The 144,179-nt window shown below is 41.3% G+C and overlaps 1 protein-coding gene across 1 annotated transcript; it reads left to right on the forward strand.

Moving 5' to 3' along the window:
• Positions 1-3,640: 3,640 nt before the first annotated feature.
• MBOAT1 (membrane bound O-acyltransferase domain containing 1) lies at positions 3,641-106,533 on the forward strand. Its single transcript, XM_028513889.2, has 13 exons — positions 3,641-4,049; positions 52,528-52,673; positions 53,671-53,748; positions 59,414-59,509; positions 72,144-72,199; positions 74,233-74,287; positions 75,744-75,927; positions 77,785-77,977; positions 82,518-82,621; positions 84,845-84,909; positions 86,887-87,019; positions 90,147-90,298; positions 105,172-106,533. The coding sequence occupies exons 1-13, from the start codon at positions 3,699-3,701 to the stop codon at positions 105,290-105,292; spliced, it is 1,734 nt and encodes a 577-aa protein (XP_028369690.2). The 5' UTR covers positions 3,641-3,698; the 3' UTR covers positions 105,293-106,533.
• Positions 106,534-144,179: the final 37,646 nt, after the last annotated feature.

Genomic DNA, 144,179 nt, shown 5'->3' on the forward strand with positions numbered 1-144,179 from the left:
TTAAAATTAATAAACATATCCTTGGGTGTGGGTCAAAAAAATAAAATAAAATAAAATGTTAGTTCCTAAAGAGTAGACTTTAGCTAGGCCGTTAACATATTTTGAACAATTAATTTGTGATAGGTTATTTCATATATAACCTTTCCTTCAGTTCTTATACCAACCCCAAGAAATCATAATCTTTATTCCCACTTTATAGAGGAGAAAATTGAGATTTGAGGAAGTTAATTGATTTACTCAGCCACAATAACAGTCAGTAAAAGGCAGTATTAACTTTCAGATCCTTTTGTTTTGCTCTGAAGGCTGAGTTCTTTATATTTTCATTATCTGTTCCTCTTCTAGGTTTTCAGCTCCGGTCCTGACCACTCAGAAGTTGTATAAAATCATATTTATAAATATTGTTCTGAGTATTTTTAGCTAACGTAGTTTTGTTAGTATGCTTTATTTCTGCATTCAATTATCAGTGACTGATTTCTGCTTTGCATTTCTCATAACTGGTTTCTTTCAGAGGTTGGTATATTGTCTTTGATTCTTTTGTCTTTAGACACATCAGCACCTAAGTTAGGTGTATGTACGTAAGTTAGGATGCTGAGCCGATTTGTGTTGATTTATCTTGAATGACCAAGTGATGGATATTCTTAGGAAAACATGCTATTACTCAGCAGTAATAACTAAATCTGGCTGGTGTTCAGTTATATTTCTTCATTTTGTGAACACATACAAATATAAAAACAATGTTAACTGTGATCTCAACCTTAAAAAATGTTATGCAGGTAGGTGGCAATATATGTTCCAAGCAAACACAAAGTGGTCCAGCTAAAATGTTACAAAACTGAGCACTGACTGTAAAATCTATATTTCCTGAGGTTCGCTGGATAATGCTTAAAGAAACTGCTTAAAAAGCAAGAGTGAATTATGCTAAGCGAAATAAGCCAGGCAGTGAAAGACAAATACCATATGATCTCACCTTTAACAGGAACCTAAACAACAAAACAAACAAATAAGAAAAATATAACCAAAGACACTGAAATAGAGAACAGGCTGACCATGTCCAGATGGGAGAGGGAAGGGAATTTCAGGGGAAAAGGGGAAGGGTTTACAGGAACAAATGTAAAGGACACATGGACAAAAACTGGGGGCGGGGGTGGAATTGGGATGGAGGTGGGGAGCCCTGGGGGGTGGGCTGGGATGGGAGTAAAAGACAGAAAACTGTACTTGAACAACAATTAAAATAAAATTTAAAAAATAATGGACTTTTCATATATATATATGTATGTATGTACACTCTTATGCAAGAGTGATACCTACTGTGGGCCAATTAGAACATTCTGCAGATCAGCTCTCAAATGTTAAGCATGGAGTTTAATGTCCTATGCAGACAACAATTTCTGCGGTTTTCCTGAAGGTGGACTCCTAGCATAATAAAAAGATTTCTGTATAATACAAACAAAAATGGAACAGCCAAATCTGAATCCCACTTTTACTGTTTACTAGCTATATAAGCTAGCTGCACATTACCAGAAATTAGTATTCTAATGCATAAAAATGGAGGGAATGGTCCTGGCTGGTATGGTCCAGTGGATTGAGTTCCAGCCTGAGAACCAAAGGGTCATCATTTCCATTCCCAGTCAGGGCACATGTCTGGGTTGCAGGCCAGGTCTCCAGTGGAGGGCTTGTGAGAGGCAACCACACATTCATATTTCTTTCCCTCTCTTTCTCCCTGCCTTCCCCTCTCTAAAAGTAATAAATATATATATTTTAAAAATGGGGAGAATGATGGCATGATAATAAAATAATGAGACCTGCCCTTCCAACCTCATAGAGTTGTTGGCAGAATCAAAAGGAGGGTATAAATGAATATGCTCTGTGAGTATACAGTTTCAACACATACACATTTAGTATTACTAAAATGGCAATTCCATTTTTATATGGGTCATATCATTGTTGATGGTTTTGTAGTGATTATTTTTGGTCTAATCTAGACAGACAATATCATTACAATTTTATCGTCTTGAGGGGTTCTACCTTTGGAAACTTTGAGGACTGCTTTAATTCAGTTTTGCTGTTTAGGGCCTGGGCTGGCATGTGACTGGTGTTGAGGGTTTATCAGTCCATAGTGTCATGCTGCCTTCCTGAAACGTGCCAGAAGCTTTTTCAGGTCTTTTTGTCTGGCCTTTAATTTCAGACCAGTCATCAGGATGAGCACTGGATCTTCTGGGTGACTTCACATTCTGAGCACGGTTTAGTCTTTCGGAAGGGAGATTAAAGACTTGACTTTGATATCAAGTCTCATTCCACTGCAGATAGAAAACAGGTGAGACGGAGTGCCTCTAACATCCTGCTGCCACCTCATTTTGAACAGTAAACATAGTGCCTGTCCACTGCAATGACAGGCCTGTGTCAGGTACATGGGTGGGCCTCTTGATGAAGAGAGCAGTGCTTTGTTTCAGAGGAGGCAAAGCATCCTAATGGCTCAGAACCCAGGCGCGGGAACAGACAGATGTGTTTCACTGAACCTCTCTAAATAAAACCAAGTTCTTCAACTCTATAAGCTCCAGGTTTCTTATCTGTAGAGATTATAATAACTACCACATGGGTGATTGTCACTGGTATATGAAACAACGTTTACAAAGTTATATCCAGCATATAATAATTATGATGATGAATCCGCAATTGAACCAAGATGGAAACAGGGATGAAGGGAAAGGAAAAGAGAGCCACGCGTTCATGGTGCAGCTCTTAGGAATCTTAGGATCATATCCAGTTCTCCAGGAGCCTATTTAAATAATCTACAGTGCACCTTATCTATTCTCTTGATACTGTGCCATCTAATAGTTCTTTTAATATTGAATTGTACTACAGTATCAGTAGAACTTTTTTATGTGGCAATTTATATCTGTGCTGATTTTTTTTTAACGGTGCTTTCAACCCCGTCTTCCTCAAACACTCCGCTCAAGCTGTTATATTGCTCAAGATAAGAGGAACAGTGCTTCAATTCTGGTCAGTTTCTAGGCTCGGGTGGTGTCTAATGAGCCTGTGTAGTATAGTTAATTTTCAAGCATATGCCTGTGTGTGTCTGTGTGTGTGTGTGTGTGGCGAGATTGTCATCTGGTGCTGGTGGCCCCCTGTAAAATCTCCACGGTGACAAAGGGTAGTGGTAGGGACTGCTTTTGCCCCTCAATAGGGGACATAGGTTGAGAAACTCCGGTTTGGCGATTTAAAGTTCAGTGCAGTTTGTTGGTGATGAAACTCAAGAAAGAGGGCGAGACTGGGTGTTGGGGCCCTGGCTAGCAGCGTGGGGTTCTCCTTGGGCTCCAGCCACTGGCATGTTAACCCTTTGCAGTAAGGACTTCGAGCGAGAAAGCCCGAAAGGAAAGCGCAGGAAATCCTAGCCGGCGGTGGAACTGGGAGCAGGGTGAATGCGTAAATAGGGAGGGGCGGGGGTTTAGCCTCAGCGAAAGGCGGCCGCCTGGGTGCAGTGGGTGGAGGTCATGACATTTTGCCGAGAGCTGGGACGGCGAACTCGAAGGAGGAGAGGCGCCTCCCGCTCTCGGGACGGCTCGCCAGCAGCGCGCCCGCGGGGATCGCTTTTCCACTCCCGGCAGCTTTGGTCCGAGTTAGGCTGGGCGGGCCGCGCGGCGCGTCCCCACTTTTCCTGCCTCCCTCCCTCCTCCCGGGCGGTCCCCAAAGCCAGGCCAATGAGCGCCGAGAGGAGGGAGCGGGAAGCGGCGTGCACGGCGCGGCCCTCCTACGGCGCGCTGGTCGTGGCGCCAACGCCAAGTTTGCTCCACGGGAGTTGGCGTCCGATCGTGTCCCTCGGCCTCGCCGCTAGATCCCCGCCAGCGAGGAGGTCGCTTGCCCCTCGGCAGGTCACCCACGAGCACTTGGGCGGAAGGACGCGGAGTAGTGTGGCGCGTGGTGGGGCTGGGGCAGCCGCCTCCCGAAGATGCGGGATGGCAGCCGAGCCGCGGTCCAGCCTCTCCTACCGCACCACAGGCTCCACCTGCCTGCACCCGCTCAGCCAGCTCCTGGGCATCCCGCTGGACCAGGTGAGTGCGGCGCGGGGCGCGAGACCACTCCCCGAGCCAGTGCGAGCGTGGAGTCTCTGCGGATGTTATCTCCCTCTGTCCCCGCCCCATGGCAGATTTTATAGCTACAAACCAGACAGGTGGGCATTTTTTTGAGTGAGTTTTTCTCCTGTAAGTGTGAAAGACATTGATGTACCCTGCACGACAGGTCCAAAAGAACTTATAAAAAAGTTTAGAGTTGCCTTGTTCCCTGTTACCAAGTTCTAAAGTCTTCTGATAGGTGATTTAGTTGTTTCTCCCACCAGTGAAGTCATTAGTTTTAGTGTAGATGATTCTACATAAAAATTACACTTGGTTAATTTAGAGGCTATAGCCTATAGCTTTTGAATGAGAGACCTGGATTTTAAACTTCAGAAGTGAGACTTGTCAAATCAGGATGGCAGTTATTTTGTGCCATATGTGATGTCCATCCGACAGGGAGGACGGACACAGGACACTGGCTTCCCCAGGGCTCCCAAGTTGGACAGATTAGTGGGAGAAGAGGGGGCGCTGCTGAAGTCATTCGGACTTTCTTATATCGTCTGCGACCATGAAAATTGACAATGGCAATAAAGAACAGTAATTCCTGGTAGGAAATCTTCCTGAGGACTGTGGTAGTCTTACTCATTTTCTTGTCTGCTTCAGGCGCTACAGGCTAGATCCACCTTGGGCTTGGTATTGAGTCAACAAGTGTTTGTTGATTTAAATGGAATCGGGTGGGGCTGCTGGAGGAGGGCCCACTGCACTCTAGCCTGTTTTGTTCCATGCCGAGTATTTGGCCAGGGTTCTTCCTCTGCCTTTCACTAGTGATTTTTTTTCCAACAAGAGCACACCTGCCGCCCTTTCCACTCACAGTCTTTCAGTAATGAGGAAGTGAGAGCCGGCGATTGCCTTACTCAGATACTATTTTTTTGATCCACCTTCTACCTGGTTTCCTCTGAAGATCTGATTCAGAACCTTACCTGATCTAAGCATTGCCTTCTTATCAGTTACAAAATGCAAGTGAGTTTAGAACTTGAGAGAGGTATCAAATCCTACCTCGTGCTGTTGTAAATTACTCCTCAGTGTGTAGTGAGGGTGGAGGGACCTAGCGACCCAGACAAAGGCAGAAATAACAGCAGTCTTTAGCCCTGAAATAAATATATAACTGATAGCTGAATTTCCTTAAGAGGAGTTCGTTTGTACTTATCCCCCCCACCCATCAAAATTTATTTTAATTGTGTTTTCTGTTTTAAGCTACTCTGCACAGGTGCAGAGAGGAATCCAGTGAGGCCTTGTGTGTGGAAAGAGACTTGTTAATGGAACCTGGCGAGTAATGACTGGGAGGTTCCAGTGTGATGTTATCAAGTGCTTTTTAACTGCATCCACCTCCATTTCCAACTTTCCTAGGTTTCTGTCAAGAAACCCTGTTTTTAATTTATAAAAATAAATATAAGGGCCTTACGGGTGTTTAATGGATGTCTAAGGGATGTTTAAGGATTTCTGGGGTGATTGAAGGAAGAACGTGGGTGGTGGGCAAGGAAGGAACACCTGTGATCTCTTGGATCTTAGCACAGCCCCTCCTCCCTCCAGCAGGGTCCAATCTGAATGACTTGGTGAGAAGCACTTATAGGGCAGTGCCCCAGCTAGCTTATTTTGGACTCAGGGAAACATCCCAAGTCAGGATATATGGTGGCTCGAGAGTTTGCAAGCATGAGGTCTTCTTCACACTTTCAAGGGCTTTTTAATGATTTTAAATGTCAGACTGACCTGGGTGTAATTCCTGCTCCATCAGCAAACTTCCTGTGTGACCACATCTTAGAGCCCCAGCATCCTCGTGTGTAAAATGGGAGATGGCAATAAGACCTACATTTGGGAGGTAAGAAGTTTTATGTAGGTATAAAATGCCCTATGTGAGGAAGGTCCTTGTATCAGGCTGGGTCCTGGCAGGAAACAAAATTCAGCTCAATGGGTTGCCATGAAGAAACATGAATGAATTACTTAGAGAGGTGTGGGCAGCATTAGGGAAACTGACAGAGGATGGTCAGGTATGGATACCTGGGGGCCAGAGGGGAAAAGGAAGGAAGTCCTGTTGTCACTGCCCAGGGAGAGCTGCCCCCAACCCCTGCCAGGATGGGGTGGGGAGCAGATTAAGAACCTCAGCCCTTCTCCCCCTTCCACCTTCCACCTCAGGCTGGCTGGGTCTGCAGGGGTCCCTCCCAGGGCACAGAGTGGGGCAGAGAAAGGGAGGGTCTGATCTGGAGGGCAGTTCAGGAGCACAGTCCTTGATCAGTGTTTGCTCCTGTTGCATAAAAGAGTGACTTTTATTGGCCTGCAATATGCTAAAAAAAGAATAAAATATATACCTCAAATTACCCAAATTGTTCTTCATCTGCCTCTTAAAGACACTGATTTTTTCCCCCCAGTGAATGACTTCACATCACACATGTACCTTCATAATTTCTGAATTGAATGCACTGCTGAAACTTCTTTGGCTGTGGATGTTCCTGTGTCGAGTAGTTTATTATTTGCAAAAATTGAAATATCTGTTGAGCACTCTACTATGTGAGTGAAAACTGCTGTTATTGTTATTTTTTCTGATTCTTTCATTTACCTGTTCTGTTAACTCCTGGGGGAAGCCTGTGTGCACTTGTGACCACACTGAGGAACAAAGTCTGTGGTTTTAGTTTTTAGGGACTTCTATTAGTCTGACATCCTCTTATAGATGTTCAATGTAAAATCGTCTTATTTAATGAGAACAAGTAGAGCACAGCGCTCCAGGCAGAACATAGGAAATGAGCGATGACTTAGGGTCTTCAGAGGTACCTCCCAAATGAGAGTGTTGAAAGTTGATTTCTAAATTGTGAGTCCGAGTCCCTGTCTGTCCAGCAAATAAGGAGCTCTGGCAGTTAGTACCATTATTCAGATATAAAGCTTCACTTACTCAAGATAGGTTAGATAAGAACTTTTCCTTCCAATTTAGGGGGAATTGAGGAACGGAGGATGAGTGTTTTATTTTTTGGTTAAATCATCTGCTCATGTCACCCTGGCCAGGTAGCTTTGCTGGTTAGAGAGTCATCCTCATATGCCAAGGCTGCGTATGCTGAGGTTATAGATTCGATCCCAGTCAGGGCACAAGCAAGAATCAACCAATGAATGCATAAACAAGTGGAACATGTCAGTGTTTATCTGTCTCACTCTCAAATCAATAAATAACAATTAAAAACATTAAAAAATAAACCATCTGTTCATGTCCTGTCCACCTTGTTGTGGTTGTGGAGTGTGACATGATCTGACTTTAACCAAAGCCTTCTAAGTCTGCAAGATTGACTCAGCTACCAGGTTAGATGAGATACTGGCCTCATTAATTTGTGTGGTGCATGGTTGTATTAGGAACTGTGGAAGCTGAAACTTGTTTCCTGGTTTTGAGGAATTTCCACTTTGGTGGAGGAATTCCGGGTGCCAAGGCTATTTTTATTGACTGGTACCCCCAAATTTTGTGTTTGTATAAAGTATCAAGTCAGTGTTAAATTAGGAGTTTTTCAGTTTGTTTGTTTACCCCTCCCTCCTTTACTAAGTTAATCAGCAGAAAAAGGGACATGAGAAACATACACCAGGACATAAGAATGTAGGAAATGATATTGAGATTAAAGCAGCAAAGTTTTGGGACTATTAAGGGTAAGCTTGTGTTACAATTGAAAAGGCTGGGTGAATGAAGACCAGCTCTGAAAACTTGGCCCTCCAGACTGGTGAGAGGCCTGCAGGGGGTTGATCGTTTCATGCGTGGGCTGGAGGTGGGTGTGGCTGTGACCACAGGGTTCCTTTACTTGCCTGGAACTTTGAATCACCCCATTGGTTCCCTTGCACGTTCTTGGAAAGCCCAGCCTTCAACCCTTTTCTTATCTAAGTCTTGCCCTTACTTAAATGCTCAGCTCACATTCCATAGTCATTGTTAAGTCAATTAAATATTTATTTAATATTATTAGTGCCAGGTACCTGGCCAGGTTGTAGAGTCCAAGGATACAAAAAAGTCGAGATGGTTCCTATCTGGAAGAGCCTCCACACCAGTAGAGGAGACAGGGGATCCATGTAAGCGTACAAGTGCAGTGCAGCCGCAGAGCAGTGCAGCTGCTGACGGAGGTGTGGAGATGGCACTCAGGTGGAACAGGGAAGGGAAAACTGTCGGACACACAGGATGCCTGTGGAACTCACTGTTTACCTTTGACACAGTTTACATTTGATTTAATAAATGGTGCCTTATGTTGTTAGTAATCTTGCTGGGTTTATATGCTGAATTTCAAACTTATTTAAAGTCTCTTTGAGGTGGAGTTTTTATCCCTTCATGTATTCAAAGGAAATAGTGGGTTCTCGATAAATGTTTATCATTAGTAACAATATATGCCAATGTTACTGATACCCATTATAAAACTTCATTAAATAGAGCGTTTCAAAAAAATGATTTTATTTATTTTCAGAGAGCGAGGAAGGGAGGGAAAAAGGCAGAGAAACATTGATGTGTGAGACAAACATCAGTTGGTTGCCTCTCGGGTGCCCCCAACGTGGGACCTGGCCTGCCACCCAGACATGTGCCCTGACTGGGAATTGAACAGGCAATGCTTTGGTTCACAGGCTGGCCCTCAATCCACTGAGCCACACCAGGCAGGGCAATGGTCCTGTAACATGTGAACGTGTCAAAAGTGGTTCATGAAGTTTCTTGGTATGATTGACATTTTGGGCAAATAATTCTTTGCTGTGAGGCTGCCTTACGCATTGGAAGATGTTGAGCAGCACCCCTGGACTCTATCTACTAGAAGCCAATAGCAGGAGATAGCCAACATACTCAAAATTTACAAATCTATAATAAAGTTATTGGTGATAATGAAAAATGTGTCTTTTATTTTAAGGAAGAAACCATACAGACTTTTTGGCCTACCTAATACATTCTCTGCCTGGTGCCCCTATCTGCTGCTCTGGCGATGGGCCCAGCTGCTGGTGATTTAACGATGTGCCTGAAAGTTTGAGAACCATTGCTGTACCAGGGGTGTCCAGCCTGAAGCCCACACAGGTAGAAGAAAAGCTCTCTCGGGCTACACATTAAATACACAAATACTAACGAAAAAAAAAAAACAACTCACATTATTTTAAGTAAATTTACAATTTTGTTTTGGTCTGCACTCATAATCATCCTGGGCTGCATGCAGCCTGCGGCCTGCAGGTTGGACACCCTGCTAGATGGATAACTGGGAGACTAGTTAATCCAGCACAGGCAAAAGAGAAGAGGCACGGTCATCAGACAGCATCTCTCAGGAGAAGGAGAAGCAGCACTTGGGTCTTGAAGGATGAAGACCCAAGTTTTCAGGTAAACAAATTGCCAAATTTGTCAGGCAGACTGGTGAAAAAGAACAGCACATGCAGAGGTATGGAGTGTGGAATTGTGTGCGTCATTCAAGGAACCAAGAGCCCACTGCAGTGGGCGGTGGGCTGCAGTTGTGTGGACCACAGGACTCTAGGTTGGAGAAGTAAGCAGGACTCACATCACCAGGAAGCTGAAATGCTCTGGTGAGGGGTTTACACTGTATCCCGCAGGCCAGGGGCCAGCGAACTTTTTTCTGAAGGACTAGAAAGTAAATATTTTTGACTTTGCAGACCCTACAAGGAGTCTTTGTCACAACCACTCAGCTCTGCCATCGTAGGATGAAAGCAATCACAAGTAAGATGTAAATAATTGGGCATGACTGTGAGCTCCTAAAACTATTCATGGACACTGAAATTTGAATTTCATATCATTTTCAGGTGTCGTGGAATTTTCTTCACTTGTTGTATTTTAACCCTTTACATGTATAAAACACATTTTTAGCATGCGGGCCACACCAAAACAGGCAGCCGGTGGAATTCTGGCCCAGGGGCCAGATGTTGCAGACCCATGCTGTAGACTAATTTTTTTTTCAAAGTTTGGTGAGTGGACTATCATTCATCAGAATCTATTGCCATGTGTGTTTTGGGAATCTTTTCCAGAACTGATGAATCTGAATATCAGAGTGGAAGGGTACCCTGTGTGTGTCTCATGCCAGCTGAAGTTTAGAGCCACTGCTTACCACCAAAGGGAGGGTGTTAGAGGGCTTAGGTGGTACAAGGATTTTCATTCTGCAGTTTGGTGCAGGGGTCACAGGGAAAGCATGCAGGAATGGGGGGGAGCAGTGGTTTTGAGGATGAGTGAGGATTTAGAGTGGTCTTTATGGGTGAGTGGAGGAAGAACCGACCAGAGGTAATTTAATGGGTGTAATCAACCCACTGAAAGCCATAGATTTTTAGACACATGAATTTGTGTCAATACATAATCTTTCTCATTTAGCAGCTTCTTTGAGGAGCAAAAGTAATACAGATAGTTGGATATTTCCAGAGAAGGCTGTTGAAAAGTTAAGAAGTAAAGGTGTTGAAAGAAAGATACTGGCAAATAGTTGGAAGTGATGAAAGTGAAAAGAGAACTATCCAGAGACTGAAAGACTTTGAGGAGCAGGTGCAGAGGAAGGGAGAGAGCTAGAGGCTGGGATGCTTCAGGAGAAGATTCACAGGGAAGCTTTTCTGGGCCACGGTGAAAGTCAGGGTAGGCATATGGGAGCTGGGGTGCCAGTCAGTTTGGTTTAGCTTGGGGAAATGGGGGTTTGACGGACTGTCCCCTTAAACAGTGAAGCTTCCCAGCTGAATTCGGGGAGGTGAGGTAGAGAAGACAACACAGGACCAAAGGTCTCTAGGATGGTGGAGGGTGGTAGAGTCAGACAGTGTGAAGAAGGACCAGAGAGGCTAGGACCTACTCTGCTGTCAGACAGACAGACAGCCAGCTGCTCTGCAGACAGCATCTCATTTAATATAAGGAGTCTGGGTAGAGTTTGAGGGGAGGAAAGATTTTGTATAGATGGTGAAAGAAAAATGGTCCAAGGAAGTGAAGTTCTTTTCCCTACTTGTCCCCTCTCCCCATTGTAGTGGTAAAAGGAGAAAGAAAATGCCTGGAGGCTGATGATTCTCCAGCTCACTGAAAGACAAAGGGGAGAGCTGGGCAGACGGAGGTTTTGGGTGGAGCCGAGGGAGAGCTGAGAGAAGAAGGTCACGGTGGGAACATGAGTCCTCTAGGAGGAGGAGGAGGACGCGGAGGAGGAAGATGAGGAAGTCAGGCGTAGCCCACAGCTTCGAGTTGGGAAGTGCAACTTGCTTGCTGGGCATGAGGGTCTGGGATGAGTGGGAGGGTTCTAGGCAGGCAGCGGTGTCCCCTCTGGGGTCCCAGAGATCTGATAAGGCTAGTGACTGACCCTGAGCATTTTGATCTTTCCTGGGGCCACACTGCAGGTGTGGTAGAAAGTTCCTTGTGGTTCTGAAGAGATTGCTGTTGGGAGGTGGAGGGTGATTTGCAGAACAGCCCCGGGATTTCAAAGGGTAAGATGCGTTTAGGGCAGTATTGTGAGGTATAAACCCCCAGTTCTATAGAACAGATAGGATAGGGCTGGTGGAGATGGGAGTTGCCTTTAGTCCAGCCCTGCACACAGAACAGGGGGATGAGCAGTCTCTGCTGTAGGGCACCCTGGGTGAGTCCAGCCTGGCTGGTGTCACAGTCTGGTGGCTTGCTTTGACAGTAATTGAAAGGAAGGCAGATAGGGTGGAGGTGCGGGTGCGGCCATGTGCTCTCTGGTATTTCAAGGAGAGACCTGGTGGGCCCTGAGCTTTCGCTTTCCTGTTGTGGAATGAGAGGTGTTCTTCACAACTTGACCTTAGTTTGCCTTTCTGGCCAGTGACACCAAAACCTCTGTGTATTGAATGCTTATGCTGACAGGCACCCAGCCGGCTGCTCTGCCTTTGTTATCTCATCCACCGCCCTGTGTCACATGACTTTGCAGTCAACCACCGTGGTCCCACGAGACTATGATAAAGCCAAAAAATTCTTAAGGCATAGTGGCTTTGTAGCAATTGTAACATCAGAGTGTAATGCATTCCTCACATGTTTGTGGTGATGCTGGTGCAAACAGACCTGCTGCACTGCCAGGCACATAAAATACAGCACATGCAATTATGTACAGTGCATGTTACTTGAGAATGGTAATAAATGACTGTGTTACTGGTTTATATATTTGCTATACCATACTTTCTATCATTATTTTGGAGTGCACTCTTTCTACTTGTAAAAAAAAAAAGTTTACTGCCCTGGCTGGGTGACTCAGTTGGTTGGAGCATCACCCCGTGGAACAAGGGGTTGCAGGTTGGATTTCCAGTTCAGGCACATACCTAGGTGGTGGGTTCAATCCCGGGTTGGGGTTCATATGGCAGTCAAACAATCAATATTTCTTTCTCACATTGATGTTTCTCTCTTTTTCTTGCTCACTCTCGCTCTCTTTTTCCTCTCTCTCTAAAATCAATTAAAAAACATATTGGGTGAAAATTAAAAATTTTTTTAAAAGTTTGCTGTAGAATATTGTGCTTCACACATGCCATGTTTATTGCATCTCTTCATTGCATCATTTTTCTTGTGCTTGATTTAATCTCGTGTTGTTTTGTACCATAACATGCTGGATAGTCTCACAGCCGAGGAGCAGTAGGCTATACCGTATAGCCTGACTGAACAGTTGGCTCTACCATCAAGGTTTGTCCAGGTGCGCTCTATGATGTTCACACAATCACAAAATCACCTAACAGTACATTTCTCAGAATGGAGTTCTGTCTGTAAGTGGCACAGGACTGTATTTGCATATTGAGGACAGTAAGCCAAACATTGGGCTAGAATGGGGATATAGAGCTTAATGAGGACCTGAGCCTTCTGGGAGACAAGCCTGGAAGCACTTGTTGCTGCTGTTTTACCTAGGAACCTGGTAATACATGTGCTCGATGCTCCAGGGGCCGTGTGCAGGTGCCATGGCCCGAGAACACAGGGTCTCAGCACCTGTGGGGCTGTCCTGAGAGGGTGCTGGGACGACTTCCTGGGAGCTGCTGCTTTTGAAGGAGAAGGAGGAAGTAAAGGTGCTGGGGTGGGGCCAGGTGGGGCAGGCAGCATATTCTGGGAAGAAGAAGCCGTTTGAACAGAAATGCCGAGACTGGAGAAAAGGTGAACATTCTCCGTAGGTGGTGAATCATTCATCTCGGTATGTGTGGTGCAGAGTAGGAACTAAATTAATGTTGGATTGAAGTAGAATTTTATTTACATTCTTGCATTGGAATGAATGACTCAGTTAAGATAAAATTGGGAGCCAGTTATTTTTACCAACCGGTTAGGTCTGTTGATTATTTGGAACTTACATTTCAGATGGACTAGATCTAATATCTGATTTGAAAGTTAAATCATGGCCAAATTTCTGATAGCTAGATGTTAATCTCGGGTTGTTTAAATATTAAATGCTCCATTCCTGTTTTCATTATGTGAAGTTGATGTATGTATCACATGCAATTACATATGCAGATATTAATATCATTGTTTGGACCAGTCATCTCAGGTTTGCATGAACAATAGCGGTTGGAAGCCCTACATATACAAGGTGCCGTGTACCCACATGCTCTGAGCATCGTGCCTCATGCCTTCAAAATCCCACTTATAAAGGAAAATTTTGTGGAGAGATTATATCTAAGGAAATACAATCTGGAAGTATCTTTTGTAGCAGCGACTGGTAAAAATAAATCAAGATGTGTAATTTACTAACAGTGGTTGTGTGCTTTTCAGAAGCTTTCTATTTTCAGTAAGTCCAGCCTTTCAGTAAACAAGATAAAGGGAGAACTTGCTGCCACCTTATTGACGGCAGTTTCCAGTGGTTTTCCAGGGCAGCGTGAGGGTGCGGAGGAACCAGTGGGAAAAGTGGCTTCAGGTCGTTTACTCTGGTTAAACACGTGCTTTGCTAATAGGCCACTAATAGGGAAACATGACCACCTGCCACAAGGTGAACTCATTAACCCATTTGTAATGTGGATTTTTTTTTATCCAAGAACTGTGCACTTGGTCAATCATTTACTGACTTCTTTGTAATGGTGGAATTCTGCTGTAACTTTTAAAAGTTATCAGTGGTTAGTCTTTTATGCATTAGTAGTACTGATCTGATTTGCAGTAATGGTTCTGAAAGTTCACAACAGCATGAAAGTGGTTTGAAATGTTAAATGAAGATATCTGGGCTGATAGTGCTGGGGATTTCCCAACCATCACAGTATCACAGCCGGTCCCCTCTCTGGTTAGTTACCAAATCACAATAGGAGGTCAGGTTCTAGTCTAAGTTGTAAAATAGCAGGGGTACACTTGAAAAGGTGTTTTATTCAGGTGGCTCTAAATTCTTATGTCTAACAAGTAACTTAAAAAAAAAAGACTAGTTTGTTCCCTCTCCCTAATACGGGCCCCTCCTTCTTTCATTCATCATTCCGTACCTCCAGTTTGAGACAGAATCAACAAAGGCACACAGCAGCAACAGGTTGCTAAGGCCTGCAGGAAGTTGCTGAAGTCAGAAGTCACTGTGAAATTTCATGAAGTGGTTTAGCTGTGAGCGTCACTGGGTTGAGGCATCCTTGTTCCAAAGATATTTTTCTCCCTGCCATTATGTTTGCTTTTTTTGGTTGTTGCTGCTGTTTGTATTTTATTTATTTTAAATATTTATTTTAATTGAAAATTAAAAGATTTTTTTTTGTTTTTATTTTGTATAGATACAGTTTAAAAACTAGTTTTCTGACTAGGTAGCTTATGTACTTAGTATCAAAGTCACAAGGCAGAAAAGGGGATGTAGTGAGAGGCAGGGGCCCCCCACCCCCTCTTTTCCAGCTGCCCAGACCCTGCCCCACTGGCAGATGGGGCGCCCTTTTGGAGATGGGCTCTGGGCACAGGCACACAGAATCCTTTTGTCTGTTTTCTGACACGAGTGTTGTATATGTACAGTTCTTCCACTCATCTCTTTAAAAAATTTTTTTTTATTGTCACAGTGACTCTTAGAGGTTGATCCATATCTGCATATGCAGAGCTCTTGTGACATTTGACTTCCTTTCTGCCTTCTCTGAGAGTTCTGTTTCTGTGCTTTCAGGAACTGACTCGTCCCTTAGCTAAGGCTGAACGTGCTGCTGGTGATGGGGGTGGTGGGTAAGGGGGCTGGGGAGGGGTCTTCCCACCTTGGTACCACCTGTTCTGGTCACATTCTCCAGGCATGTGGAGAGCAGTGAGGGCCACTCACCATGGCACATGCGGTGGGGAGCACGGAGCTTGGAGGAGGCAGAGACTGGTGTTTGTTCCAGTTTCCCCACAGATGGAGAGATGCACACGTTGGGTTTAGGCAGGAGGGCATTGAAAACTCCCTGTCCCTTGCATCTCAGGGGTAAAAGCCTGGTCTCCAGGAGTCTTGGTATTCTCCTGCTGGAAACGATGATTTTTCAGGCCTACTTAGCTCTTAAATGCTCTGATTCCAAGATCTTCAACAGTAGGAAGGCTTGGTTTAGATGGTAAAGAACACTTTTTGAGGGTAAAGACCAGAAACCAAGATTCTTTATTTTCCATGTTTTAGTGGATGTGGTAACATAGCCAAAAAGATTGTACCTGTATATCTTACTTTCTTATTTCTTCCAATGAAGCAGTGTGCATTTCCGTGCAGCTTGGTGGAAGTGAATGGAACTTCAAAGCTCTGGAATCTTCTTGTTTCTTTTACTTTCTTATTGGAGTAGGGTCAGAATGCCTTAAGGTTTGGGTACTCTACTCTGGCAAAAAGACCACGTGGAGAAGATCTACCGTATTTTTAAGCCTATAAGATGTACTGGACCATAAGATGCACCTAGGTTTTAGAGGAAGAAAATAGGAAAAAAAATTTGAAGCAAAAAATGTGGTAAAATAGTTAATAACCTGTGACCCTGCTCCACCACCTGCTCCCCACCCCCCCTTTGAGCCAGGTAACCTACATTCAGACTATAAGACGCACCCCATTTCCGCCCAAATTTGGGAAAAGGTGCATCTTATAGTCTGAAAAATACAGTAGTCTTGTGTGCTAGGGATGTTGAACTGTTTTTATATCCTTCTCTAAAAGATAATTGTCCATTCTTCTCAAAACAATGTGTTAACTTACCTGTAGGCTATTTTGCAAAAAGGAAGCAATTTTTTGTCAATGTGGAGGGAAAGACAGAAAGGTTTTAAATTTTTTTCACATATGAGGCCTGGAGGTGGGAGTTTGCAAAAAAGGTATAGCACAAGACTATCTTAACATTTATTTTTGTAACCTGAGGTGTACTGAATTAACATTGACCTCACTTTTATAGTTAGCTCTACTAAGTTGCGAAAGTTAAATTGAATTATGTGTAAATTGTCTTCAAACTGAGGGATTTAGAATGCCTTTTGATATATCTTTATCTAATTGCCAGTTGTGTTATCTGAGTTTGAAAGAAGGGCAACATGTAAAATTAAAAAAATAATTTCATCAAGGTTTAGGGTGGGGTGCTGTTTCATCATAATAACGGATAATGCATCGTGACTGTGCATCTCAGCTGAAGTTGCAGAGGGAAGTTGAAGGCAGATAGCGGGCTGTGAAACGATTTATGAGAGCTGCTGGAAAGTTAGCTCTTGTGTACTTGGCAACACTGAAACGTTTATGAGGGTAATATGTATCTAGATTTGGTTCTCTGTTGCCAATTGCTAGAATTGTAGAAGTGAAAGAACAAGGAAAGGGGTAATGTGAACAGCTAGACTGAAGATTGCTTAACAGAAGGAAATGCACTTGGATGAAAGAATTGACTAAAGATGGCAAAAGCCACACACCATGCAGTGGCCCCCAGTGAAGACCTTAAAATGCTAGTATGCGACCATAAATGGGGTGCACCACTTTCAGAAAAAAAAACATGCACAGCTTTTAAAACTTCCCTTTGCATCACAATAGATGTATCACATTCTTTGATAATTAAGGGGAAAAAACCTTTTTTTAAAATTGTGGATTAACAACATTTGGAATAATTTAGATTAACAGTTGTAATGATAGTACAAAGAGTTTTTTTTTTTAATCCTCACCTGAGCACATTTTGTTTTTCATTGCTTAGAGAGAGAGAGAGAGAGAGAGAGAGAGAGAGAGAGACCTCCTCCACCCTGTGCCCTGCCCTGTGCTCCCACTACCCTTCTGTTCACAGGGTGACACTCCCGCCTGCCGAGCCACACCGGCCAGGGCAGTACAGAGTGTTTATACACGCCTCACCCATTTCCTCCAGTGTGGACATCCTGCATTACCATGGTGCATTTGTCAAAACTGAAAAATCAACACTGATATGTAACTATTAGATAAATTCCAGACTCTTTGAATTTCGCCCTTTTTTTCCAGTAATGTCCTCTTTCTATTCCAGGATCCTATACCTTACAATTCACCTATTTAAACTGTATAATTCAGTGTTTTTTAGTCTATTTACAATGTTGTGTAACCTTTGTTACAATCTAATTTTAGCACAGTTTACCCCGCCTCCCCTGAAAGAAACTGGATATCATTAGCAATTCCCACTTTGTCCCAAATCCTACCTCCTTCCTCTTCTCCAGACCCTGGCAACCACTGATCTACTCTCTGTACCTGGCCTGTTCTGGCTATTTTGTATAAATGGAATCATATGTGTTTTTGTGGTGGGTTTCCTTCATTTTCAAGGGTCTTTGGTGCTGTTTTGACTGGTAGTGTTCATGCTCCGTTGTACTTTATCTGTGGAAATATTTAGAGACCTGGATTTAAAGCACACGCCTTTTGAGAGATTTTATGGTTCTTTCTGCTGGGGCACCTGGGAGCACCCCTAGCCGGGCCGCTGAAATTATATTTACTGCTTTGGATTTATTTTTCCTTTTCTTTTATCTTTTTCTTTTTTTCCATATAGGGCATGCGAGCTCAGGCCTCTAAACTCTCATTCTCAGGGGAGCCTTTGTACCTTTTGTCTCACTGCCCAGGCCAAGACCCATATAAACACACACCCCACTGTCTTTGTGAGGAGGGCCTTTTTCCCTGTGAGGTGCCACCTTTCAGAAATTTAGGAGGGATTCTGCCTTCAAGACGTGTTTTTGTTTTATGCAGTGTCTTCACTTCTCTTTTCTCTGCCTGCTTTATGTCTGCTGCCCGAGCCCTAGGTTACCTGGATGGGTGTGTGTCCTGGGGCAAATGGCAGCTCCAGAGGTGCTTGCATTTCTCATTCCTGCTTTCTGGAATTTCCGGCTTCTGAGGAATTCTCTTCCTTTCCCACTACTTCAGCTGTGCGTGAAAATAATCAAGCACATCAATATGAACTCATGCTTAGTCTACTACAGATACAGATGGTTACATGTAGGAATATTTGTAGATGTGTGTATATTCAAGCATTGGTCCATACACATATATTTACCTGATCTGTCAGTGAAGAGGGTCCACAAGGAGTGACACTCCCTTAGCAATGAGTACACCTACATTTAGGTCTTGGTTTCTAATACCTTTGCACAATAAGAGGAACCAGGGTTCCTTGTAAAAATGGCTGGTTCTGGGACTGGGGCAGGATATATTCAAAATAAGGTACAGTATCTTGTAGTGCCAGAAGGTAAAGAACTACAAAAACAAAAACAAGCTCATAATGTTGAGAGTGTGTCAAATGGACATAGAGCCATCTGAAAGAGCTTCTAATGGCCAAAGCTGAAACAACAACTGGAGCAGCAAAATAAAGGAGTATTAGATTACAGAAATATAAATAAAAAGTATAAATTATTGATCTATAATCTATAGGTTATAAAAGTATTATAAGCCAGAGTATAAAATAAACATCTATGAATTCATACTGATATAAATGATTGCATAAGTAAATAAATGGAAGGAAATAGAAAAATCTACCTGCAGAAAAATTCTAAATAATTCACAGATACCCTTCCCTTGAGGAGTGGAAGCACAACCCTTTGCCACTTATGTGTGGGCTGCGCTTGTGACGTCCTTCCACAGAGATCAGTATGGAAGGGGAAGGGGAAGAGTATGGTGGAGGAACCTCAAAAACATGACCTCGGCCAAGTGATCAAGTTCAACATTGATACTGGTAATTATATCGATACTACATTACCCTTAGTATGATGTGGTGCAAAGGAGACTTAACTTCTGTGACCTTCCTCCCTAAAACCCATAATCCCTGTCTAACATTGAGAAAACATCAGACAAATCTCGGTGGAGTCTACAAAATACCTGAACAGTTCTCCTCAAAACTGTCAAGGTCATCAGAAACGAGAAACTGTCATAACCAAGAGGAGCCTAAGGAGACATGACAATGAAATGTAAGGTGGAATCCTCGATGGGTTCCTGGAACAGAAAAAGGGCATTAGGTAAAAACTAAGGAAATATGGATAAAGCCTGGGCTTTAGTTAATATTAGTGTATCAACACTGGTCCATTAACTGTGACAAATGTACCATAAGCTATAAGATACTAATAAAGAAAACTGGTTGTGGGGTACATATGGGAGCTCTCTTTGCAAGTTTTGTGTAAATCTAAAATTGTTCTAAAAAGTAAAGTTTATTTAAAAAAAATGATGCTGTTTGTTTTTAATCTAGAATCATTAGTTGTGCTGTATCTGTGAACACTGAGCTCACCAAATTGTCAGAAATGGAAGTCAGGACCAATCTGTTTTTTGAGAATTTTCTAGTCAGAGGAATGGAAAGAACACAGGCAGTTACATAGGTATGTGCTTGTGCTTTAGATTTACTTTTTGCTTGAAAGTTAGGTCTGTTAAAACCTTTGCACACATTTAAGTTACTTTCAATGAAGATGTAAACCTTTATTTTACTCTGCATCCTCAGACTTCTCCCCAGTCAATTTTCATGAGTGGATAGTTGATTAATAATAAGATAACTGTTTTTCTCCTCGTAATACCAAACTACAGAGCCACCACCAAACCACACTTTCCATTCATTTACCGTTGCACACTGAGATCCTTTCACGTTCAATTTTTGACTTAGAAATGCTCTTTAGCCTCTCAGTTCTCCACTCAACAAAAGCATTCTAAGTACATAATGTTTAATCCACAAGAATTCATGAAAAAAAATCTGTTCATAAGGGAAAGTAGACCAGATTATAGACCCAGGGTGTGTGAGCTACATTCGGGTTTCCTTCTGCGATCTGCCCTGTGATTTCCCCCTACTCTCAGGTAGTGGATAGAGTGCTGGAATGGGACTGAGAAAAGGTGAGTTCTAGGCTTAGAGCTAGCATTTGGTAAATGTGTGATCTTGGACAAGCCATTTGAACTTCCTGAGCCTTATTCTTTGTAAAATGAGCTAATGATATCTACATTTTAAGGGGTGGTTGTGAGTATCCATGGGGTGGGTGACCCATGGGGAAGGTTTTAGCAAACCATTTAGTCAGCGTGTAGATGTTGTTTGCTGTTGTTTCCCCATTGCCAGCCCTATCACATTTTGAGCCAATAGAAGAAAAGGCCCTGTTGTTATAGCACTGAACTTAAGAAATACGTACACATTTCCTGTCTTGTAGGAGTTTCCTTTCTAGTGGTCTGAGCTAGACAACTGTCTAACTCCAGTGAAACGTCTTAGGTTTCAGTGTGTCTTTGGGACTATCTTAATGAATGGATAGGATACCTGGGCAGTGAGCTGGGTGTGGGTCGTTTTTTGGGGGGAAGTTGGGTTTTCAGTTTAAATCTGGTGAAGAGAAACAAAAGACTTAGAGGATGCTAGGGGAAGAAGGGTTTAGGTTACTTCAAGGTAGAAAAGATGGGGCAAAAGGAGACAGTGAGTAAAATATGGACACAGATGGAAAGAAAACTTGTTTTTTGGCTGTAGTGAAATGTGAGGGTAGAGATCTAAGCTGAAATGCAAGTAAGTTTAGTGTAGGCAGGAAGTGACTTTTTTAATTAGGTAAACAAACATTGTTTCTTTAAAAAAAAAGATTTCATTTATTTATTTTTAGAGAGGAGAAGGGAGGGAGGATGAGAGGGAGAGAAACATCACTGTGTGGTTGCCTCTCACACACCCCCAACCAGGGACCTGGCCTGCAACCCAGGCATGTGCCCTGACCCAGAATTGAACCAGCGACCCTTCAGTTTGCAGGAGGACAGTGCTCAATCCACTGAACCACATCAGCCAGGGCAACAAACATTGTTTCTTATCATGTGTTTTCAATAAAAGGCAGGTTTTTTTTTACTTAGCCAGTTGGAGTTATGGAGATACACACACACACACACACACTCTCTCTCTCTCTCTCTCTATATATGTGTGTGTGTGTGTGTGTGATATATATATGAGACATAATTTCTTTCTCTTCTACTGAAGAGGAAAATACAGCTTAATTCTTGAAGAGGTATGGGCCATAGGTGTTCTTATTTATTCTATCATATGGCAACATTTCTACCTTTAACTTCTGGTCACAGTGCTAATAAAGTTATAAATAAAAATTTCTGCAATAAATACTTCCTATATATATAGTGCTGAACACTCCACATGAATTACCTAAGCCACACAACAACCCTGTGTGGTAAGAAATAATGTGCCCCATAAAAAACTGGGAGGCTCGGTTGCTTGTGTAAGACCCATGGCTGGTCAGCAGTAGACCAGGATTTGGACCCAGGGGTTTGGGTTCCCACCCTAGGCTCTTATCCACTCATGTATGTCACGCCAAAAGGCATCAGGTACAGCCTCAAAGCAAGAAAATTCTGAGACTATTTGGGTAAATCTATTAATGAACTAGAATGCAAAGCTGTTGTTCATCCACCCTGTTTGGATTGTCCAAAGTGATACAGTGACCCAGGGCACACATTTTGCTCTCCTGTCCATAGCAGGTGATATTGTGGAAGGGCAGGTGGCCACAGCAGTCTACTCTCTGCTGGTCGGTTTGTGCCTCCCCAGGTGTTCAGTGCTGAGTGTCAGCTTTTTTTGTTTTTACTTTTTTTTTAAAGATTTTATTTATTTATTTTTAGAGAGGGAAGGGAGGGAGAAAGAGAGAGAGAGAGAGAGAGAGAGAGAGAGAGAGAGAGAGAGAAACATCAATATGCGGTTGCTGGGGGTTATGGCTTGCAACCCAGGCATGTACCCTGGCTGGGAATCGAACCTGGGACACTTTGATTCCCAGCCCGCACTCAATCCACTGAGCTATGCCAGCCAGGGCTCAGTGTCAGCTTTTAAGAGGGACATTGGCAAACGGAGGTATAAAGGAAGCAAGAGGAGCAGCGAAGTGTGCAGCCTTGGGCCCAGTGCACGTCAGGAGAAATTGTTGAAGGAAGAGGAGGTGTGTGACTTAAAGGAGAAAAACCGTAGGGATGATATGATAGCGGTGTTCAGGTATTTGAAGAGTATAATTATGTTGTGTCCTCAGCAGAATTAAACTCAAGGGGCAGAAACTTCAGGGAGTTAGGTTTCAATCCATCATAAACTTCCTTATTAACAAGAGCCATAGAGATAAAAGAATTGATCACCATTGGTGTTCATGAGCCCCCCATCCCTGGTGGTTTTCAAGCAGAAGCTGTGTGGGGGTGATTCCCATCATTAGGAACTGCCCATTTCTTCCCTGATGTCTCTCCCTGCTGGCCCTGAGTTCTGTTCCCTGTCCAGCAGCCAATACACATTGATTTTTATTTTAGTATTAATTGACAAGTCAGTGGTTTAAGGAGCGACCTTTGTTAATGGCCATTTAACAATAGAAAGATTCCTAAATGGCAAGCAATAGAGGAATAGTTAGACTAAATTATGGTATAGTCAAGCTATGGAATCATATGTAAGTATTAGAGAGCATGAGGTCATTCAAAAGATGTACATCATGTGGAGTGAAGAGAGCAGACTGCAGAATTTAAATTTAAATGATCCTATTTAAATTTAGAAAATGCTCTGTTTATTCGTCTAGCTGTGGAATGATAGTCTCCAAAGTGTGGCCAGAGGTCAGAGTGGCCTTGACCCTTCTAACAGTCACCCAGATTACTGGGGAGTGTGAGGGAAATTTTAACTTTTTAATTTTTACATCTGTATTTTAAAAAAACATAGTATTTTACTATTTAAAACACAAAAACGAAAGAACTCCAAGACCAAAAAAAAGTAATTGTGCAAAATAGCAGGTGGTGTGGGGCTCTCCGGTCACAAAGCCCACTGGGGTGCTGGGGTGGGGGCGGGGGTATGTGAAGAGAGAAGACGGAGTCGCTGCAGACGTGGAGTCCCGAGTATCTCGGCAAATGGGGCTTTGACAGGAATGGAGAGACTGGGAATAGAGGTTGACTAAGGAGGGGAAGCGATGACCTCTGCTTGAGCCACGTTCACAGGAGAGCAGGGTTTAAAAACAGAAATGCCCTGAAAGCAGTGTGCGGCTCCCAGAGAGCAGCGTTGGGGAGACGGAGATCTGGCAGTCCTGGGCATCCGGGGCAAGTGAAACCAGGAGAAGGATGAACTCCCTGAGGGAGGAGATGGGCTGAGGCCACAGCGGAGGCTCATGCCTGCGAACACGCCTGGCTGAGGGTGCACGGAGAAACCCAGTTAGGAAGGTAATTCAGTAGCATGGGAGGGGTGTGGCAGGACCCTGAAGGGGGGGGGTTGAAGTTTTTTGAGAAGAGGGTTGTCGGAGGCGGCGGCGGAGAAGGCAGTTTCAGAGAAGAAGTGGTAAAGAGGGCACACTGCAGAGTCTGGAAGGCTGCGAGGTGGGAGGAAGCGTATGCACGTGTAGCCAGCTCGTGAGAGAAACCTAGTGACTTCGAAGAAGAGATGATGAGGCACCATGGCAGGATGGGCTACGGGGAGTCTCGCTTTTGTTTTTAAAGGTAGAGGAGAGTTATCTGTATTTGAAGACAGAAGTAAAGAAATCACAAAATGTGTGGAGAAGAAGCTGACAGAGACTGACTTGTTGGTGAGGAATGGATTAAATGTGGGAGGGGATGGGATCCAGCACTTAGTCAGCCGGGACATCAGGAGAAGCTTCCCTCTCTGCTGGGAAGGATGGGCACCGGCTGATTCACTTCCAGGTGGAGAGCAAAGAAGTGTGGGGTGCTCCTGCCTTGGCTTTGGGTTTTCATTCAGCTGAGGAATGCCTTAGCGAAAAGAAGAAAATTAATTTATTCACATTTATTCTTCAGAAAGAGCCAGGTAGATGGGAGCAGTCAAAAGGTGGGATGGGCTCAACATGTCCTAGGGGCCTAAGGCATCCCGAGGTGACCAAAAGTGTCCTCGGTTTACAGCACTCATTCCCAAAGAGCGGTCACTGTCACAATCCCCTGGGCAGCTTTTTGAACTGCTGGGCCCAGCCTTGATCTTTCTGAGTCAGAATTTCCCCAAGTGTCCCAGTCTAAGACTCTCGGGGAATCTGAAGAATCAATCTCCCCTCCAGGAGCTGCCTGGGGTATGCTGCAGGGTCTTTCATAGGAAGTGTGACTTTTTATGCTCTAGAGTACTCTAGAGCATAAATACTCTGAGTACTGTGTGAAGGTTTGTCTGAACTTCTGTTTCTTTAGGGACTTGTTCTAAATTTTTGCTCACTTGGGAATTTCAAGTTTCCCATGGTGATCAGGGGACTTGTTATTTCCAAGGCTGAGCCAGCCTTTGTTTCTGTGGCTATGTGTTTTGTTGTTTACCATTTTCAGCCTTCTGTGTCTTGTTCCTATGAAGACTGAGGCATGTCTGAGCACCCTGGAATCTTTTTCTCTGTGTGCTGTTCCATCCAGTTCACAGGGCTGTCTCTTACTTGTGCCCCAGAAGGTGTTTCCATTGTGCTTTTAAACTTTCAGAGGCAACTGGTGTTTTGTTAAATTCCTCCCTTTTTTGACCTGATCAATGGAATTATCATTTCTCTACTTTTTTATATTAATTAATCCACAGGTCTCTTAGTGACATGGCGCTCTTGTGCACTCTCTCTCTCTCTCTCTCTCTCTCTCTCGAAGATGGAGATTGCTGGATCTCTTCACCACTTGTTTTAAATTTGTGCATTAAGACTTTGGGACTGTTTTCACTGGGGCAGTAGGAAGAAGAAAGTGAGGTCTGTGGGACCATCGCAGAGACTTGCCCTGGAGAACACTCCCATAAAATGCATGTGGAAGAGCCATGTGGTTGCCTGTGCTGGCTGTGTTACAGACATTTTCATATAGACTTTTCAGAATTGCACCAACAATAATCTTGCTCTCTTCACATTGTATAGACAAGGTCAAGGCTCAGGGAAATGAGATCACTTGTCCAGGGACACACAGTGGGTGGTAGAATTGGTTGTCTTGACACTGAAGTCCATGCTGTCTCCACTGTGGCATGCTGACTCCTTTGCTGAGGTCTTCAGGATTAGTCCAACGTGATCATGGTAAGAGGGCTGACCCTTAGGATTAGGTGGTTAGTGCAGACCGAGTTGCCACTGATCAGTGTTCAAACACTCCAGGCAGCTTAGGAATCCTCTCTCCTGTCCTGGGGAGGACTGGATATTAACATCTGAATGAGCAGGTTCTGGTGTTCAAAGATGTTGTAAAGAAATAAACATAGAAGGTTATTTTTATCCCAAAGAGGTTTAAGTTTGAAATAAATGTTTCCAACTAACTTGGTAAACAGTGTTATGGTTGTATTTACAGGCTACAGGTTTTGCTTGAAGCTGAATGGCTCGTGGTTTGCTTTCCACATGTCATTGTGGAACTTGTTAAATTAACTAGAAATTGATCATTGGGAGTAATACAAGGCATTGTGGGTTTTCTTCCAAATTTCTGATTAGTTTACTTACTTTCAGAAGTAGATGTTTTCTTTCTCATGTGGCGTTTCTTAAGCCCCAGACACAGATACAATTGTTAACCATTGTGTTGTTCAAGGTGTGCCTTTGAGAATGTTCTTATTTGTGTTTCTTCTTCAAAGGCTCCCCAGAGCTCTGCCCCCAAGTGAGGTCTTTTCATGCTGACCTCACTGATTGGACAGATTCAAACCGAAAAGCCAGCCAGGGAAGATGTGCCCGGTGAACTTGCAGCATGTTCTTATCCCTTCCACACAGGACCGCACACTGTCACTTCTCTTTCTGTCTCTCAGTCCTTCATGCTGGGCTCTAGGAGAGGTGCCGAAACTGTAACACATGGTTTTTAAGTGCTTGGACCTGGAGAGGGAGGGCACAGGGAACGGATCTGTCAGAAACATTGAAGGCAGAGTACCTGTCAGTACACACATTGTGGAAACGGGTACGGAGGTTCCTTAAAAAACTGAAATTAGAATTACTGTATGATCCAGCAACCGCACTTCTGGGTTTATATGAAGGAAATGAAATTACAACCTTGAAGAGATACCTGCTCATCACAGGTATTATTCACAGTAGCCAAGATAGGGAAACAACCTAAATGTTCACTGATGGATGAATGGATAAAGAAAATGGGGTATATACTGACAGTGGGATTTTATTCAGCCAAATTTGACACATGTGGATAAACCTTGAGGGCATTATGCTAAGTGAAGTAAGTCAGAGAAAGACAAATACTAATACTCTGTGACCTACTTGTGTGTGGAATCTAGAAAAGCTGAACTCAAGGAAACAGCATAAAACATGGTGGCTGCCAGGAGGTAGGGGCGGGAGAGATGGGGAGATGCTGGTCAGAGGGTAGAAGCTTGGCATCCTGGAAGGAAGGCATTCTGGGGTCTGATGTGCAGCCTGGTGGCTCTGGTTGGCAGTGCTGCACTGAATGTGCAGTTGGAAGTTGCTGAGACAGTAGATCTTAACTACATCCCACACAAAATAAAGGTGAGTTTGGGTGGTGATGGATGTGTTACCCAACCTTATTGTGGTAATCATTTCACACCACATATGTGTATCAAATCATCACTTGTAACCTTAAACGTCACAACATTAGATGTCGATTGTATCTCAGTAGAGCTGGGAGGCAGAAGTTGTCAGGATGTGTGGAAAAGCCAGGCTCTTGTTTCCAGGGGAGAGGATGGGTGGAATGCCTGCAGATGAGACATAACTGAAGCTTTGAGCAAATTCCAGCCCCCTTACTACCATTTCCTTCTTCCTACTAATTTATTGATCTGAAGCCTTTGTTACAGGCAGGGAGTCAGGCAGAGCTGGTGTTATATACCTGCAAGGCCCTGGGCAAGTCACTGACCCTCTGGGTTTCAGTCTTCATCTGTTAAATGGACATAATAACACCTGCCTCACAGGTGTGTTGAGAGGAGGGGATGAAAAAATATAGAATGCTTGGAGCATAGAGAATAAAATAAATTAGTTTGTAGTATTGTGTGTTGGGCAGTGTTCTAGGCGTGAGGCTTACACAGGTGAGTAAAACTTGTTCTCTGCCTACAGAGAATGCAGACTTAGCTGGAACATAGATACACACACAATAATTCAGTTATGTGTGGCAGTTAAAATGTCAGGTGCGTGTAGGTAGTACAGAGGTTGTAGAGAGGCAGATGCCTAGCCGGGCATGTGTGTATGCCTGGGGGTGGGAGTGAGGGGACGGTTTCTGAGGGGACGGTGGTAGGTAGGGAGGAGGTAGGCGGAGGTGAGAAGATGGCAGGGGGTAGGGGTGTAGCTGAGGGAGATTTAAGCTTGCAAGAATCATGATGGGATTATGTTCTCCGTACTTGATTCGGTGGAGGACGGTTTGAGGGGTACAAACAAATCACCACAAAATTTGGGCCCTTTGGACACACAGGGGCTAGTCTTCCTTCCAGGGATTGAGGCCCAGCTCCCAGCCTCTGCTAAGTGACCAGGGTCCTGCTCTCCAAGGGTGGCTGTCCTTCTTGTCTGTCAGTTTGCCCTGTCAGTTTGGGCTTCCAGTATTGTCCAGTCTACCCTGGTTGTCACCAGCCGTTCTCTGTCTACCTGTTGTCTATGGCATCACCACAGACAGTGTCCCCTCCTCCTCCTGTCTTCCCACCCATGCCATCTGCTCAGTGACCAGGGACGCTATGCTCATCAGAGCTGGTTTTGCTGCCAGGCTGAACTTCCTCGTTGGCACCAGCACCTGCATGGTCCCTGAGTGCTCCCTTCATGGGTGGCTCTGATGCTGAGCCCCTGCCTCTTCCTGCCCATTGTGCCATGAGTCACTGGCTGGAGACCCCTGTATTGCTTAAATACTGTTCAATCACAGGGGAAGCGATGTCAAAAATTTTGGAGTTGGGTAGTGGGCCTTTTGGGCAAGACTTGGCCGACAGCAGTGACTTGGAGGGATCATGACTGTTCAGAATCCTGTTTCTTAGCTTTGCTAATTAGTCTAGAATCTTGCTTTTTGTCAGTGGACTTATACTGGATGGTGTTCATGGATGGGTGCCAATCAACAGAATGTCGTTCTGTCCATTCACTGTCACTAATACCCCTGATAAGCAGGATGGAAATACTGAGGGTGGGTAGTCAGTCATTCCATCTATGTCCTATATAGGGAGCTACAGGGTATGACACAAATAATGCCCCCTTTTTATTATAAAATCATAAGCATGTAATTCTATACCATAACAATATCACACTTAAGCACATCATATGACATTTTAGGTGAAATGTTCAAATTAAACCTGTGAATTATTACACCCATATTATTTCCCTATCAACCACACTCAAGCAGGCATTACTTCTGCTGGACCCTGTATTTCTCAACTGCTAATTCACAGTCTACTTAGAAGGAAAGGGCATCAGCAGGGTGGGCGTCGTGGTCACGGTGACTGAGCCGTGCTGGGCAGGTGGACATGCCTGCATCGTGTGCCTATACCTGGGTTAGCCGGTTGTGGCACCTGTTTACCTGCAGACAGGGTGCTCACAGACTCAGCTTTTTCCATTTTTTTGTTTAATGGAATCCACGTGGACCTCCCCCTTGTGAACACATTATCATTTCCAGGTGGATCGTAGTGCCATGGATTGGATTACGGTTTATTGTCGTTACCTTCCAGCCTTGAGGACGGAGCGGCCTGCCAGGTGCCCTGAGTGAGAAGGGAATGGGGGGCGGGGGTGGAGGACAGGGAGTTCTCCTCTTTGGCTGTAGTGAGAGCCTCGCCTCTTGAGCAGACTGAGAGATGAGGTAAAGAGATTTCCAGTGTCTGAAGAGCATTGTATATCAACTTGTTCTTTTTATAACTGTAGTACCAGTCCTTTCCATTGTGTTTGCTGAATTTTTCTCCCTCAGTGGAAAGTTCTCTATCATTTTCTATAGTCACAATAACTGTCAGGGTTTGAGGGTTCCATTTTCACCACCTCCTTCCTACCAATCAGTGAGTGCATCTTTTGAGAAATATGCACAGGCCTCAGCTGGGCTTCAGCTGTCAGCTCTGGTACTGGGGAAGCTGAAAAGGAAGATGTCAGTGTGGCCCTGGGGCTAAAGTAGGAGCCACTGCCACCTGAAGGGATTGAGCTGACTTGTCTCTGTGGCAGGTGGAGCAGCTGCACTGGGGGCTTGTCCCACGTCTGAGGAGTGGCCGGGGGAGACCGGCAGCCTTTGGGCAGGCTTCTCGGGAGAGAGGGCCAGATTTCAGACTCCATAGGTCATTCCCTTCCCCTGGAGGAGGGAAGGGCCAACCAGTGGCAGTCATAGCTTCTTCCCTCAGGCCACCTGACTGCAGGAAGGATAAGATGGAGGAGGGTTCTTCCCAATGTTCTCGAGATGAGAAGTCCTCGATTATGTGGGACCAGGAAGAATGATTAACAGCTTGTAAAGTTTGAGTAGTCTTTTGTTTGAGTAGCAAGGTATCACTCAAATTCTCCTAAAAGCTCTGGAAGTAGGCACTATGCTCCCATTTGATAACTGAGGAATTTGAGTAGCGTGTCCAGGGTCACCCAGATCTGTGCAGGAGAGCAGGGACTGACTCCCTGACCCAAGTGCCGTGACTCCAAAGCTCAGGCCACCTATGAGAAAATGTGTGTATTGTTGTCCCTTCCTTAAATTTACTATAGGTGCAAAATACTCTGTTAGAAATCTGAGGCACTAGATAGTAAATATACATACCATGCCCCTTAATTATGCTCCGCACTGGAAGCACAGTCACACCTAGGATGATCCCTCCTTCATTACCTGGTCCCCACGCAGACGTGAGCGCTGTCCTCCCGGTGCCCTCGGGCTCTGTCTCCTCCACATGAAGGCTGAGGTGGCCCCATGGTTAGTCATCTGTTGTGCTAGATTTACCCTGTTCCCTACAAGGTGGATGGCAAAGTGCCTGTTGTTTTTGTTTGTAGTAGTATGTACCTGTAGCACGATGCCTGAACTCAGGCTCTCTGGGAATAAAGGGGGAGCCAGAAGAAGGAGAAGGCAGAAGAGTGATGATAATATGAAGGTGAAAGAGAAGAGATTTTTAAAAGGGAGGAGAAAGGAGAAGGTCACACAGCAGGCACTGAAGTGGCCCAGGATGTTGAGCTCCCTCCTCCCTCTGAGGTGGTCCTACCCCTTTTGAGTGGCTCTCGCCACCCTTGTCTTGTGGTGGTGCTTGGTGAGGGCGTCACCACTGTGGTGGCCAGTGTGGCCTCTTCTGTGGCCACAGTGTCATTCATAATTCATCTTTCCTCGTGGTGGCGACCAAGATGGAAAGGCAAGAACTTCGGCAGCTGAGAAGTAGGTGAGATTAAAGCATCTGGTTCCTATTTTTAGCTTGCTGTGTATATTGTCTAAAATTGATTCGTTCACAGCAATCCTTTGCTACTATTTCTATTTTAATTATATGTTTTGTTAAACTCAATTTGGGCCAAATCAAACTCATTTCTGGTCATTTCACTTTCTTTAATTCTTAAATTTTAAGTTCTAATTAAGAACTTAAAATCTCTGCACTGCCAATTTGCAAACATTTTACAGATCTACATAAGAGATGTCATTCATGAAATTAAAGTTTTCATTAAATCCACTTATCCATGGATACATGGTATGTTTTTAGCCATGGTAAAAAAATAATAATTGGTATTTGTTAAGTAGTAGAAAGGAGAGTAGGTGTCACATTTAAAGGCCAGAAATTCAAATAATGTTTAGGGCATGTCAAAAGTGACATTTTGTTGTTTGACTAACTAGGGGCACACAGCTCTCGAGTTTAGTCAGTAGAAAGAGCAGCTGATTCTGGGAGGGTCAGAGAGTGCGGAGCAGGGGATCCAGGACCACTGGCATTTACTGGAGCATGGAAAGTGTTAGCGAGCAGCTGTGAGGCTTGTGGGAGAGTCCACACTGGAAGGCTATGGGAGATGGCAGGGGTGAGCCAAGGGTGGGTAATGCCAGGGCCAGTGTGGGGAAGGGTAGGCAGGACTCTTGGGGCATGTATGAAAATGGCAAGTAGTGGTTGGAAAAAGGCATGAGGAGGGGGATTAAAGCAGGTTAGAGGACATCAAGCTACCTTGGAGGTTTGTTGAAAAGAACACAAGAATCGTTACTTTCTGGGCCATGCAAAGCTCAGCCAGGCAAGGTTCCTTTCTGCAAGGAAAATACAGTCTGGTGATGGAGGTGACCTGTACACAGTCACTTAGGTATGAGATGGTATGAAGTGGTGCAGTAGGCTGGCAGAGCCCGTTCCCAGAGTCCCCAAAGGCAGGGAGAGATTCAGTGGTTGCTTCTTCCCAGTTCTTTGAAGGAAGGTGTTGTTTTGGCTTGTTGGAAATCCAGTTCTTGGCAAGTCTTTGATACCATCTACATACCCAGTCTGGTGAGCTGCACTTTGATGAAGAGTGGCCACTTGGTGGAATAACCTTGCTGCCCCATTAGATTGGGGCCAGCACAAGGTATTTATTTCCCATGCTGTCTTGTAGTCATCAGTGGCTTCACGAAGTGAATCAATTAATCCTTAGCTGTTAGATGGAGGTCAGCCTGCTCCCCTAGGCTAAGGTGCTTCATTCCAGCCAAGCATTAAACACAGTTAGAAGAAATTTTGAGTCAGAAAGGATTTTGTGGGTCATTGTGAATCTCCCGATTTCCCCAGTTACAAAACAGTCCTCAGGTGTTAGATGAGTTGTCTGATGTTTAATTCAAAACAGGTGTTGACTGCAGTCCACGTGGAGCCTGCCTCAGAGCTTGTCAGTGTCCGGTCCGGGGCTAGGGGCTGGATGGCTTCACTCTGACTCCAGGTGTGTTTGGAAAGGCCATCATGTCTAAGACCACTGTTAATTTTTAAATGTTTATTTTCGACAATTCTGCAGTACTGTTTTCATAAACTGGTATGTTTCTGTGGCATTAGTTGATTGGTAAAGATTGCAGATGGAATCTGTGTAGCAGGAGATAGCCATAGCAAGTTTAGCACTTGCTCTAAAGGGAAATGGTGTCATGTGAGGCAGCCTGGAAGTCCATTCACTGAATAAACAAGTCAGAACTGTGTGCACATTCGTACAAATTATAGGGACTTTCCTGTTTCCTTCTGTGCAGGTGCCCCTCTGCCTCCTCCCTCCTCTTTCCCATAGAATTTACATTCCTGGAAACTAGTAGGGCAGGTGGTAACTTCTGCTTTATTCTGGGGAATGGTCCCATTCAAATGTAAAACAAAACAAAACAAAACAACACAAGGGGGAGAGGAGTTGCAACTTTACTTGGTGTGGTTCTGGAGTGAATAGATTTAAAAAAAATTTACACCACTGAAAAAATGACATTATGTACTCTCTCTATAAAAGCCAAAGGACTTTCCCTCTATGTTGAGATAGAATGGCTTTGATGTGCAACAGTGTGTCTGAGATCTAGACAGTTGTAGGGCATGAGTCTGAGGAGGGATCTCTTTGGCAGCTAATTTGCCCAGTTGCCCATCATTCTGCCTTCAGGGAATTAGAGAAACTGGCCTCATAGTAAAGGAAGGCTGAAAATGGGGTGGTAGAGGTGGTGGCAGGCAGGCTGAGCTTTAGGGGTAAAAAACAAAAGTGAGAAAATAAATGCAAGCTTTAGAGAAAGCAGCCATTTGGGGATCGTACACCTCTGAAGCAGTTGCCAATTTTCATGAGAAATCACAATGCTGTGCCTCACTTTTTGTCCATATCTGCACATCTTGGTGGATTTTTTAATAGAAATATTTTTTCCTATAGCATCCCCAAGGCAGGCGGGAGCCCTTCTGTTTGCTGCTTGAGATAACGAAGCAGGAGAGAAATGTAAATTCCTGAAGGTCAAAGGTCACCTCACTGGTGAGGGTGACTAAGCACCAGCCTCATTTGTTTTTATCGTTGGAAGACCAGCAACTAGGGTCTTTTTTAGTGCTTTCCTCTGAGCGGTGACTGAAGCAGTTAATTCTTGGTGGGAGGTTAGACTGTTACAAAATTTTAGTGTTTCTAGTATATATGAAATAGCTTTGTAAGCTGTTCAGTTCTACCCATCTTTATAATGAGTGATTTTGAGGTTAGACCACTTATTATCTTTGAGGTGAAGTAAAAACTGGTAGTAAATGACATAATTTCCTCTGGGTCTAACTTTGGGACTTGTACAGCTTCATCTTTAAAAAACGGAACTATTTCTGAAGTAAAAATAATTTTTAATAATGATAAATAATTAGAGAGTCCTTTGCTGGCACTATTTTAAATATTAATATTTTACCCATATTCATTAAAACCTCACAACCACCGTAAGGTGTAGGGCTGTTGTCTATTTTATAGATGAAGAAGGTGAGTAGTGGGCAGGTCCACAATTTGGATTTGTGCAGACTCCAAATTTTGTGCTTTTAACCACCGTACCTTGAAGTATTTAATTCTCAACCAGATGAAACCAAAAACACACCCTCGGCATCAGGCTCTAAATAGCTCTTTGCAGACAACCCTTATGATGCCGTTGGGCTACTTGCTATGTGTTGCAATTGTATATGTATGTCTTTTTCAAGTGGTCATAGTATTTTCGTGAATTTCCCTTTAGAGAAAAATAGAAATTTCTCTTAAGAACCTAAGCTTAAAAATCTCCACTTAAGAAAAAGCAGTGTCTTTGTTTAAAATAATTTCTCTCCTTGGGCTGTTTCTGGCCATATTATTTTTATTAAAAATTTTTTGAGGGCTTTGATGGGAGGGAATATGTTTTGATGCTTCTCTGTTTCATCAGCTTGCTCCCAGAAGTCTTCACTCTGCATTCTGAGCGCATCAGTACAGTGGCTTTGCTCTCAGTTCTTGTTTCTTGACTCTCTCATTAAATAATTTGTCCAGGGTGAATTAATTTGGCTCTCATAGGTGTCACTGCCTGTCTTCTGGATTGTACTCAAAATATCAGACATGAAAATAGAAAGTAAAAGAATTTAAAGAATAGTAATTTACAGTTTGCTTTGAAAATTCCTCTCTGTAATTGGTTATTTGGTGGCATTTTTACTCAGTGCAGATCCTGTGAGTGGAACTGTTTTCAGGAACTTGATTTCCTGAAGCTGCTTGAAAGAGGCAGCTTCCTTCTTGGGCCCCAACCCCATCCCGGCTTTATTGGCCCCCGTGCAGTTGTGCATAGCCATGCAGGTTTTCCTGCGTGTGTCTCCAGGAGTGGCCACCTGGAGTCCCGTGGTGTGGCCTTGCCGCATACCTTGCTGTTGATTGGTAACCTGGGCACCTGATTTTTTTTTCCCTCTTAGATGTCTCTTTCTCCCCACAGACACTAAAGAATTAACCATATTGTGGGGCTCAGTTTTAACTCTGAGAGAAAAGCCAGTGCAGCCCCCCCAACCTGGAAGGTGAGCAGAGGGCCCACTGACACCTGTGTTCATTGTCCCTGTACATTTTCCTTGGACCAGGATGAGTCTGGAGTGAACCACAAGAATTGCGATTAGAACTATCACAGATCTGATTAGTTAGTGTGCTGTCATTTTTCAGGTTCCTTCAATACCTTTATTTTACATAAAACATGCAAGCCTCTGCAGCAGACTTGATAGTTATTATTAGTTCTGTTTTTCCTTTGAGTCCAGAGGCCCCAGGAAGTGGCTGGTCAAGGCCATTCGGGACAGCCAGGTAGTCTGTGGAGCTTGGCCTGCAGGATGGAGAGGGAGCTGCTGCCCCTCAGCCTGGTCCATACTGGATTTGGGTAGGACTGGTCCCTTGGACACTAAGAAGAGGAAGGTAGAGTGGTGAGAACCTCAGGTTAACATTGGCCTTCATTTTTCAACTCTAGAGAACAAAGAAAAGCAGCCTTCTCATCTGTAAAGCCTGCTGTGGTCGGCGTGTGGCCCGCTGTAAAGAAAGAAGACAGAGGAGCCACCAGTTGTAGGCACCAGTATCCGTTGTCACCGTCTTAGTCTTCTGTTTTCTCTCCTGGCTTTCTTTAGCTTTGCACTTCACGCCTTTCCCCATGCATTCATCCTGCAGAGATTAAACACTTACTGTGTGCCAGGCACCATGCTAGATGTCACCGATCAGAGAGTAATAAGCCACTGGGGTTTTGTTCATGGGACCCTCACATTCTACAGGAAAAATAATTAGGCTTTGTCAAGTTTTTATCATTTCTGCTGTGCTGTCAGTTCTGAGACCTCATCTGAGGTTTGTACTAGTTCTTGTAAGATGCGATGAACACTAAGTCGCTTTCGTCTTTTCCATTCCTATGCACCTTCCTCACCCTTTTTGTCTTTATCGTTTTTCTGCACTTTGAACCCAGGATTTCTAAATACTTACTGGCACTGCCTCACTCTGCATGTAGTACTCAGATTTTAACAGTTGTCTGATTTCTGGTTTATCTCTCACTAAGTCAAACAAAATTTTAAATCTCTTTTATGTCTTCCTATTCACAAACAGCCAAATGTATTTTGCGTCTATCTCAGATATTTTCCAAAATGAGTCATCATTCATTTCTGATGAAATGTTTCCATTAAATTGTGGTATCTTTTTAAAATGTTTTAATTGCTTAAACCTGTTTTGTAAATGTTAAGATTTGAATCTTAGATTAAGTTTCAGAAGTTTTTCTTTTATGGGAGCAGAGGTCTAGAAAATACCAGTATCTATTACTCAGAGACCACAGAATTCCCATTTTGTGTGACACAGTGAGAACTTGCCATTTCTTTATCGAGTCCATCCAGGGAAGCTAAACCATGTTCACGTGTTTCTACATTTCTGCTTTTTCTTCCCTGCGTTTTTATGCCTTCTATCACGTTGAAGTATCTACTAAATATAATGTTGATGGTCTCTAGATCCATGTCAGTTAAATATGCATGTATGTACTTCACATGTATGTGTTTGTAGGACTTTTCATTGTAGTTCTCCTGGGAATTTCCTTTTTTTGGAACAAAAACTTAGGCACACAGGGCATTTGCTAACTACAGTTTGGAAAGGCAAAAGGACAACTATGCATTCTGTTTGGCATTGAGAACAGGAGCTGAGAGAGTAGTGCAGAGCACCTCCTTTGCTTTCACAGGTAAAGGACAAGAAAACTTAGCCAGCGCTGGAAATCTGTCTTTCACAGCACTTTATACTGCAGTATATTTACTGTCTTCTCTTGTTTTCCTGGTAAAGAATGGAACAGGTTTTCCTGCTGTCAGTGATGCTGCTGGGGTTGGAATAATGGGATTAACTGTTTAATTTCTCTGTTGACTTTGGGAGTGAGGATTGCATTTAAAAGAGATCATCAGGTTTGGTTTCTATAAATTATTCCTAAATAGGTGTACATGAAATGACTTCGATAATTAAAAAACGTAACACTTGCAACTCAAGGAAAAACACTTTTGATGAAGTCAAAACGGTCCATTCTTGCACATCAGCCTTTCGGTAAATACTTCTGAATGCACAGCAAAAGCCTGAACTGTAGTCCTTACAGAATAAAGAATAAGCATCTTCAGTGCCCTCTGGTACCTGATCGCTGCCCTGCCTTTTCTTTATCTTTTCTTATTCCCCTAACATGCTGACCAACCTCCCTTGCTCCTAAACATACCCATTCATTCATTTATTAGTTGTTCATTCATTCCAATATTGAGAACCAAATATATAGCAGGCGCTAAGGATACATTGATGAAACTATAGACATGGCCTCTGCTTTTTTGAAACTATTTGTCCAGGTAATGAGATCATTATAACTGTGAGAAGAGCTGTGATAGCAGAAGCTGAGAATGCTGTGGGAGCAGCAGCAGTGAAGGCTTGCTAGAGGAGGCGACTTCCGAGCTGAGATGAGAAGTACTGAGAGGGAGGCAAAGGAGAGGGTTGGGTAAGGTCAGAGGCAGGGAAATTTATTAAATGCCCTTGAAGTTGTCCAGGTGATGAAATGAATGGTGACCTGAATTATGATGGATGCAGAGAGGGAAGCAAATGGATTGAAGATAGACCTAGGAGATAGCATTAATAAATTGAGATTGATTCTCTGTAGGTGGGTATAAATAAGAGATGCACTTCGAGTTTGGGACCTGAACAGCTGGGTTGTTGAAGGGCCCCACACTCAGATAAGAGAGGAATAGATGAGGGGTAGATGGAAAGCTTGGTTATGGACATAATGAAATTTAGGTGTCTGTGGTTCATACAAATGAGGATTCCAGTAAGCCTGAGGGTATATGCCTAGGAATTCAGGAGAGACATCTGGGCTGGAGCAAAAGCTTTGGAAGTCACTAGCTGGTATTTGGAGGCACAGGAGTAAGAGCGATCCCTTGGCACATAACACGGCAAGAAAAGAGAAGCTGGCCGGGGATGGTCCCCAGGGCAGGCAGCAGGGGAACAGCTCTCAAAGGCTGAGGAGTGACCAGAAAGGTAAAGACAACTAAGAAAATGTAGTGTCAGAGTCAAGAGGAAAGAGCGGAGAAAGATGCACAGTGTCAAATGTTGCCAAGAGCTCACAGCAAGCAAAGATTGCAAGTGGTTGGTTCATTGGCTTCAGCAAACAAGGAGCTGGCTGGCGACTCGGACAGAGCAGTCGTGGAGTGTCGGGGTTATGTTGTGCTTTATGGCATAGTGGAGAGGTTAAGAAATGGAGTATGATTTTAGGCATTCATTGGAATTAAATTTTTAAAGAACAGATCCTGCCCCCTTCCCTTTCTCCTATGACTCTGTAGGTGGGAGAGTGAATAGACACCAAAGAAGAGCTTGCTTACTACTTGATTTTTTTTTTAACCTGTAGTTGGCAGTTTGTTTCCTGCCTTTGAAAACCATTGTGAAGTTTGCTCTTGAGAAGGCTAAGGTTTTTATTAATCAGGGATGCACAGTTACTTGGACTCTTGGTCCACATCAGAGTTTGTCTTTTATTATAACACACATATGTTTTAGAGAAGGCGATTACATAATAAGAGCTGAAAAAGCTTAGTTCCTAGGGAGCAGGAAGAAGGCCATATATTCATTCCTATTTTGATGTTCCTTGGAGTGTGGCACCGCCACCCTCAGATGTCTCCACTCCATGGGTCGTCACATCATCTGGCTCCACAACATCTCAGTTTTCTAAAAGCTAAAGGGCGTTGTGTTTTATTCTTAACTTAACTGAATTAAAATTAATTCTGTTTTGAAACTTTTGACGATTTCATAACTCACTTTGAGATAATTGGTCACACCCTGGGGTATTGTGTAAGAAAATATAGCCCTGGTTCTGCATTTTCCATTGTCCCTAAAAACCTCACTCATAGCTACATCTTAAATAGCAGCAGAATTATTGGTAGGGGAGTATGCGTGTCTGTGGAGGGTGCTTTCTTTGGAGTGGAGCGGTTTTACTGAAGTCCTCCAGGAAAGAGCGTGTTCGTCGGGTTTTTTGTTTAGGAGGCAATGTAGGTTGTTGGGGAAAGAGGTGACTTGGGAGTCTGTTTTCCCTCTCTCCTGTTAAATAACCTTATTTAACCTCTCCATTTTGCCCACTGGGAAAACACGATATTTATGTCTACTGCCTCCTTAGTGATATGGAACAACAAATAGAATGTGTGTACTTATTTTTTTTTACAAGAAAGATGATACTATAGTATAATTGAGTTATGCTCCATGCTGGTTGGGCTTTATTTCTTGATCAATTCTTTAATTTCAAATATGTACGCCTAACAATTTTAAAATAAGTAAAATTTAAAAAAATGTTAGAGTAATCATTGTCGCCTCTTTAAAGTACAGTCATAAACTCAGATCTCATTTGTGAAAGAAGATGGCTAATTGTATTTTTACAGTTAGGACAGGTCTTCGACTGTATAGGAGCTCATTGTACATTTGGTAGGAAATTCTTCTTTTTATATTTCCCCCCTCCGGGGAAAGGGGTGGAAATTATTTTACTTTTATGGAAATCTAAGAAGTGGAGAGTATGTCCCTCCCATGTTGTGGAATATTGTGCAGCTTTAAAAGTATGCGGGGTCTGTCAAGAAGCTATGCAGCCACATAATATGAAAAATAGAGACATTTATTGAACAAGGTACAAGAAACATTGCACACAGGACAATGACACCTCAGTCCCCTTCAAATTACCCACCTTGGGACCTCACACTGTTCTCGCACTTACCATCAGCTGCCCCATCGTATTTTCCTAAATCTCATTGATGGTCTGAAACCTCTTCTCTTTCAAAGGTGATTTCAGTTTAGGGAAAAGCCTGAAGTCACAGGGCACCAAAACTGGGCTGTAGGGGGACTGAGTCACCTGGGTGATTTGATGTTTCACTAAAAAACTGTGCATGAGATGTCATGTATGAGCGGGTGCATTGTTGTGATGAAGTTGCCAATCACCAGTTTCTCCATAACTGTGGCCTTCTGAATCATCCAAATAGTTTTTGCGGAGGAATGTTCAAGCTTAAGGCAAAATTTGATGCAAATTTGTTGTTCTACTTGCTTACTCATTTTGAATGCAAAGCCCACACAGTACACATGCTCACTCAATGGCATCCACCACCCCCACTGACTAGTACAGTGAAGTCGTCATTGTTCACACATGTGAACAATGTGACACATTCCAGTCCACTCTCCTTAGCTTCCAGGTTATATTGATGTCACATCAATGTTGCATCGATTATATTAACAGTGAATGGACTTTTTCCAACAGACCTCATAAATGAGCTAAGTATGAATAAACACAAAAAGATGTCTATTATATTTTACTAAGTGAAAAATCAAGTTACAGAACAACTTTTATACCATGATTATGTTAAACAAAAGGAGAAACCAGTATGTATGGGCATATTTTTATAAACATGGACAAAGTTATCAAAACTATTTTTTTTGGTAAGAAGAATGGTAGGTGGTATGTTTAGAAGGTTGGGATGGGGACACTATTTCCTTTTTCTCACTGCACCTCTCTGTATTGTTCAGTTTGTTAAAATGAGCATTTATAAGTTTTGTAATAAAGAAATTAGGTAAAAAAAATAAAACCTCAGTGGCTCTTTTTGATTGACTCCATTTAGGTATAGTTTTACTAGATGCTGGGAAGAAGGACCTGAAACTTTTTAATGTTTTAGTCAGTCCTGGGAATATAGAATAATAGTTTGATTAGCTTAGCTTGTGTGGCTTTTTCCTGTTCTATATGAGCCAGTTGGTTTCCCTGTTTGTTTTTAAACCTTCTGTGAGAAGTTAGGGATGCAGTGTGCTACACCTTTTAATAGCTCTTCTGAGTTCACAAAGCAGGTGTGATGGAGTGAATGTTAGGGAGGCAAAATGCAGTCGGTCAGTCAGTATGTATATCAGAAAAGACTCAATGAAGACATGACAGTCTGCTCTGGGCATGAAGTCTTGACTCCATTCATTTATAAGGTGGAAACAGATGCGCATGGGGTTGGGAGACTCTGGCCTATGGAGCTGTTCTCCTTACCTGCAAAATGAGGAGCTTGGACCAGATTATTGCTGATAGTCCATGATTCTCTGGTCTATTTTACGCCTGATTAAAAAATCTTTTAAATATACTCACCAAACTGCCTTTTCCCTCCCAGTTAGCAGCATGTGAAGTTGAAGCTGTCATCTCAGCTGTGGCTGCGCATTAGAATCTCTCGGGGGCTATGGGAAAAAAGATGCCTGGCCTCCCCTTAACTTGCCTCCAAATCAAAGGGCAGCTCTAGGATCAGTTCTTTTTATTTTAAATTTTTTTATAGTTCCTTGGTTGATTCTAGTGTTTACTGCCTCAGTGGGTCCTGCACAATGGCCAGCTAGTGGGCAGCGCTGCATTGAGTGGTCAGCGTGGCCGCTGGTTAGCTGACTGACAGTGTGCAGCTAACCTAACACAGTATGTGCTCACTTAATGTCATTGGTGGGTTCTTCGCCTTTCAGCAAAACAGCATATAACAAAACCAGTTTTACTGTAGGCTAATGCATATGAGTAAGAGTGAAGTTCCTACATTATCATGACATGACTGGAACAAAATGATGCCATGGAAGGTCCTGCTGTACTTGTGGAGCTCTGTAGTTTACAAAGCACTTTCACAGTCCACTTAGTGCCCATTATGGTCTTGTGGAGGAAATGTTATCATTCTCCCACATAACCTTGTAAGTGGTAGGAAACTCTTAGCTGAGGTTACTTTCCAGTATGGAACCAGACTGAGAGAGGCTGACATACCCAGGCCCTGGTCAAGATTATAAAGTTACCCCCAAACATTGTGCTTCCTTGTTCAGTGGTGTTTCCTGTAACAGTGTGTCCTTCTCTCTCTTTGGCCACCCAGGGTTCACTGCTCAGATAGACCTTATTTCCAGATGGGCCTGACCCCCTGCGCTCTGTTCTTCCATCCCATGTCCAAAGATGGTGGGGTAATTGCGGGAAGGTGTGCTGGATGGACCAGAATCAAGACATCTTACAGGGGTGTCTAACCTGAGGCCCATGGGCTTCATGTAGCCCAGGATGGCTGTGAATGCGGCCCAACACAAAATTGTAAATTTACTTAAAACAGTATGAGTTTTTTTGTGATTATGTGTTGCAATGTGATTATGTATTGCAATGTATTTAATGTGTGGCCCAAGACAATTCTTCTTCCATTATGTTCCAGAGACCCTGCTAGGTGGGACACTCTGAGGGGTTCTAGTCCCAAGTCTGGCACTCAGTGGCTGTGTGAGCCAGTTGGGTCATTGACAGTCTCCGAGCTCCCCTTTCTTTGTCTGGAAAGTGAGAGGTTGAAGTTACCTGAGAAGGTTGAGTTGAATGAAACATTGTGTAGTAGCTGAGCAGATGGACTCTGGAACGTCAGACTCCCTGAATTTAAGTTCCAATGTTTCTACTTACTAGGTGTGTGATAGAGGGGAAATTTTCTTAACCTTTATGTGACTTAACTTACTCATTTATAAGATGAATGCTTCAAAGAGCCTCAAATAGTTGTGACTATTAAAGGGTTAGGTAGGCAAAAGGACTTAGAGCAGTGCCTGGGATGTAGGCGAACACTCTGCATGCTAGCTGCTGCTGCTGTTGTTGCTGTTGTTGTTTTTGTTATTAAACATTTTGACTGGCTAATAATGGAATTAATAAATGGGGAAATTGTGTGTCTTCATAGGTAGTGGTGACAGCTTGTGTGTGAACAGGGTTTTTCAGGACTCCTTGAATAGTCGTGAATTCTATTCAGTATTCCCTGCCTACTGGGACTAGGATTGTAAGGATGTGATTTATGGGGGCAGGGAGAGATAATCTGGAGTCAGATCCTTAGAAGATATCATACTTCAAATACTACCTATTTCAAGATTTTTTTGGTCATGGCTAAAGAGGCAGCATAAATGTTCCCCCCATTATATCCATTGGAATCAGTTGTTAAAAGGCTTTTGATTCTAAATCATAACTAATGTATGACATGATACTACATAATAAGGTAAGCCACATGCCTTCCAGTACAATTTAAGCTCTAACCAAATATATAGGATTCTTTTCTCAGAATTGAGAGTCATTATCTCATTCCAGAGGGACTGGATAACCTATTTGGAGATGGTGGAAAGGGCCTGTTATGTGAGTTGTCAAACTCTAGGAAGTTTGTGCAAGTCTCAGAGAAGAACAGTTGGAAAGAACTATGAGCCCATAGTTGCATTCACGTCTCCCCCCTGTACAAGACAGACCTTGGGAGGCAGTCATAGGCCACGACTAAGCCTCTCCATGCAGCTTGCGGAGTGCCCGAGAGCTGAATGTTTTAGGGCCCTTCACTCTGTCTCTCTGTTCTCTCAGTGGGACATTGAGGCTGTTGGGAAGATTTAATGAGATAATAGATGTGAATCATTTCAAAAAATAATAAATGTTTGTTGAGCTTAATAAATGTACCTGTTCAATGAATGCTGATTGTTATTACTTAAAACTTGTGTGTTTGAGACAGAGACTAAGGAATGATGAACTTTCTCCACATTGGTAAACCCATTTATTATAGGCTAAGGAACTTTTGAATTGACATAGGCTGGAGCAGGGAGGCAGGGGCAGGAGCTGGGGAGACCCTCTCAGGAGCTGTTTGTAGTGAGCAAGTAGGAGACTCCAACTTATGCTAAGACTCAGCTTCCCTCACAGCCCTTGGTTTGGGGCTTGCTTATTTTCCATCCATAGGAGCAAGGAAATGAAGAGTGTTTTTGTTTCATGCCTTTGAGTAGTGGACTTTTATTGGGCAATGTTGTGGGCTGAATTGTATTTCCCCCAAACTCATATGCTGAAGTCTTAATCCTCAGTACCTCAGAATATGACTATTTGGAGACAGTCTCTTTAAGGAGGTAATCAAGTTAAAATGAGGCCATTAGAGTGGGCCCTAATCCAGTACGACTGGTGTCTTTATAAAAAGAGTAAATTTGAACACAGTCATGTCCGAAGGGGAGACCATCTGAAGACACTGGGAGAAGGTGGCCGTCTACCAGCCCAGGAGAGGGGCGTCAAAAGACACCAACCCTTTTGGCACCTTGGATTCAGGCGGGCAGCCTCCAGAACTGGGAGACAATAAACTTCTGTTGTCTAAGCCCCCAGTCTGTGTTGCATTATTATGGCCACCTGAGCAAATTCATATAGGCAGTTACTAAATTCTTCTTGAAGGTGGTATTTCTGAGGACAATGTGGTGGGGTGGAGGGGAAGCATTACAATATAATGAGTGAGAACTCAGGCCAGGTTTTAAACCCCAGCTGACTAGCTTTATGAATTCAGTCACTGCACTTGCCTGTTTCTTAAAAAAAAAATTTAAATTAAATTTATTGGTGTGACAGTGGTTAATAAAATTATATAGGTTTTAAGTGTACAATTCCATGATATATCATCTGTATATTGCATTGTGTGTTTGCCACCCAAGGTTAACTGTGGGTGACCTTCTGTCATTATTTATTTGACCCCCTTTAGCCTTTATTCCCTCTACCCTGCTTGTCTCTGGTAATCGCACCCTGTTGTGTCTGAGTTTTTCTTTGTCTTATTTGTTCATTTTATGCTTTCTCTACGTAACAGTTTTGTGTTCATTTTCCTCCTATGTAAAGGGTTAGTAAGTTGTTTCATAAAGTTGTTGTAAGGCTTAAATTGAATCATTTATGTAGTTTTGTCACTGCATGACACATGGTGAGCACTCAGTAAATGCAGTTATTGTTATGATATGAAATATCAATTAGGAGTTTGGTTATAAATTACACACACTGATTATCGATCTTAAATAATATTTGCTTGTCTACCAGCTTGGAAAAAAAATGGGCTCATTACAGATTTAAAGCATTTCTTGCTGACATTCCAAAGAGTTTGGAATGAAAGTGTAACAAGGATCTCTTTGAAAATACGAAGTAGCTAAAGAGTCTGGTACAAACACCTTTTGTTTCATGGTACAGAGAGGAGTAGAATTTTTTGTACTCTTCCCCAGCCACATTTATTTGTATGGGGTAATGCAAAAGAGTACTGTTGGTGGAGGAGGAATGGCTTGCCTTTAAATAAGGAATTGTTTAATTAGATGGGGTTTGTTTTGGTGCATATAAGGCAGTGTTGCTGAGGAAAGCATTCCAGGCCTGGACTGTTGCCTGCACCTCCGTGGTGAGCTATTGGTAAATCACTGTAGTAGAGGAAGTCATTTTGGGCTATTAATATTTGCTCTTTGTTAAAAATAGACTGCTTGTATTTCTTCATTAGGAGGAGGGCAATGCTTTTTGCTCCTGGCAAAGTTCATTTTTTCATTGGAAGAATAGGAAGGCCATAGAATAGAAATCTCCACATAATGCCTTTCTGCAGCACACGAGGGCAGAGAGACTTGAGACTCACATTGGAGAATTGCAGCGCAGTTTGGTTGCACTTCGGTGACATAAGGAAGCCAAACCCTTGGGCACATGGGTTTTTTTTTTTTTTTGGAATAGAATAGGCCTTTATTTTTAGGATTTTATTTTTAATTACAGTTGAATTCAATATTATTTCATATTAGTTTCAGGTGTATGGTATAGTGGTAGACAATTATGTAATTTACCAAGTGATCCCCCAATATTTCAAGTACCCACCTGGCACCCTACACAGTTATTACAGTGTTATTGACTATATTCCCTGGGCTGTACTTTCCATCCCCATGACTGTTTAGTAACTACCAATTTGTACTTCTTAATCCTCAGACACCTGTTCTGTTTCCTTGCAGTTACTTTGAAATTTTGCAAGAGCTGTGGAAAGTGAGCTCTGGCTGAATCTGAGTTGTGTCAGCCTCGCTGGCTCTTAAGAGTCGGATCAGAACAGCTGTGCTGTTGTTCCCTTCGCAGGAGGCCCATACGACCCTCGAAGTGTGGGGTGTGTGCTGTTGGGGGTCACAGGTAGAAGCTCAGCCTTCTTTGATGCTTTGGAGGGAGTGGGTCAGTAGAAAAGACAAGAATTCACACGTTTCTATTACATGTGAAGGATTTATCTATGAGCGTCACAGTATACGTTTTCATTCTCTTTGGCCATTCACATTGTTATTGACATTGTGCTGCTTTTTCTTGTTTTTTTAAGATTTTATTTATTTATTTTTGGAGAGGGAAGGGAAGGAGATAGATAGAGAGAAACATCAATGTGAGGTTGCTGGGAGTCATGGCCTGCAACCCAGGCGTGTACCCTGAGTGGGAATTGAACCTGCGACACTTTGGTTCGCAGCCCGCGCTCAATCCACTGAGCTACGCCAGCTGGGGCTGCTTTTTCTCTCTGATGAAATGTTTTACAGGTTGGCTTCCTCCATGTATGCCGAACTCCTCCCTAAACTTGATATAGGTGCTGGTAAGTGCAGCTGTGAGGACAGAGTAAGCAGAATTAAATATGGATTTTGATGAATTTCTTAGAGTACCTTGATTCTGAGTGTGTGGGTATGGGAAATTCCACATGGAGTTTACAATGACAGATGGTAAAAAAAAAAAAGATTATAAAAATTTGCCTAGATTCTCATCATCTTGGTAAAATAGCCATTTTCAATTTTACACATCTTTGCTTTTTCCATATGCCACTACTGTTTTTTAATATATTTATGAATATACATACAATTTTATATTCTACTTTTTATTCTAACAAATGTTTTTCATTTTAGTATAGTGCCCATTTATAATACTATTATAATGCCCATTTTTAATACTATTATCTTTAAAGAGTTTACCATTAATTACTATTCCTATCTTGTGCCATATTTAGGTAGATTTTACTTCATTTTGGCTTTGAAATAAGGCCTCAACATTCTCTCAGCATTCAGCTTCAGTGAATACATTTCCATGAATCAGTCAAAAGTATGGCCTATAGCAGTTACTACCATGTCCCTTTCAAAAGGATTATAATGCAGGGTGCATCCTGTAGCTGTTTTCTGTGTTAACTGGTATCTTTACTAATCTTTGAACTTTCAGCTTTCTTCTTCTTGCTACTAGAAATAATACTGAAGTGAGTATTTTTTGTACGACACAAAATTTTTGTGCGTGTTCTAATAGTGGCAACAGTAGTGGGTTTAAAATTTAGTCACAGACATAGATATCCAAAAAAAAGTAACTTTAACTTGTTCCTACTCAACTTAATTTAGTGTTCAAGCTAATTTGAGGCAGCTCACCTCCCCTCTGAGAGTAGTTACATTAGTTTGTCTTCCTCTATACCTGCAAATGAGCTAATCCCCAAGGGGTCTACAGACCTTCGTGGCCTAGGTGAGGGCGTCAGGTCCCTGTGCCCTGGGGCCCTGCTGGCCTCTGCTCAGAGGAGCCAGTTGAAGTCTAGGATGCTGGCCAATCTTGACACTGCATCACCTGCTGTTTCACGCAAGTCCCTTCCATGGCTCCATGTGGTAGGTTCACAGTCAGTGTTCTCCTCAGTCCACCGTCAGGGCCTTCTCAGGCCTGCTGGCTTTCCACTGGCCCCTCTGCTGTTCCTAGGGCCTGGGAGAGGGGCCTGGGTGGTGCCTGAGTCTGTGTACTTAATCACAGCCTTCTGGAATCAGTGCTTCTCCACAGGGTTGGCTGGCTGTCTTCTGAGAAGCTGGGCACGGTTCTTACTTCTCTGCCCCAGGTCTCAGCACTACTCCTGCCCCCTGGGTCCCTCCTGCAGCAACCTGGCCGAACCCTTCATTGATTTTTGTGCAGAAAAATACCCCTTCCATCATTAAGAGCTTTTCTTTCCTCATGATTATGGTCAAAACTCTATGCTTTAAATTTGTCAGCTTTACTCTTGATCTATGAAGACAAGTTTTTAGAATTAAAAGGAAAAGATATATTTTTCCTACATTTCTAGAGACTGCTTTAACTTTTCAGATTTACCTGTGTGTTAGATAAAGTCTCTAAAACTCCACTCAGGAGCTGGAAAACTCAGAGACTGGCTCTTTGTCCTGACTGCATTGCCCCTCCCTGGGGAAGAAGGACACAAGGGAAAGTCCGGCCGAGTCTGAAGGTGGGCCGGGAGGAGACGGGAAGCCAGTTCTCAACAGCTCCACCCTAGTCACTGCATATTGAGATTATTCTATGCACAACTTGTGTATCAATTTAATAGATAGAATAATATTAACAGCAAATGCTTATCAGTGGCAGGCATGCATCAAGTGATCTTAACGTATTAACTTCTTTAGTTCTGGTAACAACCCCGTGAGGTAGTACTCCTGTTATTACCTCCATCACATACACCAGGAGCCAAGACGCAGTGAGCTCCTGCAATTCTTCAACTGTAAGTGGTGGGGCAGGGTCTCGCAGCTGGTGGTCTGGCTCTGTCGGCTCTTCATGTAGTAACCACGGATCTGTTGCTGGTCATGGGATGGGAAGGTTGTGGTACTTCGTTTGATAATTAAAGGTAGGTCTCTTCTGTTGTAATTGTTACAATTTGATTCTCTTCTTATGGAAGTTTGATCATTTCATAAAAGGTGATTCTTTTTCTATTTAGGAAGAAATGGTCTCTTTATTGTTTGGTTTGTTTCTGTGCTCATATATGTTAACTACCTCGGGTGTTTCTCTGATGTGGGTAAAGAGGTTAATATCTGTATCATCTCAGGCCAGTGATTTGCTGTCTTCCTAGAGTTGTATAACTTTAAGAACCTTTTTATTATGGGAAAATTCAAACATACACAAAAGTGAACTTTCATGTGCCCAGGACTTACCTTTAATAGTTTTCAACTTGTGGCCGACTTTGTTTATCCATACCAGGATTTCTTAACCTTGGCACTACTGACACTTTGGGCCAGAAAGTTTTTTGCTGTGGGAGGCCCTCCTGTGCCTTTAAGAATATTTGACAGTACCCTTGGCCTCTACCATTAGATGCCAGTGGCCTCCCCTGCCTCTTTCTGGTTATAGCAACCGAAATGACCCCTGCTGGACAAGCCATCCCTGGTTGAGAACCACTGATTTACGCTCACTCCACTCTCCCCATTCCTTCAGCATTATTTGGAAGCAAATCTCATACATCAAACCAAACCCATTTCAGGTTGTATTTCTAAAAGATAACGCCTTCAATTTTTGGCCCTTAGAGAGAGGAAAGGAGTAAAGATCTAATTCTGTTCCTGTGTGAATTGTTGCTACGGCAGCTGGCTGCTTATGGCCACAGAGATGGTCATAGTTTCTGTTAGCTGCTGGAGTTCACGTAGGCTAGCAAACACAAAGAAATTGGTGTCACACTCCAGCTGGTATTTAAAATTTTTTTTTGTAAAATATACATAGGTTAAAATGGTAACTTTTACATTGTTTTAAGCATACGGCTCAGAGGCATCAAGTACATTCACAGTGTTGTGCAGTCATCACCACCATCCACCTCCAGAACTCTTCACCTTGTACAACTGAAACTCTGAACCTGTTAAATCACAAACCCACCCCCACCCCATTCTACTGTAGGTCACCATTCTACTCCCACTCTCTGTAAATTTTACTATTTTAGGTGCTGCATATAAAGCGGAATTATACACTATTTGTCCTTTTGTGACTGGCTTGTTTCATTTAGCATAGAATCTTCAAAGTTCTGCCATGTTGTAGCATGTGCCAGGATTTTGCTCATTTTAAGGCTGAATAATATTCCATTGTGTGTATATACCACATTTTGTTTATCCCTTGATCTGTTGATGGACATTTGGGTTTCTTCCACCTTTTCACTATTGTGAACAATGCTGCTAAGAACATGGGTGTACAAATACTTAAGATCCTGTTTTTGATTTTTTGGGGCATATACCCAGAAGTGGGATTGCTAAATCATATGTAATTATATTTTTAATTTTTTAAGAACCACCATAATGTTTTCTAAAGTGGCTGTACCATTTTACATTCCCACCAGCAGTGTACAAGTGTTCTAATTTCTCCACATCCTTGCCAACACTTATTATTACATTTTTAAAATAATAGTCATTGTAATGGATGTGAAATGGTATCCAGTTGTGGTTCAGCCTGTACCTTTCAAGATGTATATCTGGTAATTGGAGAGCAATTCTGATAGAATCCTTCTGCTAGAGTTAAGTGGTGCTGTGGTGTGTTTCCACTTTTGCCTTGGAATAGTTTGCTGTGGTACATTCAGCTAGCCATCCGTGACTCACTCCTGGGTAGAGGGTCGAGGGGAGGGTTGTGTCTGCATAGGGAGAAGCTTTTAATCCATAACAAAGTCTTGGGTTTGGGCATTTACCATGAACAGTTAAAGAAAAGGATTTGGATTAGATATAGAATCATAGAATCATAAACCCTTTGAGCTGGAAGAGACATTAGAGGCCAGTTCTCACAAAGACACAGTTTGTGCACACAAAAAAAAAAAGGAAAGAAAGAAAAAAAAAAGAAAGAAGGAAGGAAGGAATTGAAACCCAGAGCATGCAAGTCTTCTTTCTCTCCTTGCCTTAAGGCAGTGACAGTGTCTTGATCACTGCCCCCAGTCCCCAGCATCTGGTATATAGAGCCGAACAGTAGATGTTTGCAGAATTAATCAGTGAATCACCGAGAAATGCCCAGCTGACATCTTAATGTCAGAAATAGGGCTTTCAGTTGGCTGCGCATTATATTATGGTGACTAAAAAAATGGCAGATTGTTTCAATGACCCAATGACTCTTCTTTTCCTCTCTTTCGATCTCTAGGGTTATGAGATTAGGTGTAGTCTTTCCACAGTAAGGCTGTCTCTTCCTTGGAGGTAGGTTTAAAGGGGTCTTACAGAAGACAGACATAGTTTGGGAGACTCTCAGGACGCTGAGGCGGTCTGGGCTGGCTGAGTGATGGCCTTCAGGCTCTGCTCACTCCTGAATTTGTTCCATCTCATCCCACCCCCAAAGCTTTCACAGTGTAATCCCCCTGTCCTTTATTTGTGATTTTCCTCATTCTGGGAAAACCCAGTTCCTTGTGGGTGCATCTGTAGGTCTCTGTCTTTATACTTCCAAACTAGGAAGTTTCCATCTTGCCTGCATAGTAGAATCCGCTGAATGTGTTGAAGAGTTCCAATATCAGGCCTGTTGAGTCAGAAGTATTGGGGATAGGACCCAGGCAGCAATACTTTTAGTGTCTCTAATTCCCCCATGATCTTTATTTCTTATTGTCCCCCGAGTCTCATCTCTCCTTATACTTAGAATCTAAAGGACATATAATGTAGCAAGTTCACACAATTTTATTGTCATATTACTTTACAATCACTTGTGTTCTTTCTATAGTTAGAGCACATGGTCCTGATGGCAGGGACACTCCTTCTTTCTCCTGTATTCCAGTGCTTCTCAAACTTGAGTGTACATTATGGTTACTTGGGGGAATTCTGTTAAAACACAGATTGTTGCACTTGCCCTGGGAATGTCTAGTTCAGTTGATCTTAGGTGAGTCCTGAAAATTTGCATTTCTGACAGACATGTCTTAAGGTGGATGCTCTTGCTGGTGGTCCAGGGACTACCCTCTTGAGAACCACTGGTCTATAATCAGGTCCAGGGATGGTCAGTAATTACTGGCCACCAAAAAGGACTGGAGTCAATTTTCCCTTGGTACTTTCCTTAGTAACTGTATTCCACTGTGGCTGCAGGCTGGACCCTGGTGTGAGAGAATGAAAGAACATCTGATTAATGACCTAGAGCATTACTTCGACTTGCCATTTGCCAATTCCTTTACATTTTGAAACTTGCTAAGATGGTTATTTTTCTCTGTTTGTGTGTGTGTGTGTGTGCGCGTGCGTGTGTTCATGGTTGTGCATTTAGGGTATATAAAAAGATATGACCAAAATTATGCAGGATAGGATCATAGCTCAACTCCTCTGTGCCTTTCAGGGTATAAAGTGGGGGTGGGCAGCAGGGGAAATAGGTTTTTGGGAAGACTGATGAAGAATGAGCGCCAAATGGAGAGGAAACACAGCACAGTCCATTTTTAAAAAGGAACAAAAAATTCTTGGAAAGTATTATTTTCTGTGAATTAGAAGGGGTCCAAAGTATGCCTGTTTTTCATTGGGAAACCGAAATGACCTCAGGGGAGGTGATGTCTGCCACCTCTGGTGCCACCTCGGAGCCCAGCCCTCATGAATTTTACAGCTGTAGCTTTTTATAGCGTGGAAAACTTCCCAGGCTGAAGCTGAGGGTCTATTCAGATATTTATATTTTCAATCCCTTTTCAATTAAGTGTCCCCCAAAAGCAAATTAATACTGAAATTTTCATTTGGAATACTCTGAAAAGATTAAACAGCATTTCCAGTTTTCATTGACTGTTATATCACTTAATGTATTTTGATTTTGTTTTAAGTCAGCTGGTCTTTCTTATAGGTATCAGGGAATTATTTTATATTTTCCTTTAGGGGAAATATTTTTGAGAGATAGATCACTGGGGTTTTTCTAAGGAAGTTTGGTGCCAACTTGGCATAATTGGACAGCACTGACATTGAAAACGTAATGCAGGGCTATTGCTTTTTTTGATCTTTATTGCCCCACCTTGAATTTGAGCAATGCTTTTGTTTATTGGCTGTTAATTTAAAGGGAGAAAAATTAGAGTCATAAAACAGGTGATGATTTCTTTGAAGAAGCATTTGATTTCTTAGGTACCAGATGAGGGAAGACTCTTGTATCTGATTCCTTTGCGTCTCTAAAAGAACATATTCTTTATCTTAGGATTGTGCTAGGGGTGGTGGGAAGAGACCCAGTGAACTGACCTCACAGTCACCTGAAGGGTTTACATTGCTAGTATTTTGTGGGTGGGAAAGCAACCTTGGCTAGTCTTAAAGAATTGAAAAAGAAACTAGGGGAGATATTTCAGGTTTGGTTCCAAACCACCATAATAACACAAGTATGGCAATAAAGTGAGGCATGAGTTTGTGCTGGTGGAGGGTCTTGCCTTCAGTTTGTGAAAAATGAGGACTGTGAAGCTCAATAAAACGAGGCCTGCCTGTTTTGGGCTGCTCACTCCTTGAAGCAGGCGAGGACGACACAGCTCCCTGCAGTCTCCTGCTCCTCCTCCAGACGAACACTCCACTGCGGAAAGTCCAATCTGAGATACACTTTGACGTGGGAATCTGAAAAATGTCAAGAACATTCTCACACAGGCCAAACAATAAAGGTTGGTTTCTCTCTCCTTTTTTCCCTTACAGGTGAATTTCGTGGCATGCCAGCTCGTTGCTTTATGCGCTGCTTTCTGGTTTCGCATCTACTTAAGTCCTGGTAAAACCAGTCCCTTGGCCCGGCACACGTTTGCCACCATCTTTGGCATCTACTTTGTCATCTTTTGTTTTGGCTGGTGAGTAGGAGCCTCATAAATTCTAATGGTTATCATCTGGGTGTTTTGTAGCAGTATTCTTGGCATTTCCCAGGTTCTAAGGAAAGAAATATATATGTACTTAAAATAATGGGGATGTTGAAGAAATTTATAGTTACTGTAAGAACCTGGAATCAATAAATTTGACTACCCATTTAAAGTCAATTTTGTGAATTTTTCTTGAAGTTGCACTGTTTTGGTCTCTCTTGGGTCATGTAAACGGATTTTTATAAGGTTTAATTTTCCTGACAAGGAAGCACCCCTAAATGTTGTGGACACGGGTTTTGTTTTTGCGTCACTGCCGGAGGTGTTGGTGTTTGTCCTGAACATGCAGTGAAACAGTAGTTACAGTGCTGGTCTTGGGGTATGGGAGTCATGCTCGAACAAAGCAGGCATGTAGGTTAGACCTTTCTTTGCTAGGTAAGTGGGTTAGAACCTTGGGAGTGGCACTCTTTGAGGAAGAAGCTTTAAGAACCCACATTTCTAGAAGTACAAGTTAAGGAAATTTGTGAATTTGTTCAGAGCACTAGAATGCTGCTCTTATTCTCTCAAATAAAATTTGAGCAAGATTGATGACTATTTTAAATCAGCCACCATGACAGGTAAAAGTCATGGTATCTGGGACAGCTTAGTGGTCCTGGCATTTTAAAATTAAAAAAAAAAAGTCCCTCAGAAGGAAAGAACCCTCTTCCAGACTCTCAGTTGTGTCTGTGAAGAAGCGTAAGCACCCCGTGTGTGATTCCTGACATTACCGGGGCTGCAACTGGCAGATTATGCCATGACTTCCTCGTATCATTTCAAGCTAAATTCTTAATTCTACAGAACAAAAATACTTGATTTATTTTCTTTTACATAAACATGAGTTAACTAATTACTTGCCTCTTGGTGGGGTGGAGGTGGAGTATCAGTATGGGTAGTCAATAGGTATGTTAATGTGAAACACATTCACTGTTTTACCTCCCCCTCACATGTCTCACAGGTACTCTGCACATCTGTTTGTGCTGGTGTTAACATGCTATGGAATCATGGTCACTGCAAGTGTATCCAATATTCACAGGTAGGACCATGGGAATGAACAGTGCAAGGGGAGGTTATTCATGACCTTTGAAATGTGTTTCCAGGGGAAGGAGTACCCTTTCCTTATGCCACACGTGGCAAACCCTAGGTTCTCTGGGATATCAGGAGAGGCAGGGAGCCATAGATGTTGGGAGCCTTTAGAGAAAGCTTTACAAAAAAGGTGGGGGGGGGGGTGCAATTTGGGTCTCAGGTGAAAGACATTATGTCAGAACTAGGCAGCTCTATTTGCGTTAGTTCCAGACTAGAAATAACCCAAATGGTCCCTACCATGGAATACTACTCAGCAACAAAAAGGAATGAATGATTGATCCACACAATGACATGGATGAACCTCAAATAAATATGCTGAGTGAAAGAAGCCACACAAATTCTATTCTTCAAAAGGCAAACTGATCTGTAGTGACAGAAATCAGTCAGAGGTTCACTGGGGCAGGGTGGTGCAGGGGGTTGTGACCAGGATCTCAGAAGAGGCAGGAAGATACTTGGTGGTGATGGACATGTATGTCTGTTATCTTGAATTTGACTGTGGTTTCCTTGGTACATATGTGATCATCAGAACTTTGTCTACTTTAACTGTGTATACTGAAACTGTAAAGAAAGAAGATATATTTTTATTAAGATATTTTGATTTCAAAGTACAGAAGTAATTTCATTCCACCTCGAGGCTACATGCTTAGGCATCTCTTCTGTACTGGCTCTGTTTCCAGGGTCTTTCTGAAGCTGCAGCAAATTCTGCCGGTCAGTGACCCTGGAATGTGAGCTCTGTGAAAACACAGACCTTCCTCTCTCACTCACTGTTGCCTCCTCCGGAGCCTGGAACAAAGCCTGGCACAAGTAGCGCCTCAATAAATATTTATGGAATGAATGACTAAGGCTTTTCTGACCGTGTCTCTGAAAAAGCCGATGCCTCATTTCAGCTTCAGAAAGCTCTTTGGTTGGTAAGATTATTAGCACAATGATTTTCCTTCTTAAAGTCACTGAAATTTAACTTTTCAGTGCATGGTCTTGTAATGACTTCAAATAAATTTTTGGTTTTCAAGGGAAAATATTTTTTCATGCTTTAAATTTATAGTTATTCAACTTAGTATCCAAATGAGCTCTGAAAATTTGAATCCTAATCATCTCTCTTCTAAGTGCCCTCCTTGAGGGAGAGCATGTCATTCATTTGGAGGGGAAATAGGAAACCCATATTTCAAATTTGGAAAGAATGGGTTTTGGACATGCTTTGTATTATGACAAAATGCTTTTTTTTAAAAGTAGGGTGAAAATAGCTGACTTTTTCCAAACTTGATTTTGGAAACAATGAAATGATTAATAAACCTGTTGTTCCATCTCTACAGGGCATTTCCTTACAAACTGTAATTTGTCAGCTCTGCCCACACTTGTAAGATGCTGATGGGGTGCGGTCCATTCTTCAGAGGGTGAAGAACTTACGTGCACACTAACCCTGTGCCAGGCCCTCTGAGGATCTCTGTGTTAGTCTCCAGCCAGGGATGGGAGACTCCAGCCTTGGCAGAGTGGAACTTTACAGACAGGCGGTAATATTGTGGTAGCAGAGGGCTGTGTCATAAGACCAAAAAGAAAGGATGCCAGAAAAGATTTTCTCTCTTTCTTTGCTTGTGTGGTTGCCAGTACTGCTGCAGCAGGGAGTGGTTCAGTTCTCAGAGGATAGAGTTGTTTCCTATTGATGCGGGAAAGAGCAAGAGACCGCAGTCAGGAAATCTGGCTCTTTCTAGCTGTGTGAGTTCAGACAAGTGACGCAGCTTCTCCGAGCATCAGATTTCCCCCCTATCAAATGTGGGGTTTGTGGTAGTTTGCACTTAAGTTCTCTTCAAGACCAGGATTTCATGATTTTTTTTGTGAATCGTCCTCTCTCTTTACTGAGCCAGTTTTAACAGTTCTGTCATATGGCTGGGATGAGGAGGGGAAGGTTAGTGTTTGCTGCCACATGGAACTAATCCATTTCTGGACTGACTGTCGTTATTCAGGATTTGTCAAGAGAATCCCTGGGGTGTCACCTGTTTCCTTCCCAAACTGCTACGTTGGGCAGAAGTCCTGGGCATTAATTTACCACATAGGAACCAACTGGAGTAGAATATAGTTTGTATCTCCCAGGACGGAGGCCAGTTTCAGAGTACCTGTTTTGTGCCAAGTGCCAGGCCAAGATCTTTTAAATATATTAGGTTTCATTATTTTTAATATGTAAACTCTTATTTAGTGTGCCATTTATTTTTATTTCTTTTATTTTTGTTTTTGTCATTCAATTACAGTTGTCCCCATTTCCCCCCACTACTCTGCCCTGCCCTGCCTACTCCCACCTCCCACATTCAGCCTTCCCCCGTACCCCGTTGTCTTCATCCAGGGGTCCTTTATGCATGTTCCTAGATGACCCTTCCCCTTCTTTCCCGTTATCCCCCCACCCCGGTTACTGTCAGTTTGTTCTTTGTTTCAGAGTCTCTGGTTATACTTTGCTTGCTCGTTTGTTTTGTTGATTAGGTTCCACTTGTAGGTGAGATCATATGGTATTTGTCTTTCACTGCCTGGCTCACTTCATTTAGCATAATGCTCTCCAGTTCCAAAAGACCCATACAGACTGAAAGCGAAGGGTTGGAAAAAATATTCCGAGCAAATGAACAGGGAAAAAAAAAAGCTGGGGTGGCAATACTTTGATCAGACAAAATAGACTTCAAAACAGAGGCCATAAAAAGAGACCCAGAAGGTCACTACATAATACTCAAGGGAAGAATCCATCAAGAAGACATAACCATTGTAAACATATATGCACCCAATATAGGAGCTCCCAAATATATAAAGAAAGTCTTGGAGGGCTTCAAGAAAGATATAGACAGCAACACACTTATAGTGGGGGATTTTAACACCCCACTATCAACAATGGATAGATCTTCCAAACAGAATATCAACAGGGACGTTGTGGCATTGAACAATGCCCTAGATCAAATGGACTTCACTGATAGGACCTTTCATCCTAAAGAAGCAAAATGCACATGGAACATTTTCAAAACAAGCCTCAACAAATTCAAGAAAATTGAAATCATATCAAGTATTATTTAGTGTATCATTTAATATATTATTATATTTCATATTTATCATTATTGCAAATGTATTCTTTCTAGAACAATGCATGGGACATAGAGTTTTTCCCCTGTGATGAGGAAATGAGACTCGAGTAGGTAAATAGGTGTACAGTTTGATGAGTTTTCACACAGTGAATATACTCACACACTCCCCACCCAGGTTGGAAGGGGAATATTACTGTGAAGCCTGTCCCAGCCGTTACCACAGCCCTCCTCACTAAAATAACCACTGTCCTGACATTTCACACCACAGATTAGTTTCGCCAGGGCTGGGATTTGAACCCATGCTGGTCTGTTTCCAGAGTACATGCTCTCTCTACCACTTCTGGATTCCTGAGATTTTTCAGGTTCGTCCAGGGCTTGAATGCATTGCCCTATTTATTGGAACACAGTACTTGGCACCATCCTTGATAGGCAGCTCTTATTATGACAATTGCACAGAGCTTACTTTTTGTTCTAAGGGAAAGAGGAAGCAGCAGGCATGGCTGCATTTGAAAGGGCCCGGAAGAACCTGTTTTTTGAAGATGCTCTATGCTTCTGCCTTGAGCCTCACGGACTGGCTGCGAAAGGGAATGTGTGCTGGAGGCCAGCCAGCCTGACTCCTGTTTCAGCTTCTGCGTCGTCTCTGAAGGGAGTTGTTTTTTTCTTAGTTGTTTGCTTTGTTCACCACCTTCTGGTTTGGAAAGGGTTAAGGATGAATCCAGGGTAGGGGGAAATCTTTGATTGCAAATGTGGGAAAGCGAATATAAAGTTTTATATAGTGTGTTAGCATGTATAGAACTTCTCTGCACTCCTTATCTGGCTCCCCCTTGCTACCAAATGGATTTTTATTATTCCTACTATTTACTCTTCCTTGGGCTGGTCTAGGAGTTCTTTTAATGTGAATTTGTATGTATCAAGAAAATTTTTTTTAAAGATTTTGTTTATTTATTTTTAGAGAGGGAAGGGAGGGAGAGAGAGAGAGAAACATCAATGTGCCATTGCTGGGGGTTCTGGCCTGCAACCCAGGAATGTACCCTGGCTGGGAATCGAACCTGGGACACTTTGGTTCCCAGCCCGCGCTCAATCCACTGAGCTACGCCAGCCAGGGCTTGTTTCAAGAAAATTTAACATCAGGATATACATGTTTAAAATTTATACTTTCTGAATGCATGTTTCTGATGGGTTCCTGAGTCATTTAAAATGTTTAATGTATTCATTTCAGTTTATTTCAACTAATAGTCAGTTAACCTCTCATATGTTAGGTCAAAGGTTGGGATGTTCAAGGTTACAGTGAGTTGGGGAAATTAACACTTATGGTTTTAGTATTATAATTACATATGCTAGTATGTAGCACTAGAGAAATACAGACAATGGAGCAATGAATTGTGCTGAGAGTGGGGACGGCATGAATGGATGGAGCAAGACCAAGCTGGTGGCATTGAAGCTGAGACTTATCTTCTAGATAGACAATCCCCAGATAGATGCTAGGATGGAGAAAGGAGTTGCAGGCAGAGGAAGGAGCTTGCAGAAAGATATCTGACCTCAAAATGCAGGATGTAATTGTGGGTGCGAGCAATCTGGTGTAGTTGGAACACACAGTGGATGCGGAGAATGGCTGGAGATGAGAGCAGAAAGGCGAGGCAGAGCTTAGTGTGTGGGAAGCACCTTGCATGCTGTGTTCAGGAGTTTTCATGTGACTAGACAGCGAGACCCTTTGGAGACTTTTAAGATGAGTAACTTACTTATTTAACTGTTCATTCCACACACAGTAGGTGGCTATAATGAACAAAGCACATATGTCATCCTTGCCTCCATGGAGTTTTCAGTCCAGCAAGGGAGACAGTTAATGAGATTATCACATCTCTATAATTACATGTTGACAAATGTTCTGAGTGGCAGGTGTGTGTGTGTGTGTGTGGATGGCTGGTTATACTATAGGGTGGTGATATGGGGTGATACGGAGTAGGTGGTAAGTCTCAGGCATGGCGGGCAGAGCGCCAGGAATGTTAACACCTAAGGAATAGGTGGAAAAAGAGGCTGAGCAAGAGTCTTGGAAGACTTAACCAAAGAGGTGTGAAGAAAACAGAGAGAATTGAAGCCAAGAGGACAAAGTCTTTCAGGAAAAGAGTGGTAGGCACACGATGATGATTTTTCTTTACAAAGGTCATTGTGTAAATGTGATGTTTGTGAAGGTGGGATGCTGAGGGCAAGACCTCAGGAGTGAGCAGTTGGCAGCTTTGGCTGCACGTTTGATCCGTGCACGCTGTACGGATTAAACCTGAATATCTGGGGTAAACCTGAATATCTGGGGTGGGGCCCCAATGTCCGTGCTTTTTAGGATTCCTCACCTGATTTCGTTACGCTGCCACAGTTGAGAACTGCAGGGGTCCAGGTGAGACTGGATGAAGGGCTCAGAGCAGTGGTGGGTTGAGGGGGCTAGGACATACACAGACCAGACAGGACTTTGTGACATTGCAAATGAGGGGGTGAGAAGGAGGAAGAAGAGAAAATTGATTGAGTACATTCTTGTAATGCATAATAATCAGATCCTGTGATTTTTGGTTTCAGATACTCCTTTTTTGTAGCAATGGGATACCTGACGATGTGCCACGTCAGCAGAATATACATCTTCCACTATGGGATTCTCACTACGGACTTTTCTGGGTGAGTGTCTTAATTTGTGGGGGGCATTCTGACTGCTGGCTTTGACTCCCTCTCTTGGGGTCTGTAAGGACCAAGCGCACACATCAGAACTGTGGGTGCCTGGTTCAGTCTGTTTGTAAGACGGTGCTGATGAGGTGAGAGTGAAGACTTGGTTGCTCTGTGGGACCATGAGCCCCATTGTGCTGTCAGTCAGGGGCTGCAGACGATGGCCCGTGGGCAGTATCTGGCCCGCCACCTGCTTTTGTAGTTATGTTGGAACACAGCCAGGCACTTACTCACTTGCGTTGTCTCTGGCTGCTTTTGCACAATGACGGTAGAGGTGAGTGGTTGTGACAGAAACCATATGAGCTGCAAAGCCTAAAATATTTGCTTCCTTGCTTTTTACAATAAAAGTTTGCTGACCCCCTATTCTAAGGCCTTTAACATTGAGTTGCTGTTTACCTCTCGTAGTTACTAATACAGAAATTCTTCCATACCAGCAGATAAATAGCCACTCCCTTACCCTCTTGAGGGTCCCCTGGCTGCCCCATCTCTCCCCACCAGGTCCATCAGACTTGCAGCACCTAGAAAGGCAGTGTATGGCACAGCGGGGGATCTCCACAATAGCTGTGAAAATGCTGTGTTACACGGCCTTTGCCTAGTGGGCCACGCTTCCCCTGATTGGTCACCTGGTGAAGACGATGGCTGGATCAGTGAAAATTCTATGCTTTGTTGATGTTCATTCAGTAACAACTTTTCATGAGTCCTGAGGAATGGACACTAAGGCACAGAGATACATCCCAGCACACTCTGTATTATCTATGTTACTTCCTGAGGAGCTGGTTCTGTTCCCTGCGGGCAGTCTGAGGTCGGAGAGAACTTGAGGTCTTCCCTCAGGTCGAACTGAATTTCACTTGGTGAGTTACTGGAGAATAGACAGTGAAATAAGGGGATTATAACTCACAGCTTCTTTCTGTGAGCTTTGCAAATCAGGCATCTAACCCGTCCCATTGTGAAGAGGCTTAGGAAGGCACGCGTTGCTTTGGGATGCAAAGACTGTGGCACTGACATTTCCGTGGCTATGGTTTGGTCCCGGAGTAGCTTTTCATGCATCAGTTTTTCTTACCCTCAGGCCTCTGGGTTTTATCTGTCTCTGAGTTGTCTCTGCTCTGCGTTCCTTTTCCCCCAGATTATGGAACAGTTTTTCATTTTATTCTGAAACAAGCCCACAAACTTCTTTTTATTTTTTATTGGTGTGTATTGCTAGCAAAATATGGAAAGTATGGGAACAAGAAAGATAACACTATCGTTGGGCAGTTATAGCATTAAAAGTAACTTTTAAATGGTGATCATAACTCTCCCTAGTGTTTAATTAACAAACTTCATTTTTTTGGTTTCACCCTAGAACCATGTCCTCACCCCTCCAACGCTTAGAAGAGTTTCTTAATAGTCATTCAATAAACGAATGAGTTAAATGCCCTACCTAGCATTTGTCAGTCCTTTCTTCAGTGTTTCCAGAAGCCTCAATTAAATACCCCCCTAGCCATTTGGTTGGGATATTGAATAAAAAACTTTTACTTTAGCCCAAAGTGGATTGTTACCTGTTTCTCATCTACATCACTTTTTCTTTTCAAGGCACAAAGTGTCCATTCATTCATTCCTTCCCAGAGCTGTTTGTGGGTTCCCAGTATACTAGGCGCAGTGCCAGGGCCTAGAGACACTCAGGCAGGAGGAAGGGCGTGCCAGGCAGAAGACACAGCTCTGCAGGAGTACAGAAATGTCAGACAGGTGTCTGTGGAGGTCCCAGAAAGCCATCTCCCCTCCCTTAGCTTCCACATCCCTGTGTCCCCACGTCCTATCAGGTCGGCAGCTTGGCTGTCTCTTGGCCCCATTTGCTGCTCTGCAGGCCCACTGCCATCACTCGGGGCCACCCGTGTCTGCAGGTTTCCTAACTGGCTGTCTTTCCTACCACCCTGCCCCTTCTCTGGTTTGTGTTCTCTGCACTAACCAATGAGGTTCTAGAGCACCAAGCAGATGATGAGATGGCCCTGCCTCATCTCTGGCCACCTCCACCTTCCGTGTGCACTGCAGATGACAGCAGAGCCGAAAAGCCCATGGTCTGCAGGCATGCTGGGTTAGTCTGTGCCTCTGCATCTCTGCCTTGCATGTTCTGCCGATTAGAGGAATATTTCTCATCCCTGTCTATGTGGAAATCTTTTCCTTCTTTTCCCCAAACCCAGTTCAAAGATCACTGTTTTTATAAAGCCTTCCCTGATTGCCGCTGCCACCCTACCTTGGTCCCTTCCCTCACCAGTCAGTCACTCACTGCATTTTGGACCTTGCACCTGGCTTTCAGTGGCTGGTGCTGCCCGTGGCCCGTAAACCATACGCACTGAGACCCTGGGGCCTGGAGTGTTTGTAGCTGGCACTCGGGCCCTGCTGCTTTCATCAGTCAACATATACGCTTATCTAGTGTCATCTGTGTTTATTCTAAAACTTGTTTATTCCAGTTAGTACTTGCATATAAGCTCATTATATATGGAAGAAGAGAACATGGTTTCTTTAAATCTAAGTTGGGTCCTTTGGAAAGTCACCAAAACAAGTTTAGTATATTAAAGTAATGGCTATTGAATTCATTGTGGGTGACAGTGCTGTAAGGGTATGGGGAGGATTATACAGATTAAGGATCCTGCACTCAGATTGCTTTGCAAGCATCTTTACCTTCTTTTACCTTCTCAGTCTGTGTTAGAGGAAATGGCTCTAGAGCTGTAGATGGGGGTTTGTGTGAGAGGCAGATGCTGTCATTCAGCAGGCCCACATGCCAGGGAAGGACCCTGGTCCTGCATCAGAAGGTTCATCTGTTTGTCATTCAGCAGACACCGATGGAGAACCTGCAGATGCAGGCCCAGTTAGTTATAGGAGACAGCAGTGAGCAAGGACTGTGGAGTGAATATCCAGTTATCTATTTCAAGTTTATATAGGAAGTTCAAATGTGAGTATATCATTGTGTACTGGGTTGATTAGTGTTGCCCCCAATCCATGTATACCCAGAAGTTCAGAATATGCCTTTATTTGGAAATAGGATCTCTGTAGATGTAACTAGTTAAGAAGAAGACCCCCTGATTAAGCTGGGCCCTAAATTCATCATGGTTGTGGTTCTGTATGAAGTCCATGAGAGATGCAGTTCATAGACATGCAGAGGGAAGAAGGCATGTGAAGGTGGAGGAAGAGATGAGAATGGTGCAGCTACAAGCCAGGGAACTCCAGGGATTGCTGTCAGCTGCTGGAAGCTAGGAAAAAGCATGGAAGAGATTCTCCCTCACACCCAGGAGGGAACCAGTTCTGCCAATGCCTTGATATGGGACTTTCAGCTTCCAGACTCCAGACAATGTTTGTGGTGTTAAACCACCCAACCTGTAGTAATCTGTTATGGTGGCTCTAGGAAATGGATACACATTGTTTTGTGATTGCATACCTTTTGCTGAACTAACAAATGCACCACTACCACCGCCCTTCAGCTCCGCCCTGATCATGCAGGTAAGAGTGCCTCTATTGTCCACATCTCTTCCTGCTCTTGTCACATGTCCTGCTCTACTGGCTTCATTCATAAAACCATAAGCTCTTGAATGATTGTTACGTCATTTTAGCATAATCAGAATTGTGGGAAGTTACCACAAGGAAAAATAAAGGGTATTTGTGGGAAACAGTAATGTGTTTGTGAAATGCTGTGGATTTGGTCTTTGGCAGCAGGGTCGGGATGGAAATCAGTTCCTGTCAACTTGACTTTCAGCAGCATAGCCATGATAAGTTGCCTCAAGTGATATTGTTTTCTGGCATTTTTGGATTTCCTTGTATTAAGACATCTCAGACATTACCTGCAAGACTGTAGAATCTTTGAACTGGAAAGGGTTATTGTTAGAGAAAGGGTACAAAACATGTCTTCCACCTGTAAATGCATGCAACTTAATTCTCTGATTGCTGAGTGGTCATATTATCCAGTTCTTGAAGGTATGTCTTTGTTTTTGTTTTTTTTTTTTTACTGATAGTGCATTATTAAGCAGCATCCCACCCCCCACAACCATAAATGTACAATGCCTCACTGACATGAATTCATCTTCTTGGATAATATCAGTTAATGTAAAGGGAGAGGTCCATACCAACTTAAAGTGGACAAGATGTTTTATATCATTGGTCACCAACCGTTTTGGCACCAGGGACTGGTTTTGTGGAAGACAAATTTCCATGGACTGGGGTTGGGTTGTGGGGGGGATGGTTTCCGGATGATTCGAGTGCATTATATTCAAGGTCACCTCCTGCTGTGTGGCCCAGGTCCTAACAGGCCTGGTCCGGTACCTGTCTCAGACCAGAGGTTGGGGACCCTTGTTTTAGATCACAAATTGTTACCAATTTGTTCTCTTTATGACTATGCAAGCAACCACACATTTTCCTTCTAAATCTAATAAGATTTTCAGTTTAAAAATCTTATTTATGATTCTGTTGTGGAATAAGGAGTGTTCCCAAGTTGAGTCTGGCTGTTTAAAGCAGTCTGACGTGGCAGCTGCGCTCTTTTGAGGATGCGTACAAACCTGAGTGCTTCGCACCCATTCTCACACCTGTAGCGTAAGAGCACAGACAAGAGTGGAATGGGACTGGATTATTAGATTAGTGTTTGTGTCAAACAATATATGTGTTTAACTTGGGGAACACATAAACTTGCTGTATTTTAGATTATCTGGTGCTTGAAATTTTATTTATCATTCTGAAAGTCATAAAAGTTTTCATGGGCTAGACTGATGTTAACGGTGAGGATAACACACAATACACTCTTATTAGTGCTGCTAATCCAGTGTAGATCAACACACACAGTGGTGAGTGTCCTCTGTGCTTTCTCAGTTAACGTGGGCGATTGCAGATACTAGCATATTTACTGTTCTTCTGGGGAAAGCTCAGCAATTGCTTGTAATAGAGCTGTTTCTTGATTCCCTTTTAAGTTTGTGATAATGAACTGATTCTTCTTTGTTGCTCACAGAAGGGTGCAAACCAGGTTGTCTTCTGAGGGGAACAGCAAGAAGAACTCTCTTCTTTTTGGGGTAGGCCAGATTCAGGTGGATTATTGCCCTCCCACCACCGTGTTGGCAATTTGAGTTGCTCATGTGCTTCTGAAAACATTATGAAAGGAGAACTCTTCTCCACTACCAGTGGGAGTATAAATTCGTACAACCCTTCTGAAAGGCATTTTAGCCATAAATTTCAAGCAAGGATTTTTAAAATGTTTATATCCTCTAATAGGATAAATTCCTAGAAATTGAATTACCTTATTAAGGAAATCAAATCTATTCATAAGCATATTCAACTGTTGTCAATAATAATGAAAAATTGGAAGTATCTCAAATGGTCCAAAAGAGGTAAATGATTAAATGATGGTACTAAAATGCATCCATTGAAAATGATGTCTTCAAAGTATGTTAGTGATACTGGCAAATGCTTAAAAGATGATGGAAAATAAAAACCTCAAAACAAATGACATGATTAAGATGCCATTCTTATGAATATGGACATGTGTAGAAAAAAGAGTAGGAGGAAATAAAACACTAAGATAGTGATTCTGTAGGGGGTATGCTTTATTGGTTTTAATAATTGTTTTATTCTTTCATGTTATTATAATAATGAGACACCCTAAATGTTATTTAAATATATTTGCATGCATGTTATAGTGGACTATAGCCTATAGGAGTAGAACAAGGGCCATTTGTGTTCCTCGTTACCCTATTATGTGTCTTGTAACCCAGAGTAGCAGTGTCACATACCTGCCTTCCTCCCGGTGGAGGTCACTTGCCCTGTTGTTCCATGGGAAGTGTTTTCCTCTGTTATGACATCCTGATCACTCTATTGGGCAGCCCAGTATGTGCAAATAATTGGGTTCTCTCTGATTATAAAAAGAACATATTTTCAAAGAGATTTCAGTATTTGATTATTTCATGTTTCTCCATCATACTGTTGTCAGCTTTTTAATAAGTAGCACAGTCACCTGGAATTTAATTCTGAAGATATGGGTTCCTAGGTTGTATGAAGTATATTTGGTGGGCTCCTGCTACAATGGAGAACTGGTAATTTTGTTTTTGTTGAGTGCCAAAGTATAGAGATGAAATCTTTGAAATGATAAGTGGAAAGAGTACAAGCCCACTCTGCTCTGATTGACATGGGATGATTCTAAACAGATACCACAAACTCTGAGTCCAGAGGAGTTCCCTATACCTTCAGCTACAACCCTAGGAAGCCTGATGGAACTGTGCTCATTCTTTGCTGTGACTCCCAGAATCCCTTATTTTCTTCCATGATGCTGGCACATTTGAAAGGCATTTAGGAGCATTCCACTAAAGCTGTGATAGCATCAATAGCCTCCTTAGTAAGTAATCCAGGGAGCAGGGGGTACACACAGGGGCAGAAGCAGCAGGGACATGAGGAGGGAGGTACTGTCTGAGCCTCCTCTGCTCCTCAGCTGCTGGGTGTAGGTACAGTTTGCATTGTACCTTGGCACCTCAGGTTGTTGTTCACATCGGCAGTCCTGGCCTAGGTTACAGCCGATTGGAAGTTTGCTGTACTTGTGTTTTCCCACCCTGCCAAACTTCTTGCTTGCCTCGCTCCTTGCTTTCCTAGTATGTAAGTGTTATATGTGGATTTGGATTATAAACAGAGAAGTAATACAAATTTTAGTATATGTGCTGCTGAAGTGAGCCCAAGAAGTAATAAAAATATGAAGTATAACTTTTTGGGTCTAAAATGACCTGTTGGGGAAGATAAGACCCTTGAGGGTCAGATCCAGCTAGATGCTGGCCAGCCAGCTGTGTGTCTGGTTGGCTTTTTTGCTGACTACGTTACCTCACTGTTCCCTCCTAGCTTTACCAGGGCAGAGAACTTAACCATTTTAGGTACAAAGACTAAGGTAAAACAGGCAGGTTTTATTGGATATTGCTCAAAATGGAATTTTGTTTAATGTTTTAAAGACAGGTTATTTTTGTTGGGAGTTGATATGGGACATGCAAGTGGGTGACTGGGTACCACTTCTGGCAAGTTGCCTGAAATGTGTATTAGCAGGCCTTGATTTTATGTTTATGGGGAGGGAGAGGTGGATGGCATTGTTTTCTTGCTTTTCATTCTAAACACATCTCCAACTGCCTGTTTTTGTTTACTTAATTTTCTCCTATATTTCCTTATCCCAGTTGGACTAATAATCTTAAGTTTGGAAAGCAAAAATTGGTTTTCTTTAGCTTTCTTTTTAGTCATGAAAAAAACTCATGGGACAAAAAAGAAGTGGCCCTACCTCAACCGTGCTGAACTCAAATCCTGACTTCAGATTGGTCAGATGGTTCCCATGGATTCCAGTGCAGGGCACATGACTGACAGGTGTATACAAATCCAAGGACAGGGCATACTTTTCAGGGGGTGGAAAGTCTGAGAGCAGCTCAAGTTCTAAGGCTTCATTGTCCTGTTCTTTGGCTGTATCAAAGAGCCTTTTTATGTCCTTCCTGTGCTTGTAGTATGTGCTTGTGGATGCTGGGTTTTGCATATTTGCAAAAAAAGAAAGTATGAATTCCAACCACAAACCAACAGACATGTCTTAGATTATATTATGTTTTGATTGGAATGCACCATAGATGGTATTTGAGTTTTATTTTAAATTAGTAACTTCATGGGTTTGACTCTCAAATTTCAATAACTTGTGCATTTTAAGTTTGACACTGGATCTACACATAAGTTTAAATAAATTCATCAATGAAAAATTGCTCAGAGAGGACTCGCTCTGAGCAAGAGCATATGGCGCCCTTCCTTGTACCCATGGCAAAGTAGGGATGTAGGAGGATTCTAAATTCATTCCTTCTAGTGAACAGGTTTTCATTTGAGGATTTTAGATTTGCTTTTTCACAAGTTATCAATATGTTCTATTATAATCAGTGATCACATGTATGAGTTGTTTTTTTAATATGGTTGCTAGAAAATTCTTCAGATGTTTAAAACAGAAGGAGTACATTATGGAAAGTATGTCTGGATGATTGGCAACAATATTTGATCCATAGCTTCTTTAGTTGTTTTTTTTTTTTTTTTTTTCAAAAAAGGGACTTTTTTTTCTAAACAAGGACAATAATATGGTTTCCACATAGACCCACTAATGCAGATTTCATATTGAGTATTCTTAGTTATTGACTTCGATCTAGATATTCAGTATTGTGTGTTGCATTAGTTTGGGTTCTCTGAGAAGCAGATGCTGTGATAGGATCAGAGGTATAAGAGGTTTTTTGGGTGAAATGCCTGTGAGGGAAATTGGGGAGGCCAGTGGATGAGGATGGGAGAGCCTCAGATTGAAAGGCATGTCTGACCCCTGAGATGAGAGGGGGACAGGAGAAAGAGTGGTCTGCGGCTACCGTGCAGTTCTAAGACAACTTTGACAAGTTCAATGGGAAGTCCTTGGGCTTAAATTCCTGAGGACAGAGGAGTACCACACCTTGGGGGGAGGGGCCTGCCTGGGTCTGGAGGCGTGGGTTTAGAACAGACGAGGTGGCAGAATCAAGGCACAGCTGGAGCCAGTCAGTCACGCTGCTCTAGCAGCTGATCTGAGAGGCTCATTCTTATGGCCACTGCATGTGTGAGTATCAGACTACTAAATGCTGCGCTCAGTGTGTGCGTAACCATGGAATACATTAAATCTAACCCCAGATAGAGCAAGACAAATGCTGTATTTCTATAGAGACAAAAAGGTAGGCTAATTCTATGACGTATTTAATGTCTGTGTTGATATATCTAGTTTTTAGACCCTTAAATACATATATATGAATATATATATTTTCATATGAATTAAATCAAATGTAGGAATTTATTTGATTTGCAAACTGCATAGTCACCAGAGAGTATGTCTCAAATTAAAAAAACATTTCATTGGGATTTGTATAAGGAAACCAGGGAGCTTAGTTCCTATTAGTGATTCCTAGGACTTTCAATCTTGCAGGAAAAAAAGATGACAAAAAGGCATTGGAAAGAACACTGTACTGCTTTGAAAGTCATTTATGAAACTACCTTGAGTGTGATGCTTACAGTGAATCTCTTCCAAGAAAGACAGCTCTCAGCATCTGCTACACGCTGTGGGTCAGAGGCTTTGTTGAATATCAGGCAGTGAGCTGCAAGATTATAATGGTCTATAAGATGAATTTGATCTGGTGGAAAGCTTCCATCTAGCCTTTATTTGTGGATCCAACCTCAGCATTCTGGAATAGCAGTTATTTTATTTATTTATTTTTATTATGAAAGAGCGTGGTCGCAGCAGTGTTAGCTGTGAGCACATCTTGCTGCCTTAACCTGACCACCTCGACGGCTGCCGTCTACCACACCTTCCCTCCAGGCCCGGCAGAGAACAGGCATCCTCCCCCCTCCAGCCAGACTCACTCTTCTCTTAGCCTCATACACAGCAGTCAGAATCTTGCTTCAAGCAATGGCCACTGGTCACCAGGCTTTTGCAAATAAGATATAAAGTCGGGTGTAGGTGTTAACATTTCAAAGTGTATTTGTTGGTACTTTTTTGAAATGCTTTATCTTGTTAGTTTATATTGATAGTTTATATTGTTAGTTTATATTGATAGTTGAAAATATTACATGCTTATTATGTTAAAGAGATGGATAGCGGGAATTAGAATGAGGAGAATTAGAGAGGAAGTGGACTCACAGAGAAGTGGCTAAGTGCAGTTGACACACATCGCTCTTGGCCTAAAGGTAGTTCGTGTCGAATTCCATCATCCCACACATCTGAGCCTGGCCTGAGCTCGGGGCTCAGAGTCGGCAGGCATCCCAGGGTCATGCCAGGGACACTGCTGCAGGACAGCAATTTTCAGCTGGTGTGCGCACGATGGTGTGTCACAAGAATTTTTAAACATGCAGTACCTGACTATTCAGTCAGGGGCACTGACCTTTTTCCCCTTATATTGTCAAATCAAAAAGTGACAGCAGCCAACACAACAATAGCTATCTGGTGCGACTGAATCAAAATTATACCTGATTTTTTTTCCAGATCAGCAAAAAGTATATTTTTTTATGTGCCACAGAATTTTGGTAGTTAGTTTGTGTGTGCCATGGGATGGGAAAGGTTGGAAATTCTTGCCGTTGGGTATTCACCAGAGCCTCAGCATTCCATATAGATGAGCATCAGTCTGTAGGGGTCAGAGGCAGCAGTTGCAGTAGGAAGCCATAAGAATAGATGTCAGAAAGCCAGGATAAACAAAGAAGGTTTGAAAGAAAGTATGGTAATTAGAGCAGTGGGATTTTATTTTGTATTGTTGAACAAGAATAGAGCTACTAAAAGTGTTCAGCTAGGGTAGATGATTGGAAAAACAGGTGCATTTAAAAAATTGCAACTTGATTGAGATAGACAATTCATATACCATACAATTCACCCATCTAAAGTATACAATTCAGTGGCTTTTTAATGTATTCACAGAGTAAATTTACAGAGTATAGCCCTTCATGACAGTTAATTTCACAACATTTTCATGACTCTCGAAAGGAGCCTGTGTGTATTCCCTGTCACCCCTATTTCCTCTCAGTTTCCCCAGTCCAGGCACCCAGCAGTCTGCCTCATTCCTCTGTGGATGTGCCTGTTCTAGACATTTCATAGACACCACACAGTCGTACAGTATGTGTTTTTTTGTGTGTGTCTGCTTCTTTTAGAATGTTTTCAAGTCCCGTGAAAGATAAAAGCTCAAGGCTCAAGGAGTGGAATTGCTTGGCCATCCTGTAACTCCGTGTTTAGCCGTTTGAGGTGCTGCCACACTGTTTCTAAAGCAGCCTGTTAGGCCTCTGAGGCGCTCAGTACCCCACCAGCAGTGCGCCAGCGTTCCAGCTCTCCAGCTCCTGGGCGACACTTGTTATCTGTCTTTTCAGTTCTAGTCCTTTCATTGCTTGGGAAGTGGTATCTCATTGTGGTTTTGATTTGCATTTCTCTTGTAACTAATTAGTGTTGAGCATCTTTTCATGTACTTATTCACCATTTGTGTATCTTTTTTGGAGGAATATCCATTCAGATCCTTTGGCCATTTTTAAATTCAGTTATAATTTTTTCTTCCCAAGAAAACAATGTTGATAGTTTAATGTACGTCTTAGTACTTTTTCCATGCACGTATGTACATTTTTCTTTATAAAAATGATATCATATACATACTGTTTTATAGCCTGCTTCCCCACACTGTAAAGATTATTCTATTTCAATAAATATTTTTTACAAAATTATTTTTAATGACTGCAGAGTAGTCCATATCTGTACCATTATTTATTTATGTAACTTGTTATTGTTTGATATTTGAGTTATTCCAATAAATGAACAACATGCATTCCTGATTTTTTTCTAGAATTGTCATTCTTAGTCAGAAAGTGATCACATATGTTTTTGATACATATATACAGTCTCAGTTAACCAGGCAATGGAGAGAGAAAGAAGCCAAATGCCCAAACCCACGTTCAAACAGGACCACAGTCAGTTCTCAAATACCTTGTTCAGATTTACTGTGGGTAAGATGCTGCAGTAACCTGCAACTGTCCATTGCTCAGTAATTAGGACACTAGTTATTCACTCCAACTATTGCCCCTTGCATCCAGGAACTGGAGGAGTTGTCTTTTAATTATTGAGTTGTAGGAGTTCTTTATGCAGTCTAGTACCAATCTTACAGATACACGACTTACACATATTTTCATGCCTTCTGTGGAATGCCTTTTCACTTTCTGGAAGGGCATGTTCTTTGAGGTACAATGATTTTAAGTTTTAACGATATCCTTTAGTGTATTATTTTTCTTTTGTTAAGAAATTATTGCCAAATCTAAGGTCATGAAGATTTATATCTGTATAAATGTCTTGATCCAGTTTAATCACTTTCTGTATTCTTTTTATGTGGATGTCTAGTTGTGCCGCTACCATTAGTTGAAACAACTGTTCTTTCCTCTGTTGAATCATCTTGGCACCCTTGTTGACATGGGTGGTACTTCTTGGGCAAGTTTTTATTTTATGGCTGTTTCCAAATTGAGATTGGTGTTATTTTTTGTTTAAACTAAACTAAACTAAATGGTTTATTTATAGGTAGCTCCATTTTACAAATGTACCTTCTACTATGTGTGCGTGGAAGGATAGCCTTTCATAGAATAAAAGCATATTGGAATGTGTTAGGATGGAGAAGCCAAACTGTGTCTCATCCAGGGGGGACCAGGGCACTGGATTATGTGTCCGAACCAGTGCTGCTTACACTTTAATGTGCATTCAAATGCCCTGGAGATCTTGTTAGAAATGCAGATTCTCATTTTCTGGTTAGAAATGCAGAATTCTCACGTGAATGTGAGATTCTGCGTTTCCAACAACTCCAGGCCATGCTGGTGGCTCTGGGCCTGGAACTCACACTTTGAGTAATAAATAGCTCGAGAGGGACTTCCTAGTGTGATCTTGTTCAGCCTCGTTAGAGCTACTTATGTACAGTGATTCAGAAGGGAAATAAAAATTGTTTAGTTTGAATTCAATGCTTTTGTATTTTATTTACTAATCTTCAAGATGAAAAACCACCATATAGAGAAGTAGAATAAAAGTCCCAGGGGCACTTTTGCTCATCTTCATTATTTTCTGTCTTCCTTTCAGGCCTCTCATGATCGTCACTCAGAAGATCACAACCTTGGCATTCCAAGTTCATGATGGTGAGAAAAACAGCCCTCCTTTTTGCTCTGAAGTCCCCCTGACATTTTTTATACTCTGTACACAGCCCCAAGTTTAGACAAGTGCTGGCAGATCTTGCTATATCTTGTCAAAAATTTGTAGGCCTATTTACTCATCGCTTTTAACCTTCCCTGCTGTTATTTACCATTTCTCTCCTGAATCTGTAGCCTAAATTTGCTGAAATATTTGCATTAAGAACAGTGGGTTTTCTGTTTACTTTTATAATGTTTTAAATTTAACTTAACTTATGGTACTCTCTGCCCTTCATTTCCAAATCTGATAAGAAAAAATGGCACCTTGTTTTTATGGTTTAATCTCTGAGATGGTCATGAGGTAATATAAGATTAAATAGCATTGGCTGGTTAACCATTTTTAATGTTAGATTTCTTTCCTTCTTTTTTTTTTTTTTTTGGCTTGGAAAATCATCTAATAAAATGAGCCTGTCTCTCTAAAAAACTGAGAGAAGAAAGAGTCTTCTATTTGTATAGAAATCTAACATTTCCTTTACTCAGATTCTTTCTGGAAATGGCCAGAAAATGCAATTTCCACCATTAAAACTGGTTTCCAAGGAAGGAACACAGCACTTTGATCCGAAGGAAGATGGGCTTAAGCGATGTCAGGGGCAAGTAGTAAGCGTGTATTCTGAGGATTTGTTCTTCTCCAGCAAACTCTTTCTGACTGCTGAAACTGCTGTGTCTGTTGAGAAGATGTACAGTCTCCGCTAGGCTTCTTGGTTCTCCTTAAAGCTTGGAAAATAATTTAATTTCACATCGATGCTGTGTGTTTCTAGTTCGTACTGGTGACTTAGACATTCTGTAGAGAACTGGGTAGTTTTATACCCAGGATGGCATCTTTCTAGGGTGACCAACTGCCCTGGTTTGCCCAGAACTGAGAGTTTTTTGTAGGATATGAGGCTTTTAGTGCCCAAAGTGACACAATCCTGGGTGAACCTGGGTGAGTTGGTCAGCGTTTTTGTACCTGGAAATCTACTTGGAAGTGATTATAGACTGACATCAGCAACATAAATCAATAGTTAAAATCAACTTAATTTCTGGGATTGCCAGAGATGTACTATTTGATGAGGTCTTAGAAACATGACTGTGATTTTTCAAATGCTGCTGCTTGTGTTTTTTTAAAATGATTATTTGTGGTTGGTTTGTTTTTTTTACGTAGACTCTTTGCCTAGATTTACTTTTGTAAGCATTCACAGTTTACCCTATTTTCTGGAACATCCCTTACATGCTGCAAAATGTTTGCCTGTGTCTTTTTTTCTTGTGTGTGGGAGGAAGAAGTAAATTCTGGAACCACTCTGCCTTCTCTTTGAGTTGTTTTTAGTGATTAGCGACCATATCAGTCTTAACTGATGTTATGGTTTTAAAGTTGACTTCTAATGCTTATGAGATGACACTTCAGGTTGTTTGACACTAGCTTAACATACACGTCTTGTGAGAACCACAAGTGTAATTTGTTAGGGAGTTTTTCTGGCATGGATGAGTTTTAAAAGAAGTAAAATCTCCTGATGATTCTTTCCTGTTTCCCTTGCGTTTGGAGTTATGTTTCCTGTGTTTTGGAAGAGGAGAGTCCTTGTTTCTTTTCCCATTACATTGCACACCCATGCTCTCAGCTTGTACCAGGTGTTTTCATTCAGCATATCAGAGAGGCATTTATGCTGGTGTGGGCTGCAAAGGCAGACATATTTCTCTCATGTAGCAACGAAGACACATAGAGTGTGGTAAGCAGTGCAGGAGATGGGGAGGGTTCTCGGATCCATGTCATGCCGTGTGAATTAACTTGGAGTAACCCCTGAATTCCCCCTCTTCATAAGAACCTATAGAGAGTCTTCCTTACACGTGGACTTATGGGTAGTGCTTTGATCCAGGGCATTTAAAAAAATGGAAAACTTTGATTTATGAAACAAAAATTAATCACTTTTTTCAAATGAGTTTTACAAGCCTCTTTTAAGATTAATTATCTACTTCACTTCAAATACTTCTAAATTTTTTCTTTTTCACAGGACTCGGTAGAAGAGCTGAAGACCTGTCTGCTGAGCAACATCGACTTGCTATAAAGTAAGTTAATAATATATTCTCTAGTGCTTTGCGTATCAATCAATATCTAGAGAGCTTCATTTACAAAATATTTGCATATGATTTATGTGGATGTAATATTGTTTATTTAACGAATCTGCTATTGACGGACACTTGTGTGCCTACCAGTCTTTAGCTTTTGCAAATGGTAAATGAAGAGTAACCTTGTCCATAGGTCATTTCCAATGGGTTTGGGTAGAGCCGTAGGATTCCCAGGAGTGGGATTGCTGGGTCAGAAAGTAAGTGGATCAGTAATTTTGTTAGTTCTGTGGGATTCTCCTTGACTGAGGGTAGATCCGTTCCAGAATTATTGGGCATGTGTCTTAGGGTCCTCAAGAAACAGTTATCAGTGCCCATCAGGATGATTAAATGCTGGCATGAAACAAGATAGGAAGTAAAGCTGAAGCAATAAGTACTGGCTGGGGATGGGAGGAATGTTGAAGGGGGACTTTGGTTGGTGTTGCCGGGTAGTAGAAAGGGGGTGGGTGTCGGAGAGGAAGGAGGTCTTGCAAAGTAGGAGGATATCATAGGGAGGTAGAAATGACAAGTGGGGTAGCATGTTGGGGATGGTGGTGCAGCCACGGCTGAGAGTTTCTGCTAGCAAGCAGTAGGAGATGAGTGGGAGAAGGGGGAGGGGCCCATGTGGTAACGGGAGTGAGTGCTTCATTTCTTCACTAAGGGTTTGGGACTTGGAACCAATGGAGAATCACTGGAAGAGTCTAATGTGTCAGGTTCTTTGCTAAGCATGTGGGAGTGTAAGTACTGTAGGCATAACTCCAGTGACTGGTCACCACTGGCCTTGTAGGAAGCCCTTTCCCACAATTCTACCCTGCTAGAAGAGCATGCCCCTTCAAATTCCATTAAAACACTAAACAAAACAGCTCCTACAGAATTTTTTCCCTGCCACTACCCTGTCTATTGACCTGGTGCCTGATGCCAAAGCAGACAAGAGACTGTTACAAGGGCAGTTTTGTGTGGCTTCTTCAAGTGGAAACTGGTTCCACCCATCATCTGTTTTGTATTTATTTTGGCAGTCAGGACGGAGTTTTCCCATTTCAAAGCATCTCAGTCAACTAACAGTAGATCCGATCCTCCGACTGCCTTATGTTTATTACCTTCGTTTTCTCCTGTAGAGGGCTAAGGTAAATGAGAAAGCATTTCACAGCACCAGAGTTGCCTTTGCCCTAGGCCCCACACTCCGTGTTTATAGTAGTGGTCGGTCAGCAGAGGGAGCCACAGAGCGCTGCATTTTCTCTGAGCCACTCACCTCACTAACTTCAAGATTTCTCTCTTAGATGAATTTTTAGAGAAACAGAAAAAAGGAAAGATCCTATTATGTTTATTAAACTATAAAGATAACACCTGTGTTTATGATTTGCTTATTTGCAAATATGAAAAAATAATGACTGAAGGCTTTTCAACTTCTTTATTTTCACAGAGTAAAACCCTCTTTTTTGGAATACTTAAGCTACCTTCTGAACTTCATGAGTGTCATAGCTGGACCTTGTAACAATTTCAAGGACTACATAGCCTTCATTGAGGGGAGGCATATACACATGAAGTTGCTTGAAGTGAACTGGAAGGAAAAAGGTTTCCACAGCCTGCCAGAGCCCTCTCCCACTGTAAGTTTTTAGTGCCAAGTGTTCACCCAGAGGTCCGGAATACGGAGTTTTGCTGCCAGAGCAGACTGTCACTAATAACTGTTCTAATTGAAAAGCCGAACAGTTTATCGGAAAGTTTGGCCAATAACTTTTCCCTCCATTTGCTTAAAATACCAATATTGGTATTTATTTTCAGTTCTCTGTGTTGGAGAAACAGATGTTTATTTCACAGAGGAGCTCACTGGCTGAGCATATTAAAGCAATCCATGCATTCATTAGGCAGCCAGCATTTAGTGCCTGCGATGGGCTCAGCACTGTACTAGTTAACACATTCAAATTTATGGGCGTTTTGTCTTTATGAATAGAAATTAATATACAGCCAAAGAATAATATGTCAGTAAAAGGTGGAGGGAGAGGGAGTGGGGACAGAGTAAATGGTTATATTGCAGAACCCGCTTGTTGCAAGGGGAACCAGTTTCGCGCTGCCCAAAGCTTGGTTTTACTGACTTTGAGAGAGTTTAAAATTGTTTTTTAAAATAATATTTTAATTTTAATCTGAATTTTATTAATGTCAAATTAGTCTACAGAAGGAAGAGTTATCAAACTTTATAAATAAACTAAACTTCTTCAGATAAAATATCCTATGTTTAAGGGAAATTTGTCATTAATTGAAGGAATGGGGAACATTAGATAAGGGAGAAATTGAGGATAATTTCAGTATTTTATAAATACTAAGTCTAGGCAAAATTAAGTATTTGAACTTTTAAGTGATTTGTGCATTAAGCATGAATTTTCAGATAGTTTTGACACAGCTGGCTCCTCAGCACTTTATTGTTGGCCAGATGTCTCCACTCCGACTCGTAACTGAAACATTCTAGGGGTGAAGTCACTGCGGCTATGAGACATCCAAGTGACCATAGGTGTGTCCCTGCAGTGTCTGTCACAGTAGTGCTTTTGTGTTGCACATGCTTTATTTAGAAAATAATGTTATCATCGAGTCTTAATTAACATCACTCTCCAAGGAGACTCTTGCATTTTTGTGCACAGAGCACGTGAAGTGGGGCGGTTGCATGTGGGCTACAGACACATTGGTGGGAAGGGGCTGCCCACTGCCCGACCATTGGCTAAGCATGTGAGCATTCCAGTGGGAGCCAGACACTGTTCTTGGCTCCTTATGTTCATCACTTATACCCTGACTTACTCTCTGGGGGTGGTACTATTGCTTTGCCTGTGTTACAGATAAAAGTAGTCTGTTTTTCTAAAGTGGGGAACTATAGTTGTGTTGATGTTAAATGGCATTTCCTGGAATGCCAGGGAAACTGGGAAAAATCAGTCTGTCCAAAGGAATTTAAAATGTCAGTACATCTTAAGCCCAGAGCAGACTGCATGTATCCATCCTGGAAAGTTGCTAAAGCTTTCTATTACCTGCCATGTCCTGGCACAGGCATTTAATCCACATGCACAGAATCCTTCCTAAAGAAGCTCTGGCTTCCCCGCTGGCAATTCAGACCCATTTCCTTGGCTCTACTGGCTACAGAAGTGGAAGGCTGCCACTCTGTCATATGTGTTTCTCTATGTGCTGGGTAATGAAACTACCTTTGTTAGTAGAATTGCCTGGTGAAAATTTTCTTTCATTTTCGATACATTCAGTCTGCAAGTGTCAGAATGTATGTCCTGCATCTAAATAGAACATTTGTGCCCATCCTGCCATCCTGCCATTTGTGCCATGAGGAAGAATGCCTGTTGCCACTCCTTCTAGGGACGGTGGCCAGAGCAGCTATTAGAACAGCTTTGCTCTTCATGTGCCCTTGCCAGAATTGTCCTCCTCATGCAGAAGTCTTCTGAGTAGTTCTACTGATCTTTTCCCCCTAATTTCAGGGCGCTGTGACACGCAAGTTGTGCATGACCTTGGTGTCTCTCCTTTTGTTCTTGACGCTCACGAAGGCCTTCCCTGTCACCTGCCTAGTCGATGACTGGTTTGTTCATAAAGCAAACTTTCTGACTCGACTGTGCTACTTGTATGTTGTCATGCAAGCCTCCAAGCCCAAGTATTATTTTGCCTGGACGTTAGGTAAGTGTGTTAGAGTGGCTGTAAATGAATGAGGAAAAAATGATACTCCCTGGGTGGCTTAGCCACATACATCACTTTGGATCACCAAGCCACAGACAGTCCAATACATAATGGAAAGCGGTTGAGCCAAGGGCATTTTTTACTGTCCAGTGAAGCGCTCCCCTTCCCGGCCATCCATACAATCAGTTACACTCCATGATAAGGAAAAAAGCAATCCCAGCAGCTGTTTAAACCCAATGTTATTAACAGATGTCCAGCCTTGGAAGCTTCTTCCACCAAACAGCCATTTAGTGTGGTGGAAAGTTAGGGAGAAAGTCCAGAATGATCTGGCTGTCTTGTAATTTTTCTTGGTTGTACAAAGTACAGCATACACATTAATTTTACCAACACATGTGCTAATGTAGGTTACACTTTTAAAGAACTTGTTGGTTAAGCTTGATGTCTTAGAAAGAAGCTGACTTCAAGTGATTTTTTTAAGGTAGAAAATTCAACTTCGTTTGGTTTTTATGCACTTTCCCCGCCTCATGATGTAACTTGGTCAATATTAAGTTTTATCTCTTTTCAAACAATTTAGACTGGGAAAGTTTAAAGCTTTGCTGAAGTGAGCAATAAATCCTTCTACTTACCAAGAATGGTACAGGATTTTGATAAGGCACCACAGCGGTATAAATTTCACATTTGGACCCTTTCAGGACTGGGAGTGTAACGTCTCGGTGGAAGGCAACTTGGGCCGAGAGCAGTGGCCATGTACGAAGTTGTACAGATTATTAAACTTGGACCCCAGTGCTTAGCCCATATTTCATGAGTGAGGGCATAGCATTACGGAGTTCCTCTTTTCTCATTTGACGCTCCAAGGTTTTAGCCCCAAATTAAAGTATGTAGCTACTAAATTATTTTTTATTTATTAGGTTTTATTGTGGTAAAAATATATGTAACAAAAGACTTGCCGTCTTAACTACTGTCTGTAGCATACATCTCACGGGCATTAAGTTCACTTACCTGGTCATGCGGCCATTGCCACCTCCACACCCACCTAAACAGGAACTCTGCATCCATTAAGCTAAGTAATAACGCCCCATTCTAGCCTCTCCCCAGCTCTCAGTCCAAATTGTTTTTAAGGGTCAAATTGTTCAGGGATAAGTTTGATCCAAAGTAGTATTTATGTAACATTTGGCCAGACAGATCTGACTTAGAGCTTTAAAAAATTTTTCAGTGCAGGAAATTTTGTCTGTCGTCACATTCAGTTTAATTCAAGGAGCTTTTGTGGAGTGCTAGGTTCCGTGCTCTAAGGCATTCAAAAGTAGGACATCTCCTCTGTGCTCGAGAGTGCCACCCTCCATGGGGACACAGACACGCATGCCAGCTGGCACAGCCCATCACGGACTGTCCCCAGGGGAGGTGAGGAGGTGACAAATGTGGACTGGTCATTGGGGAAGTTCCCTTGTATCTTACCCCTTCTTCTGCAGTTGCTTTATTATTTAAAGATAATTTCCTTAGTATGTAGGCATTATACCTATTATGGTTGGACCTAAGCTTGGGACACCAAGCTATTTTTCTGTGTGAAATAGTATTTTCACTTTGCTCTAACATGAGTGAGAGAGAGAGAGAGAGTGAGAGTGAGTGTGTGTGTGGTTGAGAGACAACCTCTCACTCCCTTTACTACTTTATACTTCCTTGCTTGCCCTCCTTTTCTCTTTCTCTCTCTCACCCTTCTGCTCCCATGTTTTGTATCCCAGGGTTTAGGGGCTGGCTTCTGGACTAAATCAGCTCCTGATTTAAGGAGGAAAGAAAGGACATTCCACGGCCTTATAGGGAAAGTCTAACACGAGAAGGGTTGTGCTGGCGGGGTCTGAGTGGGGAGGTGTCATAGGGAATGGGGGTGTCCCCAGCTATTTGGACTATAGAAGTAACCCCTTTTTGTGGACCCCTTTCTCTGTGGACTTCGCTCTTTTCTTTTTTTCCTTTTATCTTTTTTTTGGTAGCTTCCATAGAAACACTTCATTAATTTGTATGGCCTCAATTTGAAGTTTGTTACAGTTTAGATTGCATGGGCTGGCTGGTCTGCAATTAACCTGTGTAGTATTTATGAATAACGAAGCAGTGAATAGTATAACAGGGAATATTTAAACTACTTAACTGAATAATTGTTTTTATTCAGCTGCTTAAAACACCATTTACATATAATTGATGTACTAATTATACATGATTATAAATTTAATCCCTAAAGCTGGCCTCTTGATGAATCTCAGCTGAGCTGCACTGTGTTAGCCTAGTTCTAGTTACTGTTTATATTGAAATAATACAGCTATTTTCTTTGGACTTAGTGTGCAATTCTGGTTGTTTTTTTCCCTACTAATTAGTAATAATTAGTGACACTGAACTTTAGCCCAGGAGGTGTTCTAAAATCACAAACTAAAATATATGTGCTTAAATTAATTTATCTGTAATAATATGTTAGAGCCATGCATAATATAAGTAAAGGCAGTTTTGGATTGTTTTTTAAAAATTGATTTTAGGGAGAGAGGAAGGGGGAGTAGAGACAGACAGATGGACATTGATCAGTTGCCTCCTGTAGGTGCCCTGGGGACTCTCACCCACAGCCATTTGGTGGACAGGATAACATTGCAACCATCTGAGCCACCCGGCCAGGGCTGTGCTCTTTTAATCCTTTCCACATCCCTCTAAAATAGGTGCCATTATTATAGCCATTTTATATTCAAGAGAACAGGTCTCTCCCAAGGCCGTGCATTCACTCTGTTGCTGAAGTAGAGATAGGAACCCAGAGGATCTGCCTTCAGAACCCACTTGGAGCATTAAATGAGAATGTCTGTAAAGTAATGTATAGAACCCTAAAAGATAGCAAGTGTGTGTGTGTGCACGCACCAGATCTGAGACAGGAGGTGGAGAAGGAATTCCGGGGTTGCTATGCTGGGCCCAGCACGGTCAGTCCAGCTCTGTGTTTAGTTGTCAACACCGACGTCAAGGGCCCTTCTTCTCCCAGTGTAGTTTTATCTCCTGTCATTCACAAATTTGTGCTCACGCATTTAAAACTATTAGTTTCTTCTTTTTAAAAGATTTTATTTGTTTATTTTTAGAGAGAGGGGAAAGGAGGGAGAGAAACATCAGTGTGAAACCTCACACTGATGGATACCCCCATCTGGGAACCCGGCCTGCAACACAGGCATGAGCCCTGGCTGGGAATTGAACCAGTGACCCTTTGATTCACAGGCCGGTGCGTAACCCACTGAGCCATACCAGCCAGGGCTAGACCTATTAGTTCCTTAACTGGCACACTCTTGCTTTGTTTTTGCTTTCCACTGAGCTTCGATCCAGTTGGCTGGGGAGAAGGACATAGCAGGACTCAGCACTTCTCAGCCTTTCTTCTAAAAGAAACCAGATCATTTTACAGTGAAGCCAAGAATAAGATAAGCTACGTTAAATCATCAACTATGCCAAAACTGAAGGAGACAAACATAGAACAGGCTGTTTTTCTTTAGAGAAGTCCTTCAGAAGTCCATCTTGAGTTGGGCTTGAATTCTAGAAGCAGAAGGAATAGAGCTACAACAAAGGAAGCTTTCTCTAAGATCTCCTCCAGATCTAAGACTTTACTGGGCTGTGATTTCATTAGTTTTACTACAGCATATTCTTTAAAAAATAATTAATGAACTTAAGATAAATAAAAAGAGAAAACTATCCTCTTGGTTATCATAGTAAAGGTATATTGATTTCATCAAGTCTCTATTTGTTTATAAAAACATTTCATTAAGGAATTGATTAGAAATGTATACTCACTGCGGGAGGACATTTTCTTAGAGTTCAGTGACATCAAATAAATATGGTAGCAGGAGCTTGTAGAATGACTGGATGGGAAGGACAACATTGGTATCATGTATACACGGGGCCTCTGTGGCCGCTGGTCCGACATTCACATCTCTAGCTTTCTCATTTTTCTCATATTCCAAACTTTACTAATTGCACCTTGGCAGGTCCAACTGGCATGTGGTACTTAATATATTCAGAATTAACTCTCATTTCTCTTCAGAGCTCTGTCTCCTGACTTAGTGCTGTCTTCCCAGTTCAGGTCCTGCCATCTGTAATGACAGCTCTTGGACCCTAGTGGGGTCTCTTGTTTCTTCTGGTCTCTGCTTCTGAGCTTGAGTGCACTTTAACCTTTTCCCCTTTGTCCTCTTATATCAAGCTGGTCACTAAATCCTCCATATTGCTTTGCTTTGGTTCTTCCTTTCTCTCCTTTTTTCATGTTGCATTCTGTGAGGCACCTAGTGCCTCTCATCTTACTTAGCAGGTGCTCACTAAATGCTAGTGAATGGGTAAAAATGAATAAAGATTGAGGTCAACAAAAAGCCAGAAATGCTTCTCAGATTCACAGCAGTACCAGATGCTTTAAATTTGGGGGGTTTCCTTTCCAAGGAAACTACTGCATCTCTCTCAATCTTAAAGCTAGACAGACATTGTATCTAAATTTTAAAGTGGCAATGTGACTTCTGTTCCATATCCTAATGTGTTGTTTTAAAAACCATAGCTGATGCAGTGAATAATGCAGCTGGCTTTGGGTTCAGCGGAGTGGATAAGAATGGAAATTTCTCTTGGGATCTGCTTTCTAACCTAAACATCTGGAAAATTGAGGTGAGTCTGTCATGCTTCTGAACGAAGCTGCCATAGTGCATAAAGCAGTTGTTTGCTGTGAGCATGGTGTCCAAGGAAAAGCTGCTCTCAGCAAATTCAGGTCCAGCAGCCTCCTGCACATTTTGTATCTTCGAAATTTTTCCTCCTTATATTTTTCTTTTTAAAAGATACTGTGTGATAGTTTTAATGTTTCAAGGAATAATAGCACAAAAATATCCGAAAAGGAGCCAGGAAAAATCTTGTTGTTATTTACATTCCTGTTCTTTCTACTAGAAAGTACAGAAGCCATTTTCTCTTGTTCATCTTCTACTCTCTTCAATCAAGAACACAGACCGAAAGTGTCTGTATTTAGATTTCAATATTGCAAGTGCTCTCTGTGTTTCCTTTGGGAACACTGATAATACATTTGTGTTTATGAAGGATTGTCATGGCACACAGCCTTTAGTCCACTGGAAACTGTGTGGTTTTTCTTCTCTTTAGCTGGCTTTGTTCTAGGACCACAGTTCTTGATATGTCTTCATTGCTACAGATGGTCTCCTTGGGGCCACGTCACTCTTGGCCTTGTCAACAGTCAGAGCTGATAGGAATACCAAGTCTCAGACCCTTTGCTGTTGCAGTGGGTTAGGAGTAAGGGCATGGTCCTCAGCAGACAGTGTTGGCTGTGCAGCCAGATGACTCATGTTTGTGATTGGTTGGAGTTTTCCAGCCATCACAGGGAGGCAGAGTGCCATTGGAGAGTCTGGGCAGAAGGGGATGTTCATGGAGAGCAAGAAGCCAGGGGTGCGGGGACTGACCAACCATCTGCTACCCACGTTAGGTGGACACTATGGTGGATACCCTCCACTTACTTGATGCCTGAGGCCTCTCTTCATCTTAGATGGATGAGTTCTAGCCTCCGGAACAACCTTTCTCATTTTTGGAAAAACAGTGTAGATAATCTACAGGCTCCTCTTTTCTATACAGATGATGTCAGGGAGAGTACAAATGTGTTATGGCCCATCCCCTTTTCTACTAAAATTTTTCTCTCAATACTCTTGAACCACTGCTGGCTGCTGTGGGTAAATGTCCTTTATAGTGGCTCCCCTTGACCTTCAGTGGCACACCAGTCTCCTCAGCTGTGCACCAAAAGTCAGAGTCATTTCACTGGGGGCATGTGTTCGGGGAAAGGGCTAACTTATTAGGTTATATATTTATTATAAAGGAAAACAAGGAGGAGAAAGTTTGTATTTTTAATTGAGTTGATGTAGAGCAAGGAGCTGAAGAAAACCAAGGAAGTCCAATTTAGTTAAGGTTCCTTAATGCTGGGTGTATTACATTTTGTTAGCCACAGAAGATATGGATAGATAGGACTCCTTAGGGTTTTGAAATAAAAGCTCTGTCTGTGTATCATCAATATCTATCGATGATCTCTCCTCTTCTTTCCAAAAATATTATGTTAGTCCAGTGTGTGACCTATCTCAGATTTTCTTATGGTTGAAACAGAAAAAAAGTGGCACTTGTACTTTCTACCATCATTAGGCATTCCGGTTCTTGAATGTATGTTTCATGCTTTCTACCACCAGCCTTTAATAAGACTCTTAATTACTTCATTTATTTTTGAATGAGGAGACCTTGTTGACTGATGGCTTATTTTGGAATGTGTCTTCCTCAGTGATTGATTTACTTTGGTGATATTTCTTTGTTTTCTTTTCTGTATTGTGATTCCTTCATGCATAAAATCTTACTGTTCTAGATACAATAGGAAGCATTTGAACACATGCAGCTGTTCGTAGAAGAACTTCACAAGACTGACCTAGTTTATAGATGGCCACATGGTGAAACGATGACAATTAAATTCAGGTCATCTCCATAAAGACCATAAATTCACATGATGAAACTTTTCCTATGACAAATCCCCTTTTAGGGTATTGAGTTTTAAAATTCAGATGACTTAAACAATTTTTTTTAAACCAGAGAAGAAGGAAAACCCACAAAACATTCCTTCAGTTTTCCTATAATTTGAAAATAAATTGAGAAAAATTGAGACTTTGCAAGCCAAGTTTTAGTTAATCTTATAAACATCAGAATTTGACTGAATTCCGTGGAACAGCTGATATACTCCTGACTGAGGAGTCTCTATTGAAATAGCACATTGAATCTGCTGCCAGGGAAATTCTGGGGAGGAGTTTCCATTACTAGGGGTATTTTTAAAGCTAATGTTAGGTGTTATTTTCTTCTTTCTAGACTGCTACAAGTTTCAAAATGTACCTAGGAAACTGGAATATTCAGACAGCTACTTGGCTAAAGCGGTAAGAACAGAAGTGACCTCATTACGCGTGGCGCTGGGGTGTGTTTCGATGGGAGGTGTTGACTGACCAGCAGTAGTCTGCCAGCAGTAATGTCATTGGTCACTGTTGTTTTGTATGAACATTTATGCCCTGTAAGTGAAAAAGTAGAAATATAGTGACTTGAGGTCACAATACAGAATATTGCTTTTAATGTATCAAACACTTTATCCCGCCATTCCTGTGTACCAGGCACTCCTTAAACCTCATATCAACCCTATGAGATGTCAGTAGTTATTATCCTCACTTTGCAGATGAGCAAAGTGAGGCACGGAGAGGCTGTGTAACTTGCCCAAAGTCATACAACTGATGAGTAATGGATGAGAGGCCAAGCAGAAGATCAGTGGAGCCGACCCTTCACCTCCGGGCTGCGCTGCCACTAGCCTAGAGGAGAATCTGTAGATCAGCTCTCAGAGGGGTCACTGTTAGTGTCCAGTCACTAAAGATCACCACATCTATTCCTAGCATTAAAAGCTCCCCTTAGATGTTTATGCTTTCAACACTTTGCATTTTTGTTGATACTTCTGTTTCCCTGCACATTCCAAAATTAGAAACATGGCTTATTATGGAACTGATAATATGCTATCTGGGAATAATATGCTGTCCTTCAGACTCTAGCTAGTAAATATTCCTGTCCTATAAGTGCAGGGAGAGCATAAAAATACTAAGCTTTAGATTCTGTTTTTGATAAGTAGCCTTTTTCTTAGGTGAAAACTAGGGTAAAAGAAGAGACAAAGTAAGCTCATACAGTGTTGTCTGGAAATTGATCTGAACATTCAGTTTTGGGAAAATTGCCCTTAATAACTATTGCTGTTAATTTTGCAAATAATTTTAGCATAAATCCCTCTTTGTGTATTTTGAGTGATCCTAATGTACCAAGAGTCCTACAGTCTCTATTCGGACTTCTGAGATGATTTGAACATACATATGTGCACATAAAAAATGAAAAAAAATTTAAAAAATACATTTTGGAAAATGAAATACTTGATTTATAAAAAAGGTACAGAAGGTAAGTAACAAGTGCACATACACACTAGTTCTCATTTTCAAAGAAACATTGCAAATGGGGTCGCAGTCCTTTGTTTTTCCCCCCAAATGCATTCTCTTCCTATGTGCAGGGAGCCACACTCCTTAGTTTGGGTTGAAGTGCAGGGCTGGTGTTGACTGTTTCCAGTTTATTTTCTGTTTGGGTTCTTTTAGTAAACTGTGTAGCACTTCCTTACAGTGCCATGGCAATCCTAGACTCCATTTGGGAGAAAGTCCCCTATCGGTTTGTTTTACTAATCAACAGTGAAGCCAAAGACCTCCAGGGTATTTTGCTGACAGTTTTTAGATCCACATAATATCCCACCTTAAGGCAAATCCATGGATGGACACCTGACAGGCAAGTGAGAACTGAAAGGTCATACAGCCGACACATTGATGTTGTGCTGGAGTCACGGCCTGAGTGATGGAAAGGGTCGCAGAGTTGATTAGTTAGATGGCACAGGGACTAGGTTGAAAATGTAAATTAATTTTGACTAAATGAAAATATCCATTTCTAAAGACCCTTGTCCTGATTCCAGAATTGTTGGTGCCAATGGCCTTATTTATCCAAAATTATTCCTGGTAGCTTAGGCCATTGGTGAAAAGAGCTGGGCAGAGACTGAGCACTTGGATTTTTATTAGCTATAGGGTGATGGGGTCCAGGTCATTTAGTTCTGTGGACATTAAAAGTTTCTACTTCTTAGAACACTGAACATGAATTACCTATCTGGTGGTGTTCCAGAGAACTCAAGTTCAGGATGCTTGGGTTGCACTGCGAGACCCCGAGCAGGCTGAGGCAGGCCGTCAGGAATGCAGCACATGATTTCTGCGGGTCTAACTTAAAGAGATGCCAGTGTGGCTGGGAGTTTCTGGTGTGCTTGACCTGTGGCTCGTCACACCTGCCTCTCTTTACAGAGTGTGCTACGAGCGAGTCCCCTGGTACCCCACGGTGTTCACCTTCATCCTGTCTGCCCTGTGGCACGGGGTCTACCCGGGCTACTATTTCACCTTCCTGACTGGAATCCTCGTCACAGTAGCAGCCAGAACGGTAAGCTTGCTTTGGTTGTGGAGTCTTTTCCTTAGTAATCTGATACCTGTATGTTCATTGTCATTTAGTCCTATTAGGAGACAGGGGATGAGGGGTGGGAGTGATGTTTTGAAGAATTAAACAACAGAAGTCTTCCCATTAGAGAAATACTTCGGTATATAGGAACTTGTGACCATAAAATGGTTAACCGTTTTATCTTCATAATATTTACAGAAGGTGTTTGTGAAACAAAAGCAATTTTAGGAACAATGTTTAATAACTTAAAAGATGAAAACATTTTTAATCACTAAAGGCTGTGAGGATATGCAGTCTACCAATCAAAAGTGACAACGATTGGTAATTAATGTAGTCTTTGTAAGCCTTCATTTATCTTAAACTTCATTTCTTATTTCATTATCCTAAGTCTAGAAATAATTCACAGACCCTCTGAGTAGCCGGTAAAATTGCAGCCACAAGAACTGTGTTCTGTTAGAGATCACTCTAACCTCTCATGTATGATTCAATTAGTTAGTTTGTGTAAAATCCTTTGTGAAATTTGTAAGTCTGGTTCTCTAAGTTTTGGGGGCAGTTTGTTCTAGACTGTTCCTACTATTTGCTGGCTGTAGAGCAGGAAAATAAAAGAATAAAAAATATGCCTTCCCTCAAAGAACGAGATGAATTTGTATACAAGTAATTAAAATTCAATGTACTCTAATTGTCAAATACAGAATTTTGTATTTGATTTTATTCAGTCTTTGATGATGATTGCGGCCTTTCTTACTAAGATGTCAACAGCTTTTACTGACATTTGTTGGGCTGTATTTTGGATGTGGATGTTGGAGCCCCAGCATAGCTATTCACTTATCTGTTCTCTGAATGTGCCAGGAGTCCTACTATGTATAGTCAGGGTCCAAGGTGCCAGGCTACTGTAGTAAACAAGACAAGAGACCCCCTGCAGAACTTTTAGTTTAGTTAGATGAAGTTATGTTGGAATGTATTTGTAAACAAGGTGGATAATTTATTTTTTTCTTTTTTTAAAAATTATTTTATTATCATTGAAGTACAGTTGTCTACATTTATCCACCACTACTGCCCCCCACCCCAGCCATCCCTACTTCCCTCCCCTGCTTCCACCCCTGTTGGTTTTGTCCATGTGTCCTTTATAGTTGTTCCTGAAATCCCTTCCCCCCATTAGATAATTGATTGCTATTCATACTGATGAGCACACTTTAAAAATAAAATATACAATTTACAATAGCCAACTGTTGGAAGCAACCTAGGTGCCCATCAGTAAATGAATGGATCAAAAAACTATGGTACATTTACACAATGGAATTCTATGCAGCAGAAAGAAAGAAGGATCTCCTACCCTTTGCGACAGCATGGATGGAACCGGAAAGCATTATGCTGAGTGAAATAAGCCAGGCGGTGAAAGACAAATACCATATGATCTCACCTTTAACAGGAACCTAAACAACAAAACAAAGAAACAAGCAAAATATAACCAAAGACACTGAAATAGAGAACAGACTGACAGTGTTCAGAGGGGTGAGGGGAGGGAATTTCAGGGGAAAAGGGGATGGGTTTACAGGAACAAGTATAAAGGACACATGGATAAAAAACTAGGGGCAGGTGGAAATGGGAGGGAGGAGGGCTGGGCTAGGATGGGAGTAGAAGACAGAAAATTGTACTGCAACAATTAAAATAAAATAAAAAAATATTCTATTTATCCTAAAAAATAAATAAAAAAGAAAAATAAAATATATATGTATCTATTCATGCATAGGAAACAGGGAGGATATTTTATTTCCTCCAATTTATGTGCCTACCTGAATTATGAAAGAAAACTGAGAAACAGAGGCCACAACAAACTAAGAAACAAGAGCTAGAGTTTGGTTTGTTATCAAGAATCTACTGAGAGTATTATTTCTTACAATATCTTTGGTTTAGTTGGTCTCAACTGGCCCAGCAGCATTGATTGAAGTAAAGCATTTCTTCTGGGTGGCTTAGAAACATTTTTCACAAATTAGTAAGGTAGGGATGGAGAGGAGAAGGTTAATAGAACGGTATTTCCATTTTTTTCTGAACTGAGAATGAAATCAAGCAGTTATGAAGTGTCTTAGACCCAAGCAGGCACCCCAATATCATCTCCTACATGCTTTCCTACATTGCCCACACGTTCCCCCCCACCCTCCATGCATGGACCTCCAGTTTCTTTCCTGATGAGGAGAGGAGTCAGCTTCCTGGCAGCCCAGGGAGGCCTTTCCTGCTTTTGAAGGTTGACCTACCCAGAAGCCAGCCTGTTTCAGCTCTGCCTTTGCTTCTTAGATCTGGAAATTAGGTGTCTTTCTAGAGGCAAATCTAGTCACATGTGTCAAAACACCTACAAATGAGTATACCCTTTGACCTAGCATTTTCCATTTCAAAGAGTCTCTCAGTTTCCTTGTCTGTCAAATGAACATAATGATGCCTGCATGATAGGCTTGTTGGGAGAATCAACAGATATGTTGATGTAACTATAGTGAGCATGATGCTACAGGTAAAGCATCAGCACAGGCTTGGCATGCAGTGAGCACTTAAAAAATGGTAGCTGCTCTCATCATTATTAATGGTAGTATTACTTTATTACTGTTCTTCAAAGAAGATAGTTAGGAAACAGTGCAGATGTTCATCTACCACGGTAGCCTCATGGCATTGTTTACTGTAGCAGGGGGTTGGGAGACAAGCTAAGTTTTCCATAAATAATTTAAAATTGCTTTGGGGGTTAATACTTAGTGATGTGGGGAAAAAGCCTCATGACATATTAATTAAATGAAAAACAGACTAAAAATATATTGATGCCATTGAAAATATAAGTGTGGATATCTATGAATAAAATAAGCCTTGGAAGGATATGTGCCTAATTTGTAAACAGTGCTTTTCTCTGGGAGATGTTAAAAAAGAAAAAGTTGTTTTTGCTTAGTTCTTTAAATAATTTTCTACAGTGAGCATGTATGTTTTCACAATAAGAAAAACCTCGATGGTACTATTTTAGTTGAAAACAGAACTGAGGTGGTTTCGATCCTTTGTGTCCATAAAGTATACCTGCTTGCAGAGTAGAAGTTGTCTTTTATTTTTTACCCTCCCTTTTGCCTTCCTTGGTTTGCAGGTAAGGAACAACTATAGACATTACTTCCTTTCTTCAAAAGTCCTCAAGGTTGTTTATGATGCCATCACCTGGGCTGCCACACAGCTGGCCGTCTCGTACACAGTGGCGCCCTTCGTGATGTTGGCAGTTGAACCAACCATCAGTTTATACAAGTAAGTTCCATTGTTCTCAGTTGCTGTTCAGGAAACTTGTATATGTTCTCTGGGTTTGACTTAGGAGTTGGTAAATGGGATCAACCAATACTATTTCTAAATTTGGCTTCAATGTAAAAATGTCCATAGAAAGACTTAGGTCCAGAGATACTAACACGCATGAGCAGAATTGACGGGAAGCCCTTCAGCTGTCCATAGTATAATTAAGGGGTGCTTAAAAGCAGTAAATTTCGAAGGCGCAGGTCTGAATTACAAACTCAGCAGGTGAATTTGCTGCCCTCGCCTCTTTTCCCAGGATTAGGTTATGTTGGAGTCTGTGGGCCATTCTGAGATAAGGACTGAAGTGGGGAGATGTGGGGGGCTCTGCCCACTGCTGGGGACAGCTGACTTGGGGGTTCTGCAGGAGACCTCTGTGTCCTACAGAGGTGGCAGTTCTGGTGGATGGGCCTGAGGATTTGCATGGCCAGTTGCACGTGGTGGAGGGGGAGGTTCACACAAGAGCCAAGAGGTCTTCAGGGGAAGGGTGTAGGTCCTTATATTCAAATGCCAGTGCTCCAGCTGAACTGCAGACCTATTCTTGCTTACTCTCATTGTTTCACTCTTACGTTGAATTAGTCAAATTTTTTCACTCTTCAAACCAGTTATATGACCTCTGGCAAGTTACTGACCTTTTTTGCCTTTTATTTCTTCAACTCTAAAATGAGGCTAAGAATAGAAACCATCTCAAAGCACATTTGTTAGAACTGAACGAGGCAGATGTGGAAAGGGCTCACAGCCTGTGCCTGGCATACAGTCTGTTTTCAGTAATGCTAATTTATATTATCTAATGGCTTACACATTATATAATACAGTTTCATAAACTTTGGATCATAGCAATGGTCAGAAAAGTAACTTAGAAATAAGGAATGCAAACATACCTTATTTGTAGGTTGGGGATTTCCTATAGTTGATTCATTGGTCAGGAATGACCAAAGACACTTCTGTTCACAGTAGCTGCACAGGATGGCTTTTTTCAGGTTATAGGAAAAGAAGGTAGAGCGAGCTATATACACTCATCAATAAAATTTGTTTCTATAATACATATTAGATCATAGGAGTTATGTCAGTATAATATGGAAGTTGAGTTGGTTTTTACTAATATACATATTTTTCTAGAGGACAGTTTGTTGGAAACAAGATCTCACATACTCTGAGCGAGTGGTACAAAGATCTGAGAGAGCAGGTAACAGGAATTTGACTCAGACGGGGCCTCAAGGGTGGCTTTTAGGAAGAAGTGGCATTTGAGCTAAGGCCTGAAAGCTGCACAGTAAGAGTGAGGCGGGCACAGCACGTGTGAGGGTGGTGGGTGAGGTGGAGCACTGCGAGCTGTGCTCTAAATGTGGGGAACAGCAGGGAAAAGCCCCCTTGTGATAGGCAAAGGCTGTGTACACTGAAGACTCAAGAAACATGAGGATGTGCAGAACCCAGGACCCAAGGTAGAAAGTGATGAGCTGAGAAGAGAGAGGTAGTTGTATCCCTGTTTATAAGTGGGGGCTCAGAGGTAACTTAACAAAACTTACACAGCAAGTAAGTGCTAGACCAGAGTTCTTTTAACAGCAAGATAAATAATACAGTTATTAAAAATTTCTTTAAGGAGAAGTTACTTTGGAAGAAAATTACTGCTTAGGGATCCCACTAAGCGGTGATTTATTTGGGATGACATGCATTGAACCAACTAAAGTTTGCTAATTCCTACACTGAGGCAGGGCTCTAGGGTGAGAATTAAAGAGTTATTAATCCAGATGACTCTCAAGTAGATTTCCATTTCTGTTTAAAACCAGTGTAGAGCATTAGGACAAAAACACCTTTGTTTGGGGCAAAATTGACATTTCTGTTAATTTTGTGAATTCAGATGATTCAGCCTAATGTGTTATCTTGTTTCAGCCTAATGTGTTACCTTATTATTACAGTTGCTCACACACACATACCTCATTTAATTGTGCTTCTCAGATATTGCATATTTTATAAATTGAAGATAAGACCCTCTACTGGCAGAAATTATGACTCTCTGAAGGTTCAGATGATAGTCAAAGTATATTTAAATTAAGGTACATACATTATTTTTTAGACATAATGTTGCATACTGAGTTTACTACAGTATAGTATAAATATAACTTTTAAATGCAGTGGGAAATAAAGAATGTGTGTGACTTACTTGATGGAAATATTTACTTACTGCAGTGGTACAAACTGAACCCACAATGTCTCTGAGGTATGCTTCTATATATAGTTTAAATTCCTTATCTAGATCAGCTGTTTGATAGAAGCTTTTACAGCAGCAGAACTGCTGTCCAGTGCATCAGCCACCAGCACATGGCTGTTGAGCACTGGAAACCTGCCTAGTGTGACTGTGGAACTGAAATGTTCATTTCGTCTAGTTTTAGTTAATTTGAATTTAAGCAGCCACATAGTGTCAACAGCTATTATAGAGTGTGTCTCCAAAAAGCGTTTTCAGAATCTTTTAAGAGAATCACTGTATCTGGTAAAAGTTGTTAAACTGCATGGTCTTAGCAGAGGTGGGTCTGGTTGCATTCCAGATCTTTTCCTGCCTTGGGCTAATTTCGGTAACTGGCAGCAAACCAGTTTTATGTGCATCCATTTCTCAGTATATCCTTCACTGCTTAACATTTAAATTTCTGATTTGTTTCATTTTTATGTCTGGTCAGTTTTCAAACTCTAGTGACTTCAAGTCTCCACTTTAAAATTTCTCAGTCTAATTATTTTCTTTAACTTGTAAATGAGCCCTAACTGAACTCTTAAATGTACGGTAGTCCCCCTTTATCTACAAGGGATACCTTCCAAGACCCCAAGAGGATGCCTGAAACCATGGGTAGCACCAAACCCTGTATATACTATGTTTTCCCCCTGTATATACATAACTTTTCACTTAAAGGAAGCACTTTACAGCTTTTCTTAGGCATATTGGAATGATTAGAATCACACACTTGTGCTTTGGGGCCATTATTAGGTATCATAAGGGTGACCTGAACACAAGCGCTGCAATACTGACAGTCAATCTGACACTAAGAAGGCTACTCACCTGCAGGGAGTGTCTGGAGTGTGGAAACTCTGGACAAAGGTGTGCATCACAGCCCAGGCAGGACGGAGTGGGATGGCCAAGATTTCATCACACTGCTCAGAACAGTGTGCAGTTTAAAATTCATGAATTATTCATTTCTGCAATTTTCCATTTAATATTTTCAGGTCACCGTAGATCTTGAGTAACTGAATTTCTAGAACAAGGAGAGGGGGGCTGCTATATCATGAAAGAACCTGCCTTAGTCAGTCAGGGCTGCTATGACTGAATACTATGGACTGGATTACCTAAACAAGACATGTATGTTTCATACTTGGTGAGAGCTGTTCTCCTGGCTTGCAGAAGGCTGCCTTCTCACTGTGTCCTCATATGGCAGAGGGAGAGGGAACAAGAGACAGGGAGGGCATCATGGAGAGAGACAGAAGGAGAAGGAGGAAAAGATGTATAGAGAAACAGGGAAAAGGAGAGCAGGAGGGAGGAGAAACAAGAACTGAGAGACAATGAAGAAGAGACAAAGGCCAAGACAGCCTGAGTCAAAAAGACAGAAGAGAAGAGAAGAGAAGAGAAGAGAAGAGAAGAGAAGAGAAGAGAAGAGAAGAGAAAGAAAGAAGAAAGAGACACAGAGTTTGCAAATACTTTGGTTTCTTTCTCTTCATAGACAGGCACTAACCCTGTCATGGGGGCTCTATTCTAATGGCCTCATTTAAACCATATTAGGTCCCAAAGGCCGCTCCTCCAAATACTGTACTCTCACATTGGGAGTTAGGGCTTCAACATGAATTCTTAGGGAAAACAAGCATTCAGTCCATAACAGAACCATTATATGAAACAGTTGTGTAAAACAAATTTTCACACAACTAAATAACACTTTTTAAAATTCAGCATGTAAGAATGTTAGAATTTGTGTAGAAATTGTGGTAGAGTGCAGGAACAATGCCTTATTCGTCTATGTATCTGGAGTACTTAGTTCACTTCCTAGCCTGCCAATAAATGTTAGTTGAGCTTTTCGATAATAAAAAGATGAAGTACTCTTTAAAATTTTAGAGAAATATAGAATGTCAGAATAAGTCAGTAAACTTCACTAGGGGACTGAAATTTTTTTTCTCTTTATTACCAAAATATTTGGTTTTAATGTAATTGCTCCAGTGTACATTTGGCCACATATATATAATTAAGGTAAAATGCAAGAATAAAGTGTATTTTAGGTGAGCAGACTTTGAAAGCTGGAGTTACCATGTCTATGTGTAGGGCGTGCCTCTGAGAGTCCCAGTTTACACTTGTTGAGCCAGCGTGCTTATCTGTGGAGCTCTTTCTCACTCTCAGTGATGTCCTGATTTACACAGTACATCAGATGGCCACTTCCTGTGGGTCTTCATCCGTCCTCTGGTTACATTACTGTTACTCTTCTGAAGACTTCTGGTTAAGATGGTAAAGTAGGTAAATGCTGTGCCCATCCCCTCCCACGACCCCATCAAAATGACAACTAAATTATAGAACCACCATCACTGAGAACCAATTGAAGACTAGTTGAACAGAAGTCTCATAAATAAGGATATAAAAAGCCACTAGGAGACTGGCAGGGGGAGCAGAGATGTGGAATGGGCAGGTCCCACACACATGGTGTGGCAGTTAAGAATCAGGATGGATATCTCAGCTGTGGAGGTCCTTGCTGAGGAGCGAGGGGACCAGATGACCCAGTCAGGAGACCAGTGCCAGGAAAGGAGTCCCCATGACATCTGACTGTGAAAACCAGTGGGGACTGCATCTGAGTGAGATGGTGGCCTGCCGGAGTCCCAGGTATTCCTCTTGAGGGTCCCATGCATGGACTCACTCACTCAGACTCACTTGCTCTTCATGCCAGTGCAGGGCAGCAACTTGAAACACACCAGGGACATACAGTGGGAGAACTGAATTGACAAGCTTCAGAGCGAGGGCTGGAAGGGTAGCTCTCTCCAGGAATAGAAGTACTGGCAGGTGCCATGTTGACTTGTAGAGTTCCCCTTTTACCACCCAGCTGGCCTAGTGCAGGTGGGTACCAAATCTGAGCTCTTTATTAATGTGGCTAACACTGTTTGCCCTGCCCTGATGATTCCCTGAGACCTCGATCTACGCAGTTTGCATGCCTAGTCTGAGCCTCTTCCAGTGGCTTTTCCATAGGAGTGGACTGCCTCAGTTCCTGACATTGACTTTCCTAAAATCTCTCAAAAGTCCACAAACCCAAAAGAAGTAGGGGTTTGCCTCGGTGTGCCCTGTACACCTTGTTAAGCACCCCAAGCCTGAAACCAGCAGAGTTGGTCTCAACTTCCATTGTAACTCCCATCAGACGGTCTCAAGCCTAGCATAAGCTGCGGCCAATGTTGGCTTGGAACATAGTGTCAGCTAATGCCTGGCACAAGCCTGGCACAAGAGGCAGCTGGCCTTAGCTCACATGACGGTGTTTTCCAAAGGGTCCAAGCCCAGTACTAGTACAAGTTGATCTCAGTTCAAAGAGTAGTTTCTACACTAAGTTCCTCTGGCCTAGCATAAGCAGCAGCCAACTGCAGGCCAATTCTATCTCCCAAAAGGCAGCCCCAACTTGGGCACAAATAGTAGCTGACTTGGCCTGTACCAGAGCCCCTCATAAAAGGCTCTGGAACCAACACAGCTGGTGGCCAGCTTGAGACCACATGTGAGCACCACCCAACCAACTCCACAAATGACATATGTGAAGGTCAGACTCAACTGGCACCAGAGCCCCACTAAAGTTGCTCCTGTTCCACGCAGTCAGTCTCTGCATAACAACTTGTGTACTGTAGTCATGGCCGGCACTCAGAGCCCACCAGCCTGAGGGTCATTCCCATTCACTGATGTGCCACAGCAATCCAAGCTCAACAATAGAAGAGCACACACAAGGGGGACACCTCTGGAGCATGTGGCTCACATGACAATGAAGACTGTGCCATCGGACAATAGGGATACCTACTACCTAAGGCCACTCTGCGAAGACTGAGTGATATAGCCAGTCTACCTAACACATGGAGTCAGCCAAAATGAGGAGACAAAGAACCATGTTCCAAATGAAAGGAGAGGACAAAATACCAGAAAAAAATAACTAAATAAAATGGAGGCAAGCAATCTGCAATATACAGAGTTAAAAAAACAGTGCTTATAAGATGCTCAGTTAACTTAGGGGAGGCAGGTGAACTCAGTGAGAACTTCAACAAAAAGACAGAAAACACAAAAGACTCAGTTTGAAATGAATACTTTAGAGGGAATCAGTAGCAGATTAGATGAAGCAGAGGATCTGGAAGCCAAGGTAGCAGAAAATAAGCAATCAGAACAGTAAAAAGAAAAGAAAAGTGAAGATAGTTTTAAGGGACCACCAGGATAACATCAACCATAACAACACTCACATTATAGGGGTACCACAGGAGAAGAAAGAGAGCAAGGGATTGAAAATATATTTGAAGAAATAATGACTGAAAACTTCCCTAACCTCATGAAGGAAATAGATATATAAATCCAGGGAATGTAGAGAGTCCCATACAAAATAGACTCATAGCGGCTCACATCAAGACACATCATAATTAAAATGCCAAATGTTAAAGACAATCTTAAAAGCAACAGAGAAAAGCAGCAGGTTATGTACAAGGGAGCTCCCAAAAGACTATCAACTGTTTTCTCGATGAAAATATTTCAGGCTAGAAGGAAGTGGCACCAAATATACAAAGTGATGAAAAGCTAAGACCTAAAACCAAAATAACTCCTTCCAGGGAGGCTGTCATTTAGAATTGAAGGAGATAAGGAGATTCCCAGACAAGAAAATGCTAAAGAAGTTTATCACCAATAAATCAGTTTTACAAGAAATGATAAAGGGGATTTTTTTTAAGTAGAAAAGATAAGATTAAAAATATGAATAAGGCAATACAGGAGAGAAAAAAATTCTCACAAAGGCAAACAGTAAAGCAGTGGATCAATCAACTATAAAGTTATTTCAAAGGATAAAAGGCAAAAGTGGGAAAATCATGTGTAATTATAACAATAAATTAAGAGATACACACAAACACATAAACAAAAGTAAAAATAATGACAAAAACACAAATGTAGGTGGGGTGGTAAAAACTTTAGTGATTTTACAATGTGTTCGAACATAAGTGGCCATCAACTTAAAATTGATTGTTATAAATATAAGTTAGCTTATAGGAACCACATGGTAACCAAAAATAAAAAATTTACAATAGGTACACAAGAAATAGAGAAATGAATTTAAACATAGCACTAGAGAGAGTCAACACAAGAGAGCAAGAGAATATGAAAGGTATAGGGGAGAACTACAAAAACAATAAAAAAAGTGTCAATAACTAATACCTATCAATAATTAGTTTAAATGTAAATGAACTAAATGCTACACTAAAAACACATAAGGTGGCAAAATGGATAAAAAAAGGCCCATACACTGGTGCCTATAAGAGATCCACTTTAGCTCAAAACACACACACACAGACTGAAAGTAAAGCAATGAAAGAAGATATTTCATGACAAAAGAAAAAGAGCTGAGGTAGCAATGCATATATCAGGCGAAGTAGACATCAAATTAAGGGCTGTAACAAGAGACAAAGAGGGGCAGGCATTTCATAGTGATACAGGGGCCAATCCAACAAGAGGATATAACTCTTGTAAACATCTGTGCTCCCCACGTAGGAGCACCTAAATTATGAAGCAAATGTTGATGAACATAGAGAAATCGGCAGTAATACAGTCATAGTAGGGGATGTTAACACATCATTGACATCAGTATATTAATAGATCATCCAGAGTATCAACAAGGAAACAGTGGCCTTAAAGGACACATGAGACCAGATGGACTTAATTGATATTTTCAGGATACTTCACCCCAGAGCAGAAGAAGATACATTCTTTTAAGTGCCCATGGAACATTTTCTTGGACAGACCACATGTTAGGCTCAAAACAAGTCTCAATAAATTTGAGAAAATGAAAGTAAAAACACAATGACCCCAAAGCTGTTGGATACAGCCAGAGCAGCTCTAAGAGGGGTTTTGTAGCAATACAGGCCTATATCAAGAAACGAGAGAATATCAAATAAACAATCTAATCATTCACCTACAGGAACTGGGAAAGCAAGAATGAACACAACCCAAAGTAAATAGAAGGAAGTAATAAAGATCAAGTGGAAATAAAATAGAGTCTAAACATCAAGAAAGGTCACTGAACCAAGAGCAGGCCCTTTGAAAAGAAATAAAATTGCAGAACTTTAGCTAGACTCCATAGGACTTTTGTTGATGCGTAATTCACATAGAGGCAAAATCCTCAACAAAATACGAACAAACCAAGTTCAGCAGTCCATTAAAAATATTACACACTATGATTGAGTGTAGGGACAAATCCCTAGGATGCAAGGTTGGTTTAGCAATGCAAATCACTTAATGCGAGACATCACATACACATAATGAAGGATAAAAATCATATGATCATATCAGGTGAATAAAAAAGCAAAGTGGGGATTCAAGGAACATACCGTAACATACAAAAAACTGTATGACAAATTCACAGCTGACATATTCAACAGTGAAAAGCTGAAAGCTTTTTCTTTAAGATCAGGAACAAGACAAGGATGCCCACTTTTGCCACTTTTTTCAACATAGCATTGGAAGTCCTGGCCACATTTATCAGATGGGGCGGGGAGAGGAATGAATGAAAGGCATCCAAATCGGAAAGGAAGAAGTAAAACTGTCATTATTTGCAGATGACATGATACTACAGGGTGGGAAAAAATGGGTTTATAGTTATTCATATGGAAAAGGACACAACAATAAATAATACAAAAATAAATTCTGTTTTGCATACTCACAACTGTAAAGCTACTTTTGTAAAGCTACTATATAGAGAACCCTAAAAATACCCCCCAAAACTAGAACTGCTACATGAATTTAGTAAAGGAGCAAGATACAAAAATTAATATTTAGAAATTGGTTGCATTTTTATACAGCAATAATGAACTATCAGAAATTTAAAAAACAATTCCATTTATAATTGCATCAAAAAGACTTAGGAAAACCGTAAGACATTGAAGAAGATACAAATAAGTGGACAGATAGATATACCATGCTCATGCATGGGGAAAATTAACAATCTGAAAATGTCCATACCACTGAAAGCAATTGATGGGTTTAATGCAATCTCTATCAAAAAACCAGTGGCATTTTTTACAGAACTAGAATAAATAAATCTAAAATGTATATGAAACCACAAAAGACCCCGAAGAGCTAAAGCAATCTTGAGATAAAAGAACAATATTGGAGGTAGCATGCTACCCAATATTAAACTGTACTGCAGGGCTAAGTGTACATATTAGCATGGTACTGGCATAAACGCCTACACAGGACAACAAAACAACATACAGAGCCTAGAAATAAGCCCTTGCCCATATGGTCAATTAATCTATGACAAAGGAGGCCAGAATACACAATGTGGTGAAGACAGTCTCTTCAATAAATGGTATTGGGAAATCTGGAGAGACACATGCAAAAGAAACTGGGTCTGTTTCTTACACTATATATGGGAATAAACTGAAAATGTATTTAAAACTAAAATGTAAGACACGAAACCATAAAAATCCTAGAAGAAAACATAGGCAGTAAATGCTCTGACATTGCTCTTAGTAATATTTATCTTGATGATGTCTCCTTGGGCAAGGAAAAAAAAAACAAGTGGGATTACATCACTAAAAACTTGAATAGCAGGGGGAATTAGAAAAAGAAAAGACAACCTACTGAATGGGAGAAGATATCTGCCAGTGATACATTCAAAAAGGGGTTCATATAGAAAATACAGGGTCTGGCAAAAATAATGCCCCGCTATTATTACAAAGTCTTTTTTTTTTTCAGAAAGGGATTTTTTTTTTAAGATTTTATTTATTTTTAGAGAGAGGGAAAGGGAAGGAGAAAAAGATGAGAAACATCAATGTGTGGTTGCCTTTCACACACCCCCCAACTGGGGACCTGGCCTGCAACCCAGGCGTGTACCCTGATTGGGAATCAAACCACCAACCCTTTGTTCTGCAGGTTGGTGCTCAATCCACTGGGCTACACTAACCAGGACTACAAAGTCTTTAATTACAAATTTATAAGCATGTAATTCTGTAGCATAACAATATCACAATCAAGCACATCATATTACATTTTAGGTGAAATGTTCAAATTCAAGCTATAAATTATTACACCCATATTTTTACCCTACCAACCACACTCAAGCAGGCATTACTTCTGCCAGACCCTATATATAAGGAAATGATACAACTCAATACCAAGAAAACTCCCCAAACAACCCAATTTAAAAAAAAATGGGCAAAGGACCTGCATAGACATTTCTCTAAACAGGACATACAGAGGGCCCAGAGGCATATGAAAAGATGCTCAATATCACTAATCAGAGAAATGCAAATCAAAACCACAATGAGATACCACTCCATACCTGTCAGAATGGCTATTGTCAATAAATGAACAAACAACAAGTGTTGGTGAGAATATGGAGAAAAATAAATCCTCATTGGTGGGAATATAGATTGGTGCACCCCTATGGAAAACAGTATGGAGGGTTTTTGTTTTTTTTTTTCAAAAATTAAAAATGGGATTACCATATGACCCAGCAATTGCAGTTTAGGGTATTTGAAGAAATTTGAAATAATATTTTGAAGAGATTTATGCACTCCTATGTTCATTTCAGTGCTATTTATAATAGTCAAGATATGGAAGCAACCTAAGTCTATCGGTAGATGAATGGTAAAGAAGTGTGATACATAACACAATGTAGTATTACCCACAAAAAAGAGTGAAACCTTGCCATTTGTGACAACATGGGTGGACTCAGAGGGTATTTTGCTAAGTGAAATAAGTCATACAGAGAAAGACAAATACCATATGATTTCACTTATATGTGGGATCTAAAAAAAAATGAACAAAACAGAAATAAACTCATAGATTCAGAGAACTGGTGATTAGCAGATTAGAGTGGGTGTTGAGGGAGTGGGCGAAAGGATGAAGAAGTGCAAATTGCCAAGTATAAACATAGTCATGGGGATGAAGAGTATAGCACAGGGAATATAATTGATAATATTGTAATAACTATGTATAGTGTCTGAATGGAACTAGACTTATTGGATTGATCACTTTTTAGGTTATATAAGTGTCTGATCACTGTTTTACACCTGAAACTAATATGCACATCAACTGTAGTTGAAAAGTAAGAAAAAATAAAATATATGGCACTGAAGAGAAATGGGAAGCCAGCTTTGAGAGGTGACACAGAATGCCCGCCCAGTGAGGCACAGTTTTAATAATTATGTCAGCTGCCTTGTCTATATGGATAAGTATGTACCCTTTGAGCAGATTTTTCTCATGGGAGGTGATATCAGGGGACTCATTAACCATTGTCCTCAGGAAGTTTTGATAGCATCATTTATTTGAGCTGCTCCTTTTCATTAGCTCTTGGTGTGCATGGGAGCATTGAAACAAACTTGTTTAAGGTACAATATATGAAGAACCCAGACTTTATGAGAATAAAACTGTCAATGTTTTAAGAACAAAATATTGATTTTTTAATTTATTTTTAGAGAGGGAAGGAAGGGAGAAAGAGAGAGAGAGAAACATCAATGTACGGTTGCTGGGGGCCGTGGCCTGCAACCCAGGCATGTGCTCTGGCTGGGAATCGAACCTGCGATGCTTTGGTTCGTAGCCTGTGCTCAATCCACTGAGCCATGCCACCCAGGAGGAAAATATTGATGTTTTTATCACTGCATTCAAAAGCTCTGTCACTGTGGACCAGCGGGGTGTCTGAAGAAAAGAAAGGGCCCCCATGTGGAACTTGCCTAAGCCAGGGGGTGTGAATCTGAGTTGCTGATGTGTCAGAACTGGGAGTTCAGTGGGTTCTGGAAAGGACTATGGTTAAGTTTGCATCTGTTCAGGACCCAACACCATGACCTGTGTGTACAGTCCAAGGAAACATCTGCGCCTGGTGAGGTGAGGCCAGGGAGCCACAGCAAGGAGCAGGAGCCCGCGGGCACCTGTGACCTGAGCGGGGCCTGGATCCGCACTGGCATCGGTGCAGAGTAGACAGGCACCCGGGCCTCTGTCTAGCAGAGCAGGGGCATCAAGGGCAGCCAGAAGCCACATCTAGGTTTTGGGAGAAAAAGTGATTCTCTTTCAACTGAATCTGTTTCAGGGATTCTTTAACAATCTCTAAGGGAAACTAGTAGAAGCTGCCTGTATGCCTACATTCATGAACCCTTCCTCAGTCTTCCCAGTACATCAGTTTAACCTCCGATTCCACCGTCACATCCTTTTCTCAGGAAGACTTGTCCTGTATACTTTTTTTTTTGTTAAATGTTTTGTTTATGCTATTACAGTTTTCCCAATATTTCCCCCTTTGCCCTCCTCTACTTAGCCCACCCCTTGATCCCACCATCAACCCCCACACCATTGTCCATGTCCATGGTCCAAGTATGTTCTTTGACTAGTCCTGTCACCTTCTTTCAATCAGTCCCCACCCCCTCCCTCCCCTCTTACGCTGTCAGTCTGTTCCATGTGTCTATGCTTCTAGCTCTTTGTTGCTCATAAGTTTATTTTGATCTTTAGATTCCCCTTATAAGGGAGATCATTTGGTATTTGTCTCTCACCAGCTGGCTTATTTCACTTAGTAATAATAGTCTCCAGTTCCATCCATACTGTCACAAAAGGTAAGAATTCCTTCTTTTTTACTACTGCATAATAAGTTGTGATACCATAAAAATCTTAGAGGATAACATAGGCAGTACAATTTCAGATATCTCATGTAGCAATATTTTTGCCAATAAATCTAGGGCAAGGCAAATAAGGGAAAAAATAAACAAATGGGACTACATCAAACTAAAAAGCTTCTGCGCAACTAAAGAAACTGTCATCAAAATGAAAAGGGAACTGACTGTATGGGAGAACATATCTGTCAATGATACATTGGACAAGGGTGTAATCTCCAAAATATGTAAAGAGCTCATACAACTCAGCACTAGGAAGACAATCCTATTTTAAAAAGTGGCCAAAGGACCTAAATAGGCATTTCAAGGAGGACATACAGAGGGCCCATAGACATATGAAAAGATGCTCAACATCACTAGCCATCAGAGAGATGCAAATTAAAACCACAATGAGATACCACCTCATACCTACCAAAACAGCTATCATTAATAAATCAACAAGTGCTTGCAAGGATGTGGAGAAAAGGGAATCCTAGTGCACTGTTGGTGGGAATGCAGACTGGTGTAGCCACTGTGGAAAGCAGTGTGGAATTTCCTTAAAAAACTAAAAATGGAACTGCCTTTGACCCAGTGATTCTACTGCTGCGATATATCCTAAGAATATCCTGAAGCACCAATTCAAAAGAATATATGTACCACTGTGTTCATTGCAGCATTATTTACAATAGCCAAGATTTGGAAACAGCCTAAGTACCTATAATGCAGATGAGTGAATAAAAAAAGCTGTGGCACATTTACACAATGGAATTGTCACATATACTTCTTGTAAGGGGATTACACCGGGCCCACCCAATAATCCAGAGTGATCTTTCCTTTTTGAGATCCTATACTTGGATCTCTGCAAAGTCCAGTATGCCATAAAAGGTAATATATTCACATGTTCTGAGGATTAGTGTGTGGATATCTTAAAGGGGTATTATTCCAACCTACCACAATGTCTGTATAGTGGCTGATAGAATATAGGAGAACAACAACAATAAAAGTTTGTTGAACATAAAAAGAAAAGTACTGTTACTCCTGTACTTGTTTTCTGTTCCTGAGGGATGGGGTGGTGGCTTTGCCTTTTTGTAGATCCTAGTTTAATGCTTTGGTTCCACCTTCTAAACAGTAAAAAACCTCATTGGAAGAATGAAAGAGTGAAGATATGTTTGCTTCTGTTAGAGAACTTGACTGTTCTGCAGACATTTTCAGAGAGGCCTTTCTCTTGCTAAAGGGTGGGGAAGTTTAGGGGGATATGTGAGCTATCTGATTCTAATCCTGACCTTGTGGTCACAGAAGCTGAGGAATGATGCATAAATCAGCTGTGGGATTTTCCTCCCCTTTTAACATTATTTGCCTTTGATCTTCAAAAAGCATTAGAAAAAGTATAAGTTCAGCCTTTCCAAATGATCATAGGACAGTTACACAGATGCAACCTGCCTCTAATTTCTTGCATTTATTGATATGTCCAGTATTTATTGTCTTCATTGTACCCACTGTGCTGAGTACCACATTTAATATAACAGGTCCACGACCTTGAAGTAAAACTTGTTTCTTATTAGTTTGGATGAAAGTTATTTTCAGAGCTAAGGAGTAAGTTTTCAAAATTTGGATTCTTCTGGCCCCTAATACACCCAAGGACGCTTGAGTAGAGCACACCATGGACAGCGTCAGGTGCGTTTGCGTGTGGGGAACATAGTGCAGTGTGTGAACTTGGCCCTGTGCTTTCTTGTACTTTGACTATTGGGGGGTTCTGGCTTTTGTGGGGTTCATTCTCTTAGTCTTGTTCCATTGACAGGACATCATACTGGATGCCTACCTGCAGAACAGCTGCTGGGTTTGCTCTGCCTGGTTTTGTAGTTTTGGTCCCACTCCCCCACCAAAAGCAGTGTCTGTAGAGTGGACCAGAATGAGCCTGAATTCAAACACGCGCAGTCCTCTGGAAGCAGAGCCTTCCATCTCCAGCTCTTGTGGGATTGCCCGTTGGTGTCCTTGTTTGAAATATAACTTTTGTGTGTTTTTATTCCTAGGTCCATGTACTTTTATTTACACATTGTAAGTCTCCTGATAATACTATTTCTGCCAATCAGACCACAATCTTCTATTCAACGGCAGCCTCAGAACTCTGTTAATAAGAAAAAAACAGATTGATATCTCCGGGAAAAGCTGGATACGGAAAACTGCAAACCATTGGAAAGAGGAGAGGAAAAGGCTCAAGTGTTCTTCAGTGACTTAGAGGCAATGTTTACATGCATTTTTAAAAATAAAAGTGCAGGGAGTATTTTTGTAAAGCCTTTTTGTACCAGTAAATCAGCCATGTCCAGTTGATCTGTGTTAGTGTTTTATAGGACATTTGAGTGGTGTGGGGGTGTGTGGGGAACCTGCCAGAGTTGCAGAAATGGCCCATCTGGGCTGCTGGTCTTTGCTTCCCTGGCAGGGATTCCAGCCACTGAAAGTTGATGTTGAGACCCGGACATCTGCTCCAGAAGTTAGAAGGTGATTGCTGAGGAGACTTGTCATAGGTTTCTTAAACTAGAACATACCCACACATGGCTGTTCCTTGGGAAGCCCCACATCCTTCGACTTGTGACATTACTGTTTTGAACACAGTAGCTGCATCAGGAGACCACGAGGAGCAGGGTCGCGGGCATGTTTTTCAGGGTACTGAGCACTGGGAGCCGGGAGGACTCACTGTGAACACTTGAATGGACTGAAAGTCAGCCATGCCCTAAAGTAGGCTGCATTTTTTCCAGGATGCATCTCTTCCCTTTTTTTCTTCTGAACTGAGCCAAGATTGTAAATCAGAAAGTCTCCTGTACACATACGCCAGGAGTCTAGGCGGGGCTGCTGTTTTCCAGATGTTTTTCCATTCCACGTGCACCATCTGCTTGCCCAGGACAGCCCTGAGAAAACACCCTGGGTCACACCACCAAAGGCAGAAGAATGTCTTCCAAAGAAATAATTTTAAAGTAATTTAAAGTTATATAGAAGTTGATAAGAAATGATGCTGTTTTCTCCCCTTTTATAGCGGTATTAATATTCATGGCTATGATGGGCTGACTTATTTTTCCAGCCTCAGAGCTGACTAAATCTGACTTTGTGTTAGTTGAACTATCATATTGGAAAGCAAAAACTGAAAGACAGTTTTCTAGCTTTGTTATTAATGTGCTATGGCTCCTTCTGGGGACTTCTGTTGGTTAATACTCTATGTGGGGGAAGGAAACATGGTATTAAATGTTGTGGAAAATAATAATAATAATAATAAATTATATGCTACAGTGGTGTGCCCTCAATCACATACCTTGGGAGAAGCAAATTTGTTCAAATCAGATGTTTGAAGGTTAGTTTCTTACTGAATAAAAACTGTTTCTGTATAAAAGAAATACTTCTGAGCAGAGGAATTGCTTTTTGTTTGTACCAGTAGAGACTGGATATTCTGAAGTATGTGTGTGTTTTAACAAATGTCCACAAACTTAAGGTTTTACTTGTTGAAAGCTTGAGCAGTATAACATGTTCCATTTGTCCTCTATGTCAGGCACTTGGATGGTTTTCTTTTTTGGTGTGCTTTCTGGCCTTCATTCCCAACATTGCAGGGCATGCACTCCCGTTTTGCAGGGAGGTGTTTTCTGGCTGCATCCATGGTTAGACATGGTGGTAGAGCTGAAATCCAAATCCATGTGTGCCCCAAGAAAGCGATGGGATATGGTATGTGATATGGTAGGTGTCCAGCTGGTGCTTCTCTTAGGTCAATGAAATGTAAAACAATGTGCTTGTCCCTGAACCTGAACTCTAATTCTTATGTGAAATAGTGACAGTTGGCCCAAAGTGGCCCAAAGTAGCCCAAAGTAGCACATTTGGGCCAGAGTATGAGGCTTATCCCAATTTTACCAGGAATTCTTCGGGCAACCCTGTTTTGCTGTCCCAGGAGGAATATTAGATAGTGGGTAAGGGGCGGGGGGGCATGCAGGTACCTGAAATCTGTTAGGGTCTGTCTCCAACAGGAATATTTTTAGGCATAAGACCAAAAATACATATCTTGTACACCAGCAAAAATAGTAGATATCCCCATTGGCATGAAGTGTATGGCATTATCCATATCACAACACAGCATTTGGACTTGCAATATGATTTATGACCTGGTTTCACTGTATGGAACCATCTTCAATTCTGAGAGAAGAACTTTGGTAGAGAGAGTAGAGGTGATCACTAGAGTGACCAGTCATCTTGTTTTGCCAAGGAATCTGCTGACCCCTCAGACCTGGGAAGACTGGGACCTTTGGTTCCCCTAGTGACCACCCAGAATCAGATAGACTTTATGGAATGGAGTCGAAGACACATCTCTGGAATCTGGGCTTATCAGTGTCAGACTTAGTGCTGGGCCTAAGCACATGGGCACGTTTTTCTTATTGTGAAGCTTTACTCAGTACTGAAGGGAGCACCTTTCCTCCCTGAGGACTTTTACCCATAGAAAACCATTTTCATTTAGAACCCAAGTTTAGATAGGAGGTTAGGACTGTTTCTAAGCATGAGATCTAAGTTATCCTAAATGTAATATTCATTTAATAAATATGTATTTATTAAATTGATGAGATGTTGGTTTAAAAGAAATACAGTTTATGGTTTTGTGTTTCAAAAAGTCAAATTTAAAATATTCTATTTTAGTGTTTTTGATTATTTTACTGGTTAAGGTAACCATAAGGAACAGGAACATTATTTGGTAGATGCAAAAAGCAACACATAATTTAGTCTGAGGTTTTGACTGGGAGATGGAATGAGAGTTGGTAGGTGGTCTCCAGAACTGGGATGCAGGCTCTGGGGTGCAGGCTTAGCAATGGCCCTACTGGGCGGCAGCCCTTCTCCACCCCAGGTGCACATTAGGACCACAAAGGAAAAATTTTTATTGACTCATGCCAGCCCTTTGAAGGATCACATCTTATTTCTCTTCTTGTCTCTAGCTCTTGGCACAGTGCCTGGCATGTAATGAAGATTTAGGAAATATTTGTTGAATGAATGAGGGATGAAAAGAATTAGTTTAATGCATCATTGTACTTGACAGTTGTGATGGAGCCATTTTTGCCCTGGGAATCTTCTGCTTTTCAGAATTAGATTTTGAAAGAAAGGCTTGTGTTTTGAAAGCACATCATGTGGAATAACCACTCAGGCAGTCAATTTACATACTCAGAACTGCACTGGTCTGTCCAACCATTAAGTAATGCTTCACTTATTTATCTAATGTCGTCATGTCTGCAGGTGGGCCTGGCACTCTGTTACACAGTGCGGGTAAAAGATAACAAAGACTCATTCTGTGCCATCGAAGTGCTCACAGTGTGATCACAAAGACATGACCCAGACTGTGCTGTAGGAATGCCCAGGAGAACCCCAGCATCAGAATTACACAGTGATTGGGTGGCATATCCTCGTTTTCCTGTAAGTTTGCAAATCTCTCATTTCATGGTGTCAGCAGGTTACTTTGGAGAGCAATATCACAGCTCTCCAGCTTCCTGCCCAGGACTCATGTCCAATAGTTTTAGAGTTAAGCCTACCCTTGTCCTGAAATTGGATGCTGACTTTGCAACATATCAGTACCAGTTAATGCCCAAAGGAGCAAGCTGTGTTTTCATGGGTGGCCCATAGAGGTAGTCGGGGAGGTAGTTTCCCCTCCAGGAGGATCTGCAGTGAAGGTTCCAAGCTCAGTGAGTGACTTCATGATGCCCTTAGGTATTTTCAGGAGAAGATTCAGCCCACACAAGCTTTGTCTACCTCCCTAAACTTATGAAAACGTACCCAGCAGATACTAAGGCAAAGAAAACTAGCTGTCATTGACTGCTTTCATATGTATAACCAAATACAGTCAGTGAACTTGGTACTATTATCCATTTCATGCAAATGTGGAAGGCAAGGCTCAGAGCCTTCAACTTTCCCGAGGTCACCCAGCTAGCTAGTAGTGAGTGGAGCTGGGTTTTGAATCCTGGTCTGGCAAAGTCCAAAATCCATTTCATTGCCTGGTGCAGAAGCACTTTTGTTTTCAGAGAGAGAAAATTTTATAGCTGAAAGTAACTCTACAACTCACTTTGTCCCACATGCAGACTGGCCGGCCCTGTCACTTGGGGAGCTTGTTGAAGATGCAAGGAGTGGGGAAAGAGATCTGCTGTTGGAAATGCTGACTGCTGCTATGTCTGCCTTGTAAGGGGAGCAGCAGAAGTCCTGTCAGTGGAGGGCAGTGGTAACCTTGTTCTTATCCTACCTGGTGAGAAGGGAAAACGTGGGATGGGAGCTAAGCTAAATTTTAGAATTTGTTCAAAGGAGGTATTTTGAAGCTGCTGTCAGTGCTTGTGCTCCTAGAAGACCTTTGGTTTATATATGACGCTTAGCACACTTTGAAATATGCAAAGGTTGGGCTAGACTATAAGTACTTGTTTGTGTTAGGGGGACAAACTGATTTGCTAGGGAAATGAGCAGGACCTTTGGACAATTAGGCATACCTACTCAGGAGACAGCAGAAACTGATGGCCTGAGGAGAAGGTTGATTCCCAGAAAGTGGACTGCTCAGAATGATTAAGAATAGGAAGGTGTAGAGTGCAGTAGGGAGACTTCTGGTCAAGATGGGAGAGTAGGTAAACGCTGTGCTTGCCCCTTACATGATCATGTCACAATTACACTAAGTTATAGAAAAACCATCATTGAGAACCATTTGAGGACTAGCAGAAGTCCTATAATTACGGATATAAAGAAGACATGAGGAGACTGATAGGAGCAGCAGAGGTGCAAAACTGGCTGGCCCCACACTCACAGTGCAGTAATTAAGAATCCAAAGGACTATTTCACCTGTGGAGGACTCCCTGAAAAGTGAGGGGCACCAGCCCCACACTGGGGTCCCCAGCCTAGGGCACTGGGGTTGGAAAAAGAAGTCCCCATAACATTTGGCTATGAAAACCCATGGGGATAGCAATTGAGTGAGATGGAAGTCTACTCGAGTCCTGGGTGTTTGCCTTGAGCGGCCCTCACATGGACTTGCATGCTCAGAGCTCACTCTGGGCTCCAGTGCAGGGACAGTGGCTCAAAAAGTGACAGGAACATAAAGGGAGGAAGTGAATTGACTAGCTTCAGGGTGAGGACTGGAGCCAGAGCTGGAGACAGAGCAGCTGGCTCCAGACAGAAATGTCAGCAGGCATCTTTCTTTGTTGAACTCTCTTCCCACCCAGCCTTACTGAGGAAGGAGGACACCAAACCCATTGTTTCTATTAAGCTAGCTAGTAGTTCATCTTGACCTGGTGATTCACTGAGACCTGCAGCATCCAACTCATTCACTGGCCCAAGCCACTTCCAATGGCTTTTCCACACACCCTGCCTGGGCTTCCTCTGTGGGCTTTCCTAAAACTTCTCAAAGGCCCACACACCCCAAACAAGCAGTGGCTGGCCTCATTGTGGCCTATACCTCTTGCTAAGTAGCCCCAAGCCAGCTCAAGCAGTGACTACTCTCAATTTGCATTGTGAATTCCATCACGTAGCCCCACGCCTGTCATAAGCTGTGGCCAGTGTTGGCTTGGAATGTAGCTTCAACTGAGTGGCCACAAGCCTGTCACAAGTGGTCCTGGCCTCAGCTCACATTGTGGTGCCCACTAAGGGTCCCAAGTCCAGCACTAGTGGCAGCTGGCCTCAATTCTCAGTATAGCCTCTCCCAAGGGCCTCCAAGCCCAGCACAAGTGGCAGCCAACTGTAAATCACTTTGTAACTCCAACCAGGCCACCCCAAGTGAAGTAAAAATGGTGGCCAACTTTTGCTTGCTCTAGAGCCCTTTTCAAGAGTCTCCAGAATTAACACATCAGGTGGCTTGCTTCAGACTACACCAGAGAACCACCCAACAAGCACTACAAATGACACACAGGAAGGATGGGTTCCACTGGCACCAAAGCCCCACTAAAGTGACTCCTACTCTGTGGGGTCAAGCCCCACAAACAGCTTATCTGCTAGGCCAGCCCTCATAGCCAGTCAACCTAAGGGCCGGTCCCACCCACTGATGTACCAACAGACATCAAGGCTTAGCTACAAGAAGGCACCTACAACCCACACAAGGGATACTGCTGGAGCACCTGGCTTGGGTGACCAGAGAGAGAGCTCCACTTGGTCTCATAGGATACCTACCACATAAGGTCATTCAGCCAAGACTGGCAGATATAGCTAATGTACCTAACACACAGAAACAAGCATAGGGAGTGAGCCACAATGAGGAAACAAACACACTTTTCTCAACAAAATGAAGAGCTCCAGAAAAAAAGCTAAATATAATGAAAACAAGCAATCATGTACAGAGTTCAAAACAACGGTTATAAGAATGCTTAATAAACTTTGTTAGAACTTCAACAATGCAATAGAAAACATGAAAAAGGAGAAAACATTTTTTAAAATCCAGTCAGAAGTGAAGACTACAATAGCTAAAGTAAAGAATACATTAGAAGTATTGGGGTCCACCCTGCCTGGTCTCAGGAAGCTGTAACCCCCCGTGGCTAAGGCTGAGTAAGAGACCTCCAAACCAGGAGACACTAAGGAGACAAAACTTATTTCCCTGGCATGAACACTGTCTGTTCTGTGCTGGACCCCAATGCTTGATCAGTTAGCCAATGACGGGTAGGGTTCCCCAAGGGGGAAATCGCCTAAGACAGTCATGATCACATGGAGGCCTCAGGAAAGTACTTGGGGGGCTGTGGAAATGAAGGGGTGATCGACATCGACCCCTGCCCCCTCAGCTTTGTCAAAGCCTGAGTCCTTGTTCTTAGTTGTGAGAAATCGAAGTCTCCCAGCTGCCTTTGTCTCCTCTGCCTGACTCAGGCCTGTGGAAATAACAGGGGTGGTACGGTCTAGACCATAGTTGGTGGACCCCTGGGGTAATCAGGCCTGGGACAGAGTATACAAGATTCTGTGAGATCTGCTTGCTGGAGGATGCTCTTGAATTAGAATATGAAGGCACAGGCAGGAAATGAAACTAAGCTTTTAGGTCCTGTAATCTTTTTAAGTGATAAAACCGCAAAATCTCAGCCCAGAATCCCAGCGTGAGTTCTGCCAGCCCTTTGAAAGCTATCTATTTCTTTAATCTTCCCTGCCAGACTGTAATCCACAAACTATATCTGTATTCTTAATAAAAGCCTACACAGGCGGCGACTCAGGACTCTCCACTAGAGAGACTGGCCATGCCATTCCTATTCCTCCACAGGACTCATCATCCCTATGTATGTTTTCTCATATCATGACCAGCTGCAGCATTTGCAGTCACTGCTGGCCAGTGGCTGCCTCATAGAAGGAACCAACAGCAGATTAGATGGAGCAGAGAGTTAAATAAGCAATCTGGAAAACAAGGGAGCAGGGAAACACCCAATAAAGTCAGCAAAAAGAAAAAAAATTAAAAATGAAGAGAGTTTAAGGGGCCTCTGAAACAACATCAAGCATACCAACATTTACATCGTAGGGTACCCGAAGGAGAAGAGAGAGAGAAAGTAAGGGCTGAAAACCTATTTGAAGAAATAATGAAAGAAAACTTTCCTAACTTGGTGAAGGAAATAGACATACAAGTCCAGGAAGTTCAGAGACCCAAACAAGATGAATGCGTAGAGGCCCATATCAAGACACATCATAATTAAAATGCCAAAGTTAAAGACAAAGATTTTTAAAAGTAGCAAGAGAAAATCAGTTAGTTACCTACAAAGGAGCTCCCATAAGACTGTCAGCTGATTTCTCAAAAGAAACTTTCCAGGCGAGAAGGGAGTAACACAAAATATTTAAAGTGATAAAAAGCAAAGACATTCAGCCAAGACTACCAAGCACAGATATCATTTAGAATTGAAGGAGGGATAGTTTCCAAGACAAGGAAAAGCTAAAGAAATTCATACCACTAAATCAGTTTTATAAGAAATGTTTAAGGGAAAAATATGAATAAGAAAACATAGGAAAGAATTTTTTCAATATTAATGGCAAACAGTAAAATCAGTGGATTAACTAAGTATATTGGATTAAAGACTTAAACATTAGCCCAAAACCATAAAAATCCTAGAAGAAAACATAGGTAGTAAAATCTTGGGACAATGCTTGTAGTAATATTTTATCTGATATATTGCCTCAGGCAAGGGAAACAAAAGAAAAAAAAATAAATGGGACTACATGAAATTAAAAAGGGCTTTTCTTGCAAAGGAAACCATCAACAAAATGAAAAGATAGCCCACTGAAACAAGGAACATATTTGTCAATACATCTGATAAGAGGTTAATATCCAAAATTATAAAGAACTTATAAAACTCGACACCAAAAAAACAAACAGTCCAATTTAAAAATGGGCAAAGGACCTGAATAGACACTTCTCCAAAAAGAACATAGAGATGGACTGTACACATTTGAAACAGTGCTCAACATCAGTAATCATTAGAGACGTGAAAACTAAAACCACCATGAGATATCACCTCACACCTCTCAGAAAGGCCAACATCAAAAATCAACAAACAAGTGCTGACAAGAATGTGGGGAAAAGGGAACCTTCATGCACTGTTGGTGGGACTGATAACTGGTGCAGCCACCCTAGAAAGCTGGGAGAGTTACCTCAAAAAATTAAAAATGGAACTGCCTTATGACCTACCAATTCCACTTCTGGATATATTTCTGAAGAAACCTAAAACATGAATTCAAAAGAATATAAGCACCCCTATGTTCATTTCAGTGTTATTTACAAAAGCCAAGATTTGGAAGCAGCTATGGTATATTTGGAGTGTGACCTGGCCACAAAAAGAAAGAAAAATTTACCCTTTGCAACAGCCTGGATGGACCTAGGGAACATTATGCTAAGTGAAATAAGCCAGTCAGAGAAAGACAAATACCATATGATTTCACTTATATGTGGAATTTAGTGGACAAACTGAACTAATATGTGAAACACAGACAGACTCAGATAGAGAGCAGGCTGACAACTCCGAGGTGGGGGGTTTGGGGAGTGGGGATTGATCAAAAAAGAATAAAGATTCGTGCACACAGACAGTGCAGTGATTGTGAGAGACAGGGATGGGTGGAGGTAGAAGAAGGTATAACTGGGATAAATGGTAATGGAAAAGGTACAATAAAAAAACTTAAAAAAGAAAGCAGAGAATCCAAACACAACCTTATAGATAGAAAGTAATCAACATATAAGACAAGAGGGTAAGCGAATAAGAAAGGAACAGAAAAGAACTACAAAAACTATCACACACAATAAAATGTCAATAACTATATAACTATCAATATTCACTTTAAATGTAAATAGACTAAATGCTTCAGTGAAAAGACATAGGTAACTGTAGGGATTAAAAAGACCCATATGTGTACTCCATATAAGAGATCCATTTTATATTGAAAGACACACACACACTGAAAGTAAAAAGATGAAAAAAAAGCCCTGGCTGGCGTAGCTCAGTGGATTGAGTGCAGGCTGCAAACCAAAGCATCGTGGGTTCAATTCCCAGTCAGGGCACATGCCCGGGTTGCAGGCCATGGCCCCTGCAACTGCACACTGATGTTTCTCTCTCTTTCTCCCTCCCTTCCCTCTCTAAAAATAAATAAATAAATAAATAAATAAATAAAAATCTTTTAAAAAAATTTAAAATTCATTATTCTATCAAAAAAGATGAAAAAAGATATTCCATGCAAATGGAAATGAAAAAAGAGTGTAGCAATACTTATATTAGACAAAATGGACTTTAAATTAAGGGCTGTAACAAAAGACAAAGCAGGACATTTCATGATAATAAAGGGATCAATCCAGCAAGGGGATGTAACTCTCATGAACATCTAGGCAGCCAATTTTAGGAGCACCCAAATACGTAAAGCAAATATTGAATGTTATAAAAGTCAACACTATTACAGTACTTATGGGGGGGGGGTTAACACCCCATTGACATAAATGGATAGATCAATCAGATAGAAAATCAGTAAGGAGAGAGTGGCCTTAAAGACACAGTAAACCAGAGGAACTTAACTGTTATTGTTAGGATGCTTTACCCAAAGGCGGCAGAATATATATTTAAAAAAAATCCTCACCTGAGGATGTTAATTGATTTTAGAGACCGGGGGGGGGGGGGTGCAGAGAAAGAGAAAAAGGGAGAGATGTAAGAAGGAAATATCAATTGGCTGCATCCTGTACATGCCCTGATGCCCTGACCAGGGATCAAACCCACAGTCTTTTGTTGTACAGGATGACACCCAACCAATTGAGTTCCCTGGCTAGGGCAGAATATACATTACTTAAAGTGCACATATAACATTTTTGGTATAGCCTACACGTTAAGCCACAAAACAAGTCTCCATAAATTTAAGAAGTTAAAACCATATCAAGCATCTTTTCTGATCACAACTTTATGACATTAGAAAACAATTACAAGAAAAAAGATGAAAAACACAAACACATGGAGCCTAAATAACATGCTAACAAACAATGAATGGGTTAACAATGACATCAAGGAAGGAATCAAAAGATATCTTGAGACAAGTGAAATAAAAACACAATGACCCCAAAACTCTATGGGGCAAGCCAAAGTAGTTCTAAGCCACAAATTTATAGCAATACAAACCTACTTTAAAAAAACAAGAAAAAAAATCTCAGATAAACAATCCTACTTTACCCCTAAAGAAACAAAAAGAAGAATAAAGAAAGTTCAAAGTGAGAAGGAAGGGAATAAATATCAGAGAAGAAATAGAGTCTAAAAAGGAAATAGAAAATATCAATGAAGACAAGAGCTGGTTCTTTGAAAACATAAACAATACTGAGGAACCTTGAGCCAAACATATCAAGAAAAAAAGACAGGGAGCAAATAAATAAATCAGAAATGAAAGAGGAGAAGTGGCAACCAACACCACAGACATACCAAAAATTATTTTAAAATCCTACAAACATTTATATGCCAACAGTTAGACAAACTAGAAAAAATGGATGAATTCCTAGAAATCCACAATCTTCCAAGGCTGAACCAGGAAGAAACAAAACTGAACAGATTGGTATCTGCTAATTAAATCAAATCAGTAATCAAAAAACTCCCAATAAACCTTGGACTAGATAGCTTCACAGGTGAATTTTAGTGAGCAAAGAAAAATGAAAACCTATCTTTCTCAAACAATTAAAAAATTGAAGGGGAGGGATGATGCCCAAACCCATTTTATGAGGCCAGCATTATCTTGATACCAAAACCAGATACAGACACTCACTACTTAAAATTATAGGCCAATAGCCCTGGAGAACATAGATGTAAAAATCTTTAACAAAATATTAGTAAATGAGATTCAGCAATACATTGAACTACAATACACCATGTGTTCAGAGGGATTTATTCCCAGGAAGCCAAGATGGAGGCATACATAGATATGCTTTGCTGCCTCACACAACCAAAAGAACAACAACGAATATGAACACACACACACACACACACACACACACACACACACACACAAAACCAGAGCTTCCAGAAAAATCAAACTGTATGGAAGTTCAACAACCAAGGAGGTAAAGAAGAAACATTCATCCAGACTGGTGTGCTTACACAAAGAAATATGGCCCAAATGAAAGAACAGATCAAAGTTCCAGAAAAAGAATTAAGTGACGAGGAGATAGCCAACCTATCAGGTGCAGAGTTCAAAACACTGGTAATCAGGCTGCTCACAGAAATGACTGAGTATGGTCACAAAACAAATGAAGAAGTTAAGGCTATGCAAAGTGAAATAAAGAAAAACATATGGGAAACCAACAATGAAGAGAAGAAAGCCAGAACTCAAATCAACAATTTGGAACAGAAGGAATAAATAAACATTCAACCAGAATGGAATGAAGAAAAAGAATTTAAAAAAATGAGGAGAGGCTTGGGAACCTCTGGGACAACTTTAAATGCTCCAACATCCAAATCATGGAGTGCCAAAGGAGAATAGGAAGAGCAAGAAATTGAAAACTTATTTGAAAAAATAATGGAGAACTTCCCCAATCTGGCAAAGGAAATAGACATGAAAGTCCAGGAAGCTCAGAGCATCTCAAAGAAATTGGACCCAAGGAGGAACACACCAAGACATATCAATTACATTACACAAGATTAGAGATAAGGAGAGAATCTTAAAAGCAGCAAGAGAAAAGGAGAAAACTGACAAAGGAGTTCCCATATGACTATCAGTTGATTTCTCAAAAGAAATCTTGCAGGCAAGAAGGGGCTCGAAAGAAGTATTCAAAGTCATGAAAAGCAAGGACCTATATCCAAGATTACTTTATCCAGCAAAGTTATCATTTAGAGTGGAAGGGCAGATAAATTGCTTCCCAGATAAGGTAAAATTAAATGACTTCATCATCACCAAGCTCTTATTATATGAAATATTAATGGGACTTATCTAAGAAAAAGAAGATAAAAACTATGCATAGTAAAATGACAATAAAGTCATAACTATAAACAACTGAACCTAAAAAACAAGAACAAACTAAGCCAACAACTACAACAGAAACAGAATCACAGAAATGGAGATCAAATGGAGGGTTATCAGTGGTGAGGGGGAAGGGAGAATGGAGGAAAAGGTACAGGGAATAAGAAGCATAATTGGTAGGTACAAAATAGACAAGAGGTGGTTAAGAATGGTATAGGAAATGGAGAAGTCAAAGAATTTATATGCAGGACCCATGGACATGAACTAAGGCGGGGGGATGCTGGTGGGAAGCAGGGTGCAGGATAAAGGGGGATAAATGGGAGAATAAAAGAGAAACAACTATAGTAGCATAATCAATAAAATATACTTAAAAAAGAAATGAAAAAAAAAGTTGGTTCAATGTCTGTAAATCAATTAACATGATACACCGCTTAAACAAAATGATAAAATCATATGATCACATTACTAGATACACAAAAAACATTTGACAAAATCCAACATCGATTTATGATAAAAACTCTCAGCAAAGTGAGGATAGAAGGAATATACCTCAACTTAATAAAGGCCATTTACGATAAACACACAACTAACATCATAATGGGGAAAAGAAAAAAACTTTTAAGATCAGGAAGAAGACAAGGATGTCCATTTCCACCACTTTTATTCAACATAGTACTGGACATCCTAGCTATAGCAACAGTAATAGAAAAAAATAAAAGCCATCAAATTGAAAAGGAAAGAAAGAAAACTGTCATTATTCATAGATGACATGATATTATCTATAGAGTACCTTAAAGATTCCACCAAAACTACTAGAACTAATAAATGAATTTAGTAAAATAGTAGGACATACAATTAATATCCAGAAATCAGTATACATCAATAACAAACTACCAGAAAGAGAAATTAAGAAAAAATTCTATCTTCACTTTCATCAAAAAGAATCAAATGCCTAGGAATAAATTTAACCAAGGAGTTTAAAAGACCTGTACTCAAAAAACTATAAGACATTGAAGAAAGAAATTGAAGATACAAATAAATGGAAGTATATACTGTGCTCATTGATAGGAAGAATTAATACAATTAAAATGCACATACTACTAAAAACAATCTATAGATTCAATGCAATCCCTATCAAGATTCAAATTAAATTTTTTACAGAACTAGAACAAATGGTCCTAAAATTTATATGAAACCATAAAAGACCCCAAATAATCAAAGCAATCTTGAGAAAGAAGAACAAAGTTGGAGTTATCACACTACCTGATATGAAACTATATTTCAAGGCTATATAATTGTAACAGAATGGTACTGGAATAAAACAGACATAAGATGCTCCATATTCCTAATTATTAGGGAAATACAAATTAAAACCACAATGAGATATCACTTCACACCTGTCAGAATGACTGTTATCGATAAACCAACAAATGACAAGTGTTGACAAAGATGTGGAGAAAAGGGAACCCTGGTGCACTGTTGGTGGGAATGCAGACTGGTGCAGCCACTGTGGAAAAGTGTATGAAGTTTCTTCCAAAAATTAAAAATAGAACTCAAATACAACCTAGCAATTCTACTTCTGGATGTTTATCCCAAAATTCAAAAACAGTAATTCAAAAAGATACACGCACCCCTATGTTCATTGCAGCATTGTTTACAATAGCCAAGATATGACAGGAACATGTGTCTATTGATAGATGAATGGATAAAGAAGAAGTGGTACATATACATAATGGAATATTACTCAGCTACATAAAAGAATAAAATCTTGCCATTTGCAACATGGATGGACCTAAAGGGTATTATGCTAAATGAAATAAGTCAGACAAATGGATGCCATAGGATTTCACTTATATGTAGAAACTGAAAAGCAAAAGAAAGAACTAAAACAAAAACAGACTCATAGTTAAAGAGAACAAATTGCTGGTTGCTAGATGTGAGGGAGTTTGGTGGGGAGGTGGATGAAAAAGGTAAAGGGATTAGGAAGTATAAATTATCCCCCCAAAAGCCATGGGGATGTAAAGCACAACTTAGGGAAGGAACACAGCCAATAATATTGTAATAATTACCTATGGTGTCAGAAGGGGTGACTTATTGGGGTGATCACTTTGTAAGTTATACAAATGTCTAGTCACTACGTTGTACATTTGCTACTAACATAATTGTATGTCAATTGTAATAAAAAATAAAATTTAAAGCAATAGGAAGGTATAGAACTGCTGGAAGGTTAGGGAATCTTTCTCCCTTGCTAACATAACTTCTGACACTTTTGGTCTTAAAGAGGGGTTGACTTGGCTTCAGTTTTGACTGTTTTTGGGAGGAGAGGAGTCGCCTTGAGAGAATGCAGTAGACACTAGAGATTGGGGCAAGATGTGTCCTGTAGTAATCTAAGCCTCCTCTGAGAGTCCCCTCACATATTGGTCCCCTGGCCAAAATATTGGTCATAATGGTTGGGAATGGTGTTCTGTTTCCTATTTGAATTTCCGAGTACAGGGACATCTTACAGAAACAGACACTGGGGTCCCACTCCTGATTTAGTTGCTCTGGAGTTACACTGAGGAATCAATATTCTTTTAATTGTTCATGCCATTATTGTTGTCCCCACTTTTTCCCCCTTTGTTCATCTCCACCCAGCCCCCAATCTCAGGCAATCCCCATACTGTTGTCCACACCCATGGGTCATGTGGACACGTTCTTTGGCTAACTCCTTCACTATCCATTTCTATTTTGTTCACTAGTTCCATGTATAAGTGATATTATGGGGTATTTGTCTTTCACTGACTGGCTTATTTCACTTAGGATAATGGTCTCCAAGTCCATCCATGCTGTCACAAAAGGTACCCTATTTTACAGCTGAGTAGTAGCTTATTTTACAGCTGAGTAGTATTCCGTTGTGTAAATGTCCCACAGCTCTTTTTTATCCACTCATCTATTGAGGGACACTTGGGATGTTTTCAAATCTTGGGTACTGCAAATAATACTATGAACACAGGGGTGCATATTATTTTGAATTGGTATTTTGGGATTCTTAGGATATATTCCCAGAAGTGAAATCACTGGGTCAAAAGGCAGTTCTGTTTTTAGTTTTTAAGAAACCCCATGCTGTTTTCCTAGTGGCTGCACCCGTCTTCATTCCTACTAGTGCTGCACTAGGGTTCTCTTTTCTTCCACATCTTCGCCAGCACTTGTTCATTGATTTATTGATGGTAACCATTCTGAAAGGTGTGAGATAGTATCTCATTGTGGTTTTAATTTGCATCTCTCTGATGACTAGTGATGTTAAGCATTTCTTATGTGTGCAGACCATCTGTATGTCTTCTTTGGAGAAGTATCTATTTAGGTCCTTTGCCCATATTTTAAAAATTTTATTTTAATTGTTGTTCAAGTACAGTTTTCTTTTACTCCCATCCCAGCCCACCCACCCATCCCTCCCCACTTCCCTCTCATTTCCACCCCCCCTAGTTTTTGCCCATGTGTGTGTCCTTTGTATTTGTTCCTATAAATTGGATTGTCTTCCTGGTGTTGAGTTGTGTAAGTTCTTTATATATTTTGGAAATTAAACCCTTGTCCAGTGTATCATTGACAGATATGTTCTCCCATAAAGTGGGTTCCTTTTTCATTTTGATGGTTTCTTTAGCTGTGCAGAAGCTTTTAAATTTGATGTAGTCCCATTTGTTTTTTTCTTTGTTTCCTTTGTCCTAGAAGATATATCAGCAAAAACATGGCTACACAAGATATCTGAGATTTTACTGCCTATGTTTTCTTCTAGGATTTTTATGGGGTTTTTCTACTTACATTTAAGTCTTTTATCCATTTTGAGTTTATTCTTGTGTGTGGTGTAAGTTGGTGATCTAGAAAACAATATTCTTAACTTGTTCCCACATAATTCTGATGTACAGCCAGGTTTGGGAACTACCGCCTTAATCACATTTTTTGTTTTTACATCTGAGGAAACTGAGGCCAGGATGTTTAATTTAATGACTTTCCTCAAGTACCACAAAGCTCTTCTGTAGCATAGTTGTGGGTAGAAGGGAACCCTCTTGAACCAGCAGAGTGAAATTCTCAGATATACATGCCTCTTCCCTTTTAACGAACACCCAGCAGAGTATACCATGTAGGGACAAATGGGACTAAAAGGAACCATCTAAATTTTCAATGGCTTCATCTCAGATAAGCGTGCCTCTCTGTAAAACCTGAGGATGACAGTCCATTGAGTGTTGGGTTATGATTCAGTGGACCTTGGTGTCTGTGTCCTGGGTACCAGCTGGCCTCCACGTGCTTCATGTTCACTTTCTAGGCCCCCTTCCAGTTTTTCCAGAACTGCTGACCCAACCCGTGAAGGCAGATGGTAAGGACTTTTCTGGACAGAGTAGCACTTTTCTCTGTTTTTTGTTTTTTTTAATCCACACAACGCTGAGAATCAAATGGCTCCTTTTGTTTTCAAAGAAAATTCATATGCAATATGCACTTTTGACGTTAAAATATAAAGTAAAATATATATGGGCTAGCCCTGGCTGGTGGGTTGAGTGCTGGCCTGAGAACTGCAGGATCGCTAGTTCAATTCCCAGTCAGGGCACATGCCTGGATTGCAGGCCAGGTCCCCACTTGGGGGCATGCAAGAAGCAGCCAATCAAAGTTTCTCTCCCTCTTTCTCCCCCCTTGCTCTCTATCTAAAGAATAAATAAAATCTTTTTAAAAATGTGTGTGGTCTACACAGTTGCCAGCTGCAATCATCCATTCATCTGGGCCTTCTTTCTGTCTAATGCTGTGTGTTCCACAGGCATAATGATGGTTCAGCACATCCAGCTGCACCCCCTCCTTGCAACCGTTTCTGTGGGCACTGGCCCAGAAAAGCCCCAGATGCTGGCACAAGTTTTCTGCCCAGTCACCAGTCCCTTCTCCCTCCAGCCCTTCTCTCAGTTGCCAGAGCATCTTCCTGGACAGCCAATCAGGCCAGTCTTCCTCATAAAAACTTCTGTGGGCTCCAGTTGCCCCTAGTGTGAAACCCACCCCCGTTCCTTCCAACCCTGCCCCTCCTGCCTGGAAATGCAGCTGATCCACCCAGAGCCCTGCCCCACCCACAGCCCTGCCCCAGCGGCTTGGGGCATTTGTGACTCTGTGTCTTTGTATTTTTAATTGCTCTACTCTGAAAAACCTACCTTTTGTGCAAAAAAGACTGGCCTGTCTGGCACAGAAAATACAATGTACAAGTTGCTCTTTTCACCCCTGGATTCTGCCCCCAGATCCCCAGCACCTTGTGTCAGGAGTGACTTGATGCTATCAATATTTCTCTCTCTCCAACCAGACTGCCATCTATCTGGTAACTGTAGGTTGTGTTGATATCTTTATACCTAGCAAGGCCCTGACTCAAAGAGGTATTAGAGTAGTCAGTGGTTCTGTAACCAGGCAGCATGGAGTCTGGCTGCTTGTCGCCTTTCATGTACCTACTATGAAGATTTGTGAGGAAGAAAACTGGTTTTGTTTTTAACAGGAAATCTGATTTGAGAGGGCTGGAAACATTCTGAGCCAACTTCATTTGCAAAGCACCAAAAACCAGCCACCGTCAGGAAGGTTAAAGTCCAAAACCAAACCCAGAAGTTCCCCATTATGCTTATCTGTCCTTTTGGAGTGTAAGTCGGCTGTACAAAGAGGTCTCCGTCCTCTCTGGGGTGCACACTTGTGGGTTTCAGAGTAGCGGTGTTCTCGTAGCAGCTCCCTCTCCCAGAGTCTGGGGTGCGCTGCCAGATCACTCCAGGCAACCTCATAAGGGAAGCTCCGTTTGGGAGGAACTTCCCAGCTCATGCCTCTGTGTCCTGCTTTCAGTGCACTCTCCGTGCGCTGCTCTCTGGGTGAGAGAGTGGAAGCAGTCCAGGACTCGTGTGCCATGCTTACTGGGTGATGGAGTCTTAGAGGCTAGAGGCTGGGATCTGGCAAGGCACGCATCCCAGCATGGGACCCTGCCTCCATGAACAACCGTGTGGGGCCTCAGACCCAAGCGCTTCCAGTATCTGCCAGTCCCACCAGAATGTTAGCAGTGACAACGGGAACTGCCATTGTAGGGATCCCACGGGGGGGAACCGGAGGAACACACGGGTGGCGGGAGGTCCTGGCCCCCTGGCCATGCTGGAACCATCACTGACAGGCCCTTGTGCTGGCATCTACCAGGCAGGTTGGGGGCAGGCACTTCAGCTTCCTGTCTAGGGAAGGGGCTTGGGGCCTACAAGGCCTGTCTGGAGGTGAGGGCTGGGAACAGCCTCTGAGGCCTCTGTGTGGGAGAGGGGCACGGGGCCAGTTGCCCCAACATGCTTCCGAAGCCCAATGGTCAGAGCCTCCTCCTCCAGAGCTCAGAGCTCGTTGCGCTCCAGGCTGGCCCTGGAGTGCTCAGAGAGGGGCCCCTGGAACGTTTCCAGGGCACCTGGTCCCTGAGGCTCCAGGAACTCCAGCCCCCTTTGGCTGGAAAGGAGGGGAGAGTCCAAGAGAGCATGTTTCCCATGCTTTCCTTTTAAAGACTCTCCTGGAATCCCTGGCATGGCCCACCTACAATACCCTGGTTGCCAGGGCAACATAGGCTGATTCAGCAGCCACAGTGCAACTGGGGCTCATGAGCTTTCCCTGCAGGATCCCAATTCCTCCCCCATTTTTGAGGTGGAGGCTGGAGAGGGTATTCCCCCACCCCCACTATAGTTCTGTTAAAGACTATGTAGTATTTCATTGCCTGCATAACCAAGGGTTTATTTATCCCTTCCCAGCTGACGGACTTTGCATTCATCATCTTGGGCTGCCATGACAAAGTATCACAGATGGTGAGACTTAAACAACAGAAATGCTTCTACATTACATGAACTAAAGGGGGGGGAGTGTGGGTGGGAGAGGGTGTGCAGGGTAGAGGGGAATGAAGGGAGGTAATGGGACAACTGTAATAGCATAATCAATAAAAATATATTTAAAAAAAAAACAACAAAAAACAGAAATGTGTTGCCTCACAGTAATGGAAGCTAGAAGTCTGAGATAGTAAGGTATCCGCTGGGCTGGTTTCTTCTGAGGCCTCTCTGCTTGGCTTATAGTTGGCTGTCTTTTCCCTGTGTCTTCACATGGTCTTCCCTCTGCACCTGTCTGTGTCCTGATCTCTTCTTATGAGGTCACCAGTCATACTGGATCAGGGCCCACCCCAGTGATTTTACTTCAACCTAATTACCTCTTTAAAGACTTGGTTTCCAAATACAGTCACATTCTGAGGAACAAGGGGGTTAAGACTTCAACATGAGCATCTGGAGAGGACAACTCAGCCCATAACAGACCGTTAGATGGTTCTGTTTCTGTGACAATAAATTATGCTGCAGCAAATATCCTTTTGTATTTCTCCGTGTGCACACTGGGCAGTAGGGTAGACACAGGGAAGCAGAACTGCAGGATTCTGTGTGGAGACATGGGCTTCAGCTTACCCAGGCGATGCTGTTCTCTCTGAGGTTACAGGGATGGTCCCCTGGCCCTGCAATGTACAGGTATGTATATTTACAAAAGCCCAGTCCTTTCTATGGATCGTTGTTTTACTTTTTGTTTAACTTTGCAGTGTGGGTACGTCCCCATGTCGTTACATCTTCCATCCCTTTTTTACCTGCTCCAGCAAGCACACCAAGGAGTGAAAACCAGGGAGGCCATAAGGGGAGTTGGTTTGAACATGGTCTACTACTTTATTTAATTTTTTAAAGGTAGAAAATTGCTAGGTTTAGCTTTTTAAATTATTGCTAGTAAGAAATGACTTTGACATATCTCACAAATCCATCAGAACATGGAGGCTGACTCCTGATCCTCTGAGCCATTAACCTGCTGCCTGCTAAGTGACTTTCTTTAGGCTCTCAGGGTGTATTTGTATAGGAAATATGGGCCTTTAAAGCAAGACAGCTCTTTTGGGCTATAATGTTGAATGAGCTGAAAACCTACCAAGCAGCTTCTCTTTATAACAGAATGAGTTCACTGCCTTCTCAGGCTTGCCAGACCTGAATTACCATTAATGAAGGTTATTTAACCCAATGTCAATAAAAAAGATTATGAGAAAGAATCTCAGTAGAGAATACTAATAAAGTACCTAAACATTAATGCTTTCTTGGACCTTTAAAAATCTGCCATTGAATTCTGGTCAAGACAGAGGCACAGGTAGGCACACTTTGCCTCCTCACACAACCATAAGGATTACAATTAACCTCAAAACAAAAAGCACCCAGAACTGCCAGAAGATGAAACTGCGTGGAAGTCTGACAACCAAGGATTTAAACAAGGCATAGACAGGTAGGAGGGGAGGAGACAGGGAGCTGGGGTGGAGACATGGTGTAGCAGCAGCAAGGCAGTGGTGGTGAGGCTACAGTGACAGTGGCTGCCAGAACAAGTGGTCCCACATTTATGTGTCATGGATAAAAATTGGGAGGGATACCTTGGGAGCCATCATTCCCAGCCCCAGGCCAGACTGTGCAGCCCAGGGTTGCAGTGCTGGAAAAATAAAACCTCACAACTTCTGCCTGTAAAAACCAGTGGGAGTTGGGGCAGTGGAGGAAGCTGCTGGTCTCTCAGGAGAGTCCATTTAAAGGGTCTGCACAGTCCTAGAATGTAAACAGGCCTACCCACTCTGGGAACCACCACTTGGGCAGCAGCTGGAGGGGCACCAGTTGCATATGGGAAGAGGGTGAAGTGACTGGAAATGGGGCAAGGGTCAAGCAAGCCTTCATCAGCCAAGCAGCAGCACGGTCCCCTGTCTGCACCCTTCCCCATATAGAGAGCCACAAAGCAGTGAAGCAGTTTGACCTGCCCTGGCAAATACCCAAGTCTCTGCCCCATACAACTTAACAGGTGTGCCAAGACAGGGAATCAAAGCAGCTCAACCTAATACACAGGAACAAACATAGGGAAGCTGCCAAATCAAAGAGACAAAGAAATATGGCCCAGATGAGAGAACAAAACAAAACCCCAGAAAAAGAACTAAACGAAACAGAGATAGCCAACCTATCAGATGCAGAGTCAAAACACTGGTGATAAGGATACTAAGAGAATTCACCGAGTATAGCAAAAGCATAAGAGGAGAAATGAAGGCTACGCTAAGTAAACTATAGAAAAATCCACAGGGAACCAACAGGGAAGGGAAGGAAGCTGGGATTCAAGTCAATGATTTGGAACATAAGGAAGAAATAAATATCAACTAGAACAGAATGAAGAAACAAGAATTAAAAAAAAATGAGGAGAGAATAAGAACACTCTAGACATCTCCAAACATGCCAACATGTGGATCATAGGGGTGTCAGAAGGAGAATAGGAAGAGCAAGAAATTGAAAATTTATTTGAGAAAATAATGAAAGAAAACTTCCCTAATTTGATGAAGTAAATAGACACACAACTCCAGGAAGCACAGAGAATCCCAAACAAGTTGGATCCAAAGGGGACCACACCAAGACACACCATAATTAAAATGTCAAAGGTTAAGATAAAGAATCTTCAAAGTAGCAAGAGAAGAGCAGAGAATGACCTACAAAGGAGTTCCCACAAGACTATTAGCTGATTTCTCACAAGAAACCTTGCAGGCAAGTATTCAAAGTGATGAAAAGCAAGGACCTACAACCTAGATTACTCTGCCCAGCAAAGCTATCATTTAGAATGGAAGGGCAGATAAAGTGCTTCCCAGGCAAGATAAAGCTAAAGGAGTTCATCATCATCACCAAGCCCTTATTACATGAAATGTTAAAGGGACTTATCTAAGAAAAAGTAGGTCAAAACAATGAACATTAAAGGGACAACAAACTCACAACTATGAACAACTGAACATAAAAACAAAAACAAACCAAGCAAATAACCAGAACAGAAGAATAGAAATGGAGATCGCATGGAGAGAGTGCTCAGCTGAAAGGGGGCTGGGGAGAATGGGGAAAAGGTAGAAGAATTAAGAAACAATCTTTAGGTACAAAATAGACAGGGGGAGGTTAATAATAGTATAGGAAATAGAGAAGTCAAAGAACGTATATGCACGACCCATGCACATGAATAAAGGCAGGGGGATTGCTGGAGGAAATGGGGGTGCCGGATGGAGGAGGGCAAAAGGGGGGAAATTGGGACAACTGTAAACAGCATAATCAATAAAATATACTTAAAATAAAATCTTTTAAAACATCTGTCATTCACTAGCATATGTTGCATTAGTAGAACTTGTAAACAAAGTATTTAAATTAAAATAAATTTAAGTTTTGATCAATATTAAATAAAGCTGAAGTTGAAATGTCAAACCTGGCCAACATTATTCTGGTGTTTGTAAAACTTGCAAAAATTTGAAATAATCATTTGCAAACTGGATTCTAATTATACATAAAAAACAAAAACAAACAAAACAATAAGCACAGGAGAGTTCTGAAGAGAATTATGTATGTTATGCATGTACATGTAGTAAACGCATGTATAACAAACTCACTACAGCCATTTGAACTTCAGTCCTGGTGAGAAAAAAGTGTGAGAAACATTTCAAGAAGAAAGCACAATTTAAACTCCAATGTTCTACCTTTTTAAATGTTGAATCGCTGTTTCTATGACTGGAACAGTGAGGGCAGTTGAATTACAAGAAAGTGCTGAGGGGAGCTTTGCAACTGAGCAGGGCTTAGTGGAAGGTCTCTAGCCTTGTCTTTGTTTTTGCTGAGTTGCCTGGGAACCCCTTGCCTCTGTGACTTCTTGGTTAATGTTTCCCACCATTAGAGCATTAAGTCTCATGACTTATTTAAAGTCTACGTTTTGCAGTATCTCTTGAAGTAGATTTAAGAGAAAATAAAGAATCAGTCATAAGACAGTAGAAGTGACCTTTTTTAATTATAAGTGATAAATCATGTATCACAATCCAGAGTTCTAAAATTTGCCATTTGAATGTTTTTCTGAATTGGTGTAAGGTAGTGACATCTTGTGGACACTTCAGGTAACTTCAGGTAACTCGTATTGCATTACAAAGCCAACCATTCATTCATTTGTTCTTCTAACCCTCCTTTCTCCCTCCCTCCCTCCGTCCCTCCCTTCCTCCCTCTCTCTCTTCCTTCCCACTCTGAATACCTTGCATTTGCCATTTTAATCTCTCTGGTGTTCCTTTTAAATAGTAAACGATGGTCTGTTGGAATAAAGGCAGATTTTGGTGACTGTGTTACTTTTGGGTCAAATGCTGCCCTGTCATCTCCCCACCTCTGAAAAACTAAAATAGGCGGGAATGTATGGATGTAAAGGAACATAGATTTGGAGACAAAAAAGCTTTAATGCTTATTTCTGTTTCTCACTTGCTGTGTGACCATGGACAAAGTGAACCAATTCTCTGAGTACAATTTTCCTCTCAGGTAGAACAATAGCAACACATACTGGTCAGAATTATAGAGGTTAAAAAGAAGTTAAACCATAATTGAGCTATTAAGCTGATAGGTTTCTGAAATGATAGTATAGTAGAAACAATTAAGTCATTGTGATATGAGGCCATATAAACTCTTTAATTATCAATTCTGTCATCTGTAAAATGTATGTATTATACAAGCTGACCAGCAAGGTTGCTTCTCGTTTTAACATTTGATGTTTGATATTTTCCTTCACACTATTATGAACCTCTTTATATCTAGCAGTGAGCTCTCAGCCAGAGATTGTGCCAGTGTAAGCTCACTATGTTTTGGCTTACAACTGTGAGCAACTATTTTGTTTCCTGGGTAATGAGTTCTGAGTGATTACTTTCTAAAAGAAAGTGCAGACAGGCATTTTATATGTTATCTTTTTCACTGGCAGTTCAATGTCATGACTGCGGTAGTTAGGCGAGTTCTGAATTTAGGAAGAAAAAGGTAAACATTTTGGCAAATATTTAAAGCTCCCCCGTGTGTCCAATAGGCACAGTGAATACTGTTTACACACGCAAGTTACCCTCCCTCTTCTGGCCCAGGATGCACAGGGTGAGTCACACAAGTAAGTTGATCTTTCCTTCTAGGTCTCCCTTCTCAGTTCATTTGCTTCTCCACAAAATAATGCACTCTGATAAAACTCACAAGCTGAGTTAATGTCTCACTGTCATAGGAAAAAAATATTAGAGAGCAACATGTCTTTTAGATAAATTTATTCTTCCCTTCTTCCCTTCTTACTTTCTTGTGATTAGTTTTCTAAACATTACAACAGTTTCAGCCCGTCATGAAAAGAGGTGGCATTCTGTTTTATCCCACATTTTATTTGTAATTCACAGTTCATTAATCTCATTCCCAGTTTCTCCTCTACTTCTCAAAGGAAAAGGCAAAGTTAGTGGAGCCAGACATTGCTGTCCACTTTCAGGGTTGAGCCCGGAGGCCTGAAGAAGCTGAGTGGCACTCCTTCTGACACACACTGAGTGAGCCATGGCTTTGGTCCTGGAACCCTGGGCTGCCCCCTGCAGCTCAGGTCTGGTATGTCCAAATTGTGTAACCATTTCAAGAGATATATCTAAAACTCTTATTGCTATTAGTTTACTGCTCTAAAACTCTTATTGCTATTGTTTGAATAAATTGTAGTTAGAATTTGGTTTTAAAGCCTTGTTAATCCCTGAATGAGGGATGACCCATTTAGAAAGACTGAAAGGTCAACAGATGGTTTTGGGTTGTGTCTTCCAAGAAGCAGGCCCTGAGCTTGGGATTTAATTTTAAGTAACAGTGTTTTTTGGGGGGGAAAGTGATGCCAAGAAGAATTTAGAGTGGGGGTAATGGGACAGGGAGGTGATGGAAACTAAAACAAGGTGTATTAATTGGTAGACTACCTCAGTGGGCAATGGGGGCTCAGTCTGCTGAGGATCCCTGGGAGACAGGTTACAGTGCAACCCAGAGTCATCCCACCTGAAAGAAGAGGAGCTGGACCAACTCTAATTTGTCTTTGAGACAACTCCACAGCACCACTGTGTCCTGCTAGCAGGTCCCAGGCAGAGTGATGGTGAGAAGCTGCTGCGTGCCCCAGAAGGGTGAGAGCTGAGGTGTGCAGGAAGGTACTGACCGTGTTCCCTTCACAGATACTCCCGCTCTTCTATGTCTACGATGATGGTGAGTCACCTGTCTAGTATAAGCAATATGCTGAGGAGGAGACACAAAATAAATGGAAAGACCTTGCGAATAGATTTAAATATAGGGAAAATTTTACCCTTTGCAACCGTATGGAGGGACCTGGAAAGCATTATGCTAAGTGAAATAAGCCAGTCAGAGAAAGACAAATACCATATGAGTTCACTCATATGTGGAATCTAGTGAACAAACTGAACTAACAAACAAAACAGAAACAGATTCAGATGGAGAAAGATGACAGCTAGTGGAAGTGGGAAGGTTAGGGGGTGGAGGGATTGAGCAAAAAGGAAAAAGGACTCATGGATATGGATAACAGTGTGGTGATTGCTGGGGGAAGGGAGGAATAAGGGGACTAAATGGAAAATATAATAAAGATTATGTACTAGAAAATAAAGATAGAATCTATGCCAATGAGAATAGGCTAATTGAAAATACATACACAACTGAAACAATACACTGTAAGACAGCTTATTGTCAAGAGTTAAAATGAGTAAGAGCTCAGAGGAGCAACAACTGGAAAGCCTTGCTAAGGAACAACTCCAAGGGCTGACAGGAGTCAGGGAGGGAGAGTGAGGACTGAAGGTGGGATTGAATGAAAATACAGGGAAGTGTGCACACCTTTTTCATCTGTCCTCTAGAAAATGGGAAGTTGAAAGTCCCTCCCCCTTTATATCAAATTAATATATGCATATAACTTAAAAGATGTAGTTTAAAGGCTCATGATGAATATAAATAGAAGTAGATCTAGTACTGTTTTTAAAGTAAGTAATAAAATATAGGCTTATACAGAGCTACATAGATACTACTATGGCTAATAAACAGATTGGTGAGGTACAGTTAAAGCCCTGTTTAAATTTTATAGCCTTAAATTTATGTATTTATGTAGAACAAGACTTGAAAATAAACAAGCTAAGCATTCATCTCAAGAATTTAGAATAAGAAAAGATAATTAAATTTTCTCAAAACAGAAAGAAGGACTTAGTAAAGGTAAGAGAAAAGAATTGATGAAGTAGAACACAATAAAGAAAGAAATCAGTAAAGCTAAAATTGGTTCTTGGAAGGGACTAATACAATTCAAGAACTCCAGGATATGCTGATTAAAGGTAAATAGGTAGAAAACACAAATAACTAATACCAGGAATAGTAAGGAGACATCACTATGGAGCCTGCTGCAAACATTTAAAAGATTATAAGTATATTATAAGCCTCTGTAAACAGTGTTTGGTAAGTTATATGAAATTGATACATTTGTTAAAACTGTCAGAGGTGACTGACCAAAACTGACATAAGAAGAACTAGAAAAATTAGAATAGTACTATAAGTATTAAGTAAATTGGATCTATAATTGTGTTATGACCTTCCCATAAAGTAAACTTCAGGCTCAGAAGTCTCACTGATGAATCCTCCCAAACATTTAAGAGAAAATTAATGCTAAACTTTTACAACAATTTCAGAGAATAGGAAAAACAACCAAAAATAAAAAATAAAAAGATACCCTTAATGCTTAAAGAAATTTAATGCTATAACATAATAAACATTATAAGGAAAACTACAGTTAAATCTACTCAAAAACCTAAACAAAATATTAACTAAATGAATTGAGTAATATGTACAGAGATAACAAATGTTGCTTAGATTGCTTTATTTGGGGAATGCCAACTTGGTATAGTATTCAAAAGCCAATCAGTATAATTAACAAGCTTACAAAACAAAGAAAAATAATGATGATTTTAACAGATGTATTTAAACCAATTGGAAACATTTATTTTTTTCTTCATTATTTTAAAATGTCTTGGCAATACCACACAAATTCAAAGGATCATACAATATGATCAACAAATTTGACATCAAGAACAAATGAAAAATTTTCTAGGAATATACAACCTTGCAAGACTAAATCATGAAAAAATAGAAATTCTGAGCAGACTGGTGACTACTAAGGAGATTGAACTAGTAATCAGAAACCTCCCAACAATGAAAGTCCAGGAGTACCTACTTTCATTGGCGAGTTCTACCAAACATTTGAAGAAAAATTAATACCAATATTTCAAAAACTATTAAAAATACAACCAAAAACAGAAGAGGAGGAAACACTTCCAAATGCATTTATAAGGGCAACATTGTCCTCATGATACCAAAACCAGAAAAGGAAGCTCTAAGAAAAGAAAACTAGAGGCCAATATTCCCTATGAGCATAAATGCAAAGATCCTCAACAAAATTTTAGCAAATGCAATTCAACAATAAATTAAAGTGATGATACACTATGATCAAGTGAAATTTACTCTAGGGAGGCAAGTATACAACATCTGCAAAACAACATACCACATTAAAAAAAATAAAATCGGCCCTGGCTGGCGTATCTCAGTGGATTGAGCGCGGGCTGCGAACCAAAGCATCGAAGGTTTGATTCCCAGTCAGGGCACATGCCTGGGTTGCAGGCCACGGCCCCCAGCAACCACACATTGATGTTTCTCTCTTTCTCTCTCTCTTTCTCCCTCCCTTCCCTCTCTAAAAATAAATAAATAAAACTAAAAAAGATTTTATTAAGAAAAATAAAATAATACGTCATATCAAATTCAGAAAAAGCATTTGACAAAATTCAACACCCATTTATGATAAAAACTCTCAGTATAGTGGAAATAGAGGGAACATACCTTAATATAATAAAGGCCATATGTAACAAACCCACAGCTAACATCATACTCAATGGTGAAAATTTAAAGGATTTTCCTTAAGATCAGAAACAAGACAGGGATTTCCACTTTCACCACTTTATTCAACATAGTATTGTAAGTTCTAGCCATAGCAATCAGACAAGGAAAAAAAAGGCATTTGAGTTAGAAAAGATGAAAAACTGTCATTATTTGTGGGTAACCTGATACTATAGAGATCTCTAAAGATTATAGCAAAAACTATTAGAAATAATAAATAAATTCAGTTATGTAGCAGTGTACAAAATATTCAGAAATCAGTTGCAGTTTATACAGTTCATCAATAACAACCTATCAGAAAGAGAAATTAAGAAAATGATCCCACTTTCAATTACATCAAAAAGAATAAAAGACCTAGGAGTTAACCTAACCGAGGATGTAAACGACCTGTACATGGAAAACTATAAGACACTGAAGAAATAAGTTGAAGAAGAGACAAATAAATGGAGGCATATGCCATGTTCATGGATAGGAAGAATTAACATCATTAAAATGTCCATACTACCCAAAGCAATCTATAGATTTAATGCAATTCCTATCAAGATTCCAATGATGTATTTCACAGAACTAGAACTAATATTTCAAAATTTATATGGAACCACTAAAGGACCTGCATAGCAATAGTGGTCCTGAGAAAGAAGAACAAAGTTGGATAAATCACATGACCTGATATCAAACATTACTACAAGGATACAGTAATCAAAACAGCCTGGTACTGGCATAAAAACAGACACATAGATCAATGGAAGAGAATAGAGAGCACAGAAATAAACCTATGCCTACATGGTCATTTAATCTATGTATAAAAATTGCCATAAAGATAGTCAACATCACTAATCATCAGAGAAATGCATATGAAAACCACAATGAAAATATCACCTTATACCTATCAGAATGGCCATCATCAATAAGTCAACAAACAAATATTGGCAAGGATGTGGAGAAAAGAGAAACCTTATATGTTGTTGGTAGGATTTCAAATTTGTGCAGCCTTATGGAAAACAGTATGGAGGTTTCCTAACAAAAATAGAACTACCTAATGACCCAGCAATCCTACTTCTGGGTATTTATCTGAAGACATTCAAAACACTAATATGGAAAGATGTATGCATCCTTATTTCACTGCAGCTTTATCTACAATAACCATGTTATGGAAGCAACCTAAGTGCCCATCAATAGATGAATGGATAAAGAAGTGGTACACATATGCAATGAAATATTATTTGGCTATAAAAAAGAATGAACTGGTACCATTTGTGAGAACATGGGTGGACTTAGAGGGTATTATGCTAAATGAAATAAGTCAGACAGAGAAAGACAAATGCCATATGATTTCACTTATATGTAGAATCTAAAAAACAAAGTAGATAAACTCATAGGTACAGAGAACAAAAGTAATGGTTGTCAGATGGGAGGGGTGTATGGGACTGGGTGAAAAAAGTGATGGGGTTAAATACAAATGGGCAGTTACAGAGTAGTCACAGGGATGTAAAGTACAGCATAGGGAATATAATCAATAATGTAATAACTCTGTATTGTGTCAGATGGGTGCTGGATTTATTGGAAGATCACTTCATAAGTTATATAAATGTCCAACCACTATGTTGTACACATAAAACTAATGTAATTTTGAATGTCAACTATAATCGAATAAAAAATACAACTAAAATAATATTAATAAGTTTGGGAATCTAACACATAGCATGGGGACTATAGCTAATAATACTGTATCATATGCTTGAATGTTGCTAAGAGAGCAGATCTTAAATGTTCTCATTGCAGAAAAAGAAATGTAACTATGTGACTCGATGGAGGTATTAATTAATACTGTGGTGGTAATCATTTTGTAATTTATAAATGAATCAAATCAACAATTTGACACAAACTTATATAATGTTACATGTCAATTATAATACATCTTAATAAAGTTGAGCAAAAGAGGGCTGTTTTCCAAATAAAATAATAAAAAAAAGTATATCTCCATAAAAAATGTCTTGTAAAAAAAATTTCACAGGAGATAGTTGCTTGGCCAGCAAGGGTGTGGTGAGCTGAATAATTGCCACCTTCTCCCCCATATCCCCCAAAAGTTGTTCATATTCTAACCCCCAGAAAGGTAAATGTGTTACTTGGCAAAGGGAGATTAAGGTTGTAAATGGAATTAAGGTTGCTGATCAATTGACCTTCGATAGGGAGATTATCCAGATCTGGGTAAACCTAATGTAATCACAAATGATTGCCATATATAGAGAGAGCCACTGGCTATTGTTGGCTTTAAGGACAGAAGGGGCCAAGTGCTAACTGAAACCATCTGGACAGTATATGTGACTGAACTCAGTTAAGGCCTCTGTATAAACTTTTAAGATTCTGTGGTACAGACACTATGGAAAACAGTATGGAGGTTTCTCAAAAAATTAAAATGAAACTGCCTTATGACTCAGTGATTCCACTTCTGGGAATATATCCAAAGAAATACAAAACACTAATTTGAAAGAACATTTGTGCCCATATGTTCATTGCAATGTTATTACAGTAGTCAAGATCTGGAAACAGCCCAAGTGCCCATCAGTAGGTGAGTGGATAAAAAAACTGTGGTATGTTTACCTGATGGAATATTACTCAGCCATAAAAAAGAATGACATCTTACTATTTGTGATACCATGGATGGACCTACAGTGAAATCCATCAGAGAAGGACAAACACCAGGTGATTTCACTTATATGTGGAATCTAAAGAACAACATAAACAGTCAGACAAAACAGAAACAGACTCATCTCAGACTGAAAACAGACTCATGTACAGAGAATAGACTGATGGTCGCCATAGGGGTGGAGGTTGGGGGATTGGCTGTAAAAGGTTAAGGGATTGAGAAGTGCAGATTGGCAGTTACAAAGTGGTCACAGTGAAGTAAGTACAGATAGGAAATATAATCAATAATATTGTAATAACTATGTGTGGTACCAGGTGGGCAGAAAACATTTCAGGGAACACTTTGCACAGTATATGACTGTCTAAGCACTATGCAGTACACCTGAAACTAATACAAAATGATATTGCATGTAAACTATAATAGAAGAAGATACTAAAAATTAAAAAACAAGATTCTGGCATGTGGGCACAGAGATAAACTATTGTGACCACTCAAGATGAACCTCATATGTAAGTTCCCTTGCTTATTGAACCTGCCATATACCATGTATGGCCTCTTCCTTCAGTCTCTCCTTGCTCTCTGTGTATCAGGGCCAGTTTCAGATTTCTCCCAGGAAGCTGCTAAGGTTATGAATGAACACTGTCCTGGAACACTGCAGGCACCTCATAACTAATCCCCCTGCTTCCTTGCACCCTTGCACCTTGTCCTGCCCTACTCCATTCTCAAAACCGCTGGAGCGATGACACCTAAACGTAAGCTGGATCATGTTCTACCTCGAGTGGCTTTCCTTTCCCAACAGCTGCTGTATTCCACAACCAGAAAGGAGCCCAGGGCATAATGGTTTGTTAGTGCATCTGTGAATAAAGTAGACTCAATAGATCCCCCAAAGCAAGTATCACCAAAATGGAGAAAGTAAAAAAATCACCAGAGTCATATGATTAAGAAATAGTTACTGATAACCTTTTAATAAATATTCTTCCAGATAATACTCTAGGCATATATAGATATGTGACAAGCTAATATTTTAGAATCATTATTGTTCATTTTCCTTTTTATTTTATGAGTTCATGAACTTGGTCTGGGTTGGCCCTAGATATTTCCCTGCATTGGGAGAATAAAGGATTTTATCTATCTATCTATCTATCTATCTATCTATTTTTGTCGAGGGAATAAAGGATTTGAAAAAAGTTTAGACTACATAGACTTAACAGACTTTTATAGAGCATACCATCCAAAAGCAACAAAACACACATTTTCAAGTGCATATGGAACATTGTCCAGGATAAATCATAAGACAATAAAATAAGTTTTAGTAAATTTAAGAAAGATTGAAAGCATATCAAGTATCTTTGTTGATCACAGTGGTATGACACTAAAAATAAATTACAGGAAGAAAATGGGAAAATTTGAAAATATGTGGAAATTAAACCACATCATCTTGAACAGCCAATGGGTCAAAGAAGAAATCAAAAGGAAAATCAAAAGATATTGAGACAAGTGAAAATGGAAATAGAACATGCCAAAACTTATGGGATGCAGCAAAAGCTGTTCTAAGAGAAAGTTGGTAGTGATAAATACTTACATCAAGAAACAAGAAAGACCTCAAATAATATAACTTGACACCTCAAAGAACTAGAAAGAGTATAGCAAACTAAGCCCAAGCTAGTAGAAGGAAGGTAATAAAGATCATAATGGGAATAAAAGAAATAGAGACTAAGAAAACAATAGAAAAGATCAATAAAACTAAAAGCTGGGTTTTTGAAAAGGCAAAAAAAAAAAAAAAAGCTGAACTCTTAGCCAGATTTACCAAGAGAGGACTCAACTATATTAAGTCAGAAAGGAAAGGAGAAGCATTACAAATAATACTGCAGAAACACAAGGGCTCATACGAGGTTTCTATGAACAGTTATATGTCAACAAATTGGACAACCTAGAAAAAATGGGTAAATTCCTAGAAACATACAACCTATCTATTGAATCATGAAAAAATAGAAAATTTTTCTATAGAAAAAATAGAAAACAGATCAATTAATAGTTAGGATATTAAATAAACTATCAAAAACCTAACAAACAAAAAGTTCAGGACCAGATGGCTTCACTGGTGAATTTTACCAACATTTAAAGGAAAATTAATACCAATTCTTCTTAAACTCTTCCAAAAAATAGAAGAGTAAGGAATACTTCCAAACTCATTTTTATAAGGCCAGTATTAGCTTGATACCAAAACCAGACAAAGACACTACAAGAAAATTACAGGACAACATTCTTGATGAACACATGCAGAAATCCTCAACAAAATATTACAAAACATAATTCAACAATACATTAAAGGAGTCATATACTAATACAAAGTTGCATTTATTCCAAGGATACAAGGATGGTTTAACATACGCAAATCCATCAATATGCCATATCATATTAACAAAATGAAAGATAACACAGTCATCTCAATAGACGCAAAAAGAATTGATAAACTTTAACAGTCATTCATGATTAAAAAAACCCTCTGAACAAACTGGGTATATATAGATCATACCTAAAAATAATAAAGGCCATATATTGAATAATAAGACTACGGTTAACATTATAACACTGAAAATCTGAAAACTTTTTCTCTTATATCAGGAACAAGAATAAAATGCCCACTCTCACTACTTTTATTCAACAGAATATTGGAAGTCCTAGACAGAGCAATTAAGGAAGATGTAAAATGCATCTAAATGAGAAAATAAGAAGTAAAATTGTCACCATTTTCAGATGACACATTATACATAGAAAACCCTAAAATCTCCACTAAAAAAATGTTAGAACTAATCAATAAATTCAGTAAAGTTGCATGGTACAAAATCAATATATGAAAATCAGTTGCATTACTATATACTAATAATACATTATCAGAAAGAGAAATTAAGAAAACAATCCCATTTACATTTCATCAAAAGGATAAAGTATTTACAAATAAATTTTACCAATAAGATAAAAGACTTACACACTGAAAACTATAAGACATTAGTGAAAGAAATTGAAGACACAAAAAATGGAAATATATTCTGTGCTCATGCATTAGAAGATTTAATAATGATAAAATGTCTGTGCAATACAAAATGATCTGCAGATTAAGTGCAATCACTATAAAAAATTCAATGGTGTTTTTCACAGAATAAGAACAAATAATCCTAAAGTTTGTATGGAGCCACAAAAGACCCAAAAATAGTCAAAGAAATCTTGAGTGAGAGCAAAGCTGTAGGCATCACACTTCCTGATTTCAAACTATATTTCAAAGTTATAGTAATTAAAACAGTATGGTATGGGCATAAACAGATACAGAGATAGAATAGAATAGAGAGCCACAAACCAGTTGACCAGATATATATGGTCAACTGGTTTACAAAAAAGGATCCAAGAATATCCAATGAGGATAGGACAAACTCTTCAAAAATGGTATTGGGAAACCTGGATAGCCATACACAAAAAATATAACTGGACCACTATCTTACACCATACATAAAACTCAATTCAAAATTCACTGAAGAACTGAATGTAAGACCTGACACCATGAAACTCCTAGAAGAAAACATGGGAGTAAGATTCTTGACATTGGTCTTGTCAATGATTTTTTAAAAAAAATTTGACACCAATAGCAACAGCAACTAAAGTAGAATAAACAAGTGGGACTACATCAAACTAAAAAGCTTCTGTACAGAAAAGTAACTATCAACAGAATGAAAAGACAAACTATGGAATGGGAGAAAATATTTTTAAATCATATATCTGACAAGAGATTAATATCTAAAGTATATAAAGAACTCATAACAACTCAATAGAAAAACAAACAATCCAATTAAAAATGAGCAGAGGATCTGAACAGACATTTCTCCAGAAAAGACATACAAAAGGCCAACAGGTTTATGAAAAGGTGCTCAACCTCATTCATCATTAGGGAAATGCAAAACCATGATGAGATATCACCTCATACCTGTTAGAATAGCTGTTATAAAAAAGACAAGAAATAATCAGGGCTGGTGACAGTGTGGAGAAAAAGGAACCATTGTACACTTTTGGTGGAAATAAAAATTGGTTCAGCCACTGTGGAAAGCAATATGCAGGCTCTTTAAAAAACTAAAAATAGAGCTACCACATGATTTAGCAATTTCAAATCTGGATATTTATCCAAAGGAAATGAAATCAGCGTCTTGAAAAGATATCTGCACCTACATATTTATTTTAGCTTATAATACTTACAATAGCTAGGACATGGAAACAATGTAAGTATCCATCAGTGGATGAATGGATAAAGAAAATGTGATATATGTGTATTTTGCCATGCATAATGTGCACTTTTTTGCCCAAATTTTTGAGGGGAAAATAAGGATATGCATTATACATGGGTAGTCCTAATTGTGTATTTATATACCATAAAATGAAAGATATTTTTCCTGAAAGTTTGGGCCAAAAATGTGGGTGTGCATTATACATGGGAGTGCATTATACACAGCAAAATATGGTACATATGTACACAAAAATATAGAGTGGGGTTGCATCAAAAAACTTCAGTACATTTACACAATGGAATACTATGCAGTAGAAAGAAAGAAGGAACTCCTACCCTTCACGAAAGCATGGATAGAACTGGAGAGCATTATGCTAAGTGAAATAAGCCAGGTGGTGAAAGACAAATACCATATGATCTCACCTATAAGTGGTACCTAATCAACAAAACAAATGAGCAAAATAGAGCCAGAGACTTGGAAATAAAGAACAAACTGACAGTGAACAGAGGGGAGGGGGAGGGATAGGGGAAAGAGGAAAGAAGGGGAAGGGGGAAACCAAGGAACATGAACAGGGGACTCATACACATGGACAATGAGGGGGGATTGACTGTGAGGGGAGGGGAGAGGGGACAGGGGAGAGTATGGTAAAAAAGGCAGGGCAACTGTAACTGAAAAACAATAAAAAAAATACAAAGTGCAGCAAAGGTAGGTTTATAGTTGTTCATATGGAAAATTCAATAATTAATAAATAATATAAGAATAAACTCTATCTCACATACTCTCAACTGTGGGATACTCAGTGGGATATTATCTAGCCATAAAAAGAAGGAAATCCTACCATTTGTGACAACATGGATGGACCTTCAGAGTGTTACGCTCAGTGAAATAAAGTCACACAAAGACAAGCTGTAGATGGTCTCACTTACATGTGCAATTGAAAATAATGCGAGCTCACACAGAGAACAGATTGGTGGATGTCAGAGGCAGTGTGTGGTGAGGCTGATGAAATAGTTCACCTATTTTATCAAAGTGAAACTTTCAGTTATAAAAGAAATAAGTCATGGGATATAATGTATCACACGGAGACTAGAGTTAAAATATTGTATTGTAAATTTGAAAGTTGCTAAGAAAGTAGATCATGAAAGTTCTTATCACAAGAAAAAACTATATGTGGTGATGGGTGTTTCTAAATGTATTGTGGTAATCACTTTGGAATATATACATGTATTGAATCATTATGTTGTATACCTAAAACTAATGTAATATTATATGTCAATTACATCTCAATTAAAAATAAATTAAAAGAAGGAACACAAAGGCAAGAATAAGACAATTCCAAGCTCCTGACATAAAAAATAGGTTATAGAGCTGGACAGTAAACAGTCTATATTTTCTTAAGGAGAATTTTGCAAGAAACTTTCTTCCTTCTCTTTAATATAACCTAGAGTGCTCCCAGCTCATAACAACTCTCGGCAGTTGTAGGTAAAAGAAGGGTATATTGTAGGGAAATTTAAAAAGAAGACTGCCTGTTTTTCAGTTCTGGGTGATGGCAGGAAGGAAACTTTAGGGAGGAAAAAGGCAATTAAGACTCTGATTAGTTTGTCCTGATATCCCTGGATCCAGGCCCTGAGACAGGGAGATGTTTCATAAGGGAAGGAAACATGGAAATCAGAAGGAGGCCTTTGTCCTGACTCCTCATTTATGAGCCTGGGAAGGGGCCTCTCTCAGGAAGCCCTGACCCAGCCTGAATTCGGCAGTACCATCTTGAGGTAAGCGCAGGCTGAGGAAGGCCTGAGGTTTGGTACCCAGGGACCCTGAGTTCCTGTGTGTGGTGAACACTGGATGGAGGTCCAGTGGGCCTGCTTTGGGAGTTTTCTGAGGTGGGGTCTTGTGACTCAGTGGCTTTCATAAGTGGACCCCTGGGCCTGCAGGCTGGATGGGGACTTCAGTGGCCTGTGAAACTCATGTCATCCCAGGAAGGAGCTGTGACTGTGGGCAAGCTGAGGACGAGACCAGCAGCTGCCACAGTTGGTTTAGCGTACTAGGCAACAGTGCCCCAGAGACCCGGACTCAAAAGACCATCAAAGACCTGTCTCGTCCCTGCACCATGACACATAGCCCTTGGCTCCCACACCTGGGCATGACCTGGAGCTGAGAAGTAGGCAAAGGGAATATATTAGGATTTGCAGAGAAACAGAACCAATAGGAGATTATCTATCATCTATCTACCTACCTACCTACCTACCTACCTATCTATCTACCTATCATCTATCTATCATCTCAGCCTATTTTGGTTCCACTGATATATGTGATTATGAAGGCTGAGAAGTCCCAAGATCTATAGTTGGTTAGCTGGAGACCCAAGAAAGCCAAGGGTGTCGTTTGTCCCATTCTGAAGGCAGGAGAAGACTGATGCCCTGAGTGAAGCCAGTCAGGCAAGAACTTTTCATCCCATTCAGGCCTTCGTTAGACTGGGTGAAGTCCACCTATGCTGGGGAGGGCAATCGGCTTTGCTCAGTCTGCTGCTTAAAATGCCCTCACAGACATATCCAGGATAGTGTTCGGCCAACTATCTGGGCACCTTGTGGCCCAGTCCAGGCGACATGTAAAATTAATTGTCAGGGAGCCATCCAGAAACAGAAGTTTTCCTAAAAGAGACAGAGTATTAGCTAAAGGAACTGTTTACATGATCAGATTTGACTAAATTTAATCAAAACTGGAGATTTAGTGATATTTTCCCCCATTTTTCCCACTAACTGCTAAGTGGGAGAGTATGAAAAGGAATAGATGAGCTCCAATAAAAAGTTGCATTTTCTCCGCATATTCAGCCACAGATAAAGATATACTATGTGGGATCGAGCTACAGCTGTTCTGTAATCTGTTTTCCCCACATACACCCTAGATAGTTTTCTAGATTAATAAATACTGATCTCCCTAAAGATTGGATTTTATGTTTGCTTAGAATTTTATTGTTTATAAATATCAGTTTAAATACCCAGACCCCCACTGATGGATGATGAGGCTGTTTCTGATCTTTTACTCTTGTAGGAAATGCGGTGATAAACACCAGCAAAGGACCTAAGTTCATGCAGTTCATACCCACAAGGTTTCACATTCCCCAGTGTAACTACAGCTTGCTTTTCCTCCCATATTATGGGGGAAAATGATTTGGATTCATTCTTCATACATGGGAGTATGGGAATAAAAATCAAGGCGTAACAAAGAACTTGTCATCGGCTGTGGGATGCACAGGGAAGGAGCCCCGTGTGTGCCCAGCCACTTGTCCCTGCCCAGCTATGACCGTACAGGCAAGCTCATGGAGCATGTAGTGAGCATCCAGGTCACTCAGAAAATTCCATTCACTGGCCAGGCACAGGGCTCACACTCCCTGCTTGCCGCAGCAGGCTTCCATGGGCTCTCCTGAGCTCAACAGAGAGGAGAGGGTAAAGCTGGGCAGAAAGCATACTTCTGCCTTCCCTTGGGATAATGAAGTGGAGGGGGGAAGAGAAGCTGGGGCCACCTGAAGGACAGCCAGCGTCCCTATCTAAACCTCCCAGAGCGTGGCTGCCGTGGGCAAGCTCTGTTTATCAAGAGCCACATGTTCCCGATTGCAGGCTGCTGCACGGCTTCAATTAGACTTTTTGACTGATGGCCAGTTTAATGAGCCTATTTACAGAGGGTCATTCAACATGGCAATTACACCTATAAATCTATTTGCAGCAGGACTCAAATAACCTTCTGCACACAGCCCTGTATAAAACTGCTGTCTGATTAATTAACATTAATTTCCCTGCCGTATGGAACCAGCTGCAGTTGGTGTAAATGCTTCCAGCTCCTCTCTGCAGGCCCTGTGCAAATGGCAGGGGTTCTCTGGGTAGGGGGAGAGTTTCAGGGGCTGGAAGGGAGGGGGAGGCCGGGAGTCATATAGTTGCTATCCAAAGAAGCTCTTA

The sequence above is a fragment of the Phyllostomus discolor genome, chromosome 5, assembly GCF_004126475.2.
Source record: "Phyllostomus discolor isolate MPI-MPIP mPhyDis1 chromosome 5, mPhyDis1.pri.v3, whole genome shotgun sequence".
Taxonomy (NCBI): Eukaryota; Metazoa; Chordata; class Mammalia; order Chiroptera; family Phyllostomidae; genus Phyllostomus; species Phyllostomus discolor.

Coding starts and splice junctions, on each gene's coding strand:
- MBOAT1 (XM_028513889.2), top strand. CDS start 3,699: ATGAGCGCCGAGAGGAGGGAGCGGGAAGCGGCGTGCACGGCGCGGCCC. Junction 4,050..52,527: donor TGGGCATCCCGCTGGACCAG/GTGAGTGCGGCG, acceptor TTTCCCTTACAG/GTGAATTTCGTGGCATGCCA. Junction 82,622..84,844: donor TAAACATCTGGAAAATTGAG/GTGAGTCTGTCA, acceptor TCTTCTTTCTAG/ACTGCTACAAGTTTCAAAAT.